This window comes from Salvelinus fontinalis, chromosome 34 (genome assembly GCF_029448725.1).
Source record: "Salvelinus fontinalis isolate EN_2023a chromosome 34, ASM2944872v1, whole genome shotgun sequence".
Classification (NCBI taxonomy): domain Eukaryota; kingdom Metazoa; phylum Chordata; class Actinopteri; order Salmoniformes; family Salmonidae; genus Salvelinus; species Salvelinus fontinalis.
Genome location: NC_074698.1, coordinates 24999930 through 25134862, shown reverse-complemented (window position 1 = coordinate 25134862; position 134933 = coordinate 24999930). Strand labels below are relative to the sequence as shown.

At 43.6% G+C, this 134933-nt stretch overlaps 10 protein-coding genes and 1 long non-coding RNA gene across 14 annotated transcripts; 3 read left to right on the top strand and 8 right to left on the bottom strand.

Moving 5' to 3' along the window:
• The first annotated feature begins 5649 nt into the window (after positions 1 to 5649).
• Positions 5650 to 9249, top strand: LOC129833591 (claudin-4-like). Its single transcript, XM_055898288.1, has 3 exons — positions 5650 to 5797; positions 7232 to 7364; positions 7561 to 9249. Exons 2-3 carry the CDS (start codon positions 7233 to 7235, stop codon positions 8062 to 8064), a joined length of 636 nt encoding a protein of 211 aa, XP_055754263.1. The 5' UTR covers positions 5650 to 5797; position 7232; the 3' UTR covers positions 8065 to 9249.
• Positions 9250 to 9330: 81 nt separating this feature from the next.
• LOC129833590 (coronin-1A-like) lies at positions 9331 to 18136 on the bottom strand. The gene is made up of 11 exons (XM_055898287.1): positions 18029 to 18136; positions 16023 to 16226; positions 12066 to 12188; positions 11752 to 11881; positions 11447 to 11628; positions 11096 to 11215; positions 10904 to 11008; positions 10371 to 10516; positions 10205 to 10262; positions 9899 to 10114; positions 9331 to 9716 (listed from the first exon to the last, which is right to left on the bottom strand). Exons 2-11 carry the CDS (start codon positions 16218 to 16220, stop codon positions 9624 to 9626), a joined length of 1371 nt encoding a protein of 456 aa, XP_055754262.1. The 5' UTR covers positions 16221 to 16226; positions 18029 to 18136; the 3' UTR covers positions 9331 to 9623.
• A 906-nt stretch (positions 18137 to 19042) lies between these two features.
• Positions 19043 to 39151, bottom strand: LOC129833589 (progestin and adipoQ receptor family member 4-like). Its single transcript, XM_055898286.1, has 3 exons — positions 37952 to 39151; positions 25247 to 25465; positions 19043 to 24185 (listed from the first exon to the last, which is right to left on the bottom strand). The coding sequence occupies exons 1-3, from the start codon at positions 38223 to 38225 to the stop codon at positions 23752 to 23754; spliced, it is 927 nt and encodes a 308-aa protein (XP_055754261.1). The 5' UTR covers positions 38226 to 39151; the 3' UTR covers positions 19043 to 23751.
• Positions 39152 to 47920: 8769 nt separating this feature from the next.
• On the top strand, positions 47921 to 51585 carry LOC129833588 (perforin-1-like). The gene is made up of 5 exons (XM_055898285.1): positions 47921 to 48088; positions 48730 to 49316; positions 49528 to 49666; positions 49825 to 50042; positions 50231 to 51585. Exons 2-5 carry the CDS (start codon positions 48784 to 48786, stop codon positions 51108 to 51110), a joined length of 1770 nt encoding a protein of 589 aa, XP_055754260.1. The 5' UTR covers positions 47921 to 48088; positions 48730 to 48783; the 3' UTR covers positions 51111 to 51585.
• Positions 51586 to 52109: 524 nt separating this feature from the next.
• On the bottom strand, positions 52110 to 85048 carry LOC129833945 (uncharacterized). The gene is made up of 36 exons (XM_055898759.1): positions 85015 to 85048; positions 84630 to 84698; positions 84350 to 84436; positions 84221 to 84253; positions 83876 to 83917; positions 83176 to 83226; positions 82713 to 82763; positions 82158 to 82217; positions 78051 to 78101; positions 74197 to 74247; positions 73245 to 73295; positions 73061 to 73105; positions 72779 to 72829; positions 72259 to 72303; positions 71917 to 71967; positions 71642 to 71686; positions 71367 to 71411; positions 71168 to 71218; positions 70974 to 71021; positions 62497 to 62553; positions 60153 to 60209; positions 59367 to 59648; positions 59126 to 59203; positions 58819 to 58881; positions 58486 to 58524; positions 57879 to 57929; positions 57691 to 57762; positions 55507 to 55548; positions 54694 to 54849; positions 54246 to 54305; positions 53974 to 54051; positions 53613 to 53699; positions 53389 to 53421; positions 53113 to 53163; positions 52701 to 52772; positions 52110 to 52528 (listed from the first exon to the last, which is right to left on the bottom strand). Exons 1-36 carry the CDS (start codon positions 85046 to 85048, stop codon positions 52524 to 52526), a joined length of 2244 nt encoding a protein of 747 aa, XP_055754734.1. The 3' UTR covers positions 52110 to 52523.
• Positions 85049 to 85332: 284 nt separating this feature from the next.
• On the bottom strand, positions 85333 to 88324 carry LOC129833587 (uncharacterized). The gene is made up of 4 exons (XR_008756085.1): positions 88142 to 88324; positions 86170 to 86214; positions 85471 to 85536; positions 85333 to 85368 (listed from the first exon to the last, which is right to left on the bottom strand). It is a non-coding gene; the product is annotated as an uncharacterized LOC129833587 (long non-coding RNA).
• Positions 88325 to 109482: 21158 nt separating this feature from the next.
• On the top strand, positions 109483 to 111230 carry LOC129833586 (cytochrome c oxidase subunit 6A, mitochondrial-like). 2 transcript variants are annotated; one of them, XM_055898283.1, is made up of 5 exons: positions 109523 to 109591; positions 109668 to 109754; positions 110167 to 110244; positions 110641 to 110783; positions 110956 to 111230. In XM_055898283.1, exons 2-5 carry the CDS (start codon positions 109712 to 109714, stop codon positions 111043 to 111045), a joined length of 354 nt encoding a protein of 117 aa, XP_055754258.1. In that variant the 5' UTR covers positions 109523 to 109591; positions 109668 to 109711; the 3' UTR covers positions 111046 to 111230. The 2 variants fall into 2 exon arrangements, with proteins under 2 accessions (XP_055754259.1, XP_055754258.1); XM_055898284.1 differs by lacking the exon at positions 109668 to 109754 and having other exon boundaries at positions 109483 to 109591.
• A 366-nt stretch (positions 111231 to 111596) lies between these two features.
• On the bottom strand, positions 111597 to 119001 carry LOC129833585 (armadillo repeat-containing protein 5-like). 2 transcript variants are annotated; one of them, XM_055898280.1, is made up of 8 exons: positions 118697 to 119001; positions 117979 to 118484; positions 117817 to 117847; positions 117619 to 117729; positions 115222 to 116116; positions 114086 to 115119; positions 113851 to 113983; positions 111597 to 113757 (listed from the first exon to the last, which is right to left on the bottom strand). In XM_055898280.1, the coding sequence occupies exons 2-8, from the start codon at positions 118384 to 118386 to the stop codon at positions 112266 to 112268; spliced, it is 4104 nt and encodes a 1367-aa protein (XP_055754255.1). In that variant the 5' UTR covers positions 118387 to 118484; positions 118697 to 119001; the 3' UTR covers positions 111597 to 112265. The 2 variants fall into 2 exon arrangements, with proteins under 2 accessions (XP_055754255.1, XP_055754256.1); XM_055898281.1 differs by lacking the exons at positions 117817 to 117847; positions 118697 to 119001 and having other exon boundaries at positions 117979 to 118065.
• A 674-nt stretch (positions 119002 to 119675) lies between these two features.
• Positions 119676 to 122961, bottom strand: LOC129833582 (uncharacterized). The gene is made up of 3 exons (XM_055898278.1): positions 122284 to 122961; positions 121902 to 122142; positions 119676 to 121467 (listed from the first exon to the last, which is right to left on the bottom strand). The coding sequence occupies exons 1-3, from the start codon at positions 122593 to 122595 to the stop codon at positions 120746 to 120748; spliced, it is 1275 nt and encodes a 424-aa protein (XP_055754253.1). The 5' UTR covers positions 122596 to 122961; the 3' UTR covers positions 119676 to 120745.
• Positions 122962 to 124593: 1632 nt separating this feature from the next.
• Positions 124594 to 128755, bottom strand: LOC129833584 (elongin-B). The gene is made up of 4 exons (XM_055898279.1): positions 128023 to 128755; positions 126450 to 126584; positions 126019 to 126127; positions 124594 to 125762 (listed from the first exon to the last, which is right to left on the bottom strand). The coding sequence occupies exons 1-4, from the start codon at positions 128023 to 128025 to the stop codon at positions 125650 to 125652; spliced, it is 360 nt and encodes a 119-aa protein (XP_055754254.1). The 5' UTR covers positions 128026 to 128755; the 3' UTR covers positions 124594 to 125649.
• A 297-nt stretch (positions 128756 to 129052) lies between these two features.
• LOC129833581 (uncharacterized) lies at positions 129053 to 134305 on the bottom strand. Of its 2 annotated transcripts, XM_055898276.1 has the most exons (12): positions 134123 to 134305; positions 133522 to 133723; positions 133361 to 133393; positions 133027 to 133145; positions 132780 to 132888; positions 132622 to 132660; positions 132475 to 132528; positions 132070 to 132303; positions 131811 to 131917; positions 131565 to 131730; positions 131394 to 131472; positions 129053 to 130839 (listed from the first exon to the last, which is right to left on the bottom strand). In XM_055898276.1, exons 1-12 carry the CDS (start codon positions 134188 to 134190, stop codon positions 130229 to 130231), a joined length of 1821 nt encoding a protein of 606 aa, XP_055754251.1. In that variant the 5' UTR covers positions 134191 to 134305; the 3' UTR covers positions 129053 to 130228. The 2 variants fall into 2 exon arrangements, with proteins under 2 accessions (XP_055754251.1, XP_055754252.1); XM_055898277.1 differs by lacking the exons at positions 133361 to 133393; positions 133522 to 133723; positions 134123 to 134305 and adding an exon at positions 133251 to 133354.
• Positions 134306 to 134933: the final 628 nt, after the last annotated feature.

The following is a 134933-nucleotide window of genomic DNA, read 5'->3' as shown; positions in this document are numbered from 1 at the left end:
TGTTGTCATTTCACTTCTAGGTTTGACCATTTTACTAGTGAAGTAGTCATTGAAATGATTGGCAATATCGAAAGGTTTTGTTATAAATTACCTATCAACTTCAATGAACGATGGAGATGAATTGGGTTTTCTGCCCATGATATCATTTAAGGTACTCCAATGTCTTTTTCCATTGTGTTTTATTTCATTTATATTGGTTAGGTATTATAATTTCTTCTTCTTTTTGTTAAGTCACAAACTTTTTCAATTTACAGTGTCAACCAATCAGTTGAGCAGCCTGACTTGTTTGCCACCTCTTTTGCACAATTTCTTTTAACCATATCATTTTTCAATTAATCATCAATCCAGGGGGCTCTAACAGTTCTCACAGTTAGTTTCTTAACAGGTGCATGCTTGTCAACAATTGGCATACATGAATAACTTTACATTTGGATTCACTTCCTCATACACATCAGACCAACATACATATTTCAACAAAAGATTGCTGATAATTTTTTTGTAAGATCTCTTATAAATTACTTTAGGCCCATCCTTTGGCACTTTGGCTTTCCTTATTATTGTCACAGGGACTACGTTTACATTCACACCAATATCCCGTTATTATTCGGGATACTCAAGTATTTTGTTTTTACACATCATATACCGTTAACAATAACCTGAAAAAGCTTGTTTCCCAGTTATAAGAAACTCGGGCTAGATACCTGGGATATGCTGATCTAAAACGGGATACTGTGGCATGTTAACATTTGATCCCGTTTATTGTTGTTTTTGCTGTTTGGGCAGGTTCAGTTTTGCATATCATGGGTATTGTGTGATGCATTATGTTTTCATCTGATTGTTAAACAAATAATTTCAAAAAGTAGGCTACTTGTGCAATTTGACCCACCCTAATAATTTAGCCTACTATAATTAAGTTACTGTAAGTTTCTGCTTATAATTTCCAACATTTGGTAGGCCATATTCAGTGGCGACCTGTCATTCAAGGCAGTTTTGAGCCACACATTTTTTGCAAAATATAAGTAAATAAAAAGGCTTGCCTGTTTTGTATGTTATTTTGGCATTAATATGTGTCAGTTTGCAAACAATTAAAAAAATATATATCATTGAGTTAATAAAGCCGCATACAAACAAGGTCTCTTTTTTGTTTTTTTTTAATAAGGAAGCTCCAAAATGCAGGTGTTTCAGCCTAGCTCAGTGCTTTCTGTTGTGGTGGGGCAAGCCAGCAGAAAATATGGAGCGTTGCGCCGTGATTGGCGCAGTGTTCTGTCAGTCATGGGGACAAGACGTCACTGCCAAGGCTAAGGGCAGAGCTCTAAAATTCTAGCTCCTTGAGTGCTGCCATAGAGTTACATTAGAAGTGTCCATCCAAGAAGGTTTAAGGTCATTGGCCACAGATAAAATTACGTCAAATCACGTTATATCTACAGTAGCTTTGATTGGACTGATCATGTCAACATCATACATTGAAAATCTTATCTAGCTGTCATCATCATGAATCAAGTCACCAATCTACTGGCAAATCCTTTTTAATCCTTGTCATATGAAGATAAATAATGAAGAGAAATTATAGATAAAAGCCATATCAGCTATGTTTTTTTTAAAGGCAGTAAATGAGGCTGAGTGAACTGTTTCACTGCCAGACAAGGCTCCGCTGATAGCAAGGTGTAGCAGTCGTATAGTGCAATTAATGTATTGTTTAGTGTTGAGGCTTTGCTGGCATACATAGCACTTTTTTTTGTTTTTGCCACACCAAGATTTACATGCTAAAATCGCCATTGGCCATATTATAATTTCTGACATTTGGTAGGCCATTTGTTTATCAACTATAGTTTGATACATGCAGCTTCTCTTCTGTCATAACTTGCTGCCCCAGAAAATTCAAAAAAGTAGTGCTCACCAGAATAATGTCTTACATCGATAGGATGAATGCATCAGTAATGTAGTTAATACAAGGAAAGTTATCTGTTTTGTTTAGGGACCGGGGACAAAACGCAATAACTACAAAACAATAGAAAGATTGGTCCTGTGCAAAATGTTTGACCAGTTTTAAGGAAATGAAAAGCTGAGAAAATGACAAAACATGTTTCTGATAAGATTTCAGTTTGTCTTGGGTGCATATTTTATGTGGTTGAAATACTGTGCTTGCATAACAGTGTGAAAGATAACACATACCATGTGCATTTGCATTTTCTCAAGAGATCCTGAAAGAAAGAAATCATATTTCTCCACTCCTGTTCCCAAGACAAAATTAGAATTTGTTGTATAATTTCACTGCAAGAAATGCATAATTCTGCAGGAGTTAATATTATATTATGCTACATGTGAGAGGTTGTAGGCCTACAGTCAGTGTCCATATTTCAGTTACAATTCCATTTAACCCATATGAACTTAGATGAGGAATATTATTTTTATTAATGGATACAGGGATACTCATTAGAGGGATATCAGAGGTGTATGTAAATGGCTTATACCTATAAAGACCTTAAGCGGGATATGAGCTACTATCCGGAATGCTGTGCGCATATAAATGTGGTCAATGTTATGGTCACTACAGCCAATGGGAACTGATCATGCTCTGGAACGAAGCTCTGCAGTATTAGTGAAGAGATGATCAATACAAGTCGATGTAACAGATCCAACACTATTTGTATGCACTGTAGTTGGTTGAGTGATAACCTGGGTCATATTACAGGCATTAGTCACAGGTAGAAGGTTCCTTTTGAGAGAAAATAGACCTCTCGTTAATATCACACACAATATCGAGCATTGCACACATATGATCCAAATACTGATTGTTAGCACTTCGTGGCGAAAAGTAGCACCCCACAAGAAAAGGGTTTAGATGAGGTGATCTAGATGAGGCATTCCTGTCTTTTCTGTAGATGTTACATCCTTGTATTGCTACTGCTGTTTCATCAAATAAATCATGTACTGTAAGTGAGTTTCAGAGATGGCCAGTATATGAATGTTATCCGATGTTAGCAAGTTATTGATTTCATTAACCTTATTTCTAAGGCTACATACAGTGCCTTAAGAAAGTATTCATACCCCTTGACTTATTCCACATTTGGCTGTGCTAGAGCCTGAATTTAAAATGGATTCAAGATTTTTTTTAATTACACACAATACTCCATAATGACGAAGTGAAAACATGTTTTTTTTTAAATGTAGCAAATTTATTGAAAATAAAATAGAGAAATATGTGGTACTCAGTAATGTGTTATATTGGATTTGCTCCAAACATAACACTTTTTATTCAGGAAAAAAAGTTAATTGCTTTGCCAATTTCTTTTGCAGTATTACTTTGGTGCCTTGTTGCAAACAGGATACATGTTTAGGAATATTTTTTATTCGGTACAGGGTTCCTTCTTTTCACTCCGTCAGTTAGGTTAGTATTTAGGAGTATCCTCAATTTTCTCTTATCACTGCCATTAAACTCTGTAACTGTTTTAAAGTCACCATTTGTCACGTTCCTGACCTGTTTTCCCTTGTTTTGTGTTTATTTAGTATGGTGAGGGCGTGAGTTGGGGTGGGTTGTCTATGTGTGTTTTTCTATGTTGGTATTCTGTGTTCGGCCTGGTATGATTCTCAATCAGAGGCAGCTGTCAATCGTTATCCCTGATTGAGAATCATACTTAGGCAGCCGGGGTTTCACGTGTGGTTTGTGGGTGTTTGTTCCTGTGTTAGTGTTTCGCCACACGGGACTGTTACGGTATGTTCGTTTATTGTTTTGTGTCGTGTATTGTTTTCATGTTCATTAAATTACCATGGAAACTTACTACTCTGCAAATTGGTCCTCCGATCCTTCTCGCCTCTCCTCGTCCGATGAGGAGGACGACTTAGACTGCCGTTACAACATTGGCCTCATGGTGAAGCATTGGAAAACCTCCCTGGTCTTTGTGGTTGAATCTGTATTTGAAATTGAATGCTCAACTGAGGGACGTTACAGACAATTGCATGTGTGGGGTACAGAGATGAGGTAGTCATCCAAAAATCATGTTAAACACTATTATTTCACACAGAGTGAGTCCATGCAACTTATTACGTGACTTGTTAAGCACATTTTTACTCCTGAATTTATTTAGGCTAGCCATAACAAAGGGGCTGAATACTTATTGACTCCAGACATTTCAGATTTTAATTTGTAATTAATTAAAAAAAATGTTTTTATTGAAAAACATAATTTCACATTATGGGGTTCAGGCTGTAACACAACAAAATGTGGAAAAAGTCAAGGGGTGTGAATACTTTCTGAAGGCACTGTATAATAATATGGGCCTTGCTTAGCCTTTTCCTTGGTAGCTTATCAGAGATAGATATGTGGAGAGGAAAAAATGCAATAAAAACATTGTTTAGCTAATAGTGTCAGTCAATCAGGCACTTGTGTCAGTTGCTGTGTGTGTGTGATGTTGGGCCGAAGCTACTGACCCAGAAGCTTGGCTCTCTCACTCCTCCCAGGCTTTTGGGAGGGAGGGTGGACAATGAGCTTGTCGTAGGCGATATAAGCAACGTCCCCATGCTCTCTGGCAGCTTTCATAGCTGGGATAAGTTCTTTCCACCTCTGGCACACAGCTTCAGAGAAGTCCCTCGTTGAGGAAGATGATTCCTCAAGTTTTTGTCTCTCTCCAAAACAGTCATCTTGTCCTTGAACCTTAGGAACTTGACCACTATCGGCCTGGGTCTGTCACCTGAGCTGGTTACAGGTTTTCCAGACCTATGGGCGCGCTCCACCGCAATCTTCCTATGAACCATCTGCAGCTTTTCAGTAAAAAAATGGCTTACTTTCTCCTCAGACTATATCCAGGTCAGATGTGGAGACTCTGGTATGACATCTACAACAATGTTACTCCTCCTGGATGGTCCTCTAGTCTGTTTTCCCAGTCATCTGTAATAATGATTCACAGACAGTGCTGATGTCATCTCGCATAGACTTAGAGTTTGTTGTCAACTTGCTGCAAGTCTCTTTCAGAGCATCCACCTCTCCCTGGGAGAACTGCAAACTGTTCTTAAGGTCTTGGACCTCTCTGGTCAGATCGTCCATTCTTTTGTTAGCTGAGTCCACCAATATTTGGACAAAGCTCTTGAAGCTATTTTCCTGTTGCTGTAACAATTGCTTGTAGACACATTTTTGTTGATTTAAAAGATCACGCACTTGCGATAGCAAAACACTGTCCTCTCCATTACTCCCACCTTCTTTAGCTTTGGGCAGCATGATGCTAGCGTTACACATTCTGGTAACATAAAGTGTTCTGTTCTGTTGCAATTTTATAGTCTATGACATTTTAGATTTACATGTGATAATTTTTCACAAAGTTGTTTGGATGTAGTGAACTCGTTTTTCAAAGTAACTGTAGTTAGTAAACAATATTTGTCTTAAGGGGAGCTTTAATGTACCTTAACTTCTTCCAGTGTGAAGTAATTGGTAGGTTGGTAAACTATTTTCAGAGTAGCTTCCCCAACACTGCTAAAAAGTTGTGACTAAACCTGGAATGTCAACACAAGAAACACAAATGAAAGCTGGAAAAAAGAGTGGGAAAGAGAGGAATGAGACAAGTCCAGTCTGGTTGTGAGGTACATCCCGCCTCCCTCTCTCTCCTGTTCTTCCCGGCCCCACCCTACACCTCACAGTCCACTACAAAACCCTTTACATCACACCAGCTACATAACAGACCACCGCTTTACATAGATCAACACCTGAATTAAGACTGTAGAATTTCCTTTTTAAAGAGAAGGAAAACCTTTGACAAAGAACTTTACTTTTCAAATTTCCAATCAAGACAAGAGGACACATCATAAGGTATTTGTTAAACTTTTCTACTTGTATCTCTGATTTTGTGCTATTTCAAATATGAAACATACCAGCTCCATAGTGCATTATAACTGCATTTTAATTTGTTGTAACTCTTAGCGGAGTAACCTACCCAATCAAGTTTAAATAAATGAACATTGATGGTATGTTTAGGGAGCATACACATGCATGTAACATCCTTATACTTTCATGAATGTCACTTAATTCAAACAGACTAAGGTATGTAGGATTCAGGCCAAGTACAAACAAATACACTTTTTTTTTTGCTCTCTATCGATTAAAAGATAATAAGTTCTGAGGAACATTTCCACCCAAACTTTTACTTTTGACATGAATCTATTGTGAAACACTATGGTTAATCCAAAATACGCTACTTTTTTCAATATGGTATAAGAAATGTATTCATACTCTATTCCATTGACGAACCAAACATAACGCCTTCATGTTATGCTCAGGATTCAGTGATTCACCAGGATCTATAAGTAGCAACAATTACTATTAGTAATTTTGTTTTTACCACTCACCCCCATCCTCTCAACCTCCTCCTCTTCCTCTTACCCTCACCTCTATGGGTCCTTGTGAGAAGAGAAGACACTTTTATGTCTTTGTTTTACTAGTCTGCCAGGTCTTGTCCAGTTGAATATAAGGAGAAGGGTCCAAGTAAGCACTATTGCATGTTTTCTTAATTCAATGAGAGTAGCATACCATCATGGGGCGGCAGGTAACCTAGTGGTTAGAGTGTTGGGCCAGTAACCGAAAGGTTTCTAGATTGAACCGCCGAGCTGACAAGGTCAAAATCTGTCGTTTTGCCCCTGAACAAGGCAGTTGTTCCTAGGCCGTCATTGTGACAAAAGCATTTGTTCTAAGCTGACTTGCCTAGTTAAATAAATACAAAAATTGCTTAGGTGGAATAAATAATATGATCCCGTGGAGAAAATAAAGGTGTGACATTTTGCAAGGCTACTTACTGTTGGGGTGAAAGAAAAGCTCTTTTGGCTTGATTTAGTCAAGTTGTACTCAGCTAAAGGGATGACATTTGTTGGACTTTTTCGCAGGGCTAGGTGAGATTGAGTGGATCCAGGTGAGGAGATGTTGCAGTCTCAGTGAGACTAGGAGTGGCAGCATGCCACTGAGCTGCAGCAGCAGCAGGCTGAGGTAGACCGGGCATGTCACAACATGACTCTGTCCCAGGGCTATGCTTTCTGAGACTTTGTTATTAAATGCACCTCTGAGCTACACAATCCTGACTTGTACAGGCCTGTCATAGGGAATGAGTCAGTGTGTGTGTGTAGGTATTTGTGGGGTACTCTGCTGTGTGATGATCACAGAAATGACCATGTAATTCGATATCTACATTTAAAGCTACCACACTTCCTTACCAGAATGTGAACTGTTTTGTATCCCCCCCTCTCTCTCTTCCAGGATGGGATCTGCTGGGGTACAGATTGTATGTGTGGCCCTTGGGGTCCTGGGCCTGATCGGGGGCATTGTGTGCTGTGCCATCCCAAGGTGGAAAGTGTTATCATTTACAGGACAGAACATCGTAACGGCACAGGTACTGAGCAGATCAAGTGTTTTATTAGCCCTATGTGGTTTACATTTTAAACCCCTAAATATTTTCCAGAATTATATTGACTCAAATGACTCTAATAACTCGGAAAACGTAGAATGAATGCAATGTGCTGAAGTCAAATAAGCTGTAATGAATGAATGGCGTGTGTATTACTGTAACTATTTGTCTCTGTGTGTAGGAAACTGAAGAGGGCCTGTGGATGACCTGTGTGGTGCAGAGTACGGGCCAGCAGCAGTGTAAGAGCTATGAGTCCCTGCTGGTCCTGCCATCTGACCTGCAGGCGTCCCGCGCCATGACCATCATCAGCTGCATGGTCACCTCCCTGGCCATCCTCATCTTGTTCCCCGGCGCCGACTTCACCACCTGCGTGGAGAATGAGGACATCAAGCCCAAGATCAGCCTTGTGGCCGGGATCGCCCTGTTGGTGTCTGGCCTCCTCCTCATCATCCCTGTCAGCTGGTCCGCCCACAACACCATCAGAAACTTCTACAACCCCCTTGTGGCCCAGAAGATGGAGCTGGGAACCTGTATCTTTATTGGCTGGGCTGCTGGGGTGCTGCTGATTCTGGCTGGAGGCCTGCTCATGTGCTTCAGCAGAGCCAAATCTGGCAGCTCGGGAGGAACCGCCAAGTACTACGGCAACAGCGCTTCAGCCCCCGCCGCCAACAAGAACTACGTCTAGTGCATTTACTACACCTCCGTATGTTTGTATGTGTGTAGAGAGATAGTTTAATGTACTACACCTCTGTATGATTGTATGTGTGTAGAGAGATAGTTTAATGTACTACACCTCTGTATGATTGTATGTGTGTAGAGAGATAGTTTAATGTACTACACCTCTGTATGATTGTATGTGTGTAGAGAGATAGTTTAATGTACTACACCTCTGTATGTGTGTAGAGAGATAGTTTAATGTACTACACCTCTGTATGATTGTATGTGTGTAGAGAGATAGTTTAATGTACTACACCTCTGTATGATTGTATGTGTGTAGAGAGATAGTTTAATGTACTACACCTCTGTATGTTTGTATGTGTGTAGAGAGATAGTTTAATGTACTACACCTCTGTATGTTTGTATGTGTGTAGAGAGATAGTTTAATGTACTACACCTCTGTATGTTTGTATGTGTGTAGAGAGATAGTTTGATGGAAAGGAAATGGGTCAGACAGAATGGAAACAAGAAAGGGGAGGGGTTTAATCTTGAGGATAAAGAAGGGACATTATTAGTGGAAATAATGGTTGTAAATATTGAATATTTCAAAATAGTAAGACTGGTTTAGTTGTTGTTAATCCAAGGGTCCAATATGGTGGTTCAATTTAAAATACAAATATATGTTTCTTTTTTGGGGGAGGGACTAACTCAATATACTATAATATACTACAAATCGAAACTGTGTAGAGATGATGATGTACCTACATCCATACAGTTACTTAACTGTGTCCAGCTCGCTAATAATCACCTACATGAAGGTTAGACAGTCAAGGAGCTGCGGAAATTCCAAAAACGATAGAGGAAATTATTTTACAAATTGTGACGGCGAGGAAATATAACCAATTTTCAGTGTGGATCTCCGGACCTCGTTGAAGACCAAATGCAGCCCCCGGGGCAGAATGAGTTTGACACCCTTGTTGTAATGTGTTATCTCGTTGAGTTTTTTAGTGCTGGGTGACATGCTTCTATAATGCCATGAATGAACAACAGAGAGCAAGGTGAGGGACTCAGTGGTCATGCATTTCAAAATACAGGTATAGTCAAATGACTGTATATATCATTTACATCCATGAGATCACAACTGTTTTACTTATGTAAATCAGCTTGTCTTTGACTTTTGTGTATCAAACAATAAATCCATGTTTTTATTTTATTCTGTTGCAATACAAATGATTGTCATCACCTTCCTTTGGATGGCGTTTGGAAATGTTAACAAAAGCAAAACAAGTTTAAATATTTTGGAAAATATTAAGGACTTTTATTTCCAACTATGTAAGAGCATATATTAAAAACAAGTCTCTATAAATGTGAAAACTGACACCAAAAAACGAATTCAAGATTACAGACCCAAAAATATTTGGCTGCTAAAATTGATGGGTTCTGTCTCCAACTCTCCCTTTAACCATCTTTCCTTCAAACATCCCCAACTATTTATAACTATTTTACTTTCATCTCCTCTTTCTCTTCTCCTCTTTACACCTCCTTCTCTCTCTCCATCAGCTCCCTCCCGAACACAATGGCTCTGTTTCAATTCTTGCTCTCCAGTTCGCTCACGCGCTTGGTCAGCTCCTCTACTGTTTCCTTCAGAGTCTTCACCTCCTTCTGCAATGCATGTACCTCCTGAGAGAGAGAGAGGGAGAGAGAGAGAGAGAGAGAAAGAAAGATAGAGACAACAAACAGAGAGAGAGAGAAGGAGAGGGGAGATTCCTGGTGAAATGTGCAGAAGAGGAAGCCATATCTAAAATACAGTATCTATTCACAGATATATCAAAGCATGTAGGTAGATGCAGCCATGTCCTTACCCCAGTGTTATCGTGCTGATGCCCCGTGGCTGCTGATGTGGTCTTCAGAAGACTTTTGTGAACTTTGAACTCTTTGGATTTGGTGGTTGTTGCAAAACCATCCTTCAAGGAGATCAGGATAGGTTGGCCCTCTTTGCCTTTAAACCACTCATTGGCCTCCACAGACGGCTCTGGACCATTGGTGTCTGGGTACAAATCATCCTGAAACAGGTCAGACTGAAGAGAGAGAGATCGAGAGAAAGTGAAAGTGAGATATTTAAGAATCACATGCTTTGAGTTATAGTCATTTTTTTAAAGTGTATTTACCTTGCGGGGCACCGTCATGACAATGGGCTCACACTTCCTCTCATGGAGCTTGTAAAACCTGGTGGAGGGCGAATAAAACAATATACATTCCCATTTTACAAACAGCGCTTGTGTGTATGTGTGTGTATACTGGCGAGTGAAAATGTCCATGACTCTGTGTGGTTACCTGGCGATTTCACACTTGTTGACCTCCAGGCCCCTCTTGGGCATGTAGCCCATGCCCTTCTGACTCTCCTTACTGCTGTACATGGACAGGTAGTGAACATAGGGAGCCTCATCTGTCACCTCAAAGTACCGGATACTGCTGTCACCCTGAGGCAGGAAAATGAATGGTTAGTAAACCATAGTGTGTGTGTGTGTCAAATGAGGTTGGTGGCATCTTATTTGGGGAGAAAGGGCTCATGGTAATGGCTGGAGCTGAATAGGTGGAATGGTATCGAATGTATAAAACACTTGGTTTCCATGTGTTTGATACCATTCCATTTGCTTCGTTCTGGCCAATATTTTGAGCTGTTCTCAAAAAACATTTGAGCCTTCTGGGTGTGTGTGTGTGTGTGTGTGTGTGTGTGTGTGTGTGTGTGTGTGTGTGTGTGTGTGTGTGTGTGTGTGTGTGTGTGTGTGTGCGTGCGTGCGTGCGTGCGTGCGTGCGTGCGTGCGTGCGTGCGTGCGTGTGCGTATGTGTGTGTTTTTAACTCTAACCTTGCCACAGAGGTAGACGATGCCAGTGTCAGGGTCAAAGAAGGGCAATAGGACACCACTGCTGGTGTCCAACTCCTGCAGGGTGAGTGGCTCCCCAAAGCTCTTCTGTCAAACACATACAGGTCATGTTGGGTCTTAAGACACTATTCATAAGCCTTTATAAGAAGTTCATAATTGTCTCATAACACTCACCGGGTCCCAAAGTGCCACCTGCCTCTCACTCATGCGACTGAAGCCGGTGCTCAGGATCTTCCCATCGGACACAAACAAAGCCTTGACAGGCCTAGAGCCTTCGTGGGTCTTCTCCTTCTCCTGAGAGAGACAGAGAGGCAGAGAGAGAGATGCAGACTCAGGGAAAGACAGACACTCAAATGAGGTTCATCTATGAAAGACGCGTGAAGGGAACTATATGAACTAATCACTGACTGTGATTCTATTGAGATCTATGACATTAAACCTGGTAGCTAGGTGCATCTGACTCTCCAGGGTTAGAGTGGCTGGTTCTCCTGTGGTATTGATAGGGGCAGGGAGGGGGGCACTCACGGCGATGACTGTGCCCTTGCGGGGGTCCAGCACACGTATGGTCTTGTCCTTACAGGAGGTGAGGATCTGGGATCCGTCCCTGTTCCAGCAGGCACTGTAGATAAGGTCAGGGTGGACCGAGTCGATCCTCACCATGGCCTCTCCACACGCCACGTTCCACAGGATCACCACGTTGTCACAGCCTGGAAGCAATGGGAGAGAGAGACGGAGGAACAGGCAGTTAGGCCATGCAGTGCTACTCCACTTATGTTAACAGTTGAAGAGGCACTTGTATTCTGAGGCGATGCATCATAGCAGTGCTATACCTGCGCTCATGAGCACATTGTGGGCAGTGGGGTGCCAACTGAGGATGCCCACGCGTTTGGAGTGCCCCTCCAGCTTCACCACAGGGTCGTTCAAGGGCGTGACCAGGCCACCCTCCGGGATCTCCCAAATCTGAACGATGGAGAGGTAGAGGAAGAGGAGGGTATGTCATTACACTGAGTTAACACAGTACATAGATACAGAACACTGATCGACTGGATCACACAGGGACATATGTCCTAAAGTGCGTCCATAATATAATTCTACTTAACAAGCTCAACATTATGGCCAGTGAAAGGTTGTGACCTCTACTTACCATGACACTGCAGTCCTCTGAACCACTGGCAATGATGTTGTCGTTGTGGGGACAGAACTCAATATCCAGCACTGGGCCTGTATGTCCACAGACTGTGGGCTGGGACATGTCAATGCGACCCGTCTACAGGGAGACACAAAGGAAAAAGATAAGTTACTATGACACAAATAAACACACACACACACACACACACACACACAAGCTGATGGCTCAAACAGGAGATAAATACTACAGTATGCAGTAAGAACACATGGAGAGGTAGAGTGTTGCTACCACTGTGGTCTTAGCGACAGAGAGACCTAGAGAGGGTTCAGAGGAGAGGAACTCAGTCAGCTGATGACAATTGTATAGCTATGCCTCAAATCAGCCTTAGAGAGCAGAGAACTATACTGGGAGAGCACTAGCAGTCTGCAGGGTTCCCATGGCCCTGGTGGAACACACACAGGATCTGGACTGTTGGCCCTGGTGGAACACACACAGGATCTGGACTGTTGGCCCTGGTGGAACACACACAGGATCTGGACTGTTGGCCCTGGTGGAACACACACAGGATCTGGACTGTTGGCCCTGGTGGTACACACACAGGATCTGGACTGTTGGCCCGGGTGGAACACACACAGGATCTGAACTGTTGGCCCTGGTGGAACACACACAGGATCTGGACTGTTGGTCCTGGTGGAACACACACAGGATCTGGACTGTTGGCCCGGGTGGAACACACACAGGATCTGAACTGTTGGCCCTGGTGGAACACACACAGGATCTGGACTGTTTGCCCTGGTGAAACACACACAGGATCTGGACTGTTTGCCCTGGTGGAACACACACAGGATATGGACTGTTGGCCCTGGTGGAACACACACAGGATCTGGACTGTTGGCCCTGGTGGAACACACACAGGATATGGACTGTTTGCCCTGGTGAAACACACACAGGATCTGGACTGTTTGCCCTGGTAGAACACACACAGGATCTGGACTGTTGGCCCTGGTGGAACACACACAGGATCTGGACTGTTGGCCCTGGTGGAACACACACAGGATCTGGACTGTTGGCCCTGGTGGAACACACACAGGATCTGGACTGTTGGCCCTGGTGGAACACACACAGGATCTGGACTGTTGGCCCTGGTGGAACACACACAGGATCTGGACTGTTGGTCCTCTCTGTCACGTTGGACCTCACCCATCATTCACAGTACCAAAACAAAACCATCTACATTCAATAAGCTACTAAGGATGTACAGACATGCCTTATTTTGAATATGAAGTGGCATAATGTTTCTTTTTCAAACTTCATTCAAATGTTTCTCCTAACGTTCCTGCCTTCATTGTAGATTAACAATCAGCTGCCATCCAAAAACCTCTTAGTCACCGTCTCAATAATAGTGATCACATACTGGTTATATTGCTGTAGTAATAACTACAGAGTAGTTAAGTGACAGAAAAATGTACTTCTCCAACATATAAATCAAGGTAGACTCAGCGATATGACATAGATGCAGAAAGTAAACAGCATAGTGGGTCAATTTCCAGAACAACTAAGAGCGCTGAAGCGCGAGGCTCAACTTCTCAGCTGTTTTGGTCCCGTGGCTCCCACACTGTAAGAGCGTGATGCGAACCCGTGCACATGAGCAGATACTTTGTGTGACTGTGTGAAGTCTTGCATCTCGCTCATCTCAATATCTAGAGTCATTTCGCTGTCTACCTTTAAATCAAATGATCGTTCATTGGGGAACAATGGCTTCCTTTGACCAAATCATTAGTCCTTAAATGCACTGTGAATTTTGGTTGAGAGGACTACTATTCATTCCTGTTACAGGCAAGTCCAAACAGTGATGCAATGGCGTCTACCCATGACGTTGAGACAGTCTATATCTTTGGGTAAAATCTACGTATCTGTTCTATATATGAATTTGCATATATGTCAAAGTCTTTCAATTACACCTTTATGCTTCAATATCACATAACGCATTCAAAATCAATCTAGATATTGACTACTATAAGACCATTACATACACTATATATACAAAAGTATGTGGACACCCCTTCAAATGAGTGCATTTGGCTATTTCAGCCCCACCTGTTGCTGACGGGTGTATAAAATCGAGCACACAGCCATGCAAACGTCATAAACAAACATTGGCAATAGAATGGCTTTACTGAAGAGCTCAGTGACTTTCAACGTGAGTTTGTCAAATTTCTGCCCTGCTAGAGCTGCCCCGGTCAACTGTATGTACTGTTAATGTGAAGTGGAAACGTCTAGGAGCAACAACGGCTCAGCCGCGAAGTGGTAGGCCACACAAGCTCACAGAACGGGACTGCCGAGTGCTGAAGCACATAGCGTGTAAATATTGTCTGTCCTCGGTTGCAACACTCACTACCGAGTTCCAAACTGCCACTGGAAGCAACGTCAGCACAAGAACTGTTCGTCGGGAGCTTCATGAAATGGGTCTCCATGACCGAGCAGCTGCTCATCACCATGCACAATGCCAAGCATCTCCTGGAGTGGTGTAAAGCTCGCTGCAATTGGACTCCAGAGCAGTGGAAATGTGTTCTCTGGAGTGATTAATCACACTTCACCATCTGGCAGTCCGATGGACGAATCTGGGTTTGGTGGATGCCAGGAGAACGCTACCTGCCCCAATGCAAACTGTCAACTGTAAAGTTTGGTGGAGGAGAAATAATGGTCTGGGGCTGTTTTTCATGGTTCGGCCTAGGCCCCTTAGTTCCATTGAAGGGAAATATTAATGCTACAGCATACAATTACATTCAAGATGATTCTGTGCTTCCAACTGTGTGGCAACAGTTTGGGGAAGGCATTTTCCCGTTTCAGCATGACAATGCCCCCATGCACAAAGCGATGTCCATACAGAAATAGTTTGTCAAGATCGGTGTGGAAGAACTTGACTGGCCTGCACAGAGCCCTGACCTCAACCCATCGAACACCTTTGGGATGAATTGGAACGCCGACTGCGAGCCAGACCTAATCGTCCAACATCAGTGCCCAACCTCACTAATGCTCTTGTGGCTGAATGGAAGAAAGTCCCTGCAGCAATGTTCCAACATCTAGTGGAAAGCCTTCCCAGAAGAGTAGAGGCTGTTATAGCAGCAAAGGGGGACCAACTCCATATTCATGCCCATGATTTTGGAATGAAATGTTCGACAAGCAGTTGTCAACATACTTTCGGTCATGTAGTGTATGTGTTTGTTGCTGATATTGCAGCACATTCGTCCCATGCTGATACTGTACCTGCATTCCACATATGCTTCTGTTTTTCAATGGCAAACCCACCACTGGTATACATGACCAAAGAGCTATATTTTCATGTTATCTGACCACAGCACCGGTTCCAATCCATGTGCCAATGCCATTGATCAAACTCCAGGCGGTGCTATAGTCAGATGGCATGAAAATATAACTCTAGCTCAGTAAATAGCTCAGTATATATATATATATTTTATACAGTCTTTTTTTCTCATCTTTATCAAGTGTGCTAATAATTTTGGACCTGACTGTATATGCAGCTGCACTATACTGCGCCCTAGCCACATCCTGTCAAGACTGTGTTGCACTCAACCGCTCCAAATATGGTGAAAAACTAGCAACAACACAGAGAGAGCGAGTGACATGTAGAACCGAAACTCTGCCCCAAACTTCCTTATTCAGCACAATGTGTGATGCCGCCTTGCAATATTCAAAATTCAAATGTTGAAAAAACATTGTTCTTAGAACACTGTACAAACGACACGCCAATGAGCATTTTCATCAAAATTGTACCGTAGTTGGGCAAATCTGGGCATGAATGAAAGTGACATTTTGAAACTTCAAGATTTGAGACTGAGGCATATGCATAGATGGAGAGGGAAATGGACGTTAGACCACTTTTGAGGCCTGAAAACGTCTAACTTCACTTAAGACATTCACTTTGACCTCTGTCTCTCCGCTCAGGCCCACCTTGTTCAGAGGCAGCACTAGGAAGGCCCCTCCTCCGCTGGCATCCACAATCATGGCCACGAACTTGGGGTTGACAGAGCAGAAGTTGCTGTCCCAGGTCATCTGGGAGATGCGGATGTCATCGTAGCACTGGTCAGCCTTCACCCCCTGGCCGAAGACATGACGGAACTTACTGGCCCTGACTACCTTCCTGGACATGGTGACCTGATAGGGGAGAGAGATGAGGACGGGGAGAGGAGAGGGGGGTGGGTGGAGCGGTAGTAGGAAAGATGAGGATGGGGAGAGGAGAGAGTGGGGGGGATGAGGCGGTAGTAGGAGAGATGAGGACAAGGAGAGGAGAGGAGGAAGGGATGAGGCGGTAGTAGGAGAGATGAGGACAAGGAGAGTAGAGAGTGGGGGGGTGGGGCGGTAGTAGGAGAGGGGAGGAGAGGGGGTTGGTGTGAGAGAATTAAGAGGAGATATAAGAAGAAAAAGGAAGAGGGGCAGAGTTTTTAATGCACAGTGGTCGACTAATCAAGTGGTTATTGTATTTAAGAATATGCAGACTGCTACTGTAGCCAGTGAACTCTCACCCGGCACCCCTACAACATTTACATAGACACAGAGAGACACAGAGAGACACAGAGAGACACAGAGAGACACAGAGAGACACAGAGAGACACAGAGAGACAGACAGACAGACAGACAGACAGACAGACAGACAGACAGACAGACAGACAGACAGAGAGACAGACAGACAGAGAGACAGACAGAGAGACAGAGAGATGTATAGAAGAAAACCCGTAATCTTTGAAATAAATTTAACTGTTCATCATTTGCATAAATAATACACAAATGCAAGTATAAACATTTTACAGTATATGAAGAGCAATGAAGGGATTTGAATACTGTGACCTTAGATGCCACAAAATGTCTTAAGAACATGAGCATCACTGACCCACTCCCTAGTTAGACCACAAGACAAACACATAGTGAGGACACAAACATACAGACACAAAGCTACAGGAAGGAAGGTCAATACAGGAAAAGCAGAGAAAAGGGGAAGAAAGAACTTGCACAACTACTTCCTCCAGTCTGCAACTGTTTCTTTTTGTCTTTATTATCCGAGGCACACTTGTGGCTCTGTGCAATGCTTTAACTCACATCTAGTCATAGGGATGAACCCACACAGAGAGAGGCAACATGGAGAATTGAAGGAAATATGAGTATATGGGACTATAGAGGCAAACTGAAAGGTATACTCCACTGCTGTTTGGAAATCATGTGAACCAGGAACCTACAGCAACAGTTAGACCACATCCTACAGAACAAACAACAAAACCACAAAACTATCTTTCTTTCCGTTTCATTCACACACGTCTTTGTCCCTCTCTAATGCTCCTTTTCACACATTAAACAGTTGGCAGATATGTATATGATATGATCTTTTTGCGAGCTATAACCAAAGAGAATGCAACTGGTTGAAATATTGTCATCCAATTTAGGGTTTGTAGGGTTTGTAATGCATTACTGTCAGTGGATAGTCCTCATGTTCAATGCATAGGCTACATTTCACAAGTTTCAGATTTATCAATAAGAATATTAGTGCACACAATGACTCAGTCCTGGCCGACAGCCCATACATTTATGCTGTAAAACGACAACTCTAAAAGAGTGAGCATAGAATTTACCTCCATTTGCAGACCTTACTTCCTCAAATCTGAAGCTGCGCTGACTGAATCCCTTGGCTAAAGACTTAGGCCTCATTGTTCTTGTAGCATTTGTTCATCACAAGACCTCTTTGATAGACATTCATCTAATGCAATAATCCTTTGCAGTGTGCCTTAATGTTATAAAGGACCAGGACCTGAGTACATGTTAATAATGGTGTGTGTGTGTGTGTGTGTATGTGTGTGTGTGTGTGTGTGTGGAGGCCTACAGCATGATCATATAAAGTGACAGCAATTATGGACTATCAGTCACATGGTTTGTGATTACTAGGAGAAGGATGCTGAAAGCAGGCCTACCTGTTTTAGTGATGGGAAAATGTTCTGCTCAGTCAGGCTCCCTGCTTGGTTCTGCTGTGTCGCCAGAGAGGAGTAGGAGCCGGTAGTCTAGGGTAGATCTCTTTATGTGATGGAGGAAGTGAGAGTTTTAGATGAAGATGGAAATGGGAGGTGTCTCGTTCTGTCTTCTTACTTGCTGGGGTTGAAACATTTAAATGACATCTCAAGAAGAGATTAGATGAAGTTGTTGATATGCAGACCAAAGTGAGCCTAATTAATTAGACTAATCAAATCATCAAAGCGTGTGTGCAATACTTTCTAAGTCTGTATTGCTTTGATTTGATTACATTTAATTTAAATTAAGATATATATATATATGAAGATAAACATTGTAATGTCACTGGAACAGAGTCTCCAGAGTGCTCTAAAGCTTTGTGCCTCCCAAGTGGGGCAGCGGTCTAAGGCATTGCATCGCAGTGCTAGAGGTGTCATTACAGACCAGGTTTGAACCCGGGCTGTATCACAACCGGCTGTGATTGGGAGGCCCATAGGGCGGCGCATATTTGGCCCAGTGTCATCTGGGTTAGGGGAGGGTTTGGCCGGGGGGGCTTCACAAGTAGGCTGTCATTGTAAATAACAATTTGTTCCGAAATGACTTGCCTAGTTGAAAAAATTAAGAACAATGAATTCTAGGGTTAGGTCATCCCAAGGATCCCACTTAGCATCTACCATACTGTAGTTGCCTACTTGCAGTGGGGACTGTTGACTGTGGGATATAAATATGCGCAAAGTGGGTGCTGCTGTATACAGGACAACAGCCTACAAAAATCATAATTTAACTTCTGTGCACAATGTATGGATAACAGGATGAAGTCAAATAGAGAATGCCATGGCACAGCTAGGCTCTGCTTAGACACATGTATGCATCCCTTAACCAGACCCTGCTCCCTCAACCCCCCTGAAAACATCTCTATTAAAACAAGCAAGAGAACAGAACAGGAGATACCAAAGACAGAATGGAAGGCCAGAGACAGGTTTAAAAATATAGACTTCAGTTTATTGCACAATCGTTGCTGGAGACTGAGGAGTGGGAGGGCCTGTCTGTATAATGCAAGACACTACAGATGGACACGTAGAGAAACTAGACACAGGGAGATACAAGATGGCCATAAATTAACGGAAGCGTCGGTGAGAAGAACACAGGCGGGTCGATGAGGCACAGTAGGATGCAACTTGCACCCAGACATGGAACAGGACAGATAAAACACATTAAAACACAGATTTCACACATGAAGTATGAGATCTTAAAACAGCTCATATATTCAAACATACAGGGTCCATAATATACATTCATAACTGGTTTGTGCAACCCTGAACATGCAGGGTTTGGTCACTCCTAGCATGTTAACACTGTTGAGTAGTAAGTATGTCAGTCACATTGCCTGTGTAAAAGCAGCCTGTCTAATTATGGTATTTGTTTTCCACCAATGGTCTTTTGACTAATCACATCAGATGTTTTTCAGAGTTGATTGGTCAAAAGATCAATTTGTGAAAATATCAGAACTGGGCTTCCTCTGCCAGACACAGAACGGTTGGCGGTGAGCCTTTATACGATACAATATGATGCCTGCAATAGACTGCAATGTTACAGAGTTATGTCCACCAGATGGGGACAAATAAACAGCCATTCAATTAATTTATAAAAACCAAGACAGACCGAAGACAAGGACAAACAGAGAAACAGACAGACCCTCAAGAAAGCTCCCTTCATCAAGAGGAAAAGGGCATTTCATTATCTGTAAAGACAGTATCATAATTAGTACCAACCATCCACAGAGTAATTGTATTAATAATAATAAGTATCATTGTCATCATCATCGTATAACAATAGTGGACAGTTAATCCTTTATAAATAGTCAGAAACAGGCTAGCTGGCACCTGTGTACAAAAAAAACTGTTACATTTTGTTAGTGTTTTCATACATTATGTCATCATTATCATCATAGAATATCAGAATATACAGACTAAAACAATGACCGGTGGCTGGCCTGGTTCCATCTCTGAAAAATGGTACTGTTGGTGGGCCTGGTTCCTCTCTGAAAAATGGTTTTCAGTTCTTTCTCCCACCACTATTCCCTCCCCTCCCATCTTCCCGTTTCCACAGTCTTACTCTTTAAATACATTTCACCTTGTTTTATCAGAGCCCACCCCAAGAATCCCTAAATAATCCCTACTTCTACTGATGACTCTTACCTTCCCTCAGACCCCTACGCAGTTCAGGAGTCCCTCACAGTGGCCTCTGGTGGTGTGCAGCTCTAAAAGCCATGTTTCAGAGAGGAACCCCCTGGCCTCAACGTAACAGCTACGGCTATAGCACCCTGAGAAGTGGAAAACCCAGGGTGGTGGAGTCCCTTTGAGTAGAGAACTGGCCCTTTTTGTTCTTTGTGACAGTTGAGAAACATACCACTTGAACACACATCCACTTCAGACATTGTAAATGTATTTGTATCTGATAATGCATAGATATCCAGTTGTAATCAGAGGTATTCAGACATGCCCCCCCTCCTGTATCTTCCCTATCTTTTATTTTTATGAGGTTACATTTAATCGAGCAAAAGCATTCTTAAACCCTGGGTCTCTCAAAAACCCACACGGTTACCCATCTCTACAACAGAACTGAAAAGAATCCGTTTTATCTGGGTTCACATATTAGAGTAAATAGGTTGGATGTGGTTGATATTAAATACACAGTAGTACCACCCTCAGCCTGTTTCTCTTACCAGGTCCCTTTTCCCTCGGACACAGAGCATTGTCTTAGGTGACATACATATTGAATTCCAGGTTCCTACTTCTGCTTTCTTCCCTTTACATATATGTATAAAAAAGTATCAGCGTTATATACTGTTTGCACTGTATGTATATATAATCTACATACATCCATGTATTTACATGGACTTTAAATAAGTTTCATTACTGGTTTTCACTTTGATCCAAAGCCCTTTTGAAAATAAATAAACAGTGCAGTTTATTTGATATAGTTGTATTGCCTCTGTTCTAGTCCCTCATATTCCTGTATTAGTATATACTGTATGTAGTATGTTCCTCTCTTAACACTCATGGTCCACTGCCCTGACAGCATGTAAAGCTCTTAGCTGGAGTGACTGACACATGATGTGTCATATGTTATAATGCACAAGCATTTGGCTAATACTAAGTTAAAGTCCTCGTATGAGACAATGAGTTTCTGTTTGAGCGCTACTAACATGCATTAATAATCAGTTTCATTCAGTGCACTGTAATACAATTTCAGCGTATGACGATACAAGGGGCCATGGCTGTAATGTACTCACCATGACAGGGGTGGTTTCATAAGGGGGCTGAGAAAGGGTTTAACACTAGTCAGGGTCGGGTTGCAGTCTGAGGCCTGTGTGGGAGAGGCTGGGACATTCTCCCTCACTCTTGACTCAATGTGAGCAAAGTATGTGCTACAACGGAGGCCCTCGACACATCATTTGGCAACTTGTGAGTGAAGTGGAAATTAGTGTGGGTATGTGTGAGTGTGTGCACCAGGTTACAAAAGTGCAATGTTACATAGAAACATGCAAACTTAACTAGTCCATGGGACGACTAGGTAAAAGGTCCCTCAGAGCAAAGCAGATTAAAAAAACAAAACGCTTGGTCTCAACCTTCCACATACAGTCAATCGTTAAACAAAATCTATAAAACACAAGAGTAATCCAAAAGGTAAACATTGTACTGTTCCTCAGAGCATAAACTCAAATGCCAGTGCAGAAACTAGTGGCAACAATTTTTACTTTAAAAGTGAGTAACCAGAAATAGTTTCTCAGGGTTACTGGTTGTGAAAATGGTGAGAGGGTTATGGGTTCATTCATGCTTGGTTGCAGTTGTCTAATGAAATACTATATGGCACAGGTCAGCTTGGTACTAGAGTACTGTACCTCTCTAAGGGTAACAAAGTGCAAAGAGTCAAACTGGGCTATGTTATGTAGTAATAATGTCCAGCTTTGGCATAGAATGCAGTGCATCATACCAAATCCTTATCTGGCCTCGGACAGTTAAAAGCCTAGAAAGTAGCGTAGCTGTCGACCATCTCCACCCTCTCAGGGGAACCTACTGGTTTCTAGTAGTCAAATAATAATAGTGCATTCTAATTTAAAAAACCCTCATCACAAACTCTCTCTCTAATGCTGTAGCGTAATAAACATTTGGTATCTGTTTGGTGGAAGAACTTCCCTTTTCAGTCAACAAGATCCATCCTGCACAGTCATGTAACTATTGTTCAGGTATTATAAAGAGAGACATCCTGTCTGTTTCATTTAAGACGCTATGTGCCCTTTTCATTGACTACAGTATGTGCCAAACATGATTACAATAATCAACAACAAAATATATATTTTTAACTTAATGGTCATGAACTAATTCTAATAATCCGGATTCAAAACCAAATCAAATTCCTCAGTTAAATGAGGAATTGTCACTTTAAATATAGATATTGATGAATAAATAAAAAGCACTGTCTTACAAGATTAAGGTCAACCAATAATAAAATGTAACTTAATGTAACTCAACAATAGCAATTGTACACATGGATAATCTGTCATGATTCCCTATTTAAAATGGTTGTATATTCAATGGCACAATGCATCCAAGTTCAGTCTAGCATTTAGGCTATGTGGACTGCACTAAAAGGGAGGTAAACTTCAAACAAAATGAGCACTAACAAGCCAAGGAATGAACCCCTTCACCCATAACCAGTTACCCTTCACCCATACCCAGTTACCCATACCCTTCACCCAGTTACCCATACCCTTCACCCAGTTACCAATACCCTTCACCCAGTTACCCATACCCTTCACCCAGTTACCCATACCCTTCACCCATACCCAGTTACCCATACCCTTCACCCATACCCAGTTACCCATACCTGACCACAGAGAGACAGACAAAGCCAGAGAGATGGGAGAAAGACAAATAAACATGAAAGAAACAATGAGGGAGAATATCCTCTCTAATACACAGTAACTCAAGTAGTTCCATAGGACTCTGTGACAGGTCTGGGAGTGCTTTGTGCATTACTTGTGCATTACTAGCATGCATGCATGCTACGCTGTGAGTGTGTGCGGTGTGTGTGTTTGTTCTAAAGTTTATATGCTATGTGCTGCATAGGCTGCAATAGAATGACATCTGAAAACTACTTCAGAAAGAATGAATGCATCATTGACGGATCCACTTTGATAAAAGCCATAGGATGAAATGGTAATTGACACATGAGGATAAGTCAACAGCAAATCAACTATTGCTCAAGTGTACCTTCACTTGCATATCATGATTTTTTTTGTAGACATTTCTATGTGTATTTCTGATATCAAATCCTTAATCTTTTTTTGTGTGTAATCTCCACAGACCCTCTGCTGTGTGCTGTGTGTGTGTGTGTGCGTGTGTGTGTGTTGACCATTGAGCCAATATCCAAATCCTTGTGTGTGTTCCCTAATATAAATAGCAATGCATGTATAATGGCAAGATGGACACAGATACAGTATGAACATTCTTGCTAGGTGCACATGTGTCAAAGCCTGCACCAAACCCTATTATGTAAAACACTTTATCTGGCCTTCCATGCACATCTTCACGAACACCTCCCATCTTACCTATTGAAACAGCCCCCCCGCCCCAGAGGTCCTAAACCCTGTTCCCCGCTGGTCCTCCTCCAGGCAGGGTGGGGCTCAGTCTGAGGGACAGTGGTGGCTGTTGATCCAGAGCAGGTCGTCCAGCACACCCCAGTGCAGGTAGAGGATGGAGCCCACCACCAGCACGTGCATGATCTGGTGGCTGTTGCACCAGTAGTCAAAGAGGCCCGGGCGGAAGCGCTCTGGGATGCGCGAGATGTTGATGATCCCGCCCAGTACAGCCAGCGCGTCCATGGTGAGGAAGTGTTGCAGCGAGGTGGGGCTGCCGCCGCCCACGCCCACCCAGCGCAGCAGGAAGAAGGAGAAGCGGAACAGGGCCTGCCAGGCAAAGGAGCGCAGACGCCGCACGCTACTCCGCGCCGTGATGGCCGAGTAGATAGCGTAGCTGGACAGCAGGATGTAGACGAGCAGAGCCACTGTGCGGGTGAATGGGTAGCACAGCAGGGTGCTGTAGACGATGGGCAGCGCTCCTGAGGCAAACACAACACACAAGGTCAGAGGCTGTTAGTCATTAAACTACACCACAACAAATATTCACATCCCAGAGAATCATGCACACAGGGTGGCTACTTTGAAGAATCTCAAATATAAAATATATTTTGATTTGTTTCACACTTTTTTGGTTACTACATGATTCCATATGTGTTATTTCATAGTTTTGATTTCTTCACTATTATTCTACAATGTAGAAAATAGTAAAAAGAAAAGCCCTGGAATGAGTAGGTGTGCCCTAACTTGACTGGTACTGTATATATATAGATGACTTCCCTGTCAAAATACATTTTTAATAATAATACTTTATTTGGCACTTAATAGGTACTTACTATATTCATTTTTTATGAGATGGGGAAATGCTTTTATTTTTATTAGGTTATGCATGTGCTCTTTATGACAAAGTGTGAAATCAAACGTTTTACACATCTTGAAAGGCACCAAATTGCTGGAACGACCCACTAGTTATTGGATACGCAAGATGATTTGCCTATATGTAAATTAAAAATGGATTGCACAAAAAGAGTGTGCCAGAGAGTGTACACAGAAAACAAAAGGCCGGAAGAGAAAGAAAGGAGAGAAGGAGATAAAAAGGTAGAGAATGAAAGTGTCACGAAGTCGATGCCTCTCCTTGTTTGGGTGGTGCTCGGCGGTCGACGTCACCGGTCTTCTAGCCATCATTGATCTATTTTTCATCTTCCATTGGTTTTGTCTTGTCTTCCTACACACCTGGTTTCAATCCCATTCATTACCTGTTGTGTATTTAACCCTCTGTTTCCCATCATGTCTTTGTCAGAGATTGTTTTATGTTTAGTTCTGTGTTGTTTGTATTTGGTGCGTGACGGGTCCTCGTACCCAATGTTTAATTTTATATTTATGGTTTTGGAGTTATGTTTTGTTTTATTAAATGACTCCATTTTACCAAGTTTAATTCTCCTGCGCCTGACTTCCCTGCCACCTATACACACGAATTGTGACAGAAAGAAAGATTGAGAGAGTAGAGAGCTTTTAGTTGCTACCCAGAAGCCCCTCTGCTTACCCAGTGTGTTGATCATGCAGATGCCACACATGTCGAGGGTGAGAAGGGTGTGGTAGACAGGCTCTCCTCCCTCATGGTTCATGAAGAGGTGGTAGAGCACAGAGCCCAGCTGGGGGGACAGGCAGGCCAGGAAGTGGACCACACCCAGCCATGTCACACTGATCTGGGACCAGGGGAAGTTGAGCGGGATGAGGAACAGGAAGCAGAGCAGAGGGATACCTGTCAGGAAGGGGTGAAGGGGATAAACAGGGTTCGGTCAATTAGGCCTAAATCTTGCTGACAACTAGCACCAGATTTACCAATACAAAACGCTTGCAGTTTGCACTACTGTACTGGATAGTTTATTTTCCCCTGTTATTCTATTCCAATGAAATGACAAATGTCAAATGTGTTATGAATTTCCAATCACATTAGCAATATGGCATAGCGCTACTGCATACACCTTTTTTCACCTTCCACGAGCTCTTGTTTAGCTTCAGCAACAATTACTGCTGCACTACAGGGCAATTCCACGGTAACAGAATTACACAGAGACTGTATGGCAAGCAAAAAACAACTATGTACAATGACTACTTTGAACAACTTACACACCAGGGTTCTCCCCAGGATATTTTAACAAGGAGGTGCTGCAGAGTACAGCCAAGATTTATGAACACCTGTAACTGCAATTTCCTGCAATCTAGAGCAAACAATGGCCTTATGATAACAAAGTAAGTAATAAAAATAGATTTTTTAAAAGGTTCGGTCCTACAGACAGTGAGTCATGGGGCCGGCAAACAGGCATCCAGTTACTGTTTGATTGAACGCTAGGATGACATAAGCGACTTTGAGCGTGGTACGACTGTCCAGTATCTCAGAAATGGCCGGCCTTCTGGGATTTTCACGCATGACAGTGTCTAGGGTTTACTGAGAACGGTGCGACAAACAAAAAGCATTCAGTCAGCGTAGCCCTGTGGGCGAAAACAGCTTGTTGATGAGAGAGGTCAAAAGGAGAAAGGCAAGAATCGTGCAAGCGAACAGGCAGGCCAACAAACAGGCAAATAACGGAGCAGTACAACGGCATCTCGGAACGCACAACTCGTCGGTCCTTGTCACGGATGGGCTAATGCAGCAGACGACCACACCGGGTTCCACTCCTATCAGCTAAAAACAAGAAGAGGAGGTTCCAATGGGAACGTGATCACCAACACTGGACAACTGAGGAATGGAAAAACTTTTCCTGGTCCGACTAATCACGGTTGCTGTTATGTCATGCTGATGACAGAGTCAGGATTTGGCCTAAGCTGCATGAGTGCATGGCTCCATCCTGCCTGCTGTCAACAGTACAGGCTGGTGGCGGTGGTGTAATGGTGTGGGGAATGTTTTCCTGGCACACGTTAAGTTCCTTGTTACCAATTGAGCCATGTTTGAACACCAACCACACCTTGTAGAATCCATGCCCTGAAGAATTCAGGCTGTTCTGGAAGCAAGAGGGGGTCTGACCCGGTACTAGATGGGTGTACCTAATAAACTGTCCACTGAGTGTAAGTGCCTTCAGAAAGTATTCATGCCCCTTCACTTATTCCACATATTGTTGTTACAGACAGAATTCTAATTTTATTAAATAGATGCATTTTCTCACCCATTTGCACACAATACCCTATAACGACAAAGTGAAAACCTATTTTTTCAAGATTTTTGCAAATTTATTGAAAATGAAATACAGAAATATCTAATTTACGTAAGTATTCACACTCTTTTGCTTTGACACTCCAAATTGAGTTCAGGTTCATCCAATTTCCTTTGATCATCCTTGAGACGTCACTACAACTTGATTGGAGTCCACCTGTTGCCAATTCTATATTTTGGACATGATTTAGAAAGAAACACACCTGTCTATATATGTCAGAGCTGAAACTATCCCATGAAGTCCAAGGAACTAGTACATGTCCAAGATTGTGATGAGGCATATATCTGGGGAAGGTATACAACAACTTGTAGAGTGTTCAAAGTTTCCAAGAGCACAGTGGTCTCCATCATTTGGAAATAAAAAAATATGGAACTACCCAGACTCTGCATAGAGTTGGCCTTCTGACCAAAAGGAACAACCGGGCAAGAAGGAACTTGGTCAGGGAGGTGACCAAGAACCCAATGAACACTGACAGAACTACAGAGTTCCTTGGCTGAGATGGGAAAACCTGCCAGAAGGACAACAGTCTCTACAACACTTTAAGGGAAAGTGTCCAGACAGATGCCACTTCTGAGAAAAAGCCATGACAGCATGCCTGGAGTTTGCAAAAATGCATGTGAAAGACTGATAGCAAAAGGCAAAATATTCTGTGGTCTGATGAGACAAATTTGACTATTTGGCCTGAATGCAAAGCGCTATGTCTGGAGAAAACCAGGCACAGAACATCAACCGCCTAACACCATCCCTACTGTGCAGCATGGTGCTATGGACATGCTTTTCAGCTGCAGGGATTGGGAGACTGATAGAGGGAACAATGAATGGAGCCAAATACAGGCATATCCTTGATGAGAACCTGCTTCAGAGTGCAAACGACCTTAGACTGGGGAGAAGATTTACGTTCCAACAGGACAATGACCTCAAACATACAGCCAAAGCAACGCTGGAATGCTTTAATCCTATTGAAAATCTGTGGAAAGACTAAGATTGCTGTTCACCACCACTCCCCATCTAACTTAACAGAACTTGAGAAAAAAAACTAATTCAGATGTGCAAAGCTGATACAGACATACCCAAGACGACTCAAAACTGTAATCACCGCCAAAGGTGCTTCTGCAAAGTATTGACTCATGGGTGTGAATACTTATTTAAATGAGATATTTCTGCATTTAATTTTCAAAACATTTGCAAAAATGTTTAAAACATGTTTTCACTTTGTCATTATGGGGTATTGTGTCACGACTTCGACCGAGGCAGGCTCTCCTTCCCGTTCGGGTGGCGTTCGGCGGTCGTCGTCACCAGCCTATTAGCTGCCACTGATCCTTTTCTCCCCCTCCCTATGTGTTTATTGGGCGCACCTGTTTTGTATGAGGGGTAATTAGTTGGGCTTATTTAATCAGCCGGCATTCATGTTTCTTTGTGCGGGATTGTTTGCTTGTAAGTAGTGGTGTTGATTGTGTGCTACATGTTTCTGGACTGAGTTCTTTTACCCCGTGTCTGGGGTTGGTTATATTGTACACCCAGTGTGTTAATGGGGTGGACTAGATGGTCCGTGTTCATTAAAGAACATTTTGGATTTGGCACCTGCTGTTTCCTGCGTGTTGACTCCACACTCTGACACCCAGGCCTTACAGAATCCCGCACCAAGAAATGGAGTCAGCAGGAGCAGCAGCCAACCCTCTCCCATCGATAGAGGAACGGGTGCTCCAGCATACCACTGTTCTCCACCATATTGGAACAGCGATGGATGCGATGATGGAGCGAATGGATCGATGGGAGAGTAGTGGTTTCCTCTCTCCACCTTCGGCTCCTCCAGCCCAGGACTCTTCATTCCTCGGCTCCAGCGCTCTCCGTCTGACACTCCCGAGGGATTATGATGGATCGGCGGCAGGGTGCCAGGGGTTCCTACTCCAACTGGAACTGTACATTGCCGCCGTAAGACCCACTCCCTCGGGAGCGGAGAGGGTGCGTGTCCTCGTCTCCTGCCTCACGGGTCGTGCTCTGGAGTGGGCCAACGCGGTCTGGAATGGTCCAGACTCGGCGAAGGAGCATTACCCAGAATTCACCCGCCGTTTTCGGGCCATATTCGACCATCCTCCAGAGGGCCGAGCGGCGGGAGAACGACTGTTCCACCTTAGGCAGGAGAAGAGGAGCGCCCAGGATTACGCGCTGGAGTTCCGGACCCTGGCTGCAGGATCTGGGTGGAACGACAGGGCCCTTATTGATCGGTACCGGTGTAGTCTCCGGGGGGACGTCCGCAGGGAGCTAGCATGTCGGGACACCGCTCTTTCTCTGGATGAGCTGATTGACATGTCCATCCGTCTGGACAATCTGCTGGCTGCCCGCGGGCGTTCTGAGAGGGTCCTGTACGTTCCACCACCCAGTCCCTCCGCTCCTATTCCGATGGAGGTAGGAGGGGCTGGGCAGAGAGGTACCGGAGGGGGAGGCTCTCCCTGCACCAGCTGTGGTCGGAGAGGACACACGGCCGATCGGTGCTGGGGGGGTCCGTCTGGGAGTCGAGATGGCAGGCGGAACACTTCTCGATCACCCCAGGTGAGTCAGCACCAAACTCACCCAGAACCCCCTGTTAGTCACATGTTTGTCTTGATTTTTTTTCTTAAATTTTTCCCCTCTTCCCAGCATAGGGCGCTAGTCGATTCAGGCGCAGCTGGGAACTTTATGGATCGCGGACTCGCTCTTAGGTTAAGGGTTCCGCTTGTGCCGATAGATTCTCCCTTTCCCGTGCACTCCCTAGATAGTCGGCCATTAGGGTCAGGGGTGGTCAGGGAGACCACGGTTCCCCTGGACATGGTGACGCAGGGGAATCATAAGGAGCGTATTAGCTTTTATATTATTGATTCGCCTGCGTTTCCGGTAGTACTAGGGATTCCCTGGCTGGCCCGGCACAATCCTAAAATTTCGTGGAAACAGGGGGTTCTCCAGGGGTGGTCAAAGGAGTGCTCTGGAAGGTGTTTGGGAGTTTCCATCGGTGCCACGTCGGTGGAAAGTCCAGACCAGGGTTCCACGGTGTACATTCCCCCCGAGTATGCCGATTTGGCAATCGCTTTCAGTAAAAAGAAAGCGACTAAATTACCACCTTATCGACCGGGAAGGGATTGTGCGATAGATCTCCAGGTAGACGCTGCGCTTCCCAAGAGTCACGTGTACCCATTGTCCCAAGAGGAGACGGTGGCTATGGAGACATATGTCACTGAGTCTCTGGGACAGGGGTACATTCGGTCCTCCATCTCACCCGCCTCCTCGAGTTTCTTTTTTGTGAAGAAAAAGGAGGGAGGTTTGCGTCCGTGTATTGATTATAGAGGTCTAAATGCCATCACTGTGGGGTTTAGTTACCCACTACCTCTCATTGCTACGGCAATGGAATCATTTCACGGAGCGCAGTTCTTCACAAAATTGGATCTCAGGAGCGCGTATAGTCTGGTGCGTATTCGGAAAGGAGACGAGTGGAAAACCGCATTTAGTACCACATCGGGCCATTATGAGTACTGCGTCATGCCGTATGGGTTAAAGAATGCTCCAGCCGTTTTCCAATCCTTTGTAGACGATATTCTCAGGGACCTGCACGGGCAGGGAGTGGTTGTTTATATCGATGACATTCTGATCTACTCAGCCACTTACGCCGCGCATGTGTCTCTGGTACGCAAGGTGCTTGGTAGACTGCTGGAGCATGACCTATATGTCAAGGCTGAGAAGTGTGTGTTCTCCAAACGAGCCGTCTCTTTTCTGGGTTATCGCATTTCCACCTCGGGCGTGGTGGTAGGGAGTGACCGCATTAAGGCCGTGCGTAATTGGCCGACTCCGACCACGGTAAAGGAGGTGCAGCGGTTTTTGGGTTTTGCCAATTACTACCGGAGGTTTATCCGGGGTTTTGGCCAGGTGGCAGCTCCTATTACCTCACTGCTGAAGGGGGGTCCGGTGCGTTTGCAGTGGTCAGCAAAAGCGGACGGAGCTTTCAACAGGTTGAAGGCGCTGTTCACGGATGCGCCCGTGTTGGCACATCCGGATCCCTCTCTAGCATTCATTGTGGAGGTGGACGCGTCCGAGGCTGGGGTAGGTGCCGTGCTATCACAGCGCTCTGGTACGCCACCAAAACTCCACCCCTGTGCTTTCTTCTCGAAGAAACTCAGCCCAGCGGAGCGTAACTATGATGTGGGGGACCGGGAGTTGTTAGCAGTGGTCAGTGCCCTGAAGGTGTGGAGACACTGGCTTGAGGGGGCTAAGCACCCTTTTCTCATCTGGACCGACCACCAGAATCTGGAGTATATTCGGGCAGCTAGGAGACTGAATCCACGTCAAGCAAGGTGGGCCATGTTCTTTACCCGATTCCAGTTTACCTTAACGTATAGACCGGGCTCCCAGAACGTAAAGGCGGATGCACTGTCCCGTTTATACGACTCGGACGATCGGCCCACCGAACCCACTCCCATCCTTCCCGCCTCTAGGCTGATAGCACCAGTGGTGTGGGAAGTGGACTCGGACATCGAGCGGGCGTTACGGGCGGAACCCGCTCCTCCTCAGTGTCCGGTGGGGCGGAAATACGTGCCGCTTGGTGTTCGGGACAAATTGATTCGGTGGGCTCACGTTCTACCCTCCTCGGGTCACCCTGGGGTGAAGAGGACAGTGGGGAGCCTTCGGGGGAGGTATTGGTGGCCTACCTTGGCGAGAGACGTTAGGGTTTATGTTTCCTCCTGTTCGGTATGCGCCCAGAGTAAGGCTCCTAGGCACCTTCCTAGAGGGAAGTTACAACCCCTCCCCGTTCTACAACGGCCTTGGTCGCACCTGTCCGTAGATTTTCTGACCGATCTTCCCCCGTCTCAGGGGAACACTACGGTACTGGTGATTGTGGATCGGTTCTCGAAGTCCTGTCGTCTCCTCCCGTTGCCCGGTATTCCTACAGCCCTACAGACTGCGGAGGCATTATTCACCCACGTCTTCCGGCACTACGGGGTGCCGGAGGACATAGTTTCTGATCGGGGCCCCCAATTCACGTCCCGAGTATGGAGGGCGTTTATGGAGCGTTTGGGGGTCTCGGTCAGCCTTACCTCCGGTTATCACCCTGAGAGTAATGGGCAGGTGGAGAGAGTGAACCAGGAGGTGGGTAGGTTTCTGCGGTCGTATTGCCAGGACCGGCCAGGGGAGTGGGCGAGATACATTCCCTGGGCCCAAATGGCCCAGAACTCACTACGCCACTCCTCTACTAACGTGTCCCCCTTTCAGTGTGTATTGGGGTACCAGCCGGTTCTGGCACCATGGTATCCGAGCCAGACCGAGGCTCCTGCGGTGGAGGAATGGGTGCAGCGCTCCAAGGAGACATGGAGAGCCGTCCAGGAATCACTTCAACAAGCTAGTGGACGGCAGAAGAGGAGTGCTGACCGCCACCGCAGTGAGGCCCCCGTGTTTGTACCGGGGGACAGGGTCTGGCTCTCGACCCGAAACCTGCCCCTCCGCTTGCCCTGCCGGAAGCTGGGTCCGCAGTGTGTAGGGCCCTTCAAAGTCCTGAGGAGAATAAACAAGGTGTGTTATCGATTACAACTCCCTTCCTATTATCGTATTAACCCCTCGTTTCATGTGTCTCTCCTCAGGCCAGTGGTAGCTAGTCCCCTGCAGGACGGTGAGGTACCGGAGGTCCCTCCTCCCCCTCTGGACATCGAGGGGACCCCGGCGTACAAGATACGGGCCATTCTGGACTCGAGACGCCGGGTGAGGGGCCTGCAGTACCTCGTGGACTGGGAGGGGTACGGTCCGGAGGAGAGGTGCTGGGTACCGGTGGGGGACATTTTGGATCCGTCTATGCTGAGGGATTTCCATCGCCTCCATCCGGATCGCCCTGCACCTCGTCCTCCGGGTCGACCTCGAGGCCGGTGTCGGCGCGCTGCGGGAAACGCGCGTCAGAGGGGGGGTACTGTCACGACTTCGACCGAGGCAGGCTCTCCTTCCCGTTCGGGTGGCGTTCGGCGGTCGTCGTCACCGGCCTATTAGCTGCCACTGATCCTTTTCTTCCCCTCCCTATGTGTTTATTGGGCGCACCTGTTTTGTATGAGGGGTAATTAGTTGGGCTTATTTAATCAGCCGGCATTCATGTTTCTTTGTGCGGGATTGTTTGCTTGTAAGTAGTGGTGTTGATTGTGTGCTACATGTTTCTGGACTGAGTTCTTTTACCCCGTGTCTGGGGTTGGTTATAGTGTACACCCAGTGTGTTAATGGGGTGGACTAGATGGTCCGTGTTCATTAAAGAACATTTTGGATTTGGCACCTGCTGTTTCCTGCGTGTTGACTCCACACTCTGACACCCAGGCCTTACATATTGTGTGTAGATGGATGAGATTAAAAATGTTTTAATCAATTTTGAATTCAGGCTGTAACCAAAAAAAAAGAGGTATGAGTCAAGGGGTATGAATACTTTCTGAAGGCACTGTTTTTTTTCTCTCTTACGTTCTTTGGGAGATCCCTGCACAGTAAATACAATTAAAACATTTACTGGAAAAACAGTGCAGATGCAAAGATCACAGTTCTTTCCTGTGAAAAATCGCAGCGTAATTCCGTTACCCTGGAATTACCCTTAAACTACAGAGATGTGTTTTAGGTTGCTTCACTTAGGCTATTGGGATGTGCTTGTTGAGCAAAATTCTTCCCGATCTTTCGCTAACTCTGCTTTTCCGAATGTAAAATAATTTGTCCTGGCCAGGTGATACAGCCAATTAAATCCAACACCAGAGGAGGCTGGTGGGAGTAGCTATAGGAGGACAGGCTCATTGTATTGGCTGGAATGGTATAAATGGAATGGAGTCGAACATGTGATTTCCATGTTTGATACCGTTCCATTTATTCCATTCCAGCCATTACAATAAGCCCGTCCTCCTATAGCTCCTCCCACCAGCCTCCTGTCTAACATCTATTTTGAGTATGATCTCTTCTGCACCCCTCCCTCCATACCCCGCTCAGCACTACTGAACAGTACAACTGGACAGGCTCTCTGTTACGAATCCCGCCGAGGATGGTGCCTCTTCCCGTTCGGGCGGCGTTCGGCGTCTCCGGTCTACTAGCTGCCACCGATCCCCTTTTCTGTTTTCTTTTGAGTTGGTCTAATTTGTTTCACCTGTTTTGTGTTTAGGTTAGGGGGTATTTAAACCCAGTTGGCCCTCCGACTTTTGTGCGGGCTTGTTTTTCTGTTTCGTGTTGGTGGTGTTCGTTAGTGGATTTCTGTAATACCTTTTCTTGGATAATACTTTGACGCGCCCGGTGTTTTGTGTGGCGTCGCCGTTCATGTATTTTATTTCTGGAAGGAATAAATATCCACTTGTTGAAGATTACCCTGCTCTCTGCACCTGACTCTTTCATTCCACCACTGGAATTGTTACACTCTCTAAGGCTGTGTTTACACAGGCAACCCAATTCTGGGTGTTTTCCATTAATTGGTCTTTTGACCAATCACATCAGATATTTTTCAGCGCTGATCTGATTGGCCAAAAAAACAATTAGTGTAAAAAATATAATTGGATTGCCTGTATAAACACAGCCTAAGCGGTCCAAAGTATGATTGCTATTCTTTAGACAGGAGTTGCGTGTTTCTATCCAAAAGTATTCCAGCTGTTGAACCTATTGTGCAAATGTAGCATGTGGACTCCATTTGTGTGATCTTATTTGGTTTTCAGGTGCCATATATTACTAAAAATGGGACCTGTGTGACTTCACCAACTTGAAATATATAAATATATACCATTTAGCAGACGCTTTTACCCAATGAGACCCAATGAGTCATACATCCGTATTTATGTAGCCTATTTTCTGAATGCTATTATGCTGCAAGAATATTGCAATAACCTTTTTCTCTGAATGACAAACCTTTTCCTCTGAATGACAAACCTTTTCCACTGAATGACAAACCTTTTTCTCTGAACATCCTTTTTCTTTTAATTACTTCCTCTGAATGACAAATTGCATAGTAAGGGAGAGGCTAAGCTGCCTGCCTGCCAATCAATCAATCAATCATTCCTGGTCTTAATAAGGGATTCCTCTTCCTTTCAGGAATAAATTCCCCCCTGCCCTGGTGATCACTAATCCTGTCTGTTTTAATGACTGTTGACAGGGTGTGCTGTAAGTCAAATGGAAGGAGTTGGCTGACACTAAAACTCAACACTCCATTGGTGCACAAGCATCCTTTATAACGTAGCAAGTTGACTTCACTTGAGGTCATCAAGAATCCTATGCTAGAGACCATGGTTTCATATGCAATCTTGGTCACTTCAATCTGAAAATGAAGAGGATTTTTAGAGACACAGACAGCCTTCTCCTTCTCTGCCCAACACATATACTGAAATTATAAGAGTATGTGGGCAAATTCATTGTGAATATCCAAAACTTGTTACCATACTTTCTGACATAATTACCACGTTATTACCAGTTTATTCTGTGCTGTAACATACTACCAAGTGCAACCAAAACTTTACATAAAGCTTATTATATTAGTCATCAGCTGGTGATGAGATTTGTCTTTGGTTTTGCCTATGGCAACTTACTGTGATTCAACTAACTACAATAGCAAGCTGCTTGCTAGTTAGCTAGCCAGCTAACCCTTTCCAAGGCTGCTGTCACTGGTCACAGTACAGAGCGACTTCAGTGCCAACAGAAACTGTATTTTGAATTCAATTATTATTATTTTTTTTGTAATACACAAATTGAATCATTGAATAAATAAATTTAACTTGTATTTCATGATTGAAAACTGAATTTAATTAATAGTTTTAAAGTTTAATTTCAATTGAATTAAATACATTTTCAAATTCAGTTCTCTAAATTCAGATTCAAAATCAGAGGCAACATCCTGGTACTTTGTCAGCAAGGAATGGTAGAAGTTAACAGATTGAATCAAACGTTCTACAGGTTGAACAGGGTTCCGGCGGTTTCTGAAGCCAATGTGGCATGTTTAATTTATTTTCTTCAGATTAATTTGGCTCTAATATGTGTACCATTTTGGCTATAAGATATTATGACCCCATTCCTGAATGGGACTCTCTAAGACTCTCTTGAATATTGTTGTTCCTTCTGTTCCCCTCTATGATGCACACAGGACACACAGGACACGCAGGACACGTAATAGTGTGACAAAAATAAATACATTTTGGCCCCCATAAGAATATAGTTGAATTGCCCTGTCATAGCCCTTCTGAGGATAGCTTTTCCACTCCCTATTTAATCTTGCTCTTGTGACTGAATGGGTTCAAACCGGGTCTCCAGCATGTCATAAGACTGTGTTAGCCCACTTAGCTAAATCCCATATGGATGAGTTCAGAAAGCTAACAAGTCTTCAAGTCTCTAGCAAGGGCTCCTGAGTGGCGCATGGGCCTAAGGCACTGCATCGCGTGCAAGAGGCAGCACTACAATCCCTGGTTCAAATCCAGGCTGAATCACATCTGGCCGTGATTTGGAGTCCCATAGGGCAGTGCACAATTGGCTCAGTATTGTAAAAAATTGAATTTGCTCTTAACTGACTTGCCTAGTTAAATAAAGGTTCAATAAAAAATAAAGGTTACTCATTAAAAGAGTGTGGATCTCGGTTACATTTCACCCACCTTTGACCTCATACTCACGGCACCAATATAACTGACTGGGTTCGAACTCAGGCCTACTATAGAACAACACTTTCTGTGGCAAACAAAAGCATAAGAATCTGTTTACCACATTTAATGAGAGCACAACAGCGGTGGTTTGGTGATCCACGCATGTGATGAACAACCTTGCCTGAGACCGGAAGACATGATTAGGTTCTAACCCAGGTCTCCTGTGTGCCAGACAATGCAACTTTTCAGGTCTCAGAGTACTCATCATGCAAGCATGATCGATGTACCACCTGTTACACTTCACCCCCCCTTTGACCTCCTCCTCGAAGAGACCCATCCAAGTCACAGGACCAATGCCTAGGCTTTAGCTCAGCAGGTTAACAAAGTCTTCACCCAGTCAGTCACATTATAATGAGTACCCTTGCCGGAGACTTGAAACTAATATGTCTAACATGTCAAACTAACACGTCTTCAGATCTCAGGCAAGGTTCTCATCACATAAGCATGGTCACAGAAACCACATCCATGTTCCAAGTTTTAGCTTTCAGCAAAGGGGTCATAATAGCTTATAGTCCAAAGAGTTCAAATGCTAGAGCCAAATTCATTGGAAGAAGATAAATTCAACATGACACATTGGCTTTAGAAAACACCTGAAACCTGTTTAACACAGAGCGCATGGTTCTCCCCAATGTAAGTGGGGTGCTGTGCCACCTTGTAGACTGGCTGCACCACTATGTAAAAAACATATTTTTTTGTTAGCATTTAATAGAGTATTTTTTGCTTTAGATTGGAGGAAATGGCACTTACACGTGTTAAAAATGTAAAAATCTCTGAGTCCAAAGGGGGTCACTGCCCTGCTCTAGGCCTCCCCTCAGCCGTACTCTGCAGCACCACCTTGTTAAAATATCCTGGAGAGAACCCTGGAGCGTGTGATTCTATCTGTTATTTTCTACCATTCCTTGCTAGCAAAGTACCAGGATGATGTCTCTAGTTTTGAATCTGAATTTAAAGAACTGAATTTGAAAAGTGAATCTGAATGCATCTGAGAAGTTGAATATATGAAACTTTGCTAAACTTGAAATTATATTTTGTAAACTTAATACACAGACAATGAAAGCAATATATACCATATTTAAATTGAATATATACATATTGTATTTGAATATTTAATGCAATTGAAATTGAATTTTAAAATGGTATGCAATATTCATTCAATTCAGTTTCAAATCATGAAATACAAGTGCAATTCATGAATTCAATAACTTCAATAATAATATCTTAATACAAAAATATTGAATTGAAATCGTTTCTGTTGGCACTGAAATCGCTCCATAGCAAAGCCTTCACCCAGGCAAGATTTGCACTGCTCTGCTGCTAGCTAGCAAACCCACTCATTTATTTCTAGAGAAATGTAGCTAGCCAGCCAGCAAGTTATCTTCATCTCAAAATATTTAAACTCACCATGTGTGTATATGTTTCCCAGTTCGTTGTGCATGTAAAAAAGGCTTCTTATACAGTCTTGGACAGAGGATATTGGTCGGTATCCAGTCAGGACGTATTTGTTGAATTGAAGATGAGGAGGTGAATTCGCCCAGTCTAATAGTCTTGGTCCATTTAAAAATGCCATAGCAACCAAAATAGTTAAAACAACGCCGCCAAAAAAGTAAAATAATGACTGTACACCTATATACACATATAATAGAATTATTGCGAATAAAAATTTATTAGACACCATTGATAAAAATCTGGGGGGGTTAGCTAGCTATAATGTGCTGCTAGCTACATAGCTAGCTAGCTCCCATAGCTACAGTACTGTAGCGAGCTAGCGACAGAAAATGTGTTCTTTCTTTTCAGCACCACTACCCGGTGACAGCGATTTTATCCCGCTGTTTGCTTTTAAAAACCGATACTTGTGTCAACCACAGGGGTTGACAAGGACGAGGCCAACCACATACATGGTGTAAGCCCGTGGTATACATTACATATTACATTTAATTGCCGACATAACACCCAACATCTGTCGTACGTTAGCTAACACAATATCATTCATGGTAGCTGCTAGCTAGTTACTCAATGTGTCGCTAGCTAGCGTACAACATTCCACGGCACATAGCATTAGCCATAGTTAGTTCATCTGCACTGGTTCACAAGTCCAGTGGCTTTAGCTTAGCTACTTCCATCCGTCACCTTGATACCACTGACTACAGAGGAATGGGTTTAGCGGTCAGATTTCCAATACAGGACTAACGTTAGCAGGTCATAACGTAAAAGCAGCTAAATGCTCGCGCACAATCATCTCTATTGTATTTACAAAAATTTCCATATTCTGGTTACAGCTAAGGTTAGCTAGTTTGTCACCGACCAACAACTACAGATGTAGTGCGATGGAACGCGTTAGCGTGCTACTGCTGTGATTTGGACCGGGAGATTTCAAACAAATATGGATAAGGAAGTTGTCAATCCGACACCAAAAAATACAGATTTTGGTGTCCAAATCTTCTCTCGTATTGGTAACCCCGTTTCCCATAAAGATTCCGTCCAAACACTTGTTAAATGTGACTCGTTTGTTCACCGGCGTCGAGTCCCTTGCATCGGATGATTGATGCCCTGTACCGGACAGTGACGCTATAATCCAATGTGGCTATAGAGCGGTACTGAAGATAATTATTGCGGGGGACTGACACTGGGGTTTTATGAAAAAACAGCACAGGGGAGACAGAGATAAATACCTCACCAGTCACTGGCTGGTATTATTTTGGAATAATGTTTAATAATGGTTGCACCAATAATTAGGCTATCCTCTCTAGAATTTAGGAAACATGAAGAAGAAACAGTTACTTGTACATTCATCTTACATCTTCTCCTATGTATTTTTCTAATTACTTTCACGTAGTTAACAAATGTAGGCATACAACAGCAAAGTTTATTTTAAAATACACAAAAATGCATATTGGATAAGAAGGTGAAAGGTTGACTGTAGTAACAGCCAGGGTGGCGGGAGCCATGTCAATCAACCAGCCCTCGCAGCTTGCGCACTATGTTCCCCCCTCATTAGCCAATAGGAAAGCCTATAACATGAACACGCCATTACTAAACCAACTGGAGCGCAGAATTGTTTTCATGGGTGTGTTCATGTAATGTATTATTATATGGGTGCGTTTCTATCTGATATGACTCTGTAGTTGTGAGAGAGGGCAAAGCATAGAGAAAATATGTTGTCCCTATATTGTTGGAGGTATGCTTAATAATTCTAATTGACTGTATAGATTGTGATTCAATAAAAAAAACAATTGTTTATCAAAAAGTAATAACTTAGTTACTAGGACCATATGAATGTTTCTCTAAATATGAATCTAAAATATTGTTTCCACACTCTCTTTCTCTCTCTCTCTCAATTCAATTCAAGGGTATTTATTGGCATGGGAAACATATGTTTACATTGCCAACGTAAGTGAAATGGATAAACAAAAGTGAAATAAACAATAAAAAGTGAACAGTAAATATTACACTCACAAGATCCAAAAGGGTAAAGACATTTCAAATGTAACTATGTGCAAATAGCTAAAGTACAAAAGGGAAAATAAATAAATGTGGGTTGTATTTACAATAGTGTTTGTTCTTCACTGGATGCCCCTTTCTTGTGGCAACAGGTCACACATCTTGCTGCTGTGACACACTGTGGTATTTCACCCAATAGATATGGGAGTTTATCAAAATTGGATTTGTTTAAAAAAAATTGTGGGTCTGTGTAATCTGAGGGAAATATGTGTCTCTAATATGGCCATACATTTGGGAGGAGGTTAGGAAGTGCAGCTTAGTTTCCATCTCATTTTGTGGGAAGTGTGCACATAGCCTGTCTTTTCTTGAGAGCCAGGTCTGCCTACGGCAACCTTTCTCAATAGGAAGGCTATGCTCACTGAGTCTGTACATAGTCAAAGCTTTCCTTAAATTTGGGTCAGTCACAGTGGTCAGTTATCCTGCCACTGTGTACTCTCTGTTTAGGGCCAAATAGCATTCTAGTTTACTCTGTTTTTTTGTTAATTCTTTCCAATGTGTCAAGTAATTATCTTTTTGTTTTCTCATGATTTGGTTGGGTCTAATTGTGTTGCTGTCCTGGGGCTCTGTGGGGTCTCTTTGTGTTTGTGAACAGAGACCCAGAACCAGCCTGCTTAAGGGACAGTTTTCCAGGTTCATTTCTCTGTAGGTGATGGCTTTGTTATAGAAGGTTTGGGAATCGCTTCCTTTTAGATGGTTGTAGAATTTAACATCTCTTTCTGGATTTTGATAATAAGTGGGTATTGGCCTAATTCTGCTCTGCATTCATTATTTGGTGTTTTACGTTGTACACGGAGGATGTTTTTGCACTCTCTCTCTTTATTTTTCTCCCTCCCGCTCTTTCACTCCCTCTCTCTCTCTAGATGAGTGTCATTTCATATCTAAACTTGAATAACATTATGAGTCTCCCAGTCGGCCAGTCTCAACATTTCAATAGTTGTCCTACGAGGTGACCCTATGGGTGTAACATGCCATAAATGTCAGTCTCTTTATATGAGAGACTTGATGCCATTGTATCTATTTTGATAGTTCTGATTGACACATCAAAATTAAGCTTGGAGCTAAGGCAGTGGAATCTCAAACATGGTTTAACTTCCTACTATATTTGGAAATGAGCAGCCTACATGGTAGGCTCAACTGAGAGTGGGCTGGTTAACATTATTCCTTCAAATTTTGTCTGATATGGGAACACTTTTTGAATTCAACTGAACAAAAATATAAATGCAACATGCAACAATTTCAAAGATTTTACTGAGTTACCGTTCATATAACGAAATCAGTTAATTGAAATAAATTGATTAGACCCTAATCTATGGATTTCACATAGGAATACAGCTATGCATCTGTTGGTCACAGGTATCCTTTAAAAAAAGATAGTGGTGTGGATCAGAAAACCAGTCAGTATCTGGTTTGACCAACATTTGCCTCATGCAGTGCGACACATCTCCTTCGCATAAAGTTCATCAGGCTGTTGATTATGACCTGTGGAATGTTGTCCCACTCCTCTTCAATGGCTGTGCGAAGTTGCTGAACATTGGCGGGAGCTGGAACACGCTGTCATTCACGTCGATCTAGAACATTCCAAACATGCTCAATTGGTGACATGTCTGGTGAGAATACAGGCCATTGAAGAACAAGGACATTTTCACCTTCCAGGAATTGTGTGCACATCCTTGCGACATGGGGCCGTGCATTATCATGCTGAAACATGACACGATGGCGGCGAATGAATGGCACGACAATGTGCCTCAGGATCTTGTCACAGTATCTCTGTGCATTCAAACTTCCATCGATAAAATGCAATTGTGTTCGTCGTCTGTAGCTTATGCCTGACCATACCATAACCCCAGCGCCACTATGGGGCACTCAGTTCACAACGTTGACATCAGAAACCGCTCGCCCTACATTGTAGAATAATAGTGAAGACACCAAACTATGAAATAATACACATGGAATCACATAGTAACCAAAAAAGTGTAAAACAAATCAAAATTATTTTAGATTTTAGATTCTTCAAAGTAGCCACCCTTTGCCTTGATGACAGCTTTGCACACTTTTGGCATTCTCTCAACCAACTTCACCTGGAATGCTTTTCCAACAGTCTTGAAGGAGTTCCCACATATGCTGAGCACTTGTTGGCTGTTTTTCCTTCACTCTGCAGTCCACCTCATCCCAAACCATCTCAAGTGGGTTCAGGTTGGGTGATTGTGGAGGCCAGGTCATCTGATGCAGCACTCCATCACTCTCCTTCTTGGTCAAATAGCCCTTACACAGCCTGGAGGTGTGTTGGGTCATTGTCCTGTTGAAAAACAAATGATAGCCCCACTAAGCGCAAACCAGATGGGATGGCGTATCACTGCAGAATGCTGTGGTAGCCATGCTGGTTAAGTGTGCCTTGAATTCAAAATAAATCACTGACAGTGTCACCAGCAAAGAACCCCCACCATTACACCTCCTCCTCCATGCTTCACGGTGGGAACCATACATTCACCTACTCTGCGTCTCACAAAGACACAGCAGTTGGAACCAAAAATCTCAAATTTGGACTCAGACTAAAGGACAGATTTCCACTGGTCTAATGTCCATTACCTATGTTTCTTGGTCCAAGCAAGTCTCTTCTTATTATTGGTGTCCTTTAGCAGTGGTTTCTTTGCAGCAATTCAACCATGAAGGCCTGATTCAAGCAGTCTCATGTGAATTATTTGAGCTGCAATTCTGAGGCTGGTAACTCTAATTAACTTATCCTCTATAGCAGAGGTAACTCTGGGTCTTCCTTTCCTGTGTTGGTCCTCATAAGAGCCAGTTTCATCATAGAGCTCGATGGTTTTGCGACTGCCCTTCAAGAAACGTTCAAAATTCTTGATGTTTTCCGGATTGACTGACCTTCATGTCTTAAAGTAATGATGGACTGTCGTTTCTCTTTGCTTATTAGAGCTGTTCTTGCCATACTATGGATTTGGTCTTTTACCAAATAAGGCTATCTTCTGTATACCCCCCCCCCCCCCCCACCTTGTCACAACATAGCTGATTGGCTCAAACGCCTTAAGAAGGAAAGAAATTCCACAAATTAACTTTTAACAAGGCACACCTGTTAAATAACTGAAATGCATTCCAGGTGACTACCTCATGAAGCTGGTTGAGAGAATGCCAAGAGTGTGCAAAGCTGTCATCAAGGCAAAGGGTGGCTGGCTACTTTGAAAAATCTCAAATATAAAATATATTTTGATTAACATTTGTTTGGTTACTACATGATTCCATAAATGTTATTTCACAGTTTTGATGTCTTCACTATTATTCTACAATGTAGAACATAGTAAAAATAAAGACAAACCCTTCAAGGAGTTGGTGTGTCCAAACTTTTGACTGGTACTGTATACTTCGAGGGTGCTTTCTTTCTTTCTTTTTCAGACCTGAGCCTAGGACCATGACTCAGGACTACCTGGCCTGATGACTCCTTGCTGTCCCCAGTCCACCTGGTCGTGCTGCTGCTCCAGTTTCAACTGTTCTGCCTGCGGCTATGGAACCCTGACCTGTTCACTGGACTTGCTACTTTGTCCCAGACCTGCTGTTTTCAACTCTCTAGACAGCAGGAGCGGTAGAGATACTCTGAATGATCGGCTATGAAAAGTGAACTGACATTTACTCCTGCGGTGCTGACCTGTTGCACTCTCTACAACCACTGTGATTATTATTATTTGACCCTGCTGGTCATCTATGAACATTTGAACATCTTGGCCATGTTCTGTTATAATCTCCACCCGGCATAGCCAGAAGGGACTGGCCACCCCTCATAGCCTGGTTCCTCTCTAGGTTTCTTTCTAGGTTCCGGCCTTTCTAGGGAGTTTTTCCTAGCCGTGTTTCTACACCTGCATTGCTTGCTGTTTGGGGTTTTAGGCTGGGTTTCTGTACAGCACTTTGTGACTGATGTAAGAAGGGCTTTATAAATACATTTGATTGATTGATTGATTGCTGCCATGTTTTCTGTCTTGTTGTGTGTTATGTGTTTGTAGTTATTAGTGTAATGGTGTAATGTCATATTAAACATTTAAAAAACTTTATTGACAAAATAAAAACCCTTCTTCCTTCAGTTATCTATGGCCAGTGTCACGATCGTGTGGAGGATTGACGGACCAAAACGCAGCATTTGGAAAATACGCCATCTCTTTTATCGATGACGAAGGCAAAACGAAACAAAAACACTTACACACTAAACAAAACAATAAACGATCGTGAAGCTAATCAAACGTAGTGCACACACAGGCTACAAACGTATAACATAGACAATTACCCACATCAAATGAAAGCCTATGGCTACCCTAAATATGGCTCCCAATCAGAGACAACAGAAATCAGCTGTCTCTAATTGGGAACTCATTCAGGCAACCATAGACTCTCCTAGACAACTAAACCAACATAGACACAGCTAGACACATGCACTCAACACAAACCCATACACTACACCCAACACCCCCTTTACCATATAACCACCCAAAACCGATAAAACACAAACATTCCTCATGTCACACCCTGACCTAACTAACTTAATAAATAAAACAAAGAATACTAAGGCCAGGGCGTGACATAACCCCCCCCTTAAGGTGCGAACTCCGGGCGCACCAGCACACAGTCTAGGGGAGGGTCTGGGTGGGCTTCCTTCCACGGTGGCGGCTCCGGCACTGGTCGTGGTCCCCACCCCACCACAGTCACTAACCGCCTCCTTAGCTTCCTCCAAATGACCCCCCTCCACATTAACCCCACTGAATTAAGGGGCAGTTCCGGACTAAGGGGCAGCTCCGGACTAAGGGGCAGCTCCGGACTAAGGGGCAGTACCAGGGTAAGGGGCAGCACCAGGATAAGGGAGAGCACCAGGATAAGGGGCAGCACCAGGATAAGGGGCAGCTCCGAACTGAGGAACGGCAGCTCCGGACTGAGGGACTGCAGCTCCGGACTGAGGGACGGCCCATGGCTGGCTGACAAATCTGGCTGCTCATGGCTGGCTGACGGATCTGGCTGCTCATGGCTGGCTGACGGATCTGGCTGCTCATGGCTAGCTGACGGATCTGGCTGCTCATGGCTGGCTGACGGATCTGGCTGCTCATGGCTGGCTGACGGATCTGGCTGCTCATGGCTGGCTGACGGATCTGGCTGCTCATGGCTGGCTGACGGATCTGGCTGCTCATGGCTGGCTGACGGATCTGGCTGCTCATGGCTGGCTGACGGATCTGGCTGCTCATGGCTGGCTGACGGATCTGGCTGCTCATGGCTGGCTGACGGATCTGGCTGCTCATGGCTGGCTGACGGATCTGGCTGCTCATGGCTGGCTGACGGATCTGGCTGCTCATGGCTGGCTGACGGATCTGGCTGCTCCTGTCTGGTTGGCGGTTCTGGCAGATCCTGTCTGGTTGGCGGCTCTGGCAGATCCTGTCTGGTTGGCGGCTCTGGCAGATCCTGTCTGGTTGGCGGCTCTGGCAGATCCTGACTGACGAATGGCTCTAGCGGCTCCTGACTGACGAATGGCTCTGACGGCTCGGGACAGACGGGCGGCTCTAATGGCTCGGGGCAGACGGATGGCTCAGATGGCGCTGGGTAGATGGATGGCTCAGATGGCGCTGGGTAGACGGATGGCTCAGATGGCGCTGGGTAGACGGACAGTTCAGGCATCGCTGTGCAGACGGCAGACTCTGACCGGCTGAGGCGCACTGTAGGCCTGGTGCGTGGTGCCGGAACTGGTGGTACCGGGCTGGGGACACGCATCTCAGGGCTAGTGCGGGGATAAGGAACAGGGCATACTGGACCCTGGGAGCGCACATTAGGCCTAGTGCGTGGTGCCGGAACTGGTAGTACCGGACTGGGGACACGCATCTCAGGGCTAGTGCGGGGAGCAGCAACAGGACGCACAGGACTCTGGGGACACACAGGAGGCTTGTTGCGTGGTTTAGGTACTGGTGGTAAAAGGCTGGAGACACGCACCATAGGGCTAGTGCGTGGAGGAGGCACTGGTGGTACTGTGTAGGGGCGGGGAGGTGGCGCCGGAAATACCGGACCGTGCATGCGTACTGGCTCCCTTGAGCGCCGAGCCTGCCCAACCTTACCTGGTTGTATGCTCCCCGTCGCCTGACCAGTGCGGGGAGGTGGAATAACCCGCACCGGGCTATGTAGGCGAACCGGGGACACCATGCACTGGTGACCAGATGCGTTGGGCCGGCTTCATGACATACGGCTCAACGCTCAGTCTAGCCCGGCCGATACGTGGAGCTGGAATGTACCGAACCGGGCTATGCACGCGTACAGGAGACACCGTGCGCTCTACTGCGTAACACGGTGTCTGCCCGTACTCTCGCTCTCCACGGTAAGTACAGGGAGTAGGCGCAGGTTTCCTACCTGACTTCGCCACACTCCCTTTAAGGCCCCCCCCAAGAAATTTTTGGGTTGTACTCACGGGCTTCCAGCCTTGTCTCCGTGCTGCCTCCTCATATCGCCTCCTCTCGGCTTTAGCTGCCTCCAGCTCTTCACGAGGAAGGCGATATTCTCCCGGTTGTGCCCACGGCCCCTTACCATCCAGTATCTCCTCCCATGTCCAAGAATCCTGTGTAGGTGGGTCCTGTTGCCGCTTTACATGCCGCTTGGTCCTGTATTGGTGGGTAATTCTGTCACGATCGTGTGGAGGATTGACGGACCAAAACGCAGCAGTAGGAAAATAAGCCATATTCCTTTTAATGAATACGAAGGCAAAACGAAACAAAAACACTTACACACTAAACAAAACAAGAAAACGATCGTGAAGCTAAGAACGAAGTGCACACACAGGCTACAAACGTATAACATAGACAATTACCCACATCAAATGAAAGCCTATGGCTACCCTAAATATGGCTCCCAATCAGAGACAACAGAAATCAGCTGTCTCTAATTGGGAACTCATTCAGGCAGCCATAGACTCTCCTAGACAACTAAACCAACATAGACACAGCTAGACACATGCACTCAACACAAACCCATACACTACACCTAACACCCCCTTTACCATATAACCACCCAAAACCGATAAAACACAAACATTCCCCATGTCACACCCTGACCTAACTAACTTAATAAATAAAACAAAGAATACTAAGGCCAGGGCGTGACAGCCAGTGTCACGTTCTGACCTTTATTTCCTTTGTTTTTGTCTTTATTTAGTATGGTCAGGGCGTGAGTTTGGGTGGGCAGTCTATGTTTGTTTATCTATGTTTTTCTATTTCTGTGTTTGGCCTGATATGGTTCTCAATCAGAGGCAGGTGTTAGTCATTGTCTCTGATTGGGAACCATATTTAGGTAGCCTGTTTTGTGTTGGGTTTTGTGGGTGGTTGTTTTCAGTCTTTGTGTGTCTGCATCAGATAGAGCTGTTTCGGTTGTCACATTTGTTGTTTTTGTATTTGAGTGTTCACCTTTATTAAATTAAGATGAACAATTACCACGCTGCACCTTGGTCCTCTTCTTCTCCTCCAGACGACAACCGTTACAACCAGCTCATATTGCTCTGCCTCTTTTACAGTAACAAACTGATAATATTTGGGTCATTTCAGAACATACATGTAGCTTGTTGTATTGAATTAGCAGTTCTATAATTGAGAAGTTAAATTCCTTCTTATATCACATTACCCAGGGTTTCCTAGACCTAGTAGACTATCATTATCTTCTCAACAGTTTCATTTTATCAACCCACACCACCACTTCAGAGAAATGACAAAGTAAATGGTCTGTCAGATGAAGACATTTAACTGAAAGACCACTGTCGTATATTTTTCCACTGAGCAGCACACCAGACCACCACCCCAACCCCTCTTCCGCTCAATTCTCGCTCTCTGAAACCACAGAATGTTCTGTTCTGCGGCAGACACTCTTTTGCATCGTCTATACTAAGACCAACATCCCTCCAACCTTCCAGTTGCTAGTCCCGTTTGAGTACGAACACACCTTTTCCAAGGAACTTAAAGGAACTTTAATACGGTACATTATTTAATACGGTACACATCCATCACATGGTGGACAGACTGGTCAAAGGTGAGTTTTAATGCTCTATATTTAGTTTTGCTTTGCACCATTTTTATAGAAAGGAAACATACACAAATAGTTATGTGAATATGGACATAAATATTATTTTTGAGTACACATATTCTAATAATTGGATTTGACTTTGATAGTAGGCTGCGGTAACACATTTATTACCACATTAGATAACAAAAGAAAGAAATTGAACAAAATATGCACCAAAAAAACTGTACAGTCAATAAGAGAGTGGCCTTTGAAATGGATAAATAACAAGTGGGATGAAATAGAACAAGATTGAGTTTATGCAAGTGTTATGCTTATACCATATTATGTATTTCATAGTTGAGGGTCATGATTCATTTCCATTGAGGATTCAATTCAGGGAATGAATATGATGACATGGAAGTAGAATTCAAGAATAACTATTATGTAAATTGGGAATATTTATGTAGAAGTTCCATGTACACCAGCACCAAGTTTTCATACTTTTGTGTAAAATATGGTAAACATTGTTAGCTTATAATCTAGCCTGTAGGTTACGTTTGAATGCTGATTTGCAATAAGTCATGTATGTTATATCTTGGTTATCAATAATTGTTTACTTCATTACAATAATTACCCTCTAATTCACAAATAACTTTTATTTTTTTCAGCATGAAACAGTGACTTGTAGCTGCCGTCCCAAACATCTTCTCACCTCATCCAGGATGTCCTTATTGATAGTGTGCCTCTGGGCAGGGCTTATGTTGTCGCTTCCTCGTCCCAGTTGCCAATCATGCACCATCGGCTCAGCCAATGAGTGCAAAGAGGCAGAATTTGCCCCTGGAACCAACCTAGCAGGGGAAGGCTTTGACATCACCAAAATGAAACGCAAAGGAGCCTTTGTCATTGACATGAACGTGTGGAAACGCAAAGACAAGACATGCACCCTCTGTAAGAATCCATATCTGGAAGGGAAAAAACAGAGGCTTCCTTTGGCAGTGGTGGATTGGAGACCAAACCACCAGTGTAGTATGAAAGTGTCCAGTAAACTCCATCGCTCCAGTGAGTCTCTCGTCAGCTCCAGTGGCTCTTCTGTAGAGAATAACTGGCAGGTCAATCTAGAGTTAGAGAAGGGATCAAAAAGTGGGAAGATTATGCTCGCTGGAACCAACTCCAAATTGGCTGAGTACTCCATGGAGAAAACCAAGAGTGACAAGTTCAGTTTCACAAGCCACAGTGTGTCCTGCGGGTATTACAGGTAAACATCAGGTGGCCCACACAGCATGAGCTAATTTTACCCATGTGTCTCTGTGAAACCTCATCTCATAGTTTCCTTTGGGGATTGTAAATAAAAGTATATTTTTGCATGTTTATGTCTGGTATATTTCTGTGATCATTTCATTTTATGAGTGTTTGTCTGTATCCATACAATATTAACCGCCCTCTCTCTTTTCTCTCTCCACAAATAGCTATCGAGTATCTGGCCAGCCCAAGTTACACCGAGAATTCAAGACAGCACTGAAGAATCTCCCCAAAATATATCAACAAGAAAACAAACAACGTTATTACAAGCTTATTGATAACTTTGGCACGCATTACATTACCAAGGTGAGGGAGAGAGATGGTCGACATCAATGTTGTAAATCATCAAGGCAATAGGCACACAAACTAAATATCAAAATTAGGAATGTTTGCCCCTAGATGTGCAGTTTACTGGCATCTCTCTGGGAACATTCATTACTTTCTACCTCTCATCCTGTGTGTAGGTGAGCCTGGGTGGAACGGTGCTGTCTGTGACCAGTATCATGCAGTGCCAGGCCAGCCTGCAGGGTCTCAGTGCAGAGGAGGTGAAGATGTGTCTGGATGTGGAGGCGTCTGCCAGTGTGGGTGACAGCAACAGCTTGAAGACTGAGTTCAAGCACTGTCAGGAGGATAAGTCTAAGACAGAGAGCAAGGCCAGCTTCTCCAGTGTCTTCAATGATAGGTGGGGAATTATAGTCTGCTGCTCTTTCCCATATAGATTCTCCCTCACACAATTTCTTTATTTCTCTTTATTCTTCATTTCTTTATCTCTCTCTCTCTCTTCACACTTCCCTAATCATTACATACTCTCCCTTGCTAAAATGTGTATTGCCCCTCACAAAAACCTTTCCCCCCTCTGACACCCTACAGGTTCACAGAGGTGAAAGGTGGCCACACCACAGAACCAGAGCTCCTCTTCTCTGCTGATAAAGATCCCGCCTCCTACAAGGAATGGCTGGACTCCCTACCACACTATCCAGACATCGTCTCCTATTCGCTGGAATCTCTCCATGAGTTGCTGCCCACCACCAACCCTGCTCGGAAGCACCTGCGCAAGGCCATCAGCGACTACATCCTGGAGAAGGCCTTGTGGAAGAACTGTTCTGAACCCTGTCGAACTGGCATCAAAAGTGACCACAGAGACTCCTGCGTCTGCAGCTGCCACAACAACCCCGGGGTGAGCGCCGACTGCTGTCCCACCCGCAAAGGCCTGGCGCGGGTGGTCATCACTGTTCAGAGAGGGGCCAACCTGTGGGGAGACCACACCACTGCCACTGACGGCTACGTGAAGGTGGCTTTCGCAGGCCAGACAATCGGACGCACTACAGTTATCTACAACAACAACAACCCCAGCTGGGCAATGAGCTATGACCTGGGAACCGTGGATCTGTCAACCAGTAAGAAGCTGAGATTTGAGGTGTGGGACGAGGACGACAAGTGGAATGATGACCTGTTAGGAGAATGTGAGAAGGAGCTGACAGCCGGGGTGAAAGAGGATCTCTGCAACCTCCAGCATGGCCAACTGTTCTACAAGTGGGAGGCTGTGTGTGCCCCCAGTCTAGGTGGCTCCGCCTGTATGGACTATGTGCCCTCCCCTATGAATCCCCACCTGGAGAAGGTTTATGTGTCTCGCCACTCCCGTCTCATTCCAAAGGACATGCTGGTGAGTATGGGAGTGTTGATGGACGGACCCAATCTCCATGGCAACAAGAGCCTCAGTACAGGGAACAGAGAGTGTGGTCGATTTTAGAGGTATGCATGGTGATCCATGTCAAAACCCAGATCTTTTTGAGGTAGATTTCTTAAACCTATAATAATAAAATAAATGTTTTGGTACAATGTGTTTTGTTTTCTATACTGTATCTTTGAACTCCCGAGTGGCACAGCGGTCTTAGGCACTGCATCTCTGGGCAAGAAGCGTCACTACAGTCCCTGGTTCAAATCCAGGCTGTATCACATCTGGCCATTATTGGGAGTCCCATAGGGCTGCGCACAATTGGCCAAGCATTGCCTGGGTTTGGCCGGGGTAGGCCGTCGGTGTAAATTAGAATTTGTTCTTAACTGACTTGCCTAGTTAAATAAAAGTTACATTTAAATAAAACAATTTGAGTATTAGTTGCTTGTTTTGTACTTGTTTGTGTTCATTTACAAGGTAGCTTGCATTCAATTTAAAATTGTTGAATGATTGGGTTACTTTATGCATAATAAAATGCTTATAGCACACACAGGGAGATCTCTTTTATGTCTCAAATGCAAAGTTCTCTGAAGATAACAATCAGGCAATATGTACATGTTGATTCAAGATGACCACGTGAATAGCTGTTCGTTTCTTTTTATGTCAGGTGTTGTATTGTTACGTTATGTTTTGTTGCATTTGGTTTCGTTTACTGTATGTGAGATACCAGTTGTTTGAAGGCACAGTTGCATTACTTGAGAGAGGAAGGGCTATGGTTTCCTGTGCACGGATGAAGTTTAGGGGACGCCATGCAAAAGACGAATGAAACGAACTGCGTGTTGAGATAACGACAAAACTATTTCCATTGTGGAACATGATAAAGGTCTTTGGGGATACATTGTCAGTAATAGCAATACAGTAACATAAGAAGTACTATGTCATGAACAAACACAACTAGCATACTGAGGTACTAAGGAATAGTTTTTCATACACATGACATCTTCTGTACTTAATATCCATCACAATGTCCCAGAGAATATCCCCCTTTATAATGACCTCAGAAGAATTCAGGTGTCAGGTTTTGGGAACAGGTCTTTGAATTTTATTTTATTTGGTGTTGATTTAAACTCATAGAGCTTCAGTCTTAAAACTCAACCCCCACATCACATGTACAGTACATTTACCATACTGTTGCCAAGGTTAAAAGAATGAGGAGACTGACAGACATTATACGGTTGCTTTCTGACCTTTAGTGTGAAATGGATATGAACACAAACATACTGGCAACACAATCTCCAAAAACAGTAGAGGAAGAGAGGGGACAGACACACAACAATACAAAAGACAAGGACCATGAACAAAAAAACACACAAATAAGAACAAAAATGGAATAGCTAAATGTAACAACAAACCAAACAACAAACATCACAATGAACACATGATGGAACGGAACAAATATTCACTTCAAGAAGGCCTCAGCTGATTGACTTAACCTGGACAGAGAAAGAGAGAGATAAGAAATGATGTTGAGTGATGCAGCTGGTTAAAGAGAACAATAAAACAAGGTAGGCCAAGAAGCTCTGATCTAAATTACTAGTAAGGTGACTTCATGTGCTCAGTCACAGAGACAACCATAAATTAGTAACAAACACTCATCCCACCCACCTTTGTACCCTCCATTTCCAAAGAATCCATTCAGTCCACCACCACCATATTTGCTTTCCTTCCCTCCTGCTCCTGAAGGAGACACACAGTCAGAGGTTTAGGTTTTGTTAGTTCAGCAGACAACAAAACAACCAAACAACAAAACAAACAAAAATTCAACAGTGTTAATGGACATCCCTGGTTAGATGTAGGAACCAGTGAAGGCTGGTGAGGGGAGGATGGTTTACAGTAATGGCTGGAATGGAGTCAATGAAATGGAATGCAACACATTTCATTCCATTCCATCCACTCCATTCCAGCCATTACTATGAGCCGTTCTCCCCTCACCAGCCTCCACTGATAGGAACTAATATGGTTATTCTGACAGAAGAGAGCAGGACATTCAGTCAGGGAATGTGACTTTATAACTTACCGTTACTGTAGGGGGCACTCTGACCTGCACCCAGCTGTCCTTGACCATAGCCTAAGCAGTGCCAAAATGAGAGTCGTAACAATAGTTACCACAAACAGGACACACAGACACAAGGGACATTTACAAGACACGCACAGAATACGCACAACAGAGTAACACTGAAAAATGTCTGCTCTTCCTCACCCACATGCATTCACACCTTAAGCAGTTACCATACACATAATTTCCTGAGCTAAGCAGTGTAGGGGTTGTGGTTGTGAGTGTGAGTTTAATCACCTGCTGGCTGTGCTCCATAGCCCCCTCCGTTTCCTGAAACGACAAGAGACAAGTACCCACATGTAAATAGGAGGAACAACGACAAACACATTCAGACATACTACAGAAAACACACAAAATCATATATAGCACATGAGCAGACAGACGTGCGGACACACAAACACATACGTATAGCGACAGACAACACATATAGGACAAACTGACATGTACACAAAGACATGTACCATTTTTGCAAGGTGGTTTCCCACCACCAGTCGCAGGTCCATAAGGCTGTGCACCCTGTTGTGCACCCTGTGGCAATCCACCGTTGCCTTTGGAGAGATAGTCAGAGACAGCAGAACCAAGACAGGTTAGAGAGAAATTACCACACAAACAAGCACATAGTACACACACAATCTCTGTCTTTCTTTCTTATTCTCTCTCTCTCTCTCACACACACACACACACACACACACACACACACACACACACACACACACACACACACACACACACACACACACACACACACACACACACACACACACACACACACACACACACACACACACACACACACACACACACACACACTACCAGTCTCACCATATTTGCCAGCGGATTTGCCTCCATCACCACCACCAAGGCCCAGTTGCTGAGCACCATAAGGGAAGCTTCCATCACCTGCTGGGAGAGTTTATTACAACAAGTGTATTTAATTGTGTCTAATAATGTTATAACAAGACCTCACATAAACATTCACAACCACACACAAACAGTTTTCTTTCTTCCTCAGACATCCACACTGTATAAGCAGGGTCACAAGTCACAGCAAGGAATTGTAAAACAAAAAATTTCTTGGGTCACAATGCTCTTACCATCCAGTCCAGCAGTATTGACTGGGGCTCCATTGTAAGGAAGCTGACTGACTCCACCCCCTGTGGAACACCACAAGGGTCGCTTATAGAGTCTCATCATCTCTCCTCCCATCCCACAGACCACATCAATGCATGGAAAACATGTGACTCAATTATGGCATCAACAGTATGCAAATGTTTAAAATGACAATGATTACTGTCTTTCCTGTGACAGTGACCCTTGAGTTTTTGACAGGGACCTTGGAGTCCCTCTGTTGCTGCTTCAGTGTTCATCACTGACTTGCTTTTTTCTTTGTCTAATCCCTCTCTTCTCTCCATCTCTTTACTTTTCAGCCTTTCTCTACCTCTTTATTTTTCCTGACCACTCAGTTTTTTCAGTCCTTTTTCTGCCTCTATTTTCTCTTGTTCTTCCTTTGTTCACCCTCCCCTTTCTTTAGAGTGTATTTACCCAGGCCAGTATCATGCCCCAGCCCCATAGGCTGAGCAACCCCGTAGGGCTCTGGGCCGTACCCGCCCAACTTCCCACCATCAGGCCACAGCCCAGCAGGGACCACAGGCTGGCCCCCATAAGGCAGAACACCACCAGGACCAGAGCCAGCACCCCCTACAGACACACACAGGTTACTGCATGAAGGAGGAGGCATGTGAGTTAAACAGAGATGGATTACACAGATTACACAGTGCTAATCAGAGTGAGCATAGAGAGTATGTCAGAAGAGAAGTGAAACACAGAATGTGTGTATGATTGTGTGAAGGTAATCATAAAATTGAGAAACTTCAATTTGTTTCACTATGTGTCCTCTAGAATGAAGATATATGTAGACATAATCATCCAGATGATGTCATGAATGATGTGCTGAACATGCATATTTTGAAAAGCTGGCATTCCTGAAACAGATGTTTTTCAAACATAACTGTCTGGTTAAAGGGGTCCATATGGTGCACGTTCATGGATAATTACATGATTATGGATTAATTGATCAGGTATGTTTTAGATGGTCATTCCTGATGGTAATTCGGAGTGTTTAGGGTGAGTGATTAGGTATTACACTGTGACATGTCCAGGGAGCATTTCATTACTTTCGTTAGCATGCATGTTTTGGAGTGTGATGTTATTAGTGACATCAATTAGGGTGAAAGTTATTCTCCTTCCATGTGTACATCCTGCTTGTTGATGCCCTCTATCTTTTCAAGACAGGACATCTTTGGGAAACATTCACTTCTTGACCCCTCTTCTTCCATCTCAGGGTGACTTCCTCACCATATTTCTCCTGTCCCTGTGGATATCCTCCTGCGCCAAGCCCTAGAATAGCAGAGGAATAAAACAAACGATGAACCCCTGGGCGGTTAACTCTGTGGTTAGATAGAGGTTCCCTAAAGAGATGAAGAAAAACCCACATAAGACAACTAGGAGATATTGACAAGACATGGTTGGCAGAACATTGGCATGGTCCAGAGTTATTTCCAAATGGGAGACAATTGCTACACCTAGCATCCACACTGTTACATTACACCTAGCGTCCAAACTGTTACAGTACACCTAGCGTCCACAATTTTACATTACAACTAGCGTCCACACTGTTACATTACACCTAGCTTCCACACTGTTACATTACACCTAGCGTCCACACTGTTACATTACACCTAGCGTCCACACAGTTACATTACACCTAGCGTCCACACTGTTACATTACACCTAGCGTCCACAATGTTACATTACACCTAGCGTCCACACTGTTACATTACACCTAGCGTCCACACTGTTACATTACACCTAGCGTCCACACTGTTACATTACACCTAGCGTCCACACTGTTACATTACACCTAGCGTCCACACTGTTACATTACACCTAGCGTCCACACTCTTACTTGACACATGACATGTTATATGATTATGACCTGACAAAATACTTCCCTCTTACCTCTCTCAATGCAGACTTTGAACGATTGTTATTTGTTTTGAGTAGGCCTAAGTAAGATCCTAAATTAGGAGGTTATAACTACTTATGAGTTATGACAGTTTATGCAAGTTTTATAATGCACTATAATGCCTTATTTGTATATATGCCTCATAGAAAGTGTTACTGACCTTCCTCATCTTACTGAGAGCGAGTCAAGTTCCCACAGAATAGAACAGTTACCAGATTGAGTTATTATTGAGTTATTATTTATGCTGCTGGTGATTCTCTGATCCACCTCACCATTCTGTATACTTCTGGCCCTTCTTTGGACACCATGCTAACAAACCTCCAGACGAGCTTCAATGCCATACAACACTCCTTCCGTGGCCTCCAACTGCTCTTAAATGCAAGCAAAACTAAATACATGCTCTTCAACCGATCGCTGCCCGCACCCGCTCGCCCGTCTAGCATCACTACTCTGGACGGTTCTGACTTAGAATATGTGGACAACTACAAACCCCTAGGTGTCTGGTTAGACTGTAAACTCTCCTTCCAGACTCACATTAAGCATCTCCAATCCAAAATTAAATCTAGAATCGGCTTCCTATTTCGCAATGGCATTCCTTCACTCATGCTGCCAAACATACCCTAGTAAAACTGACTATACTACCAATCCTTGACTTCGGCGATGTCATTTACTTACAAAATAGCCTCCCAACACTCTACTCAGCAAATTGGATGTAGTCTATCACAGTGCCATCCGTTTTGTCACCAAAGCCCCATATACTACCCACCACTGCGACCTGTACGCTCTCGTTGGCTGGCCCTCGCTTCATATTCGTTGCCAAACACAGGTCATCTATAAGCTCTATCTATAAGTCTTTGCTAGGTAAAGAACGCCTTATCTCAGCTCACTGGTCACCATAGCAGCACCCACCCGTAGCACGCGCTCCAGCAGGTATATTTTACTGGTCACCCCCAAAGCCAACTCCTCTTTGGCCGCCTTTCCTTCCAGTTCTCTGCTGCCAATGACTGGAACAAATTGCAAAAATCACTGAAGCTGGAGACTTATATCTCCCTCACTAACTTTAAGCATCAGCTGTCAGAGCAGCTTACCGATCATTGCACCTGTACATAGCCCATCTGTAAATAGCCCACCCAACTACCTCATCCCCATATTGTTATTTTTTACTTTGCTCCTTTGCACCCCAGTATCTCTACGTGCACATTCATCTTCTGCACATCTATCACTCCAGTGTTTACTTGCTAAACTGTAATTATTTTCGCCACTATGGCCTATTTATTGCGTGACCTCCCTAATCTTACTACATTTGCACACACTGTATATAGACTTTTCTATTGTTTTATTGACTCTACGTTTGTTTATCCAATGTGTAACTCTGTGTTGTTTGTGTCGCACTGCATTGCTTTATCTTGGCCAGGTCACAGTTGTAAATGAGAACTTGTTCTCAACTGGCCTACCTGGTTAAATAAAGGTGAAATAAAAAAAGAATGAGTTGTTACTGGTTTATGAATGGTTACCTCCTGCTCCCTTCCCTGCCTTGCCTCCCAGCCCAGCAGCACCATCCGCTAACACTGTTGGGTACCCAATCCCTGAAACATAATTATAATCATCAATCAATTATAATTATGTCTGTATGTGAGCGGGTCAGTTAGTTGGTCAGCCACCCACAGATGTTAGTTGGTTGGCTATAGATGATGAGACCTACCGGCTCCATAACCATTGCCTCCAGTACTAGCACCGTAGCCATTGCCATAGCCTGTGGAGAAGAGGGGGCATGTTAAAAACCTTGACAAGAAAGCAGACATTTAGTCTCAAACAAAGTCCCCAAACAACACTGCATGTAGCTTTCCAGCTCCTCTTGCTTTTTTCCAGCTCCTCTAGCTTTTTTCCAGCTCCTCTAGCTTTTTTCCAGCTCCTCTAGCTTTTTTCCAGCTCCTCTAGCTTTTTTCCAGCTCCTCTAGCTTTTTTCCATCTCCTCTAGCTTTTTATAAGTTTTCCACAACAGTACTTTCTGTACAGGGGATAGAAAGGTTAACAGATAAGGACAGGTGCATGCCATGTACAGACAGACAGACAGACAGACAGCTAGACAGATAGAGAAGGACAGGTGCATGCCATGCACAGACAGACAGCTAGACAGCTAGACAGATAGAGAAGGACAGGTGCATGCCATGCACAGACAGACAGACAGACAGACAGACAGACAGACAGACAGACAGACAGAAAAACAGACAGAAAAACAGACAGAAAAACAGACAGAAAAACAGACAGACAGACAGAGATAGACAGAGACACATGCCGACGCCAAATACCTGCAGGCACTGCATTGGTCCCCCCAGCTGGGCCTCCACCTGCATGAGAACAAAAGGAGTCAAGGTCACTTCCTGGTGGTACAGACACTGAGGATCTGTCTTCTCTCATTTAAGATCACTTCTCAGTGACAACTTTGGTGCAGTTGTCTTCCGTCTCTAGAGAGGCAGCTATGTTTCACAGAGCTACTGTAATCCTCAGTCATTCCCAACATATTTATTGAATCTCGTATTTCATCGTCAATGCCTCAGCTCTATACTTCAGTCTACAGTGTCCTCTAATTGTAGTTATATTTTAAGGAAAGGAATTTGACAAGGGGAAGCATGCTGACTCACCATTCCCATAGCCGTTGCCCGCTCCAGCCCCGGGGTATGCTCCTCCCATTTGATCACCATAACCTGTGATGACAACCAAAAAACATTAGAGCACAGCACATCATTCATAGAGAGAGTACTGTGGGATATTTCATAAAGAGAAAAGAGGAGATTGGCACCTGAGATCAAAAATCGAGTGAAGAAGATGGCAAATGGAAATGAGAGAGAAAATGAAAGGTGGGAGAGATAATAAGAGAGCAAGAGAAACAGAGAAAGATAGAATAATTAGAACACAGAGTGCAAAAGTGTGATAATTAATAGGCCTTACCCTCTGATTTGCCTGCTCCACCCTGGGGGTATCCTCCTGCTCCACCCTGGGGATATCCTCCCTGTCCCAGATTAGCACCTGAGAGAGAGAGAGAGAGAGAGAGAGAGAGTGAGAGAGAGAGAGAGAGAGAGAGAGAGAGAGCAAGAGTGAGGAAGAGGGCAAATTATAGTGAAAGAGAAAAAATAGAATAGAAATAGAGAGAGAGAGAGAAAAAAACATGACGACAAAGTAAAAGGCTCACCACCGCCAGCTTTGCCTGGTTTTCCAGCTCCACCCTGGGGGTATCCTCCTGCTCCAACCTGGGGGTATCCTCCTGCTCCACCCTGGGGGTATCCACCAGCTCCTCCCTGAGGGTATCCTCCTGCTCCACCCTGGGGATATCCACCAGCTCCTCCCTGAGGGTATCCTCCTGCTCCACCCTGTGGGTATCCACCAGCTCCTCCCTGAGGGTATCCTCCTGCTCCACCTTGGGGGTATCCACCTGCTCCACCTTGAGGGTATCCTCCCTGTCCCAGACTGGCACCTGAGATAGAGAGCAAGAGCGAGAAAGAGGGAAAAATGGATTAAGATAGAAAAAATAGAAAGACAAAGATATTTAAAGAGAGACAGAAATAGAAAAACAAAGATATATAAAGAGAGACAGAAATAGAAAAACAAAGATATATAAAGAGACAGAAATAGAAAGACAAAGGTATATAAAGAGAGACAGAAATAGAAAGACAAAGATATATAAAGAGAGACAGAAATAGAAAGACAAAGAGAAAAGCTTTGTCTGCTCCATTCTGGGGGTATCCTCCTTGTCCAAGACCTGTAGCATAGGTGCATTCATTACTCAAGCGATCATCTACTTTTAAATTAATTTCAATTACATCACCTAACATGCATTAGAATGTACTGTGAAAAGGTATCGTGGAACCTGTGCCTGATTCAGTTTCCAATGATTTTCTTTATGCCACAGAATAGTGAGCCATCCATTGAAAGGAGAGATGTTGGTTAGGTTTCTGTCTGTCAGTGTCAATTCCATTACCTGCTCCATAGCCGTTGTTTCCTGCCCCATGATAGCTGCCTGCTCCAGCACCGTAGCCTGTGGAATAAGTCAACAAAGCTCAGCACAAAACCCTGTGATTGACTTGAGACTGAGCGACACGATCCCTAAACTCATCGCATTGTGATTGACCCTGTTACCTGTGGAGGAAAACATACAGCGAGCACTCATCACATAATACTGCTATTGGCTCCAAGCCTGCGGAGCACAACATCCATGCACATTACATATCACTGTGATTAGGCTGTAGCCTGTGACACACAACATCCATGCACATTACATATCAATGTGATTAGGCTGTAGCCTGTGACACACAACATCCATGCACATTACATATCACTGTGATTAGGCTGTAGCCTGTGACACACAACATCCATGTGTAACAGTATAACTTTACGTCGTCCCCTCGCCCCGACACGGGCGCGAACCAGGGAACTTCTGCACACATCAACAACGGTTGCCCACGAAGCATCGTTACCCATCGCTCCACAAAGGCCGCGGCCTTTGCAGAGCAAGGGGCAACCCTACTTAATGTCTCAGAGCAAGTGACGTAACTGATTGAAATGCTACTAGCGCGAACCCGCTAACTAGCTAGCCATTTCACATCCGTTACACCTGCACATTACATATCACTGTGATTAGGCTGTAGCCTGTGACACACAACATCCATGCACATTACATATCACTGTGATTAGGCCGTAGCCTGTGACACACAACATCCATGCTCACCACATAACTGTGACCAATCAGAAAGATATGTTTACACAAATCCAAGCCATAGTGAAAATAAGACAAACCTGCAACTCAGGTCAAATTTCAAGTCAACCATCCCTAAAGCAATTCATCAAAAGCTTCCAGTGTGCTTCTAGAACACAAATATAGAGCCAACAAGACCGGTGCATCATTCATAGAGGGTATTATCATTAACAGTGCATTCGAAAAGTATTTAGACCCCTTGACTTTTTCCACATTTTGTTACGTTACAGACTTATTCTAAAATTGATTAAATCGTTATTCCCCCTCCTCAATCTACACACAATACCGCGCAATGACAAAGCAAAAACAGGTTTTTAGACATTTTTGCTAATTTATAAAAAATAAAAATGTAAATATCACATTTACATAAGTATTCAGACCCTTTACTCAGTACTTTGTTAAAGCACCTTTGGTAGCGATTACATCATTGCGTCTTCTTGGGTATGATGCTACAAGCTTCGCACACCTGTATTTGGGGAGTTTCTCCCATTCTTCCCTGCAGATCTTCTCCAGCTCTGTCAGGTTGGATGGGGAGCGTCGCTGCACAACTATTTTCAGGTTTCTCCAGAGAAGTTCGATCGTGTTCACGTCCAGGCTCTGGCTAGGCCGCTCAAGGACATCCAGAGACTTGTCCCGAAGCCACTCCTATGTTATCTTGGCTGTGTGCTTAGGGCCTTTATCCTGTTGGAAGGTGAACATTTGCCCCAGTCTGAGGTCCTGAGCACTCTGGAGCAGGTTTTCATCAAGGATCTCTCTGACTTTGCTCCGTTCATCTTTGCCTCGATCCTGACTAGTCTCCCAGTCACTGCTGCTGAAAAACATCCCTACAGCATGATGCTGCCACCACCATGTGTCACCGTAAGGATGGTACCAGGTTTCCTCCAGCCAGACATGAAGATTGGCATTCAGGCCAAAGAGTTCAATCTTGGTTTCATCAGACCAGATAATCTTGTTTCTCATGGTCTGAGAGTCCTTTAGGTGCCTATTGGCAAACTCAAGTGGGCTGTCTTGTGCCTTTTACTGAGACGTGGCTTCGGTCTGGCCACTCTACTATAGAGGCCTGATTGGTTGAGTGCTGCAGAGATGGTTGTCCTTCTGGAAGGTTCTCCCATCTCCACAGAGGAACTCTGGAGCTCTGCCAGAGTGAGCATCAGGTTCCAGGTCACCTCCCTGACCAAGGCCCTTCTCCCCTGATTGCTCAGTTTGGTAGAGCGGGCAGCTCTAGGAAGAGTCAAGGTTGTTTCAAACTTCTTCCATTTAAGAATGATGGAGGCCACTGTGTTCTTGGGGACCTTCAATGCTGCAGACATTTTTTGGTACCCTTCCCCAGATCTGTGTATAAAAACCTGTTCCCGGTTTGTCATTATTGGGTGTTGTGTGTAGATTGATGAGGATTTTTTATGTATTTAATCCATTTTAGAATAAGGCTGTAATGTAACAAAATGTGTAAAAAGTCAAGGGGTCTGAATACTTTCCTAAGGCACTTTAGCCATTGACACAAAGTGATCGCTACAAACGACAGTTAATGGCACATGCAGGTGGATATAACACACAGATTGTATGGGGTTACCAGTTTTGGTTGCTTTAGCACCCTGTCCATTGGGCTCTCCCACTCCTGGAACATATCCTAGAGACCACAACAAATGTTACTCGACAGTGCTACATTCACAATATTACAGCCACAAAAAAAATAGAAAAAAGGGACAGACACAGAGGTTTACCATTGCCTTTGGCTCCCTGATCACTGGGAACTCCAGCTCCTGGACCATATCTTGGAGACCACTAAACAAGTTAGCTCTGTAGCTCATAATAATAGAAACAGCGTCCCTCTGTTATAGCACTTGCAACACTAAGGGTTGTGGGTTTGATTCCCGCTGGGGCCACCCATTTATAAAATGTATGCATGCGTGACTGGAAGTCGCTTTGATTAACAGTGTCTGCTAAATGGCATATATTATTATATATTATGTGTCCGGCTTGAAGGACCATGAAAAACAATACCACCCAGAGAGTGGTTTAAAATAAGAAACATATCGCCCTGTCTCCTCCTACTGTGTCATTGTTCTAACAGGGGACCCACTTTAAAAGACTAGGGGGCACTATTTTCACGTCCGGATGAAAGTGTACCCAAAGTAAATTGCCGGCTACTCAGGCCCAGAAGCTAGGATATGCATAGTATTAGTATATCTGGATAGAAAACACTCTGAAGTTTCTAAAACTGTTTGAATGATGTCTGTGAGTATAACAGAACTTATTTGGCAGGCGAAACTACGCGGACAAATTTATTTTGAGGTCACTCTCTTTTTAATGGATTTTCTATGGGGATCTAGATTTCTAAGGCACTTGCTTGCAGTTCCTATCGCTTCCACTGGATGTCAACAGTCTTTAGAAATTGGTTGATGTTTTTCCTTTGAGAAAAGAAGGAGTAGGGCAGTTCAGAACGAGGGTCGAGTGAAGTGTACTGTTTATTAGAGGCGCATGACCTGAAAGCTCGCTCCACTTTGTTTTTATCCGCTATTGAACGCAGTTTATCCCATCTTAAATTTTATCGATGGGGCCTCCCGGGTGGCGCAGTGGTCTAGGGCACTGCATCGCAGTGCTAACTGCGCCACCAGAGTCTCTGGGTTCGCGCCCAGGCTCTGTCGCAGCCGGCCGCGACCGGGAGGTCCGTGGGGCGACGCACAATTGGCATAGCGTCGTCCGGGGTAGGGAGGGTTTGGCCGGTAGGGATATCCTTGTCTCATCGCGCTCCAGTGACTCCTGTGGCGGGCCGGGCGCAGTGCACGCCAACCAAGGGGGCCAGGTACACGGTGTTTCCTCCGACAAATTGGTGCGGCTGGCTTCCGGGTTGGAGACGCGCTGTGTTAAGAAGCAGTACGGCTGGTTGGGTTGTGCTTCGGAGGACGCATGGCTTTCGACCTTTGTCTCTCCCGAGCCCGTACGGGAGTTGTAGCGATGAGACAAGGTAGTAATTACTAGCGATTGGATACCACGAAAATTGGGGAGAAAATGGGATAAAAATTTTAAAAATAAAAAATAAAAAAAAATAATATATATATATATAGATTATTTACGTAAAAAAATACTTAAAGTTGTATTAGGAAAGTTGTTTGAAATGTCTGGATCAAGTTTACAGGTAACTTATTAGATAATTTGTAGTCATGTTGCCCGAGTTGGAACCAGTGTATTTTCAGAATCAAACACTCCAAGTAATGAACATTTTGGGGATATAACGAAAGAATTAATCGAACAAAAGGACCATTTGTGATGTTTAATGGACATATTGGAGTGCCAACAGAAGAAGATCTTCAAAGGTAAGGCATGAATTATATGTTATTTCTGACTTTTGTGTTGTGCCTGGCGGGTTGAATTATGATTTTCATGTGTATGTTTGATGGGGTGCTGTCCTCAAATAATAGCATGGTTTGCTTTCGCCGTAAAGCCTTTAAAAAATCTGACACTGTGGCTGGATTAACAAGAAGTTCATTTTTAAACCGGTGTATAACACTTGTCTGATTTATGAATTATTTTTTTATTTTTTTTATTTTTATTTTTTTTATCCCATTTTCTCCCCAATTTTCGTGGTATCCAATCGCTAGTAATTACTACCTTGTCTCATCGCTACAACTCCCGTACGGGCTCGGGAGAGACGAAGGTCGAAAGCCATGCGTCCTCCGAAGCACAACCCAACCAGCCGTACTGCTTCTTAACACAGCGCGCCTCCAACCCGGAAGCCAGCCGCACCAATGTGTCGGAGGAAACACCGTGTACCTGGCCCCCTTGGTTGGCGCGCACTGCTCCCGGCCCACCACAGGAGTCGCTGGAGCGCGATGAGACAAGGATATCCCTACCGGCCAAACCCTCCCTACCCCGGACGACGCTATGCCAATTGTGCGTCGCCCCACGGACCTCCCGGTCGCGGCCGGCTGCGACAGAGCCTGGGCGCGAACCCAGAGACTCTGGTGGCGCAGTTAGCACTGCGATGCAGTGCCCTAGACCACTGCGCCACCCGTGAGGCCCGATTTATGAATTATTATTATGAGTATTTCTGTTTTTGAATTTGGCGAGCTGCTATTTCACTGGGTGTTGTCAAATCAATCCCGTTAACGGGATTGGCGCGCGAAAGGATCACTAAGAAGTTAAACAGTACCTCTCCCTGTGTCAAACCCTCCCTGGATGGTGCCCAGACACAGTGACATTACAGAGACTGAGAAAGAGGTTTACCATTGCTTTTAGCACCATTGAGAACTCCAGCACCTGGACCATATCCTAGAGACCACAACAAGTGTTACAACTAGAGGTCGACCGATTACTCGGAATGGCCGATTAATTAGGGCCGATTTCAAGTTTTCATAACAATCGGTAATCGGCATTTATGGACACCGATCACGGCCGATTACATTGCACTCCACGAGGAGACTGCGTGGCAGGCTGACTACCTGTTATGCGAGTGCAGCAAAGAGCGAAGGTAAGGTGCTAGCTAGCATTAAACGTATCTTATAAAAACAATCAATCTTAACATAATCACTAGTTAACTACACATGGTTGATGATATTACTAGGGTATCTAGCTTGTCCTGCATTGCATATAATCGATGTGGTGCCTGTTAATTTATCATTGAATCATAGCCTACTTCACCAAACGGTTATTTAACAAGCGCATTCGCAAAAAAAGCACTGTCGTTGCACCAATGTTTACCTAATCATAAACATCAACACCTTTCTTAAAATCAATACACAAGTATATATTTTTAAACCTGCATATTTAGTTAATATTGCCTGCTAACATGAATTTATTTTAACTAGGGACAAATGTGTCACTTCTCTTGCGTTCTGTGCAACAGAGTCAGGCTATATGCAGAAGTTTGGGCCACCTGGCTCGTTGCGAACTGTGTGAAGACCAACTTCGCCAAACGGGGGATGATTTAACAAAAGCTCATTTGCGAAAAAAGCACAATCGTTGCACGAATGTACCTAACCATAAACATCAATGCCTTTCTTAAAATCAATACACAGAGGTATATTTTTTTAAACCTGCATATTTAGTTAAAAGAAAGGGTTAGCAGGCAATATTAAACTAGGGAAATTGTGTCACTTCTCTTGCGTTAATTGCACGCAGAGTCAGGGTATAGCAACAGTTTGGGCCGCCTGGCTCGTTGCGAACTATGTTGCCAGAATTTTACATAATTATGATATAACATTGAAGGTTGTGCAATGTAACAGGAATATTTAGACTTATGGATGCCCCCCGTTAGATAAAATACGGAACGGTTCCGTATTTCACTGAAAGAACAAACGTTTTATTTTCTAAATGATAGTTTCCGGATTTGACCATATTAATGACCTAAGGCTCGTATTTCTGTGTGTTATTATGTTCTAATTAAGTCTATGATTTGATATTTGATAGAGCAGTCTGACTGAGCAATGGTAGGCAGCAGCATGCTCGTAAGCATTCATTCAAACAGCACTTTCATGCGTTTTCCAGCAGCTCTTCGTTGTTGTCACGTTCCTGACCTGTTTTCTGTTAGTTTGTGTATGTGTTAGCTGGTCAGGACGTGAGTTTGGGTGGGCAGTCTATGTTTTCTGTTTCTATGTTGGTTTAAGGGTGACCTGATATGGCTCTCAATTAGAGGCAGGTGGTTTTCATTTCCTCTGATTGAGAGCCATATTAAGGTAGGTGTTTTCACACTGTTTGTTTGTGGGTGGTTGTCTCCTGTGTCTGTGTGATGTTACGCCACATGGGACTGTTTCGGTTTTGTTTGTTCGGTTTATGTAGTCTGTTCCTGTTTTCATGCGTTCTTCGTTATACGTAAGTTCTTATGTTCAGGTGCGTCTACGTCGTTTGTTGTTTTGTAGTTATTCAAGTATAGTTCGTTTTCTGTCTATGTCGTGTCTTGTTTAAATCAATAAATCATGTCATCATACCTCGCTGCATATTGGTCTTCAGATCCCTCTCTCCTCTCCTCGTCTGAGGAGGAGGAGGATTTAGAGTATCGTTACAGAACCACCCACCAAATTACCAGAACCAAGCAGCGGGGAAAAGGGCAGCGAAAGCAACCGCAGAAATCCCAGGATTCATGGACATGGGAGGAGATCTTGAATGGAGAAGGACCCTGGGCACAGGCTGGGGAGTATCGCCGCCCCAAAGCTGAGCTGGAGGAAGCGAGTGCTGAGCGGCGGCGATATGAGGAGACAGCACGGCAGCGGGACAGGTACGAGAGGCAACCCCAGAATTTTTTTTGGGGGGGGCTAGAGAGGAGTGTGGCTAAGCCAGGTAGCAGACCTGAGCGCACTCCTCGTGCTTATTATAAGCAACACGTCACTGGTCAGGCACCGTGTTATGCGGTTAAGCGCACGGTGTCGCCAGTGCGTGCCCATAGCCTGGTGCGCTATAGGGCAGCCCCCCGAAAGTGTCAAGTGAGTGTGGGCATCCAGCCGGGGCGTATTGTGCCTGCTCAGCGCGTCTGGTCTCCGGTACGCAGTTTCGGTCCAGGGTATCCTGCGCCGGCTCTGCGTGCTGTGTCTCCGGGGCGCTGGGAGGGTGCAGTGCGTCCTATGCCTACGCTCCGCTCGTACCGGGCAAATGTGGGAGTGGAGCCTAAGGGAGAAGTGCGCGTAGTAGGCACTAGATCTCCAGTGCTCATCCACAGCCCGGTTCAACCTGTGCCTGCACTCTGGAGGGTACGGGCTGAAGTAGTATGCCAGCCTGGGGGAGTGGTGCCAAGGCTGCGCACCAGAGCTCCAGTGCTCCCCCACAGCCCGGTCCTTCAGGTGCCTTTTAACATCAAGCCTCCTGTAGGTCTCTCCAGTCTGGTGGGTCCTGTGGCAGCCCCACGCACCAGGCTGTCTCTCCGTCTCCTCCCTACAGGTGTGCCCGTCTGCCCAGCGGTGCCTGAACTGCCCGTCTGCCCAGCGGCGCCTGAACTGCCCGTCTGCCCAGCGGCGCCTGAACTGCCCGTCTGCACAGCGGCGCCTGAACTGCCCGTCTGCCCAGCGGCGCCTGAACTGCCCGTCTGCCATGAGCCTGCAAAGCTGCCCGTCTGCCATGAGCCTGCAAAGCCGCCCGTCTGCCAAGAGCCTACAGAGCCGCCCGTCTGCCAAGAGCCTACAGAGCCGTCAGCCAGACAGGAGCCGCCAGAGCCTTCCGCCAGACCGGAGCCGCCAGAGCCTTCCGCCAGACCGGATCAGCCAGAGCCTTCCGCCAGACCGGATCAGCCAGAGCCTTCCGCCAGACCGGATCAGCCAGAGCCTTCCGCCAGACCGGATCAGCCAGAGCCTTCCGCCAGACCGGATCAGCCAGAGCCTTCCGCCAGACCGGATCAGCCAGAGCCTTCCGCCAGACCGGATCAGCCAGAGCCTTCCGCCAGACCGGATCAGCCAGAGCCTTCCGCCAGACCGGATCAGCCAGAGCCTTCCGTCAGACCGGATCAGCCTTCAGAGCTGTCCAGCCAGGACCAGCCTTCAGAGCCGTCCAGCCAGGATCCGCCAGAGCCAGCCAGCCAGGATCTGCCAGAGTTTATCAGCCGGGACCTGCCCCTTGTCCCGGTGTTGCCCCTTGTCCCGGTGTTGTCCCTCAGTCCGGAGCTGCCGTCCCTCAGTCCGGGGCGGCCCCTAAATCCAGCGGGACCCATGTCTAGGGTTCCCAGTCCAAGGTCGGTGGCGAGGGTCGCCACCTTGAGGAAGACACAGAAGCGGGGATTTATTATGGTGGGATTGGGACAGCGTCCGGAGCCGGAGCCACCACCGTGGTCAGATGCCCACCCAGACCCTCCCCTAGACTTTTGGTGGTGCGTTCGGAGTACGCACCTTGAGGGGGGGGTTATGTCACGTTCCTGACCTGTTTTCTGTTAGTTTGTGTATGTGTTAGCTGGTCAGGACGTGAGTTTGGGTGGGCAGTCTATGTTTTCTGTTTCTATGTTGGTTTAAGGGTGACCTGATATGGCTCTCAATTAGAGGCAGGTGGTTTTCATTTCCTCTGATTGAGAGCCATATTAAGGTAGGTGTTTTCACACTGTTTGTTTGTGGGTGGTTGTCTCCTGTGTCTGTGTGATGTTACGCCACATGGGACTGTTTCGGTTTTGTTTGTTCGGTTTATGTAGTCTGTTCCTGTTTTCATGCGTTCTTCGTTATACGTAAGTTCTTATGTTCAGGTGCGTCTACGTCGTTTGTCGTTTTGTAGTTATTCAAGTATAGTTCGTTTTCTGTCTATGTCGTGTCTTGTTTAAATCAATAAATCATGTCATCATACCTCGCTGCATATTGGTCTTCAGATCCCTCTCTCCTCTCCTCGTCTGAGGAGGAGGAGGATTTAGAGTATCGTTACAGTTGTGCTTCAAGCATTGCGCTGTTTATGACTTCGAGCCTATCAACTCCCGAGATTAGGCTGGTGTAACCGATGTGAAATGGCTAGCTAGTTAGCGGGGTGCGCGCTAATAGCGTTTCAATCGGTGACGTAACTCGCTCTGAGACCTTGAAGTAGATGTTCCCCTTGCTCTGCAAGGGCCGCGGCTTTTGTGGAGCGATGGGTAACGATGCTTCGAGGGTGGCTGTTGTCAATGTGTTCCTGGTTCGAGCCCAGGTAGGGGCGAGGAGAGGGATGGAAGCTATACTATTACACTGGCAATACTATAGTGCCTATAAGAACATCCAATAGTCAAAGGTATATGAAATACAAATGGTATAGAGAGAAATAGTCCTATAATAACTACAACCTAAAACTTCTTACCTGGGAATATTGAAGACTCATGTTAAATGGAACCACCAGCTTTCATATGTTCTCATGTTCTGAGCAAGGAACTTAAACGTAAGCTTTTTCACATGGCACATATTGCACTTTTACTTTCTTCTCCAACAATTTGTTTTGCATTTTTTAAACCAAATTGAACACGTTTCATTAATTATTTGAGGCTAAATGGATTTTATTGATGTATTATATTAAGTTAAAATAAAAGTGTTCATTCAGTATTGTTGTAATTGTCATTATTACAAATAAATAAATAAATAAATAACCCGTCCGATTAATCGGTATCGGCTTTTTGATCCTCCAATAATCGGTATCGGTATCAGCGTTGAAAAATCATAGTCGGTCGACCTCTAGTTACAACCCCTGATTATTCAAAACCCTTTGCATTCCCACAACACACTGCTCTTTATCCTAGTAATTCAACACATAGATTCTTAGCCATGCATAAAAGAATATCACAGAGACAAGCTGATTAGCATTTGGGAGGATATCAGCAAATGTCATGTCACCAAAAATATATTTTTAAAGATAGTTCTAAATATACAGCTCCACTTCAATACAGAAAGAGACAGAGACAGACTGTGACACAGACAGGGTATCAGAGGTTTACCATTGCTTTCAGCACCGCTGGGTTGCTGAACTCCTGGGCCATATCCTAGAGACCACACTAGTCATTACTTTACACTACTTGCTCAACACTGTTTACAATTGACCATTGGAAAGCTCTGTTACATCCTTTCCAGAACAGTTATAGGCATTCAATAAGTCTGTCGCGTTAAAGTGAGACTTACTTCCAATATGGTCTTAACTGTAAAGCTGACAAAGACATAATTGTTGCAGTGGCAGTGCCATCCAGCATGCAGAACAATGTGCAGATCCCCACTGATGAAGACCAGCCAGAGAAACAGAAACAACCCAGTAGCAGAAGTCTACCATTTTTAGCACCAAGCCCTGTAGACACTCCAGCTCCTGAACCATATCCTGGAGACCAAAACTACTGATACTGAACACTGGTTAATCAACAAGCCAAGTAAGACTTATAGTCATAGGTTCTGTAGCTTATCATACGAGAGTGACAGGGAAAGAGAGATTGGGAGACTGTAACACTCAGATAGAGCTTTACCATAGCTTTTACCACCGTTGAGGGCTCCAACTCCTGGACCATGTCCTAGAGACCACAACAACTATTACTTAACACTGGGTCAAAGTAAGTTAGCGCTGTAGAATTTATTATCAAAAGTTTTGTAGGTTATGATAATGAGTGCCATCCAGTTATTTAAACCCAGACATTTAAACTGGCATTACCATTGTTTTTAGCCCCACCATTGTGAACTTCAGCTCCTGGACCATATCCTGAAGACCACAAAAGCTGTTATTCAACACTGCTTATAGAAAATCAGAAACCATTTGCATAAACACAACACATGTTGTCTTTGACACAGACAGACAAGATGGACAAAGACAGACAGAGACACACAGACAGGGTATCTGAGGTTTACCATTGCCTTTGGCTCCCTGATCACTGGGAACTCCAGCTCCTGGACCATATCCTGGAGACCACAACAACTGTTATTGAACACTTGTTACTCAACACAAGTTAGCTGTGTAGGTCTGATCATCAGAGGTTTTGTAGCTTATCATAGGAGAGTGTCAGATGAATAGAGATTGAGAGACTGTAACACTCTGAAAGAGGTTTACCATTGCTTTTACCACCACTGGGAACTCCAGCTCCTGGACTATATCCTGGAGACCACAACAACGGTTACTCAACACTGCTTATAGACAATTGATCAAAACAACTTGCACAACACATTTTGCCCTTGATCCTAGTATTTCATCACATAGCTTATAGCCGTGCACAAATATCTAGCAAACACCAGCTGGATGTGTTCAGGAGCTTATCACCAACACTCTTCTAAAGATAGAGTACCATACAGCATGCAACACAGACAGGCAGGGTATCAGAGGTTTACCATTGCTTTTAGCCCCGTTAGGTGCTCCAGCTCCTGGACCATATCCTGGAACCACAACAACTCTTACTCAACACTGTTCTACAATTGACCAGGCCAGCATCCATGGATCGGTCAAATTCTACAATATGCTCAATGAACTGGCAACAGGCATGCAAAAATATGATACAAACTGTAACATTATTACACAGCATGCAGCATCTTGCTAGACCTCAACTTTGACATGGATGACAAACATTGAAGACAGACAGGACACAGACAGGGAAGCACAGGTTTACCATTGGGTTTAGCACCCTGACCATTGGGACCTCCTGCTCCTGCACCATATCCTGAAGACCACAACAACTGTTACTCAATACATGTTACTCAACATAAGTTTTCTCTGTAGATCTTATCATCAGAGATTCTGTACCTTATTTATAATAAGAGATGCTATAGCATTTCACTGTAATAACATGTTTATTTGGCCTGATGGAATGGTTCAGAGTACTTAAATGTCTGGTTCAAAGGACCAGGAAAAAGAGTGTCACCCAGTGATTGGTGGACTAACAGAAAGGTGCCAGTTTACCTCTAAAGTGACAGAGAAATAGAGACTGATGAAGACTCAGAAAGAGGTTTACCATTTATTTTACCACCGTTGGGTACTCCAACTCCTGGGCCATATCCTGGAGACCACAACAACTGTTACGCAACACTGTCAACACTGACTTATTGTAAATAATCACTTGCATGAGCACAAAACATGCTGCCCTGTGACCTTTCCCCTCTGGCCATGCACAAATATATTAATCCTTCTCAACGTTCAGGAGTCACATCGCACCAACTTTTGTAGCACATATCATGCAACATACAGTCAAAGAAGCTCCACTTTGATACAGAGAGACAGTGTGACACAGACATGTTATCAGAGGTTTACCATTGGCTTTGGCTCCCTGATCATTTGGAACTCCTGGGCCGTATCCTAAAACCAACAGCTCTTATTCAAAACTGTTCTAAAAATGACCAGACCATGCAAGCATAATATGCTACAAACGTTGGCATTACCACACAGCATGCACCATTCAGCTCAACCTCAATGTAGAGACAGAAAGACACACATTGAATAGGGCTGTAGACACAAACAAGGTAGCCATGGTTTACCATTGGGTTTAGCACCCTGATCACTGGGAATTCCAGCTCCTGCACCATATCCTGAAGACCACAACAACTATTATTGAACACTTGTTACTCAATTCATCTTGGCTCTGTACTTATGATTAACAGAAGTGATGTATCTTATCATAAGAAAGCAACAAAGAAAGAGAGATGGAGATAGACCGGTATCACCAGCTGGATGTGTTCGGGAGCTAATCACCAATACTCTTCTAAAGATAGAGTACCATACAGCATGCAACACAGACAGGCAGGGTATCAGAGGTTTACCATTGCTTTTAGCCCCGTTAGGTGCTCCAGCTCCTGGACCATATCCTGGAACCAACAACAGTTGTTACAACAACAAAACATAAATCAAAACCACTTGCAAACACAATGCATGTTGCCCTTGACACAGACAGACAAGATGCACAAAGACAGACAGAGAGACACAGACAGGGTATCAGAGGTTTACCATTGCCTTTGGCTCCCTGATCACTGGGAACTCCAGCTCCTGAACCATATCCTGGAGACCACAACAACTATTACTCAACACTGCTTATAGACAATTGATCAATACCACCTGCACAGCACATTGTGCCCTTGATCCTAGTATTTCATCGCATAGGTTATAGCCGTGCACAAATATCTAGCAAACACAGACCTTAAGGCGCTATAGAGGGTAGTGCGTACGGCCCAGTACATCACTGGGGCTGAGCTCCCTGCCATCCAGGACCTCTATACCAGGCGGTGTCAGAGGAAGGCCATTAAAATGGTCAAAGACTCCAGCCACCCTAGTCATAGACTGTTCTCTCTGCTGCTGCATGGCAATCGGTACCGATGCACCAAGTCTGGAACCAACAGGAACCTGAACAGCTTCTACCCCCAAGCCATAAGACTGATAAATATTTTGTTAAATAGTTTGTCTGGGTAGCTTTGGGTTATCTGTATTCACCCTTTTTGCACCAACTCTTTTGACTCATCACATATGCTTCTATTAACGTTTATTATCTGTTCTGTCGCCTAGTCACCCCGGACACCTGCACATCAACTCTGTACTGGTACCCTGTGTATATAGCCAAGTTATCGTTACTCATAGTGTTTTTAATCCTTGTTTTATTATTTTTCTCTCTCTGCATTGTTGGGAAGGGCCCGTAAGTAAGCATTTTATTCTTAGTCTACACCTCTAGTTTACGAAGCACGTGACAAATACAATTTTGACTTGAACACTAGCTGGTTGTGTTCAGGAACATATCACCAATTTTGTTCTAAAGATAATTACCATACAACACAGACATGCATGCATAATATGCTACAAACGTTGGAATTACCACACAACATGCACCAGAAAGCTCAACCTCAACTTTGAGATAGAAAGACAAACAGTGAAGACGGACATAGACACATACAAGGTATCAGAGGTTTACCATTGCCTTTGGCTCCCTGACCTTTGGGAACTCCAGCTCCTGGACCATATCCTGGAGACCACAACAACTGTTACTCAACACTGGTTATCTCTGTAGATATTATCAATGACCATTGAGTTCTGTCACAAGTAATGAAAGATACAGCAATAGAGAAATTAGTAATGGTATCAGAGGTTTACCACTGGGTTTAGCACCAATGGGTTTAGCACCACTGGGATTAGCACCACTGGGTTTAGCATCACTGGGTTTAGCACCACTGAGTTTAGCACCACTGGGTTTAGCATCACTGGGTTTAGCACCATTGGTTATAGCACCACTGGTTATAGCATCACTGGGTTTAGCATCACTGAGTTTAGCATCACTGGGTTTAGCACCATTGGTTATAGCACCACTGGTTATAGCATCACTGGGTTTAGCACCACTGGTTATAGCACCACTGGTTATAGCACCACTGGGTTTAGCATCACTGGGTTTAGCACCACTGGGTTTAGGACCACTGGGTTTAGCACCACTGGGTTTAGCACCATTGGTTATAGCACCACTGGTTATAGCATCACTGGGTTTAGCATCACTAGGCTTAGCATCACTGGGTTTAGCACCATTGGTTATAGCATCGCTGGGTTTAGCATCACTGGGTTTAGCACCATTGGTTATAGCACCACTGGTTATAGCATCACTGGTTATAGCACCACTGGGTTATAGCATCACTGGGTTTAACACCACTGGTTATAGCACCACTGGTTATAGCATCACTGGGTTTAGCATCACTGGGTTTAGCATCACTGGGTTTAGCATCACTGGGTTTAGCACCACTGGGTTTAGCACCACTGAGTTTAGCATCACTGGGTTTAGCACCATTGGTTATAGCACCACTGGTTATAGCATCACTGGGTTTAGCATCACTAGGCTTAGCATCACTGGGTTTAGCACCATTGGTTATAGCATCACTGGGTTTAGCATCACTGGGTTTAGCACCATTGGTTATAGCACCACTGGTTATAGCATCACTGGGTTTAGCATCACTAGGCTTAGCATCACTGGGTTTAGCACCATTGGTTATAGCATCGCTGGGTTTAGCATCACTGGGTTTAGCACCACTGGGTTTAGCACCACTGGGTTTAGCACCACTGGGTTTAGCATCACTGGGTTTAGCATCACTGGGTTTAGCATCACTGGGTTTAGCATCACTGGGTTTAACACCACTGGGTTTAGCACCACTGGTTATAGCATCACTGGGTTTAGCATCACTGGGTTTAGCACCACTGGTTATAGCATCACTGGGTTTAGCACCACTGGGTTTAGCACCACTGGGTTTAGCACCATTAGGAACACCAGCACCTGGACCATATCCTGAAAACCACAACACTGGTTAATAACCACCACATACCGTTTAAAGAATGCATGTCTGAACACTGCGTAAAACTGCATCAAATACCACAATAGCAACAATAGGGAAGTTAGGCATCCAGTCAAAATGTGTTCTGAGTTTTGTCACAAGTAATGAAAGATACAGCAATAGAGAAATAGAGATAGAGACTCTGACATTTAGTAATGGTATCAGAGGTTTACCACTGGGTTTAGCATCACTGGGTTTAGCATCACTGGGTTTAGCACCACTGGGTTTAGCATCACTGGGTTTAGCACCACTGGGTTTAGCATCACTGGGTTTAGCATCACTTGGTTTAGCACCACTGGGTTTAGCATCACTGGGTTTAGCACCACTGGGTTTAGCACCACTGGGTTTAGCACCACTGGGTTTAGCACCACTGGTTTAGGCACCACTGGGTTTAGCATCACTGGGTTTAGCACCACTGGGTTTAGCACCATTGGTTATAGCATCACTGGGTTTAGCATCACTGGGTTTAGCACCACTGGGTTTAGCACCACTGGGTATAGCATCACTGGTTATAGCACCACTGGGTTTAGCATCACTGGGTTTAGCACCACTGGGTTTATCACCATTGGTTATAGCATCACTGGGTTTAGCATCACTGGGTTTAGCACCATTGGTTATAGCACCACTGGATTTAGCACCACTGGGTATAGCATCACTGGGTTTAGCACCACTGGGTTTAGCACCACTGAGTTTAGCATCACTGGGTTTAGCACCACTGGGTTTAGCACCACTGGGTTTAGCACCACTGGGTTTAGAACCACTGGGTTTAGCACCACTGGGTTTAGCACCACTGGGTTTAGCATCACTGGGTTTAGCACCACTGGGTTTAGAACCACTGGGTTTAGCACCACTGGGTTTAGCACCACTGGGTTTAGCACCACTGGTTATAGCACCACTGGGTTTAGCACCACTGGTTATAGCACCACTGGTTATAGCACCACTGGGTTTAGCATCACTGGGTTTAGCACCACTGGGTTTAGCACCACTGGGTTTAGCACCACTGGGTTTAGCACCACTGGTTATAGCACCACTGGGTTTAGCACCACTGGGATTGGCACCACTGGGTTTAACACCACTGGGATTGGCACCACTGGGTTTAGCACCACTGGGATTGGCACCACTGGGTTTAGCACCACTGGGATTGGCACCACTGGGTTTATCACCATTGGTTATAACATCACTGGGTTTAGCACCACTGGGATTGGCACCACTGGGTTTAGCACCACTGGGTTTAGCACCACTGGGTTTAGCATCACTGGGTTTAGCACCACTGGTTATAGCACCACTGGGTTTAGCACCACTGGGTTTAGCACCATTGGTTATAGCACCACTGGTTATAGCACCACTGGTTATAGCATCACTGGGTTTAGCACCACTGGGTTTAGCACCATTAGGAACACCAGCACCTGGACCATATCCTGAAAACCACAACATTGGTTAATAACCACCACATACCGTTTAAAGAATGCATGTCTGAACACTGCGTAAAACTGCATCAAATACCACAATAGCAACAATAGGGAAGTTAGGCATCCAGTCAAAATGTACAGCAACAGTGTACTTAAAAATCCCTAACAGATCATAGCAGGTCACCAGCTGATATCCACACACTAGACAGTGATATTTGTCAGAAGGGTGCAATACTGTGCGTAGCAGACAGACAGGGAAACAGACAGAGTAACAACAGACAGCGTAATAACAGATAGAGCAACAACAGACAGGGTAACAACAGACAGGGTAACAACAGACAGGGTAACAACAGACAGAGAAACAGCAGACAGGGTAACAACAGACAGGGTAACAACAGACAGGGTAACAACAGACAGGGTAACAACAGACAGAGAAACAACAGACAGAGAAACAACAGACAGAGAAACAACAGACAGAGTAGCAACAGACAGAGTAGCAACAGGCAGAGTAACAACAGCCAGAGAAACAGCAGACAGAGAAACAACAGACAGAGAAACAACAGACAGAGAAACAGCAGACAGAGTAACAACAGACAGAGAAACAGCAGACAGAGTAACAACAGGCAGAGAAACAACAGGCAGAGAAACAACAGACAGAGAAACAACAGACATAGAAACAACAGACATAGAAACAACAGACATAGAAACAACAGACAGAGAAACAACAGACATAGAAACAACAGACAGAGAAACAACAGGCAGAGAAACAACAGACATAGAAACAACAGACATAGAAACAACAGACATAGAAACAACAGACAGAGTAGCAGAGGTTTAACATGGGGTTTAGGTTTAGCACCCTGACCATTGGGCACTCCACATCCTGGACCATTTCCTAGAGACCATAATACTGGTTATTCAACACAACCTAAAACAGGGTATTCAGCAGCTATCTGATTGTAATATATTTACTCTAACGTCATATCTTCCTGCTGTTAGAGTTTTAACTTTTGACAGAGACATACAGAGATAGAGTAGCAGATGTTTACCATTGGGCTTAGCACCCTGTCCATTGGGCACTCCAGCTCCTGCACCATATCCTGAAGACCACAACAATGACTCATTAGGTACAAAAATATATAAAAACAGACCAAACACGTGACATAAAAGCTAACATATTGACAAGTTGTTGAATCTGTACGTTAGTCATGGGCATGCAGTCTTAGCGACACTTGTACTGCAACTAATATGAACCATACATATACTTCAGGAACTCAATATGACACAGCATATTGAACACCCCAGCACGCAACAAGCAGTGTTCACTATTAAACTGTGACACTCACTCTAAACGAAAGCTAAACTGAGGATGTAGCAGAGACTCTATATTTAGACTGTCAGAGTCAGGGGGATGAATTCGGATTAGGATATAAGTCAGAGTTTTGAATGAACCAAGCTGTCCTCTGTGGCGCAACACTGATACATAGAAAAGACACCAGGGCACAGACACAGACAGGATCACACACACTGAGGTACAGACGAGACGACAGGCAAACACACAGTTGCCTTTAGCACCCTGTTCAATAGGTTGCTCTGCTCCACCATCACCAGTCCCATAACAACCAGTAGAGGTACAGTATATACACATTTTATACAATGGGTGGGTCTAATCCTGAATGCTGATTGGTTAAAAGTGCATTCCAGCCGGTGTCTATTCCACAAGTTTCCACCTGCTAAATCTATACACATTTTACCACACACTCACATACCTTCACTACACACATCAACATGTTCAGCTAAGAAGTCAAGTAAATGTTCATTGAAGGTCACTTCAAGTTTGTTGTCACAACTGAATGAAATGCTTTTCCAATCTGGATATATTAAATCAAGAACTACTCATTCTGATAAATCAAGGCTGTTAATGTAAATGAGAACTCAATTGAGGCGTAAGTGAAGTGTACACGCTCAAATCATCACATATGAAGATTGTTAAAGACATTGGATGACAAAGACGCTGGAGAGACAACATAAATAACATGTTAAAATAACACTTGAAAAAAACGCCATATCAAATTCATTAGCAACCTCAGACAGCTGATATGCACATACTAAAGAGAGGTTTCTATGAACACCTGGAGTTAGTCACTGATTGAGATACATTTTAAGATTTAAAACATTGTAATTAGATGAAGAGCAACATTCAGAAAAACTTTTGGAATGAAACCATAGACAAACAACAGGAAGATGATATGCGTCCCAGTTGACAACTAACAATAGGATGACTGAAAACAAACCATAGCAGGTGAAGAGGAGTCTCTAGCGAGCCCCAGTCCAGCTGGTATTGTAGGTCTATAGTTTTTGGCTCCCTGTCAATCTGGTATTGTAGGTCTATAGTTTTTGGCTCCCTGTCAATCTGGTATTGTAGGTCTATAGTTTTTGGCTCCCTGTCCAGCTGGTATCGTAGGTCTATGGTTTTTGGCTCCCTGTCCATCTGGTTTTGTAGGTCTATAGTTTTTGGCTCCCTGTCCATCTGGTATCGTAGTTCTATAGTTTTTGGCTCCCTGTCCAGCTGGAATTGTAGGTCTATAGTGTTTGGCTCCCTGTCCATCTGGTATCGTAGGTCTATGGTTTTTGGCTCCCTGTCCATCTGGTATCATAGGTCTATAGTTTTTGGCTCCCTGTCCATCTGGTATCGTAGGTCTATGGTTTTTGGCTCCCTGTCCATCTGGTATCGTAGGTCTATGGTTTTTGGCTCCCTGTCCATCTGGTATCGTAGGTCTATAGTTTTTGGCTCCCTGTCCATCTGGTAACGTAGGTCTATAGTTTTTGTCTCTCTGTCCAACTGGTATTGTAGGTCTATAGTTTTTGGCTCCCTGTGCTACAGGACCAAGACTTTTGCCCTCTTTCCCAACAGGCACCTCAGGTTCTAGGCTTGGGGACCACAGAGACTCTGGGACCACAGAACCAACACCTTCGGAACCCTGTGGCTGCTGAGCTACTGGACCTTGACCTTAACCCCCCTTCCCATCTGCCACTGCAGCAGGTCCATAGCATTTGGCTCCCTGTGATTCTGGACCAGCAGGACCAAGACTTTCGGCCTCTTTCCTAATGGGTATCTGAGGAACTAGGCTTTTAGCCCCCGGTGTATGGGATGCCACAGGACCAGAACTTTTGACCCCTTTGCCATTTGGAGCTGCCGGTCCAAAACCTTTGGCCCTCTGTGGCTGCTGAGCTACGGAAACAGAATTCTTGGCTTCCTTTCCCAGTGGAGCTGCAGGTCCATAGCTTTCGGATCCCTGTGCTTGAAGAACAACAGGACAAGGGCTTTTGGGCCCCTTCACATCTGGCAATGCAGCAGGTCCTTGGCTTTTTGCTCCTGTTAAATCCTGTGCCACTAGACCTTCGCCCTTATTACCCTTTCCAGCACCTCTCAAACCTCCCGCAGAGGCACCTGGCAGACAAAAGCTTGTCACCATTCACTATTTAATTATTTGGGACCTGGAGAAGGCTCAAATCGTATGCATATCCCATTGGCACATTTGTGGCTGAGGGCAGAAGACTTTCACAATAATGAACTATTGGCATAAACAGATGTTTTTGTTATAAAAAAAAAAATCTCTTTTTTTTTTTTTTTACTGCAAAAACTGAGACAAGCCTTAAAGGTATAGATTTCAGGACTTTGGCACAAAGCACTTTATCTAGTTCTCCAGAGTCAGATGAACTCATGGGTACCATTTTTATGTCTGCGTCCAGTATGAAGGAAGTTAGAGGTAGTTTTGCGAGTCAACGCTTACTAGCGTTAGCGCAAAGAGTGGAAGTCTTTGAGATCAGCTAGCATTCTTCCTTTATACCTCTAACGTCCTTCATACTGGACACAGAGACATACATTTTTTATCCACGAGTTAAGTAATCTGACTCTGGTGAAGTAGAGATTGACCTTTTATTTGTTGTTGATATTAAAGAAAAATAAAGATCCATTGAATTGCAGGTTATATAGGCCAATTCTGTTGCTTAATGTAAACATAAAACTAATCTCTAGTTCTGGCTCTACAACCACAGTTTCTGGTTCTATGACTACAAATCTCTTCACCCAGCCACAAGGTATATCCACGGGGTTGATTGAAGACAGACCATTGTACTTGAACACACTTTAAAACACCAACTTAAGCAGTAGTACAAATCTTCCAAATTACACTTCATGGGCCTTTTTCTCCAGGTCACTCAGCACTCAATACCAAACAACCATCCTCTGACAGACTACATATAGGACAGCGTGACAGAAAAAAGACACACAACACTGACAAGATGAGGGGCGATCGTCCGAGATTAACGATGGGCCTAGGTTAAAAGACACATCATCAGCCATATTAAGACACAGACTAAGACAAACAACAACAGATGACAACAAAAGCCACAAGGGAAACAACAGACGCAAAATAGACTAACGTGAAAATATACTCTCTGAGGGCATCCACTGGCATAAACACACGCCCACATGGAGGTCACAAACCTAACAAAGCATTGCCATCAAAACTCTAAAACTTCAATGGCACACACCAAGACCAGTCTCCATGTGACATTTATAGACAAAGACACACAACAGTCAACATCAGTGGGTGACAAATCCACCTGATGGACAGTGAGAAACGAAAATGCAGAAGACACAGACTTGACCGACAAGCCGGAGATCATTTACAGGGACAATTACACAATAATCTTAGCGGCAGGGGGCTAGTGGTTAGAGCATTGGACTAGTAACCGGAAGGTTGCAAGATCAAATCCCCGAGCTGACAAGGTAAAAATCTGCGGTTCTGCCCCTGAACAAGGTAGTTAACCAACTGTTCCTAGGCCGTCATTGAAAATAAGAATTTGTTCTGAACTGACTTGCCTAGTTAAATAAATGTAAAATTTAAAAAAAATAAAAACATCCACAAGACTCACAAAACATCCACATGTCAAACCGTAAGCCCATTGGATATACCAGCGGCTTGAGCACTGACGCTGAAACCTTGAAAGCACTTAGTAAGTATAGAGAACCAGATCAGAGACTTAGAGCCAGATCAGAGAAGAAGGAAAGGCCACCAGGTGCACGTATGAAACGTTAAGTTCTAGACTAATTCTTATAAAGAGATGAAAAGAAGGAAAGCGAGGTTTACCCTGTTTGGATGGTTTAACACCCTGTCCAGTGGGAACTCCTCCAGCTCCTGCAGCATACCCTGGAGACCACAGCAGTGGTTATTCAAAAAGATCCACCCAAAAACCAACCAATAAAAAGACTGGAGTCTGAAACCCAAAATGAATCTAGAATTCTATATGACAGTGTGATTTCAAATATCATAATATTGAAAATAGAATACTTTGATCATCTTTAGGAGTCACTTTCTAGTGATTGGTCAAGAAGACCCAGGACAAACACATGCTGTTAGAAAAACCCAAATCCCTATACAAAGTTAGGAACAAAACCCACAACCACAACATGCTGACAGGGGCTGTGATCCACACATAGCAATAGATATTGGCATGGTGTCTCAATAGCATTCAAACAAAACTATGACTGAAAATGATACCTACACATATGTAGACAGTATGTGAACTTACACAATCAATATCATGATTGTGGCATAATGTGTCTACATGCAACATGCATATTTATAGAAACTGGGACAAAGACACACATAGACAGACAAACACACAGGGTAGCAGATGTTTACCATTGGGTTTAGCAACCTGTCCATTGGGCACTCCAGCTCCTGCACCATACCCTGAAGACCACAATAGTGATTACTCAACACTGGCGACTATAGGACGGACTCATGCAGATACGATGCTCTGATCCACGAACATAACCATACTTTCATACTTTACTACTAACACAATTCCAATCACACCACAACAAAATATATATGGCTGCCCACTTGAAAGAATTTGGCAGCCGAAAAATAAAGACAACCATTGATGGTAAGTAGATAGACACCTGTTAATACACTGAGTAAACAACACGCATTTACACCATGTCTGACTGAATCAGCGAAAGGCATAAATACTGATTAAACAGAAGAGATTGAAAACGGCAACACGAAGAGCAGATATGAAGGCACAAACTGAAAAACGCAGGTAAAAACAAACAAACATGAATGTGGACACGGACGGACACAGCAGGATTGGAAAGTTTACCCGGTTTTGGTCCCTTAGATCCCTGTCCATTGGGATACCCAGCTCCAGCACCTAATGTTTGCAAAGGGGCACTGTCAATTGGAATTATCAAACTCCACATGCAGGGTACTAGGTACAGAGGCTTTGCAGCAATCAACCACTTTGCTTGTACAGATGTAGGATCTTAATTTCAACCAGTTTGCTACAGCAGGAAAGTAATCCTGCTGCGACAGGAAATGTGAATTATTATGTGGATTAGAATTCATCTTTAAGAGTAAATTGACGCACCTATGCATCAATCTAAGTAACATTATTAAAAAATTCCCAACAAAACCAGTCAGTTTAATGGACATTTATGTAGGGGTTAATACATTTTTCAATGGGGCAAATTAAGTCTGAAATTTCAAAGTGGAAAATCTTTTTAAAACTCAAATTTTGCAAATTAAGATCCTACATCTGTAAAGCCAGTTTACAGATGCTTGCTGTCTATATAGGACCTGGCTGGCTAGTGTACACTGTACAGTGTACAGTATGCAGATGACAATTTGTAAGATGCGTAATATGGAAATCCCCACTGATTTATTGATTGGGATTGACAGTTTGTTCAATGAATTAAGTGCTTGAGGTGTAAGCTGTAAAAAATATGAACCCTGGCTTGTAAAATAGTAGACTATATTATTGGCCTTTAGATGGTTCAGGCCAGCAGGGATTGGCTGCTTACCTGGTCGTGGATAGCCTCTGGCTCCAGTTCCAGCCCCGTAACCTAGCAACAAGACAAGTAGCAAGGTCAAAGGACATGCAAAACATAACTCTTTACATCATGTCATTTAACCACATAACCACAAACAGAAAGCTTAAATCTCCACCGCTGGAGTTTTTAGTATTTTATTCCAAGGTCACATTCTGGTTTATTAGATGAGAACCAATCTGCACTCACAGACAATGGCACAAATTCAACTTAACTATGATTAGATCCAACAGACAGAGACAGAGGAGACGGACTTGAGGATCTTAAATATTGTGTGTTCTATACAAACAAATACCAGGTAACAGAACAAACACGTACCTGGCTGTGTGCCATAGCCATTACCACCGTATCCTGACAAACACAGACAAACAGACAGATGATGTTTACTCAGCATTGTTAGTACAAACTTTGGAAAAAAACATCTCTTGTCCTGAATGTCACACTCACCTCCACCTCCACGTGGTTTCCCACCCTGTGAGCCCAGTCCGGCTCCCGCCCCCATTCCTTGGCCATTTCCTGCTCCCAGACCAGCACCTACAATCAGACAAATGGGAAGAAGTCATATTATGTAGACATTTATTAAAATAAATAAATAAATGAATGAATATTTAAATCAACAAGGAAAACTGCTGCAAGAGTTAGACATTTTTGGCATATAACCATTGTGGATTTCATCTTAATAAGCCTTATTCAGAGACTGTTTGTTAAGTAAAGTAGTAGACATTACCATAGCCTCCCTGGCCTCCGTTACCATATCCTCCCCTACCCCCGGCCCCTCCTGGGCCTCTGTATCCCCCTTTGAGAAAGACATTGGAGACATGTCACATATTGATACACACAAATAACACATTAAACAGAGTAGAATAACACAAGCTGAATCAAACAGAGAATACTTACACTGAGAATACAAAACATTAAGAACACCTGACACAGCCTTTACCTGGATTCACCTGGTCAGTCTATGGTCCCATATTGATGTCACTTGTTCAAGTCACTTCAATCAGTGTTGATGAAGGGGCCTCAGGTTAAAAAATGATTTTTAAGCCTTAAGACATGGATTGTGTATGTGTGCCTTTCAGAGGGTGAATGGGCAAGACAATAGATTGAAGTGCCTTTGAACAGGGCATGGTAGTTGATGCCAGGCATACCGATTTGTGACAAGAACTGCAATGCTGCTGGGTTATTCACACTCAACAGTTTCCCGTGTGTATCAGGAATGGTCCATCACCCAAAGGACATCCAGCCAACTTGACAAAACTGTGGAAAACATTGGAGTCAACATGGGCCAGCATCCCTGTGGAACACTTTGAACACCTTGTAGAGTCCATGTCCAGGCGAATTGAGGCTGTTCTGAGGGTGGGGGGTTCCTAATGTTTGGTACAGTAGACTCAGTGTATGTGGTTTAGCTTTATCTTTGAGAAACTCACCTCCTCCAAGCTGCTGAGCCCCCCCTGGATAACGACCACCTGTGATTCATTAGAAAGACAGGTCATGATGGTACATAAATTCAATTATGAATGATGATTGGCAGCACTAAAAATATAAATATGGCAATCAATCAATATTACCCCCAGTTCCTCCGGTTTTGGCGGGCTTGGCTCCGTAGCCTCCCTGTATCCCAAGAGCACCAGCCCCTGGAAGACCACAACAAGACACCACAGGGAGATATGAGACAGCAGTGATCAGTGAGCACCATAGCAGAGCATGTTTCTCAATGGTGGGAAATAACTCTAAACATTGTATCATATGAGGCTATATTAAATAATTAATAAGGAGAATGAGCATTGCAATACAGAATCTAAGTCAGATTTCTCATTGAAGATTGCACCACTTTCAGTTTTTAATTAATTCTAAAAATGACAGACAACTTAATCTGAAGCTATATTTAGTTGAGCAAATTAGTTTAGACCATGCTCAAGACGGGTCAATTGAGTGCAGTCCTGAGATAAGACAGGATCTGTTAGGGGCTCAGAAATGTTGGTGGAAGTTCCACTGACCTCCAGCTTTTACACTTCTCATTCCTGCACCCAGAGAGAGAGAGAGAGAGAGAGAGAGAGAGAGAGAGAGAGAGAGAGAGAGAGAGAGAGAGAGAGAGAGAGAGAGAGAGGAGAGAGAGAGGAGAGAGAGAGGAGAGAGAGAGAGAGAGAGAGAGAGAGAGAGAGAGAGAGAGAGAGAGAGAGAGAGAGGAGAGAGAGAGAGAGGAGAGAGAGAGAGATGTGGGGGTGGGGGAGACAGACAGACATACAGAGACTAATAATTGCACTTACCCCTGGGTAGCATTTTCCCCATACCGCCACTTTGAGGTTTCACTCCTAATAGAGACGAAAAACAGAATTGCAAATCACTCTATGAAGTATGCTATGCTGCTATGCTGTGGTTTGGAGAGAGATGAAGGCCTTCATCGTTTCCTGTTGGCCGGTGCCAGTGTTCCACCGTCCATAACGTAAGCATTTGAAACACTACAGCTGATTAAATATTAAATGATGTCATCGGATGATGAGTAGTGTACATCTCACTCCCATCCCATGCAAACTCAGCTCCAACTGGGCAGCTTGAGGGAAGAGAAACAGACATCTCCATTGATGGAGTGGAGAGACAGACAAAAAGGAGGGACTGTGTGCAGGTTGTAAAGGCTTCTTTCACAACAGGTTGTCAAATTTGGACCGCTGCTGCCACCTCACCTTCCCATGCTTTGATTCAAAGCAATCAGACGAGATGAAACTACAGAGGCTTAGCGGGGTCACCAGACTTGGAGCAGGTCCATTTCACTGAGGTCCAGGCAGCAAGGACCACGTAGGCCCATTTTCTTCCCTGATCTGACACGGTCATTGGAAATTTGACACGTAAATGTCAGTTGGGTGGTTTTGCAGAGATATTTGAGCATGATACCCAAGTTGATTCCTGATAGTTTAGCAACGTGTCTACAGCTATCTGTTACTCAGCTGTACAGGTGTAGGATCTTAATTGGATCCTCATGTTGCAGGAGAAATGTCCTGCAACGCATGAAATGTGAAACTTGTAGTGTATTTGAGGTTTGTAATTTCTACTTTGAAATTTCAGACATGATTTTCCCAGGAAAATATCAATTAATTATAATCCACATAATAATTCACATTTCCTGTTGTTGCAGGATTATTTTCCTGCTGTAGCAAGCTGACTCAAATAAAGAGCCTACATCTGTATGTTGACAGGCTTTCCAGACCTCTCAGATAAAGTCACCAGAAACATGAAATACATGTTGTCAGGGTTTAAAACAAGGTAGTTACTCTGAATTGTTCAAATGTTCCATACAATTGTTTTTATTTTATCCCCAACTATTCAATTAAAGCAATTATGCTGGCAATTATTTTCAGAGTTTCTCTGTGAATTTTAGAGCTTCTATTTTTAGAAGAGAATTTGACTACATGCGTCAAAGGAATTTCACAACTAGGGAATTAATGTTATATTAAACATATCTTATAATTCAAATGTTATTTCAATTTAATTTGGACAACTGAAATTGGCAAGTTTTTTATGGAAGTTGCAAGTTGTGCGTAATAGGTAACTAAATGTGGGCCACAATGCAACACATCAAACAACAAAAATAGTTCACGTTTTATATATGAATATAATATGAATATTATACATGCATAACCATTTAAGTAATCAAACTATAATTGTTAAATATTCTTATTTTTTTAATCTAAGTTGAGAAACAAGCAAATCCATAATTTACAGAACAATACAATATCTCCGGAAACTACTATAAACTATTAAATAATTAACATTTAAACATTTAAGTCCAGTTTACACTGCTGTGCACTGAGCAAGCACCAGTGAAGATTTAAGGTGGTAACAAGCAGTCCTGTGCTGACACCTACTGTACAGTGTTTCACAACACAACGTAATGTGTCTGAATGCTATTATAATAATGTTCTACAAAGACAGTCTTGAAACTACTTCAACATTAATTCTAACTATTAATTAAAAATACAATTTCTGATATGCCAACTCTACAATTTAAGAAATGATGGTGGCATGTCTTAATCTCTCTTTCTATCCTTCCCTTTACTCACACAAATGTGGGCCTTACTTCTTATCTCTCTCTTCTCTCACATGTGATCTACGTCCTTCAGACAACGTTCTCACTTTCTCGCATATTCTGTCATATTCCCTCACATCCCTCTTCCACATTCCTCTCATCCCTCTTCCATCAGCCATTCTATCCTCCAAACAGATAGTATTGGTTATGTCTCTTACCTCCTTGTAGTGTGTGTTGTGCCAGCCATAGAACCAGCGAGGTCTGAAGGAGCGCTTTTACCAGCATGGTGGAGGAGACCTGGTTCGGCAGAGAGAAAAACAGGCAGAAAGACAGACAGACAAGGAGAGAGAGAGAGAAACTGGCCGGCTGGACAGGGGCACAGCACAAGTAGACAGCTCCAGTGTTTGTCCACGCCTTAAATACGATTCTGGTTTTGATACCCTCCCCCTGACCAGCCCTGCCCTCTACCCTGCAATTGGCCATTGCTGCACCGAAGCACCTGCCCCATTTCTCCCTCTCTCTCTGGACAGGCAGTCAGGCCCTCCGCTGCCCATCCAAAGACAGTCCACATCAGGTTGCTGATCAGCTGGAGGGCTGCCAGCCAGTATATTAACATGGCAATGTGATTTGTGTGTGATGAGCGGGATAAGACAATGCTTCAAAGAGGTGATAAGTGTGAGATCATGGTTTAGATCAGGGATCATCAACTAGATTCAGCCATGGACCGATTTTTTCTTGAGCAGATGGTCAGGGGGCTGGATCATAATTACAAATAATTTGTAAACTGCAAATTGACCGCAAGAAGCCCAAATAGATATAATATTTGACTTAAACATTTCAAACCTTCCTTACATTTGTATACGATCACGTGTGTCTCTATTATGCATGGGAATCACTTGGAGCTGATTTTCTGGTGTTTTTATAGTCTTTTATGTCTAACAATAAAAAATGTAATGCATAATGTTGCTCAGAAAACTTGGGGGGGGCAAATAAAACCACCCGCGGGCTAAATTGGATTGTGGGCCTTCAGTTGAGGAAGTCTGGTTTAGATGAGGCATGACAGTATGACAGTGTTTTTAAAATAAGTATTGTTAATGTAACCTTTATTTAACTAGGCAAGTCTATGTGTGTTTTACAGAGGGGAAGGATGGGAATGTGTATACATTCAAGGTGGCTAGCCTTGGAAATCCACTACATTGGACTGGCTGTATGATATTATTACATAACCCTATTACATAATGACATCATATTTATAACATTTCTGAACGAGAACTTATTATATTTATGAAAACACATATACTTAAACAAGTACATAGACCATACACCCAGAAACAGAAACACCCAATAAGCTGAAATCCTTCTCCAAGAGAACATGTATACACCAGGCCTTTGTCCCTGTTGTTCAGTTCTACTCTGTAACCCCTACCCTTTTTAACTCACATCCTGACCATAAGGAAAGAACTCTCAATGGCCGACTGCCTCTAATAACCCCTTCAGACCCCTCCTACCCCCTCCCCACCCCTCCTTAGACTTAGTGACCCCTACAGACCCCTCTTACCCCCTCTCAGAGCCTCACGGTCACGCCAGCCCAGCATGAGCTCATAGCGGCAATTTACAGTGACAAAACAGTGCATGAATCACTATTCTGGCTGGAGGCAGCAAGAAGATCCTAAGAAAATGTAGAAGACTGATAACATTCAAGTTGCAATCCAATCAAAACCAATAAACAGACAACCCGGTTACCCCCCCCCCCCCCCCCCCGCCCCCCAAAACTCTTCTCATGCATTGAGCTCATGTCTGAATTTATATGCAGTCAAGCAAATTTTTGAGTACAATGGTTTTTTGAGTGATATTGTTAGTATGTTCCTGTCAAGCCAAGGGAAGCTGTTTTAGGTCTACCTCAGGTTAGTGGAGACCAGTGGAGGTTGGCGGGGGGAGCTATAGGAGGACAGTCTGATTGTAATAGCTGGAATGGAATCAATGGATTGGAGTCAAACGTGGTTTCCATATGTTTAATGTGTTTGCTACCGTTCCATTTATTCCATTCCAGCCATTACAATGACTTAAATGTAAATGTAAATGTACAATGAGCCCGTCCTCCTATAGCTCCTCCCACCAGCCTCCACTGGTGGAGACATATTAGATGAACACAGACAGACAAAAAGCTAATTCTTGTCAGTGATGAGAGCCAATGTGATGAGATGCTGCCAAGAGAACACACACTCAGAGTGTCTGATGTCATCTCCACATACTGCACTGTTTACAGAGAGAGGGCTGGAACAGGCACACATAGAACACACACATATTGCAAGCTTTATTATTTAGCAGATGCAGTTATCCAGAGCAACTTACAGTAGTGAGTACCATCATCTTCATGCAGGTCCCCCGTGGGAATTGAACCCATAACTGTGGCGTTGCAAGCGCCATGCTCTACCAACTGAGCCATAGTGGAGTAAAGTACTTAAGTAAAAATACTTTAAACTACTACTTATGTCGTTTATTGGGGTATCTGTACTTGTCTATTTACATTTTTTACTACTTTTACTTCAATACATTCCTAAAGAAAATTATGTACTTTTTAACTACATACATTTTCCCTGACACTCAAAAGTACTAGTTACATTTTGAGTGGTTAGCAGGACAGAAAAATTGTTTAATTCACAAACTTATCAAGAGAACATCCCTGGTCATCCCTACTGCCTCTGATCTGGCAGACTCACTAAACAGAGAACATCCCTGGTCATCCCTACTGCCTCTGATCTGGAGGACTCACTAAACACATTCTTCATTTGTAAACGATGTCTGAGTATTGGAGCGTGCCCCTGGCTATCCGTCAATTAAACAAATCTAAGAAAATGGTGCAGTCTGGTTTGTTTTACAGAAGGAATTTTAAAAGATTTATACTTTTCCTTTTGATGCTTAAATATATTTTAAGTGGTTATAATAACCACCATTTTAGCAATTACATTTACTTTTGATACTTAAGTATATTTAAAACCAAACACTTTAAGACTTTTACTCAAGTAGTATTTTACTGGGTGACTCACTTTTACTTCAGTCATTTTCTATTAAACTGTCTTTACTTTTACTCAAGTACGACAATTTGTCACGGTTGTGTGGAGAGACGGACCAAGGCGCAGCGTGATTAAAGTTCCACATATTTATTTAAGCAAAACTTCCAAACAAAAAAAGAACCATGACTTCAGCAGTGCTACATGTACTAACTCAAAACAATATCCCACACATCAGGTGGAAACAGGGAACCCTTAAGTATGATCCCCAATTAGAGACAACGAACCTCAGCTGCCTCTAATTGGGAACCATACCAAGAGCACCAACATAGAAATAATAAACCTAGAACACCCCCTAGTCACGCTCTGACCTACTATAACATAGAGAACCAAGGGCTCTCCATGGTCAGGGCGTGACACAATTGGGTACTTTTTCTACCACTGCTGTGCCACACGGGAATACATATATATGTAGAAAACATACACTCGGGCAAACTAACATAAACCTCTATACACAACAGTCCAGTCCACTGACAGGTGTAATATAAATGGATGGGGCTGTTGCTCTGGGGAGAGAGATGACGATGATGAAGAGTGGTAGAGAGAGCTTTCACAGTCAGGTGGAACAAACTCAACCTGCTCTGTGTTCCAAACAAGACCCACTGGGTTCATTAACGACCGTCTTGTTTTTACTAAACAGGTGTGACTGTACGCCTCCTAAAAAATAAGGGAAAGGGAAAAGAATGAGAACACGCAAACAGAATGTCTGAAATTTACACAAACAGCCCAGAAAAAGGCCCAGTAAATTGCAGGATAAATATGACATCATTCTAGAGTAGTTTGTTTCTGCCAGGCACTGTAAGGCTCAGTGAAAAGCATGTTGGTATAAATGTTTAATGTGGAAACCTGTGCAACCAGGTTGAAATATTCCTCAATGCCACCTTCTCTCTTAAAAGATTAAAAATGATATCCCCATAATTTTTCTACAATGGGACGTTGTAAAAATGTTCCTTCAAAATAACCTGTCTAAAACCTTTTATTACGCTGTTTGTACTGACCATCTCTCTTAGTTTTCACCTCAGTTCGTAAACAAGAGGCATTGGTCCATCCATGGGATTGTGGTCCCTCATTTACTCACACATGATCTACGGCCTTCTACTCTTCCTCTGTGCTGTGTGAGGGCTGCTACCACTAACACACACTGTCCACCTACACCTCCATGACTGCCAAATATATGATGATATAAAACATTAAAATAGTGTATATGGCACCACGCTGATATCCAAAACCTTACACAATATACAATAATTTAACTAGTGGAATTCAAAGATCTCTGGTTATTTTCATGATTATACAGAACTGAAAGCACACCTGCATATTGTTTCTCATAGTGGTGCTCAGAATAGAAACCCTAACTTCATAGACATAAATTATTAAAATTACTCCCTCACCCACGTTTGACCTCTGCATGTATATTTTCTGGTCATTTCACTCATGGGGACCTTTTTGAAGACATTGTCCAAACCCACAGCTTCTGTGTGGTCAGTGCACTGCACAATTAATGTCAACACAATACATTGATGAGAGGATCCAAAGAACACTGGTTATTTTCAGAGAAAAGAGAGGCAGAAAGAGGGAAGAAAGAGAGAAGAAAGAGAGGGAAGAAAGAGAGAGGCAGAATGAGGGAAGAAATAGGGAAGCGGGGGAAGAAAGAGGGAAGAGAGAGGCAGAAAGAGGGAAGAAATAGGGAAGAGGGGGAAGAAAGAGGGAAGAAAGAGAGGCAGAGAAGAGGAAAGAGAGGCAGAAGGAGGGAAGAAAGTGTGAAGAAAGAGGGAAGAAAGAGAGGCAGAAAGAGGGAAGAAAGAGGCAGAGAAGAGGAAAGAGAGAAGCAGAAAGAGGGAAGAAAGTGGGAAGAAAGAGAGGCAGAAAGAGGGAAGAAAGAGAGGCAGAAAGAGGGAAGAAAGAGAGGCAGAAAGAGGGAAGAGAGAGGGCAGAAAGAGGTGGTATAGACAGTGTTGGCTCTGAGGAAGTGAGAAGAACAGGGTATGCAATGTGTGGACAGACATCTGGACGACTATTTATGTGTGGTCAGTCAAACTGAAAATACCGTGCCTCACTGAACACACAGACTGAAACAGAGACAGGAAAAACACACCATACCATGGAGACAACCTCATAGTTGGTAAGGAGGAGGGGGCTGAACAGGTAGTTCCTGCAAACACAACACACGATGAATGCATACACCTACACTGTTGCAAGAACACACACTGAGACGTCGCAAGACAGCAGCACTGGCATACATACATAACAATAAGTCAATTCTTAGTTTCTGACAGGTTCTCACATGCCTGTTAGGTGTGCGTAGGTGTGTGCATTCAAATTATTTTCAATCATGTTTTTCATCTCTTAGGATTGAGGTAAATGCCATTATTAGTGTGTGTGTCTGTCTGAGATAACCTGTGCCCACTACATCTGTCCCAGGTCCTCATTCATCCTCTGAATGAACAATAACCCATCTCTTCAGACACATGTTTCATACCCAGACAAATATGGTGCTGGACCCATGACATAATTATTTGTCATGTATTTTTTAAATTGCTTACCGCAGTTTAGCCCTGAGGTTCCAGAGTGTTAGGCCTACGTGGTTTTATGCTCTTCGGGCATTATGCTGCTTCAGTCTCGTAAGTTGCTCTGGCCACAGCTGGGGGTTCTCAATATTAGTGTTCAACTCTGTGTAGCATATCAAAACTGAGTTAAGAGAACACAAAGAACCACAGAAAGGTCTGAAAAGCATGCTCACCTCCCTAGCTGTACAGGTGCAACGGACATACCAGAGGATTTGGCTGAACCAACAGGTGGTGGTTGTGTCTGATGACAAATCTGTTTGCAATAAAATATCCCTCTGACAGACCACCATGCACCCTCTCACAGATGGACAACTCAAACAGTCAATATTTGCAGTCAAAATCCATCACTGCAGTATTAATGGATATAAAAACCTTGACAACAGTAGTGGAACAGAGAGATGCAAGGGAAGCTTTTGTGTAGATACATGACTCAGGATGCCCGAGCTGGATCCTCCAGGACACACAAATCAAAGACAAAAAGCTGACCAGCAGCAGGGATATTTTTCAGGGGGAGTATGGAATCCAACATGAGCTGCACTATTACCTATACTCTTAGAAGAAAAGGGTTCCAAAAGCATTCTTCGGCTGTCCCCATAGAACCCTTTTGGGTTCCATGTAGAACCCTCTGTAAAAAAACAAACTATTATTTCAGTGTAAACTCAAACAACTGAAACCAAATATTAAATATGTAGAAAAAATAATAGACCTATATATTTTTTTATTATATAATCTTTGAGAACTAACAATCACCAATATAAAAGCGAAACATTCAGGGGAATAGAAAATTCCAAAAACAATGCATTTAACAGTATTGATGTTGTTAATAAATTTGAGCAAAAGAACTGCATAGAATTGCAGGAATGTATCGATAAACTGCTAAATGTTCTCTCAGCTACATGGCAGAATATGTATAATCCAGTGGAGGCTGCTGAGGGGAGGACAGCACATAATGGTTGGAACACAGCAAATGGAATGGCATCAAACACATAGAAACCATGTGTTTGATGTATTTGATACCATTCCACTCATTACGCTCCAGCCATTAACACGAGGCCGTCCTCCCCAATTAAGGTGCCACCAACCTCCTGTGGTAGAATTGCTTAAAAAACTGCATCTATATCTTTCAACGCCACGGCAAAATGTGTAGAAATGCAGGAAATGCATCTGGGCTCCATGGAGAAATTCTGAGAATTGCAGGAAATTGGCTTAAAAATGCAGGCCGGGGGCAGCAGGAGCAGGGGTGCCAGGAGGTGGAGGTGGTGAGTGGGGCTGTTTAAACAGTCCTATAGAATCCAGACTGATGAAACAGAGAGGAGAGGGAGAGGGTCACATACAGACGGGCCGGCCTGTCAAAACATCATGACTCTGCCAAGCTCTCAGTGAGAAAGAATGGCCAAGAGTCTAGCTGCCGGCCCAGTTGGGTGATCTACAGTTTCCTGCCCCATAGGCCAGGCACACAGTAATGGACAGCTCCATTAACACTGTAATAATTACTGCCTCTTATTCAGACAGAGATAACCCACTGGGCACACTGCGGCATTTCAACATGGATAATTGGGTAATATTTGGTTGAGACATTGACCAATGAGGTTACAACCTATATTCACCCACTCAAATAGACAGACAAAAGTTAGTTGGATTTGCATTGTGTTTTTAGTATGCTTTCAAAAAGCACAACCAAATTCCAATGGAAAAACAATGTCTGAGTTTTGGTTTAGTTGTCACCCAAATGTCTATCACTGCACTTTCAATCATTTAAAAGCACAGCAAAGTTCAAATGTCAGATATTTATTTATAGAACAGATGAATGTGATATCACTGTGTTTCATCTAATAGTACAACCAAATGACCTGGATTGCAATTGAGATTACATTAAAATTACATGGTGCAAGTGATCAATGCCGTTCGAGATTCTGCACAGATTATTACAGCAATTGTGAAGATCTCCACAGACCTGCGATGACCTATGCATGCTATCTTGATCATGCACTCTTTATATGATTACATAAGAAGAAATGTATAGTTAGAGTAACTTCAAAATATTACTAATTTTAAGATTGAATGTTACATTTGTTTGTAAAATAGCTTTAACTTTAGGTTATTTACGAAATTACAAAAGTAGTTTTGGTTGACAACACACCAAATATCAACATTTAAAGGATACGTATCTACTGCTTGGGTAGTTCCATCTGAGCTACTGGCTTATCCCATTCTTTAACTTTTATTTTTGGTTGAGTTGAAGACATGAATCCAACATATCATTTGCTAACTTGGGCGAAGTTATTAGGCTATGTATTGTATTTCAAAAGTGATATTGAATTGGGTTTGGTTGTCAACACAAATAAAAATCTATATTTTAAGGAGATTTCTCTTCTGATTGGATATTGCCATCTGTGCCACCGACTCAGTCTGGCTTTAATTCCAGTTTGTCTACAAATTAATAATTGATATGTTGGATTCACGTCTCCATCTCAACCAAAAATCTAAGTTATAGAATAGGACAAAATCAAATCAAACTTTAAATGCACTGTAAATAAAGTTTGATTTGATTTAGTCCTATTCTTTCAATTCAATTTTTTGGTTGAGATGTAGACGTTTGGATCTCCTTCAAATGTTGATATTTGGTTGCGTTGACAACCAGACACAATTTAATATAACTAAATATCATTACATTTTAAATCAACCAGAGCTTGAACCATAGGCCTATTGTATTTTTAAAAAACAAATCGGTTGAATTGAAACAATTGCTGTTGATTACTTTGCAGGCCTAAATAGCATCAGTAATGATTGATAAAGTATGGTCACATTTCATTTGCTCTGTTCAACCTACACTTTGGAATGACTTCGATAGTGACACAGAATATATTTTTGATTTTAAGTGGAGATCTCTTAACAATCGTTCTCACGATAGCACATTGGTAACAGTTGGTGATACATTTTGTGGCTAAGTAGGGCTTACTTAAAACCTTGTGATGGGAGACCAAAGGGTAACTGTAAATGGATCAAATCTCCAGTAGGAGGTGCTGCCAAGCCTATTGTTTAGTTTTTCTGACAGTTCCTTCAGAAAGTATTCATACCCCTTGTCTTTTTCTACATTTTGTTGTGTTAACGCCTGAATTTAAAATGTATTATATTGAGATTTTTTTGTCACTGGCTTACACATAATATCCAATAATGTCAAAGTGGAATTATGTTTTTCGAAATTGTCCCAAATGTATTAAAAATGAACAGCTGAAAAGTATTGAGTCAATAGGTATTCAACCCCTTTGTTATGTTAAGCCTAAATAAGTTCAGGAGTAAAAATATGCTTAACAAGTCACATAATAAGTTGCATGGACTCACTCTGTGTGCAATAATAGTGTTTAACATGATTTTTGAATGACTACCTCATCTCTGTACCCCACACAAACAATTATCAGTATGGGCCCTCAGTCGAGCAGTACATTTCAAACATATCCAACAACTAAGACGAGGGAGGTTACCCAATGCCTCACAAAGAAGGGCACCTATTGGTAAAAAAGCAGACATTGAATATCCCTTTGTCTCTATAAAGATCCAGGCATCCTTCTTAACTCAATTGCAGGACAGGAAGGGAACCGCTCAGGAATTTCTCTATGAGATCAAAGGTGATTTAAAAAAAAACGTTACAGAGTTTAATGGCTGTAATAGGAGAAAACGGAGGATGGATCAACAACATTGTAGTTACTCCACAATACTATCCTAAATTACATAGTGAAAATAAGGAAACCTGTACAGAATACAAATATTCCAAAATCTGCATCCTGTTTGCAACAAGGCACTCAAGTAATACTTTTAAAAATGTGGCAAAGCAATTAACTTTTTGTCCTGAATACAAATTGTTTTGTTTGAGGCAAATACCACACAACACATCACTGAGTACCACTCTCCAAGTTTTCAAGCATAGTGGTAGCTGCATCATGTTATGGGTATGCTTTCCGCCCCGTAGCACTCACTTCCGTCATCATGAAGTGCTTTGAGAGACTAGTCAAGGACCATATCACCTCCACCCTACCGGACACCCTAGACCCACTCCAATTTGCTTACCGACCCAATAGGTCCACAGACGACGCAATCGCAACCACACTGCACACTGCCCTAACCCATCTGGACAAGAGGAATACCCATGTGAGAATGCTGTTCATCGATTACAGCTCAGCATTTAACACCATAGTACCCTCCAAACTCGTCATCAAGCTCGAGACCCTGGGTCTCGACCCCGCCCTGTGCAACTGGGTCCTGGACTTCCTGACGGGCCGCCCCCAGGTGGTGAGGGTAGGTAACAACATCTCCACCCCGCTGATCCTCAACACTGGGGCCCCACAAGGGTGCGTTCTGAGCCCTCTCCTGTACTCCCTGTTCACCCACGACTGCGTGGCCATGCACGCCTCCAACTCAATCATCAAGTTTGCGGATGACACTACAGTGGTAGGCTTGATTACCAACAACGACGAGACGGCCTACAGGGAGGAGGTGAGGGCCCTCGGAGTGTGGTGTCAGGAAAATAACCTCACACTCAACGTCAACAAAACAAAGGAGATGATTGTGGACTTCAGGAAACAGCAGAGGGAGCACCCCCCTATCCACATCGACGGGTCAGTAGTGGAGAAGGTGGAAAGTTTTAAGTTCCTCGGTGTACACATCACGGACAAACTGAATTGGTCCACCCACACAGACAGCGTCGTGAAGAAGACGCAGCAGCGCCTCTTCAACCTCAGGAGGCTGAAGAAATTCGGCTTGTCACCAAAAGCACTCACAAACTTCTACAGATGCACAATCGAGAGCATCCTGTCGGGCTGTATCACCGCCTGGTATGGCAACTGCTCCGCCCACAACCGTAAGGCTCTCCAGAGGGTAGTGAGGTCTGCAGAACGCATCACCGGGGGCAAACTACCTGCCCTCCAGGACACCTACACCACCCGATGTCACAGGAAGGCCATAAAGATCATCAAGGACAACAACCACCCAAGCCACTGCCTGTTCACCCCGCTATCATCCAGATGGCGAGGTCAGTACAGGTGCATCAAAGCAGGGACCGAGAGACTGAAAAACAGCCTCTATCTCAAGGCCATCAGACTGTTAAACAGCCACCACTAACATTTAGCGGCCGCTGCCAACATACTGACTCAACTCCAGCCACTTTAAAAATGGGAATTGATGGAAATTATGTAAAAATGTACCACTAGCCACTTTAACCAATGCCACTTAATATAATGTTTACATACCCTACATTACCCATCTCATATGTATATACTGTACTCTATATCATCTACTGCATCTTGCCATCTTTATGTAATACATGTACCACTAGCCACTTAAAACTATGCCACTTTATGTTTGCATACCCTACAGTACTCATCTCATATGTATATACCGTACTCTATACCATCTACTGCATCTTGCCTATGCCGTTCTGTACCACCACTCATTCATATATCTTTATGTACATATTCTTTATCCCTTTACACTTGTGTGTGTATAAGGTAGTAGTTGTGGAATTGTTAGGTTAGATTACTTGTTGGTTATTACTGCATTGTCGGAACTAGAAGCACAAGCATTTCGCTACACTCGCATTAACATCTGCTAACCATGTGTATGTGACTAATAAAATTTGATTTGATTTGATTTGATTTGATTTGTAATATATAAAGACTGGGCAGTTTTTTTGGATATAAAAAATTAACAAAATGGAGCTAAGCACAGGCAAAATACTAGAGGAAAACCTGGTTCATGCTGCTTTCCACCAGACAGTGGAGATGAATTCTCCTTTCAGCAGGACAATAACCTAAAACACAAGGCCAAATTTACACTGGAGTTGCTTACCAAGAAGACAGTGACTGTTTTTGAGTGGCCGAGTTACAGTTCTGTCTGAAATCTGTCTGAAAATCTATTGCAAGACCTGAAAATGGTTGTGTAGCAATGATCAACAACCAATTTGACAAAGCTTAAATAATTTTGAAAAGAATAATGGGCAAATGTTGCACAACCCAGAAAGACTCAAAGCTGTAATCGCTGCCAAAGTTGCTCTACATAAACAGTTACGTAAATGTGATATTCCTGGATTTCCATTTTCAATACATTTTCAAAACTCAAAACTTCAAAAATTATGGGGTATTGTGTGTAGTAAAATACATTTAATCAATTTTTAATGAAGGCTGTAACACAACAAAATGTGGAATAAGTCAAGGGGTATGAACACTGTAACATTGAAAATTACGTTTTTTTAATGGTACAAATTCAACATATTTTATACAAGGTTTGCCTTGTATAGCTACCACTATGTTGAAATTTGGTTACCATAATGACATAAAAACAACAAATCCATATATTTCCACGTAGATTCCATGTCACAATAAGTTGACAAATTATGTTGAAACAACATTGATTCAACCAGTTTGAGCGCAGTGGTAATCCGTATTGAGACAAGGGCCAAGGGGGTTAGCCTATATACTGTTGCATTTAGATGAGTCTGTTGGCAACTTGGCATGCTAAAATCACTTCATAATGAACACCTTTCAGCCCCTACATATCCATAAAATGATCAGTCCAGTCAGTCCAATGATGGTCGAACTCAAGCCTTCCACTGTTTCCCAGATTTTTAACCACTGGTTACAATAACTGAGTATATTACATCATTTGACACCTTAAGACCGAACTAAAGTCCACCATACCCGATTTTAAGACCATAATTGAATTTTAGTCTTGCTCCTGACGTTCAGTTATCAAGATTATCAAGCTCTGTCAGATGAATTCACTCAATGTGAAAAAAATATCATACAATAGACACTTAACCGCCTTTCTCTCCACAGACACCTCCATTTTCCTGTTGACTCTCAGTGACAGCATATGAAAGATTCCACTATAAAGCCCTCACATCGCTCCCCGTCTCCGTCTCCATTCCAAATCCCCTGCTGACTGAGTCAGACAGTGACAATATTGATGGTGTATTCTCAGTATTAAAGGTTTGTTTTAGTGTCTACAGCCAGGGTTACCCCACCGAAACAGACAGGCAGGGTCTCTGTCCAGCCACTTAGAAAACAGAGTGAGATCGTCTGAGGGATACGTGTCTATGCTTTAGCAACTCTATGCATTTTTATTTATTTATTATTTCTCATGTTTTTTGTATATACTATTTTGATATTGACTACTGCACTGTTGGGAAGAGCTTGCAAGTTAAGCATTTCACTGTACTCGTGACGAATAAAACTTGAAACTTGCATCCTTTTGAATCAGCTGGTAGTGCATTGTCCTTATTTTGTGTATTGAATTACACTGAACAAAAATATAAATGCAACATGTAGTGTCGGTAACATGTTTCATGAGCTGAATTAAAAGTACCCCAGAATTTTTCAATACGCACAAAAACCTTATTTCGCTCAGATTTTGTGCACAAATATGTTTACATCTCTGTTAGTAAGCATTTCTCCTTTGCCAAAATGCCCAGCATAGCTGTTGCCAGATAATTTAATGTAAATTTCTCTACCATAGAGAGAAATTTAGCAGTACATCCAACCGGCCTCACAACCGCAAACCACGTGTAACCACGTCAGTCCAGGACCTCCACATCCGGCTTCTTCACCTGTGGGATGGTCTGAGACCAGCCACGCGAACAGTTGATGACACTGTGTGTTTGCACAACCGAAGAATTTCTGCACAAAATGTCAGAAACCGTCTCAGGGAAGTTCCTCTACGTGCTTGTTGTCCTCACCAGGGTCTTGACCTGACTGCAGTTCGTTGTCGTAACTGACTTCAGTGGGCAAACGCTCACCTTTGATGGTCACTGGCACAATGGAGAAGTCCCGGTTTAAACAGTACCGGGCAGATGGTAGACAGCGTGTATGGCGTCATGTGGGCGAGCGTTTTTCTGATGTTAACGCTGTGAACTGAGTGCCCCATGGTGGCGCTGGGGTTATGGTATGGTCAGGCATAAGCTACGGACAACGAACACAATTGCATTTTATCAATGGCAATTTGAATGTAGCGAAATAGCATGACGAGATCCTGAGGCCCATTGTCGTGACATTCATCTGCCGCCATCACCTCATGTTTCAGCAGGGTAATGCACGGCCCCATGTCGCAAGGATCTGCACACAATTCCTGAAAGCTGAAAATGTCCCAGTTCTTCCATGGTCTGCATACTCACCAGACATGTCACCCATTGAGCATGTTTGGGATGCTCTGGATCGACAGTTCCAGTTCCCGCCAATATCCAGCAACTTCGCACAACCAATGAAGAGGAGTGGGACATCATTCCACAGGCCCCAATCAACAGCCTGATCAACTCTATGCAAAGGAGATGTGTCGCGCTGCATAAGGCAAATGGTGGTCACACTAGATACTGACTGATCCACTCCCCTCCCATTTTTTAAAGGTATCTGTGACCAACAGATGCATATCTGTATTCCCAGTCATGTGAAATCCATAAATTAGGGCCTAATGAATTTATTTAAATTGACTGATTTCCTTATATGAACTGTAACTCTGTCAAATCTTTGAAATTGTTGCATGTTGCGTTTATATGTTTGTTCAGTGTATAAGTAAACACAGTACTGTTGGGTGCACATGTTTGCATTAGTGAACATAGTGAGAGATTGACTGTCCCCACAGGGAATTAAACCTCTGAACCTTTTGCCCTGTGTCTTGACCAGACCCCTCCCACTTTACACCCACTCCTAAGCATCCTCTCTCTGACCCTTCTGCGTCATTATCTCCACATCTCTACTGCCCATCTCATTCCCCTGATAGCTGTTTCCACATGTCCTCTAACTCTCAATATTCACTTTCTCCCTGCATCTCTATCTCTCCACATCCAAGGCAGTATATCTACCCTGTCTATGCTGTTTGCAATTTCCACTTTCATAGAATTTCACATTAAGGTGTGTCCTTACAGAGCTTCTTTATCTTCCATCCCTCACCTCTTCCCTCTCTTCCTACTGAACGACAGTCAAAACCTCTAAAGGAAATATTCAAGCCTTCGTGCAATTGGCAGAGATGAAAAGCTTTCCAACAACGTAATATTCACAGGTCTTGATTTTAAACGTTTCTACTTCATCTGATCATGATTTGCCTAGTCCCAACCTCATTTGCTACCCACCAGACAGTGTGTGAAAAATACAAATGAGCCCTGGTACTGTCCAAGACAGTGATGCAGAACAATGTTTAAATTCAGTTCAGGGTCATAAAAAATACAGACAGGAATTGACGGACTAGCTGTTCGAGGCGCCCTCATCAAATGCTCAGTATACTATGTTTTCAAGACCCATGTTGTAATGTTTGGATATGCAACTCTGTACCACTACAAAATGACTTTAAACAACAATGGATCACACCTCACAATACATCTGATACAGACAACATGGATGTGACCATGGTTAACCATGTCATTTCTGTGACTAAACCAAGACAAAGAAAGAAAATAACTAGAAAGAATTTGGTTGAGTTCTTTTTGTCTGGTGTAAGCGTGAAGTGACTTTATTGGGGCAGGAGAACTGAACGGTCTATATCAGACCCAGGAGCCCCTCTGGAGCTGGCATGGCCTGATTCGACTCGTCTAACAGGGCACATGCTCTCAACTTATTGTCAACGCTATGCCAGGGTGGCACTAACTGCTCACGCCATCTCAATCTTTATCTTGGCATTTTGAAAGCATACAGTCATAGTGTGCGAGCTTTGCGTGTGTGTGTGTGTGTGTGTGTGTGTGTGTGTGTGTGTGTGTGTGTGTGTGTGTGTGTGTGTGTGTGTGTGTGTGTGTGTGTGTGTGTGTGTGTGTGTGTGTGTGTGTACACTTGAACATTGTTGAGTCTAGGTGTCTCAACGCAGTGGTGTGTGCCAGGTTCACATAAACAGGTGTATGTGGTAAGAGAGAGCTGGAAAGAGTGGAAACATGGGAATGTGTGAGACTGATTGTGTGCTTGAGTGAACAATTTCGAAGAAGTGTGTGTGTGTGTGTGTGTGTGTGTGTGTGTGTGTGTGTGTGTGTGTGTGTGTGTGTGTGTGTGTGTGTGTGTGTGTGTGTGTGTGTGTGTGTGTGTGTGTGTGTGTGTTGTGTGCGTGTGTGTGTGTGTGTGTACACACTTGTGTGTGTGAGTGAATGTGTGTGCGTGTTTTAATGTAAGCCTTGATGAGTGCGTACGCTCAGTAAAACATAACATGTGCCTACAATAACACAGGGCCAGACGGCCAGACTGCTTGCCTGCATGACTGGCTGGCTAACCCTAACCCTGACAGGCTGACTTCACGCCTGGCTCTCACTGCTGTTTGCATTGGAGCTGGAAGCTCCTCAGACAGAGACGGGAACACTCAACAAATAGTGTGAAAATAAAGGATTCACACTTATAAAAGGACAGGCTGGCTCACACACAGACACAGAGGAAACTCACATGGTTACACACATCATATACACACAGACACAGAGGAAACTCACATGGTTACACACATCATATACACACAGACACAGAGGAAACTCACATGGTTACACACATCACACACACAGACACAGAGGAAACTCACATGGTTACACACATCATATACACACAGACACAGAGGAAACTCACATGGTTACACACATCACAGACAGACACAGAGGAAACGGACATGGTTACACACATCACACACAGACACAGAGGAAACTCACATGGTTACACACATCACAGACAGACACAGAGGAAACGGACATGGTTACACACATCACACACAGACACAGAGGAAACTCACATGGTTACACACATCACACACAGACACAGAGGAAACTCACATGGTTACACACATCACACACAGACACAGAGGAAACTCACATGGTTACACACATCATACACACAGACACAGAGGAAACTCACATGGTTACACACATCATATACACACAGACACAGAGGAAACTCACATGGTTACACACATCATACACACAGACACAGAGGAAACTCACATGGTTACACACATCATACACACAGACACAGAGGAAACTCACATGGTTACACACATCACACACAGACAAATGGACATGGTTACACACATCACACACAGACACAGAATAAACTCACATGGTTACACACACATCACACACAGAGACATAGAGGAAATTCACAAGGTTACACACACATTATAAACACACAAAAATACAGTCTTGTAGGCTGAAGAGGAGTTTAACTGATTTCAGGGAACTAATAGCCGACTGAAAGTAGGTTAAAAAATATTTGGGAAAATACAGTAAGGCATAATTTTCTCTAGGATCACATATGGATGTTGAGGGAGAAGTAATAGGCATCTAGGCAAGTTAGAGAAACACCAAACAGGAGGGTGAAAATCTTTGTCAATTGGATATCCTGCCATAGGCACACAATGCCCCATCTGGTGGTCAGTAAAAATACTGTACCCAGACTGTAAAAAAAAACATTGAGTTGGTTGGTTCACTATCAGTGGCGTGCATTCATGGATGCCAAGAGAGGCCAGGCTTCCCCACAAAATTCACCAAGATTTGTTTGTGTTTAATCCTTTTCCTTCAAATCACAAGAGGCTGAATGTACAGTCGTGGCCAAAAGTTTTGAGAATGACACAAATATTAATTTTCACAAAGTCTGCTGCCTCAGTTTGTATGATGGCAATTTGCATATTCTCCAGAATGTTATGAAGAGTGATCAGATGAATTGCAATTAATTGCAAAGTCCCTCTTTGCCATACAAATGAACTGAATCCCCAAAAAACATTTACACTGCATTTCAGCCCTGCCACAAAAGGACCAGCTGACATCATGTCAGTGATTCTCTCGTTAACATAGGTGTGAGTGTTGACGAGGACAAGGCTGGAGATCCTTCTGTCATGCTGATTGAGTTCGAATAACAGACTGGAAGCTTCAAAAGGAGGGAATCATTGTTCTTCCTCTGTCAACCATGGTTACCTACAAGTAAACATGTGCCGTCATCATTGCTTTGCACAAAAAGGGCTTCACAGGCAAGGATATTGCTGCCAGTAAGATTGCACCTAAATCAACCATTTATCGGATCATCAAGAACTTCAAGGAGAGCGGTTCAATTGTTGTGAAGAAGGCTTCAGGGCGCCCAAGTAAGTCCAGCAAGCGCCAGGACTGTCTCCTAAAGTTGATTCAGCTGCAGGATCGGGGCACCACCAGTACAGAGCTTGCTCAGGAATGGCAGCAGGCAGGTGTAAGTGCATCTGCACGCACAGTGAGGCGAAGACTTTTGGAGGATGGCCTGGTGTCAAGAAGGGCAGCAAAGAAGCCACTTCTCTCCAGGAAAAACATCAGGAACAGACTGATATTCTGTAAAAGGTACAGGGATTGGACTGCTGAGGACTGGGGTAGTCATTTTCTCTGATGAATCCCCTTTCCGATTGTTTGGGGCATCCGGAAAAAAGCTTGTCCGGAGAAGACAAGGTGAGCGCTACCATCAGTCCTGTGTCATGCCAACAGGAAAGCATCCTGAGACCATTCATGTGTGCGGTTGCTTATCAGGGAAGGGAGTGGGCTCACTCACAATTTTGCCTAAGAACACAGCCATGAATAAAGAATGGTACCAACACATCCTCCGAGAGCAACTTCTCCCAACCATCCAGGAACAGTTTGGTGACGAACAATGCCTTTTCCAGCATGATGGAGCACCTTGCCATAAGGATAAAGTGATAACTAAGTGACTCGGGGGAAAAAACATTGATATTTTGGGTCCATGGCCAGGAAACTCCCCAGACCTTAATCCCATTGAGAACTTGTGGTCAATCCTCAAGAGGCGGGTGGACAAACATTAGCCCACAAATTCTGACAAACTCCAAGCATTGATTATACAAGAATGGGCTGCCATCAGTCAGGATGTGGTCCAGAAGTTAATTGACAGCATGCCAGGGTGGATTGCAGAGGTATTGAAAAAGAAGGGTCAGCACTGCAAATATTAACTCTTTGCATCAACTTCATGTAATTGCCAATAAAAGCCTTTGACACTTATGAAATGCTTGTAATTATACTTCAGTATTCCATAGTAACATCTGACTAAAATATCTAAAGACACTGAGGCAGCAGACTTTGTGAAAATGTATATTTGTGTCATTCTCAAAACCTTTAGGCATGACTGTGTACTGTATCTCACCGGAGAAAGCATCCGAGCAAGTGAAACAGCGCCCCACTGACACTGTATGTGTAGTTCCAAAAGAGTATGACATTGTAGCCACCTGTAGCATTGAATGCAAAGGAAGCCAGCGAGCATTTGACCTCCCATGATGAAAAAAGTATAAAATAATAACCAGTCAGCATTGAGCTAAACTGAGTGAGCTCAACTGTGAATGTTCCTAGCGCACCAAAAAAAAGTGTCAAGGGAAGCCAACTTGGATTTGTTGTGACTCCTATTAAATCGTATGGAGAGCATAAGTCATCGGCAGAAACAACTTGAATTGTTGCATCTCATTGCGTTGTTGTCCTCCTGTGGCTAGCTAGCTAGCTAAAATTGTCCCTTTCCTAAATTAGCCATGTATGTAGACAGGGATTTAGACTTGTGGTTTTACTTAATTCTCTGTACTGGCCAATGATTATTACTCCGATTCTGATCCAACCATTAATTCATACATTGTGCCCCAGGCCTGAGAGGATGGACATTCAATATGTAGCAAGATTTAGAAGGCTATTTTTAACTAACTAACATGGTCCATGAAAGGAAGTTAGGCTAGCGAGCAAGCATTTTAGCCAGGTAACCTAAGACAAGAACAATACATTTGTATACTGTATGACAAAGTGATAGATCGTTTCGTCAACATGAAAGAGAGGAGGATGGCATTGGCATTTCTCTCCAAGTGGGGTGAGTCAACATGTTTATTCCTCTTGCACGAACGAGCACCCACGCACACAGAAATCAGAAACATCAACAGCCACCTCATATTTTGCTTACGTAGATTGGAGTGAATGTTTTTGGTATCTTTTAGTTGTCACTGTATTAGACTAAGCATAGGTGATTTGATGATGTTGAAATGTTGAAGTTGAAATGTTGCTGGAATAGTGGAGGCAGTTGCTGTTTTCTTTGCGACTTGCGGTAACTCACAGTGCTTCTAAATCCATAGTTGTTTAAGTCCGAAAATGTTGGAAACAGTAACTTGCTTGACCCTGCTGTATGTCATGTAACTGTTTGTTACATGCAATATGCTTTGTGGACTTCACTGTGGACTTCACAGGACAGAGGTTGCTTGTCGGTTTTGTGATGAAACAAAGCTGTAGTTGAATGTATTCTGCCACTGTGTCTTCTTATTGTCTCGGCCTATATATCAAGGCCGCAAGGCACCTGAACTAACAGGTTATAGAGCAAACAATGCAATTATTACAACACATAGGTTGTAATATGGCTTTTCTTACCCACGCACCGCTACTGTTCTGATATGATATTTATCTATAGTGAAGTAATACTACACTTCTAGACCTATTTGCTATCTCGTCTTTGAATGTCAATATTCATAATTTAATTTCAAACCCAAATGTGCAGCATTAAACCTATGGTTCTGTCAGCTTCAATACGGTAGGCCTACACCACGGACACTATTATCTGACATGCACACACACACGCACACACACACACGCACGCACGCACTCACGCACGCCCGCACGCACTCACGCACGCCCGCACGCACTCACGCACGCACGCACACACGCACACATACAGACACACACACACAGACAGACACGCACACACGCACGTCCAGCCCAACTATCAGAGAGATAGCTCAACATTAAGCAATACAAAGTTCAGGCTGCAGTCTGTAGGTATAGAACGCTCACTGTCTAGGAAGAGGCATGGGTGCTGCACTGTGACTGCCACTGACTAACCGGCCGCAGATCAGGGCATACTGTTACCCTGTGACACACAGTGAGAGCTATTTCTGAACTTGTACAAGTTCCAGCTGGACCAAATTCAAGTCAGACTTCAGAAAATTAAAGGGACAGGTTAGCTGCACCATGATTAGCAGACACACCTATCAGTCATATTCACAACTTCCGATTGTACACGGGCGGACACCGCCCATTCTCTATGTACAACTGAAGTATAGTTGATGAAAATACATTTATCTACAAATGCCAACCCTATGAAATTAGGCGTGCTGAATTGCTTGACACATTAGCCTTCTTGTGAACTCTTAAACAAAAACATAAAGGAAATACAGACCATCTATTTCAAAGCTTCATCAGACGCTATTTTCCCACTTCAGACCTTTTCCCGCCATCTGATCAACATGTGATGGCGTTCATGGTAATCTATCAATCTCACGTGCATGTGGTCATGCGCAGAATTAAATTGAACAAAACTGGGACCTACTACTATTACAGGTGTAGGATCTTAATTTTAGCCGGTTTTAGTGTAAGTGCCTAGTATATCAAGTTTATATTTGGTCAAGTGCAAAAGTGCCTAGCATTTACACAGCAGGAAAATAATTCTGCAGTAACAGAAACTGTGAATTATTATGTGGATTATAATTAGCCTAATGTATATTTTTCGTAACGGAAAATCAAGTCTGAAATTTCAAAGTGCAAATTACAAAATTCAGAAGTTTTACATTTCCAGCATTGCAGGAAAGTTCTCCTCAAACAGGGTGATCCTACTCCTCCTGTACACTGCGTTGGTTTGATAGGTCTACCGCAGATTTTAATGAATTTTTCAGTACACACACAAACGCACGCACGCACGCACGCACGCACACACACACACACACACACACACACACACACACACACGCACACACACACACACACACACACACACACACACACACACACACACACTCATGTGCAGTTTACAAAGAGACAAAAACACAACAATGTCAAACACCCATTCCATTCCTTCTTCCTCTCTATCACAGATCTTCCGGCCTGCCTTTTGCACTTGACCAAATATAAACTTGATATTTCTTGGCAGACAGACAGGTTGCAACGGGGAGGAGTCTCACAGTTCTGTTCAGTCCGGGACAGGCTGAAGGACAAACAGACACAAAGGTGCAGAAAGAGAAAGGGACAAAAAACTGACCAACAAATTTAAAGGTGAGTTAAACTTTTTGGATAAAGATCAGAAAGTTTTTACAATTTTATGGTATTTGTTTAATTTTTTCTTCCCAAGTGTTTCTCATTTCAGATCACCAGTAATATCAACAGGCCTATGGCATGGCTTCTGACTGTTTAAAACTTTACTTTTCTTTTAATTTAGGTATTTAAAACCCAATATTTATAAAATGTATTTGACTTCATTTGAAAATGACTAGGTTAGACATTTACTGTCAGTTAACATGTATTGTGAGCCATTTTAATGGGGTATCTTATCTATGAAGGTTTATTGAGAGCTTTAGCTTGACCTACTTACTGTGTGTGCCATTGCTGGGGTAGAAGAGCCACAATACAAACCTTTGGCATAGATAACGTGTGGGCCTAGACCTGGATTATTTCATTTTATCTATAGGGTGTAATAAATGACCTATAAATATAATAGCACTTTTCTAAAAGGAATAAATGTACACATCTGAACATAGCCTACTGCCTCTCTGTCTACACAAACATGGAAACTAATTCCCAGTTCTATCCTCTGTCCATTGGTTTAAAAGTTGTCTGTCTGTACTCCACAGGAATGGCGTCTCCTGCATCGATGGCGGCCCGCAGGGTATTAGCTGCTGCATCACACGCAGGCCATGAGGGAGGATCAGGTGTGTGTAATGTACTTAACTCCTCATATTGTTATATTCTCTCTGCTCTACTGCCTGCACCTTTTGTGTTGAGTTGGGCTTCTGGGTTTGTGGAGGTTTGTGGAAAGTTGTCAGTCTTCCTCTTACATTCATTAAATGTTTGTGCTCTGCTGTATTTAGGCCTGTCAGGTGACTTACAAATGTATCATATTGTAATTGAGGCGCTTCTGTCCTGCATGTCAGAGCCTGAGACAAGGAACCAAGGCCGAGTCACTGAAATCTGAACTGGATCATCAGTGTTTTGGAGCTGCTCTGTTACTTAGTTATGCTGGTGTTGTGATCTACCCAAGCCTTGATAACTCAGGGTCACACAGAACCGTTGAGTCTGATCTAGCGGAACTGGTTTGAACTCCACAGCTAGGACCTGGAAGATCCTGTCGTTTGTGTTGGCCCTACCTGGTGTGGCCGTCTGCATCGCCAACGCCTACATGAAGATGCAGCAGCACTCCCATGAACCCCCTGAGTTTGTGGCCTACTCACACCTTCGCATCCGCACCAAGGTGATACCGGAGGCACTCTGATAACCAACAGACTATAGCCACATCCTCAGACTAACTTCACTCACAGTTAATCATCTACATGTTAGGATTGGTAGTAGTCGTGGGATGTATTTCTGAACATAGGTCTAGTTTTATCCAATCTATCCTGAATGATGAAAACTTTCTCTTTCAGAAATGGCCCTGGGGTGATGGCAACCACTCTCTCTTCCACAACCCTCATGAAAATGCTCTTCCTGAGGGTTATGAGGGCACCCGCCACTAAGGGAACCTCCTAACTCTATGCTGATCATCCACCTTCCCTGATTGCTACATGCTGAATAGCTCTAATCTATAGCTCTAATGAACCTGGCATTATGCTACTGACCAAGGGGCCAATTAGCAACACTACTGACTGTGGTGCTCCCAGTCAGATAGAAATAAAAAATATACTAGTTTTACTGTATCACACACACTGAGTGGCTTCTCATTTGTTTACCTCCAACTGTCTGATGTTATTTTGTGTAAGATGAATGGAACTAGTATGTAAACATACATTAAATATTTATATTTCAGTTCTGAACACGAAACATACATTGAGGACAAGACAGACCAACACAGACGTTGGCTGTGCGTAGTGGGTGTGGCCTTGCTCTTGCCTCTGACCACAGAACATTGGCTGTCATTTTCTGTTCATTTCCCGACAATTCTACATGTTGAATCACCACTGTTCATCTGAGCACAGAGCAGGTGATCTAGTGCGCATGGCCAACATTCGTGTTGATCTGTCTTGTCCTTTAGATACAGCATGCCTTTTCAGACAGGACAAAAGAGAAAGACATGTAAACAGATTTATTGAGGAGCGTGGATTCACATGAGTGAAAGCTGATGTCTGTTATCTTCACCTTGCAGCTCCTCTTAAAGTTCTATTTATTTACAGCATATACAACACCCAGTCCCACCCTGATTATTAGTCATCCAAGTCAATACAGGACATTTACAGGACAGCTCTGTGTAAATTTCAAAATCAAACTGAAAATATAAAAAAAGTTAACATTACATGCAACAAAAGTATTTAGCATATTACATTATGCTAATGTTTTAATTATAATACAACTTAGTTTACAGTTCACCATGACATAAAAATGATTATCCTCATGATTCATTGTCTGAGAACCCATCCCTTTCAATGGCAGCATGACTCCTTTAAATATAAATGTACTATTCTGAAGAAAATAATTCAAACTTCAATTACTTTGTAAACACCAATATTGGAATATAAAGGTTATTTGTTGTGAGACGAAGACAGATATTCACAAGGAAGGAAGGCTAATCATGTTGTAAAGACTTATGAAAATAAAATCATTTTCACAATGGCAAACGTTAACTTCAGTGTCATTGGGGAGACAAACATGATCTCATACCATCCCTAATAATCTCCTATTTGATCCTCTCTTCACCTCCATCACCACCCAACACCCCTCTTTCCTCCTAGCCCTCCCCCTCTCAGCTCAGTGCCATGGTGGCCAGACTCACTAGGTCACGTTTCAGAGTCTCTATACAGTCTGCCTCTCTTGCCAGTCTGCGCAGGCAGTCTGCAGCCAGGGAAGAAGGGCGGGGCTGGGAGGAGCCCTGGGAGCCCAACAGTAGGGACAGGCAGACCCTGCCCAGTTCAGGATAGCTGTACCGCTGGGAAAACCAATAGACCTGTGGTAGGAGGGTCCATCTCCCAGGACCAACTTTAGAGTCCTGTACAGAATCCGCAACCTTCTGTGTGTTTGAAACACTCCGCAGTTTAAAACGTCTTTTGCAGCACTTTGAGGCAGAACTTGATTTCAGTGGATTGACACAAGTCTCCAGTCCTGAGGTTGTCTTTGGTGCACTATTGCCCTTCTGGCCTGGTCCAGGGGCAGAGTGCCGTCTACCCTCTGTCTGCTGACAGGGTTGGAGTCCAGAGCCATGTAGTGACTCAGCTAGGCCTGCTGTGACTGTGGGGGCCAAGGAGTCTGTCTGGGCCTCAGAACCACTCAACTCTAGTCCAGATGTGCGGTTTGCCAGGCTCTCGTCAGCAGACTCTCCCTCTGACCCATATTGGTCCATGTTAGATGGAGGCTTTTTGCCAACGTCTGCATTTCGACCAGCATTCTTGGCAGAGCAGGACAGCAAAGACACACACAGATCCTCCACCTCCCTCTGCAACTCTGTCACCAAAAACCTACAGGCCCCCATCATCGTCTCAGCTAGGGGGGTCTTCTGGAAGCCCTGTGCCTCTGGTGAGGGTTCTTCTGCCCCGTCTCTCCAGACACCCAGTCCTTCAGAGGCCAAGGATCCCAAAATCTGACACTCTCCTCTGCCTTCTCTCTCCGTCTCATCCCCCTGTTCCTCTGCAGTCTCTCCGTCCTTGTTCAGGCGACAGCCATGCAGATAGTGCAGTACAGGTAGCAGCATGCCTTGGCTCACATCCCTGATGGGGATGGCCTCCCCAGTTCTCCCTTGAGCTTCTCCAAAGCCCCCCCTCAACAGGGCCCTGAAGTACTCTGACCCCACCACCTCGGTTTCCTCCGCCCCAGCCACCGTTTCCCTATTGGCTGACACCTGGCTCCCATCGTCCAGCAGGAAGAGGAGGTCAAAGGTTGAATCATTGTAAGGACAGATATTGACCAGACGAGGCTTTTTTAAGGGAGGGGGTGAAGCTTTACCGGTTTGTGAGACTGACAGGTGTTTGATAGGACTGAGTACCCTGCACCTTCTTTTAGCCAGTACTGTTTTGGGGCAACCCATCAGACTAGAGAGGCATCCAATCAGCAGGGAGAAATATAGAGAGTGGAGCTGGGGGGCGGAGACATGTTGCGGTGAGTTGAGACAATCTGAGAGGAGTCGTCGGCATTCACTGGTGTGATGGTCTTCCTCTTCCTCGTCCTCATTACATCCAAGGGGCTCCAGAGCCAAGAGTAGACCACCGTTGTCGAGAAGAAGTTTCTTCAAGAGAGCCTTGTTACTGTTAGGGCACACAAGTTGATGTCAGATTACAGTTGGTATACATTTCAGAACATTCCACCAGTGCCATTTCACACAAGACAATTTGACTTACCCATTTATTAGTGGTAGAGACAGGGCACAGTTCAGCTTGTCTGACTCTGAGCCTGACAGCATCACATGGCTCAGGACTCCAGAACCAAATCCAGACTCACACTGAACGCGTAGATTACTAAGCAGAGCAAGACCTAAAGACATATGCACAAGAGATTATACCCAAAACGTTATAGCAGCACCATTACACAAATTAAAAACCAAACTTTATGACCACGTACATCAATTCAACTTACCAAGCTGTTTCACTTTGGCCTTGACCCTATCAGTCTGCCTCTCTCCAGCTCCCCAACTCTCAGGGTCACTCCCTCTCTGGACCAGGTGGTGGCGGATCAGAGCCACTGAGCCAGTCCTGACCAGCGCCTGCAGACAGTTGGGGTTGCAGCTCAGCCGGCACAGCATGCGGAAGCACCTGCCGCTGGGGTCCTGATGCTGGCTGAGGTAGAACAGTAGGCCAGAGATGATGCCTGAGTTGACCAGAGCAGCGCTGGGGTCCGTGGCGTGAGAGAAGCGTGAGAGCAGCAGCAGGATGGGAGACTCTGGGGCCCAAGGCTCAGGGTGGTAGGGGTGGTGGTAGGCCTGGGGTCGGGACACTGTGGGAGGGGTGTCGAGGGGCACCACACTGGAGCGGGTGGTTGAGGGGACACGTGGCCTTTTCCGTGGAGGGGAGGAGAACTTGGATGGGGAGACAGAAGTGAGGGGTGGGATAGTGGGGGAAGGGAGAGAAGAGATAGAGGAGCCGGGCTGGGCTTGGGGGGTGGAGGTAGAGGAGCCGGGCTGGGCTCGGGGGGTGGAGGTAGAGGAGCAGGGCTGGGCTCGGGTTGTGGAGGTAGAGCAGGGCTGGGCTCGGGGGGTGGAGGTAGAGGAGCTGGGCTGGGCTCGGGGGTTGGAGGTAGAGGAGCCGGGCTGGGCTCGGGGGTTGGAGGTAGAGGAGCCGGGCTGGGCTCGGGGGTTGGAGGTGGAGCAGGGCAAAGGGACACAGGGAGACAGATCAGCGGTTTTTGAAGGAGATGACATGTGGACCTGAGCTGGATAACTCGTTGAGGTAGAGGGGGTGGATTGACTCCGAGATTTGGGTGCGGATAAGGGAGTGGAGGAAGGTAGTGAGCGGGTAGGAGATAAGCATTTTAAAGGGGAATGACAGTCAGTGGAAGAGGTTTGGGGAGAAGAAGAGGGGATATGAAGACTCCCCCAATCTCCCTCCGTGCCTCCAGGAGAGTCAAGAAGATCCCCCTCAGAGGAGATCAACCCCTCAGACACTAACCAGGACCTGGAGGAGCAGCAATAGGACAGGTCAGATAATCATTTTTACAAAACTCAAATCACAGGTGCACAAACCCAGAGAGGGGCAAAGGTGAGTCTGTTCACTCACCTCAGGCTAAGAAAGCTGGATGACCCAAGGACATGCTCCTTCCCCATCTCCTCTTTCCTGTTCCCCTCTGGGGGAGGGAAGTCAAATGAGTCGAAACATGACGTAGACAGCAGCTCTGAAGCAAACATGGTAGAGGTGAGGCTCACATCCATCTTCCCAGCAGATGGCTCCTCACCTTTAGCCAGCTCCACTAACCGAGCAACTAGCAAGGGGACTATTCCCAATTCTTGTAACTGTTCCAGGGCAGCTTCGTCATAGACAAAGTCAACACAAGCCAGAATGACCAATCGGTCAAGGGGGTGGCTCCGATGGAAACCAAGGAAGCCAATCAACACCTCCAGACCGCCGCTCTCCTTCACTTTGGCCCGGTTCACTGCCTCTTTGCAGCATAAGCAGAGAGCCTTGAGGAACACTCCAGACTTCAGGCCGTCCTTCTTGACCTCCTCCGTAAACTTCTGGATTACCCCCAGGGAACCCACCAGAGGACGTAAGCAGCCTTGAGTGCACATGTTGGCCAGGGTTTTCAACGCAAGCTCCTCCAAAGGTTTAGCGGCCTCTCCCGAAGTCATGACACCTAGCTGAGCTAGAACCCCAGATCGGGACACCTCTCTAGCACACTCTACACCACAGCTCCTGGTGAGCTCATGGAGGGTCCGGAGTGCTGCTCTCCTCAGCCCCAGAGGGTACTCTGGAGCAATGAGCGGAGCGAGAGCAGTCAGAGTACCCTGAGTGAGCAGTAAAAGGCGGTTTGAGGGGGTGTCTGCAAGGTAGAGGAGGGCACGGGCAGCCGATTGAGCACACTCTAGTTTAGAGGAAGGGGCTTCCAGTGGGTCATCAGAGGGAGGGGATGGGGCGGATGCGAGAGAGACGCAGACGAGCAGGAGTGGAACACCACCTGTGTCGAAAACAGAAAAACATTTTTTTTTCAGGGACAAAATCTAATGTTCAACTTATACAGTACCAGTCAAAAGTTTGGACACACCTACTCATTCAAGGGTTTTTCTATATTTTTACTATTTTCTACATTGTAGAATAATAGTGAAGACATGAAAACTATGAAAGAACACATATGGAATCATGTAGTAACCATAAAAGTGTTAAACAAATCAAAATATATTTTATATTTGAGATTCTTCAAAATAGCCACCCTTTGCCAAGTGTGTGCAAAGCTGTCAAGGCATTCTCTCAACCAGCTTCATGAGGTAGTCACCTGGATTGCATTTCAATTTACAGATGTGCGTTTTTTAAGTTTATTTGTGGAATTTCTTTCCTTCTTAATGCGTTTGAGCCAATCAGTTGTGTTGTGACAAAGTAGGGGTGTATGCAGAAGATACCCCTATTTGGTAAAACAACCAAGTCCATATTATGGCATGAACAGCTCAAATAAGCAAAGAGAAATGACAGTCTTTAATATAACTTTAAAACATGAAGGTCAGTCAATCCGGATAATTTTAAGAACTTTAAAAGTTTCTTCAAGTACAGTCGCAAAAACCATCAAGCGCTATGATGAAACTGGCTTTCATGAGGACCACCACAGGAAAGGAAGATCCAGAGTTACCTCTGCTGCAGAGGATAAGTTCATTAAGAGCTACCAGCCTCAGAAATTGCAGCCCAAATAAATGCTTCAGAGTACAAGTAAGACACATCTCAACATTAACTGTTCAGAGGAGACTGCATGAAATCAGGCCTTCATGGTCGAATTGCTGCAAAGAAACCACTACTAAAGGACAACAACAAGATGAGACTTGGGCAAAGAAACACGAGCAATGGACATTAGGCCGGTGGAAATCTGTCCTTTGGCCTGATGAGTTCAAATGTGAGATTTTTGGTTCCAACCGCCATGTCTTTGAGAGACGCAAAGTAGGTGAACGGATGATATCCGCATGTGTGGTTCCCACTGTGAAGCATGGAGGAGGTGCTGTGATGGTGTGGGGGTGCTTTGCTGGTGACACGGTCAGTGATTTATTTAGAATTCAAGGCACACTTAACCAGCATAGCTACCACAGTATTCTGCAGCAATACACCATCCCATCTGGTTTGCGCTTAGTGTGACTATCATTTGTTTATCAACAGGACAGGTGAAGCTGGTTGAGAGAATGCCAAGAACGTGCAAAACTGTCATTAAGGCAAAGGGTGGCTACTTTGAAGAATAAAAAATACAAAATATATCTTGATTTGTTTAACACTTTTTTGGTTACTCTGTGATTCCATATGTGTTATTTCATAGTTGTGATGTCTTCCCTCTTATTCTACAATGTAGATAATAGTACAAATAAAGAGAAACCCTATTTCCAAACTTTTGACTGGTACTGTACTACAAAACACAAATACCATCAGAAAGTGATGTACAGACAGACACAGGCAGCCAAAATCTTTTTATTTTTATTTTTTACTTACCGGCAGAGTGGATAAGTGTGGAACTCTCTGGGTCCATGGCCAAGTTCCCCAAAGCCCGGGCAGCTCTGTTCTGGATCGTCTCCATGGCTACATTCTTCTTCAAAATACCCACTAAGAAAGGAAGAGCAAACTTACATTTCTGAAATTCTCACCATCATGTGAAATGAATGATTCAAACGTATTGTGATAGTCACTTGCCCACAATAGATATTCCATCAAGCTTCCTAACCTTTAGAGTGGAGAAAAACATTAAATATCATAATGTAAGTCACCACTGTCCAACATTTCATACTGAACATTCATATTAAATCAATGTAAATGTGTAGTAACCCTGATTTGTCCTACACCCTTCTGTCTCACCTCAACTCGTGTCTGTCTCTCAGTGCAGCAGTTAGCCAGGATGCTGAGAACCAGGTCCAGAGTCTTCCTGGAACACTCAGGGTGCTTTAGCAGGTCCAGGAGAGTGCGCAATCCACCCTGGCCTCGGAATCGAGCTATCCCACTGCTTCCTCCTTTAATGTGCTGTGTGCGGATGGCCACCAGTGCTCGCCACTGCCCAGCTTTGACCCTCTTGTCCAGCTGTCTGTGTCCACTGGTGTCCAGCCCTGCAGTGCCTGGCTTGTGGTCCTCGGCTGCTGCTCTCCCAGGTTTAGAGAGCTGTGACAGGCACCAGGTCAGAGAGGTCTCTGGGGAGGCTGAGGACACTTCTCTGGGGTTGCCTGCCCATGTCCCATGTTTCTGGATCCCTGGCACTGGCTTTGACGCCATGATGCCACTAATTGTCTCCAACCCACCTGCTCTTCTGCTTATCCTCACTAACAAGTCACTTCAGACATAAAGTGATGACATGGATGATGACAGGGGGACTGAGGGGCAGAAATATGGATCATTATTTTTGTGCATTTTACTTTTCAATTTTCTTAGGCTACATCATAAAGTTATACAGTATTAAACATGGTTAACAAATGATCTCCTCTAGTGTATTTTCATCTTAATCAATTTCCAAAGTTAAACAAAAAAATCTGGAAAAGAACAAAAAAATACTACAAATAACGACATGACAAGTGGAAGAAATTACCCTTTGACCCCACTTCTCAGCAATGCTGCTGGGAGTTGAAGTTTGTAAACCTCTCGTCCACTCCCTAAAAAAACAGGCCTCTGTATGCGAGAAGGCCCAACAAACAATCACGGTGCGTTATGGTGCGAACACAAGTGCTATAATCTATGTTTTTAAGTCCCATCTCAAGAGTTATAAAGTATTTGCAATGACTAATTATTCCCACCGACATAATTAGTTAAATCAAACGAAGAATAATCGTTTTAGCTAGCAGCTAACGCCATCTTTTAGCTGGACGATAAACAGGAGGCGCCACGAAAAGGGGGGGGGTGTGTGAAGGGGTGGGTCGTTCTATTTAATCATGGGCCTTGTAGTCTCGGCTGTTTTACAACTATCAGAATTAAGTGATATTTCTCTATGAAAAATAACATTTCTCAAAACATTTATAAATAACTCCTCGTTTCAAGCCATATCTATAGCAACCGGTGATTGTTGTTAAGTAAGCAAAATAAATATAGTTTCGTTAGAACTTTAAAAACTACATTTTCCATATTGCTCTACGATGCAACGGCTACGCTCACTGGGAGGTGCTGGAAACAAGTATGGGATTGTTGTCATAGTCATCGTTTTAGTTGATGCGGGGGAAAAAATAATCGCATGCCATAGCAAAATTGTTAAATTATTGGTTAGAATTGCTTGTCATATCCTACTTCAAACAAATTTCATTGTCACTGAGTAACACAATGGATGTTATTGAGACGGTTGTAACAGAGAGTGTTGAAGTACATGAAACTCCAACGTCGTCCAATTTGGATCCAGATAAATCGAAAGCAGGTCAGTGCAACTTGTCATCAGATTGCATTCATCGTTATTTGCGAGGAGCTCGATGAGTTTGTGGTTGATCACTGATATTTATCAGACTAAAAAAGTTTCTCAATAGGGCAAGTTTCTGTAAACACACGGGTTACGAGGAAAACACATGACAAATTAATAAACAACATTTAACAAAACATGTCATTTATTTGTATCATATTGTTTTTATATATACACATTTATCAACTTCCCTTCTCCAGAGTTTGTATGGACTTTACATGCCATATGGCAACTTGTCCAAACCCGCCTCGAAATGGACCAGGATTTTGTCCAGCCATTGTGCAAGAAAAATAAACTGTGGGAGACAGTGGCTGAGAGAGTGACTGCCAAGCTAAGGGCAGCTGGGAGCACAGATGTCACAGTCAAGGCCTATGAGTGTGATCTGAAGTGGCGTAACATGTTGGCCACATACAGGAAAAATGCTGAGAGGTCCAAGAGACTGGTGGCCCAGAGTGTCCACTGGGAGTTCTTCAAGGCCATGCATGAGGTCCTGGGGAAGAGTCGGGAGGAGATCGAGGCACAGCGCAGGTCCAAACTCAATGGGACCAAGCTGCCAGGAAGCAGTTTACCCCCATCCTCCCTACACCCTCCATGACAGCTGCCACCTTTGCTTCCAGGCCCCCCCAGGATGTCCTGCAGCTGTACATGGAGCTGCAGGAGAGGAAGATGAACATGTGGGCCCAGCAGAAGGCCCTAGAGGAGAGGAAGATAGAGGCCATCAATAATCTAGTCCGTGCAATCTCCAGTTTGTCTCACAGTCAAAACAACCGTTTCCAGCTGCCAGAGTAGCAGTACAGCACACCTGAGCAAAGGAGTTCTCACTGAACTAAAAACTTTGGGATTTTGTGTGATATATGGAAGCTTGTGCATAGAATGAAAGACTGCATCATGCAAATGTTTCTTAAGCGTTCAACCATTCAGCTACTTTGTGTTGTCATGATTTTTCATTGTATACGTTTTTATTATGCTGTAATAACACCAATGGACAAAGGAGTTCACTACAGGAATTCCCTGTAATACCTGTGAATGAGAAGAAGGCTACACAGGGCATATTGTACATAGATCTGCCATAGGATACAAATAATCCTACATATGTATAAAATACAAGATATTGCTGTGATACTCTTCCTTTTACACAGCATTTATATTGTATATTTTATTATCTCAATACAAACACAAAAATAATGATAAATCACTTTATGTACTTTCAGAATCCAACTCTTTGTACAGCAAATCTGCAATGGCTTCCCTTCTCCTCACACCCTCCTCATCACACTCCCCCTCTCCCTCCTGTGTCCCTGCCTCCCTCTCAACCTGTCCGTTTACCACTTTCCCCATGTCCAGAAATACATTGTGGAGTATGCAAGCAGTAAGGACAACTGCTTTGGCTCTTTCATAGTTCCCCATGTCCAAATACCTGAGCCTTTCAAATCTGGCTTTCAGGTCAGCCACAGCCTGGTCCAGGAGGTAAAAATGGGCTTCCAGGGACCTGTTGTAAAGATTTCCCCTGGGGCCACGACCCACTACGTACGGGGTCAATATCTGGGCAGAGGCTGGATATCCAACTCGAGCCACTAGGCAGGTCCCTGGGGGCATCATCTCAGGGAGCTGTTTGAGTTTGTCCCTCAGAGCACTGGCTCTATCCAAGTCTGATCCCTTGCTGATTCTGCAGTGTATCAACCTGCCTGTATGGTTACACACCAGCTCCAAGTTCAGCCAGGAGTCGGGATGTGCCTCCTTCTTCATCCTCTTTACCTCTGGCACCATGCTCTCCACATCCTGTTTGCCAATGGGCAGGCGGATGGGGATGCGGGTGTGCCCCAAGACTCCCAGGACCCTGGGGACGCCCTTCTCTTCCAAGCCCTTGGCTTTCCCCAGCAGGCTGGAGAGGGGGGGGAGGTTTTCAACAGCTTCAATGCCTGGAGGAGAGAAGGACCAGAAACAATCATGGGTGATGGAGTAAATAGTGTGTAAATTGTTTGAAGGTGAACATTTCAGGATATTATAATTCAGTGATATTCTACATCGGTGGGGAGGGGGGCTGCAGTGAGATCGCCCCCCCAAAAAAATTGTATAGGACAATATACAAACGTTTTTGAGAAAGATAATTGGAAAACATTTCTTGAGTAAATGTATTGATGCCTTTTCATTTTGAAATTAATTGAAGGTTATTTGTTGATGTAAAAATCTAAATTGACCGATTTTAAGGTTGTGTCATTTTGATTTGGGGTGGCAAGAAATTATTGGGGGGAAAATGGGGTCCCCAGAAATACTGGCGGATAAAATGGGATCCCTGCTGAAAAAGTTTGTGTAACACTTGTAATTGATCCACACTGAACAGCAGTCTACATACCAGTCGGCCATCTAATTTGTTGGTCCTCAAGTGTGTTCACACGCTCACAAAAGGAAAAGAAGATCCTATGAATGTTTCCTTTTTCCAGGCGAAAACTGGTAGACACAGAGCGATAGCTGAGGCGCTTGGAGAGGAGGGTGAGGGACAGGAGAACGGTGTGGGATAAGGATAAGCGGGCACGTCCTGCCATACGGCTCTGATTGTATCTTGAGTTTGAATTCTGGAGGAGATCCGTAATGTACTGAGAGATGAAAAGTAACATAAATCAGATCTGTGCACAGCAAATGAAGCAAATGGTGTCATCTCAAATCTGCATTAGTGTGGGGATGGAAAAATAGATTAAGCCACAACAATGAAGAAAAGTAGGCCTACTGAAGGCTACCTGAACTGCAGCGTTTTCCTCAGCATCAGTTAACTGTTGAGATTCAGACTCCTCTTCTACATCAGAAAGTGTTGTAAGTTCTGTTGTTGACCTAATTTGGTTTTGCTGTTGAGGTTCTTCCACCAGCTGAGACAGTTGAAGGTAGATTGGTCCAGGCTGGTCCTGGACCTTTGCTAGGAGGTCAGCTTCCAGAATTTCTTCCACTGCTCGGTCCAATCGTTGCTCCAGTTCGTCTTGAGAAAGAGGCTCCCATTCACGCTGCATCATTTCGAGCACAGCTCGACCAGCCGACTCAACATAATTATTATCCATGCGTGTGCGTGGTGCTGAGCGCAGTGGAAAAGGTTTGATAGAGGACCACCGAAACGGAAATGTATAAAACAGGGTAACTTATTATCACAGATACTGGTAACTAAACTAGCTAATTTAGTAACTTGGCTATTATTGCGTTATATCTAACTAGCTTGCTAATCCACTATGTCCTCCTCAGTTATTGTGTAGATTGCTAAAGTTAGATAACCGACACCTGAGATGCAAATAAATTAGATAGCTAAATATTTGTTCTGTCTAGCTAGCTAGCTCTCATCCATCCTGCTAAAAACAAAAAAATATAATCTTCTTCTTCTTTAAGGTTTTATGGCAGACTACACCTATTGGTGTATTGCCGCCATCTACTGTACGGGGTCGTCTTTCATATTATTGCAGTACGAACTATTGCGGTGGTGGAAACGTACTCAATTGTCATACTTGAGTAAAAGTAGAGATATCTTAATAGAAAATGACTAAAAGTGAAAGTCACCCAGTAAAATACTACAAAAGTATTTGGTTTTATATATACTTACGTATCAAAAGTAAATGGATTTGCTAAAATGTACTTAAGTATCACAAGTAAAAGTATCAATTATTTAAACTTCCTTATATTAAGAAAACCAGATGGCACAATTTTTATTGGCAGATAGCCAGAGGCACACTCCAACACTCAGACATAATTTACAAACGAATAATTTGTGTTTAGTGAGTCAGCCAGATCAGAGGCAGTAGGAATGACCAGGGATGTTCCCTTGATAAGTGTGTGAATTGGACCATTTTCCCATCAAAATGTAAAAAGGACTTTTGGGTGCCAGGGAAATTGTATGGAGTAAAAAGTACATTATATTTGATTTAGGAATGTAGCAAGGTAAAAGTTGCCAAAAATATAAATAGTACAGATCCCCCCCCCCCCAAAAAAAGAACTTAAGTAGCACTTTCAAGTATTTTTACTTAAGTACTTGACACCACTGGGTACGAAAACAAAGGCTATAGGTGCATGCTGCCACCTGTTTTGGCTGTATCAGCCCAAATAACTGCCAGTGCCCATCCCTACAGGCTCCGGGAAATATCTTCTTCTGCTGTAGCTAGCGTAATACAGTAAAAAAGGGCAAGACATCACCTTCTTTTGGCGGTAGTATAATACCCTATCATAAAATCCTGAACATTTCCTAATTTTACTGCTGAACAGATTTTATTTCACCATATGAATGACAAAGTGAATGGCACAAAAGCATTTCACAGAATAGTATGCATTAACGAAAGCAATAACAATACCACACAGGGGCTGACAAATGTATTGTTTTTATGTCAACAAAAGGACTTTGTGGTTGTCCTGTTTTTAAAAGAGCATGTTGGCAAACTATTTCCATCATGTTTTAAGAGAATGACAACCACAAGTCAGATTGTTGACTCTGAGACAGTAATTTGTAACTTTGTTTATCACAAAAGATGAGTGGACCACCGAAACGATAGAGGACCACCGAAAATATGCTAAATACCGTATTTACTGATGTTTAGTTAATTCACTCATTTAAATATAGTTGATGCAAAATGCCATGCTTGTTCAGCCAACACACCAAATTACAGGCTAGCTAGCCATCTAAACATTTTACCAAGGTCATTTATTAACAAATATTAAGGTAAATAATAAATTGGCTATTATTGTGTTATAGCTAACTCGCTAATCCACTTCATCCTCAATTGTGTAGATTAAAGTTATCTACCTGACCCTTTATCCAAATAAATGAGCTAGCTACATATTTTTTGACTAGCTCTCATCCAGCCTGCTACAAAAACATTATCCTGCTGTAGCTAGTTTAATAGATTAAGCAAGTGCAAGAGCTCACCTCTTTCTGGCTATAGTATAATACTACCATACAATCCTGGCAATTTCAAATTTCACTGAACTGATTTTATTTGACCATATGAATGACAAATACCAAGTAAAGTGAATGGCACAAAAGCATTTCAGAGTCCATTAACAATATACCACACAGGAGGTGACAAAGAAAACTTTTTTTTATGTCAACTCAAGACAATTACAGGTGCTGCTTGTTTCATAAAGTCCTGTTTTAAAAAGAGCTTGTTGGTGAACCATTTCCATCATATCTTAAAAAAAGGGCATGACAACCACCCCAGTCAGGTTGTTGAATCTAATTGAGACAGTTTACACCCATTTCCATTCAACACCAGTAATTTGTACCTTCATGCTTGTTTATCACAAGATTAGTGAGTCCTGTCTCTTTCCACTGAAGGTTTCCATTTACACTTCAGCTCCCCAAAAATAGGGGGTGGGGTGGTGTAATTTGGGGATAGGGGTCAAATTGGTACAGTTTTGTAGAGAATCAAGGGGGGGGGGGGGGGGGGGAATACACAGGAACTCCAGTGCAAAGATAAAGAAACAAGCAAACAAAAACCAGATAGTGGGGAAGCTTAATAAAAACTGACGATTGTAAATCTTCACACCATTCTGTGTGCAAGTACATGTGTTCTGCTATACATTTTATGTCATGGCATCAACATGTTTGTGTGTTTATTTCAGATCTTTTCATGCACATGTTATAAGCTAATAACAAACCCTTTGTTGCTCCACATATTACCACCCCAAGGAGTAATTAAAAAACGCTAAATTGTAATATTGATATTGAATAAAGAGAAACGCAATCAGCAAGAGGGCATTCTAAAAATGTAATAGCCACTCCCTTCTCAAATCCCCACCAAGCCAAAACACAGGCTACACCCTCCCCAAAAGACTAGTATGAATTAAATGAGGTATGATGCATTTTTCATTTTTTTCCCAACCCCCTTACTGACAGTGGCCTGACAAATTAGAAATGTTTGTTGAGGGATCTTGTGAGTGAATCTAAACATGCGTGAGCCTAGTTCAGGAATAACATGAAAATACTCCCCTCTGTGTGAGGGAATTCATGTTCTTCCTGCAAAGTTAAAGATCTCACAGGTACACTCGCATGTTACCCTAAAGCAGTCTGTAAAGCCGGCCTACCTAATCCAAAGCACCACCTCCCAGATCCCCCCCTCCCTGCCTGCTTCATTCCCTCACTGCACGGCCTGCTCATTGGCTGTGCTGCCAGAGTCCTGAGGCTTCATGACGTCAGGAAGCTCTGGGGGGCTGGAGAAGGGCTCAACCCTCAGCTGCTCAAATGCATCATCTGAAAGAGAGGGAGAGATTTGTTTGATAAGGAGAGAGTGAAGAGTATCAAAGGGAAACAGAGGAAGCAAGAGGCATTATTAGAGGGATAAACTTAGGGGTGCAAGGAAGTTCCAATTTGTTTCTGTTAAACTATCAAACAAACTATTTCACAGCCATTCTGACAGACGTATCTTGCAGCTCAAAATCAGAATAAAACAGAGTGAATGTTTTAAAACATGGGACAGATACTATGTAACAGAAAAATGAATACTCACCACCAAGACGGAATGCTAATCCAACAGTCCCTGGGGCCTGAGGTCTGGCTGTCTGATTTGTGAAACCACAGTCTCCAAGAGTCTTACTATCCTCCAGCAACATGTCATCCTGATACAAGAGAGATGTCAGAGCAGAGGGTAGATATGTAACACCACCATCAAGTTAACCATTTAATCAATATACATATACACACACACATATATATATGCATACACACAACACAAATGTGGTAGGAGAGAGAAAGAGAAGAACAGACTTTGGGGGATTGTTTGAGTTTAATAAAATGAACTTCCTCTTAGACTTGGGGAGTACCTGCATCAGAAGAAAATTATTTTATATATACAAATAGAATAAGTGACTCATTGGCCTGGCCATATCTTACTCCCCCACTTTGTAATTGTCCTCCACAAGGGGTATGCACTGTATATACCTTGTACAGCCTCTGTTCCTCCGGTGCCCTCTTTAGGATACCCTCCACTATGCGCTTCAGCTCGTAGACCGTAGTTGACTCTTTGGCATCAGTGAAGATGGTTGTCTTGTGACGCCGGATCATCAGAAACACATCCTAAGACAACAGCAAGTTAGGGAGATAAGACAAAATAAAAACAAGTTTCCCAAACTTTTAGTACCAGGGACCACTATGCCGTTGCTCTCTGTTTGTTAGCTAACTAACAGACCAGTGAACAATAAGAAACACTGGAATAAGACTGAAACGTGCTGCAGCCCTTGACATTTCATTCATTGTCTAGTAGTCAATGGCCTATGATTTGTATATGCTGAAGCCTTTCTTGAACCAATGTAACTGTTTGATGTTAAAACATCTCAGTAGAGGAGAAAACTGAGCAAACAGCAGCCAAATCTGCCACCATAGGCTTCAGCCGGGTGACAGCCCCACATGTGCTCGTTCATCATTAGAAGTGCTAGAGAGCCATCTTTCTAATTAAAGGCCTCAAGCCTGGGCCGGACCCAATAATGTCGACAACATGTAGGGCTGGAGGATAGTGGGTAAAGTACAGTTAAATTATGGGTTTCAATATTTGGGAGAAACAGGGTTTCATCATTTAAGGTTGGGGGATCATGCAAAGTAAATTGGTTAAGACCGCACCACGATCTGTAAATCCCAGTTCCACCCATGTTTGAAAAGACTTGGCTTAACTCGAAGAGGAAAATACTACATTTCTGTTGACTGACAAAATGGCAAACTGACGGTTGACTATGAGCACATTTTACCTAAACTTGCCACCAGTTACTTAATAGCTAGTTGATGAACATTGACTGGTTAACATTGTCTTCCAAAGCTAGTAGCTAGCTAACTGTTAGCTAGCTACATAACGATGCTGGATACAAAATGTCCAAATGACTTTAGTTACCAAGCTGGCAACTGTATAACGTTAGCTTGCTAACTAATTAAATGGCAAATGGAATGTTTGTGTAGCTACCTAGTCAGCAAAAAATAGCTAGGTAATATTGCATTACTTGTTCAGTTAGCTAACAGTAGTACATGCCAGCCAACGTTAGCTAGCTAGCCCATTCCCTCAATGCTTCACTGACGTGTGGTAATGTACGCTTGACACCAAACGAATAGCAAGCCATCTGGGCAGTAGCTACCTAGTTAGCTAACGTAACCTAGTTTCTATGGACATGGAAAGTATGTTAGTGTCACCAAGGCTAGATAACTAGCTAAATGAGGCAGATCTAGGATAAGTTAGTTTCCTTTCTTTTTAACAAGTCAGACAGTGAACGTTTAGCTAGAATTAGCTCGTCAAGTTAGACTAAAACAAAACGCTGATTGCAGTTAAACAGCTACTGTTGACTTGCTAGTTACCGTTAGCTTAATATGCTGCGAAACAAAAGGAGTCCATATCAAGCGTTTCCCAACCATGTCTTAATGGAGGGAATTAACGGTTTCTACATGTCAACGTTTACTTTATCATAGTAGCAAATCGCCATAAGAATGTCAAGTCACAGTTTTAAAATAGATTATTTATCTCTTCCTCACTCACCATTTCTCTCGGTCGGTTGCGCCTCCGCTATCCCACGCTGCACTGCGAGAATCACAAAACGCTCTCATCCAACAGTGGTGTTTAACACCAGAGATACTTTTGATGAGCTAGGAAACACCATTGAAATCGTATTAACAACCATTGTGTACGTTGCCCATGCTACGTCAATGGACAGCGCGGTGCCTTCTGGGTGATTCTTGGACAAGGAGAGCTCTCCTTCAAGGAGTGAATGGGAGTCAATTGGCCGCTAACTAAAAACTCAACATTAGCTTGCATTTTGTCAAGAAGTACAACATTACAAATATTTTCCGATATGTGCGATAATTAACTTAATATCTGTAATGTGTACCTTTTTCTCTACTCATACCGACTTTGGGAAGGGATTTCGTGACGATTATTTTAGCAACAGCGTGACGAAGCAAGACAACGTCAACGCGATTGGTCAACAGTCTGCTGGGTGGGTCGTTATACGTGCCTCATTCATTGCACAATAGGATTCCAATCTCCTTTCTCTAATATCTTTGATCATACCCATACCACAGCGGAGGGTATTCAGAGAACTAGTAATGGTGTATTTTTGTAGGCATCAACTCACTCCACAGGCGGCAGAAGGGGTAACCATCTTTGCGAACTCCACCATGGTTCGTTAGCCAAAGCCTATGGGAAAATGAATGGCGGTTTTGAATAAACGCCGATAATAAGGTCTGTGGTTAACACTTGTTTAGGAAATCTAACGTTTTGTTCTATGAGATCATCTTCATCAGTTTACGTCACTTTCTGTGAATTTATGAAGAATAAAGCACAAGGCTTCATAATTCATAAAGGTCATGTTAACTGACTGTTATCTCATACTACAAAATATACAAGACCTCCTCAGACCTTATTTTCAGCAGTTATTCCAAACCCCTATTATTTCCCCAACTAGAGGTAACTCATTACCGGGTTTTAGAACTACAAGTTGGCGAGATGTTCACCATTTAAGAACCAAAACAAGAGTTTATTGGTAAATATTCAGGCAAATTCTATTGGAAAATGGAGGTAAATTCAGTTTAATTTAAAAAACGCTTTGCAACAGAATCGGCGGACTGAATACACCCCAGCTGTCCGAATGGCTGCCTGTGCAGTGAAGTGAAAACTCGAGCTTTGTTTTGAGAATATTTCATAATTGTACATTTTGTTAAACTCCAACACCGGCATTACATTTACATTTAAGTCATTTAGCAGACGCTCTTATCCAGAGCGACTTACAAATTGGGCATGCTCTACAATCAAGGGACGCATAATAAATGCATGCTTCATAATGTAAGTATCTTTGTATAAACAAATGCATTTTTTTGATTGTTCAGTCTCTTATTCAAGGCATAAAAAAACATTCCTTCAATAATCCTGCGTTCATATTCAATTGGGGAAGGTATTATTTACCAGTTGTGAAGTCGTAAATACCAGTTAGATACATTCACAAGCTTTGAACTCACCGATTGGCTAATGGCCAACAAACTGTCAACCTTAAACAAAGTACAGCTATCATGATTGTAAACAAATAAGTGTTCAAAAACAATAACAAGATTGCTTTTTATAAATAATATTTTGTTGCATTTAACTGCCGAAAATGCTGTTATGGAAGTAATTTCCTTAGTATGTGACGTCAGAGGTCAGCATGGGGGAGAAGTCAGAGCTCAGGGATGATAGATAAGTTTCCTAATACTAATTACCAGTTGGAGGAGATTTAAGTGGATTTTTCCAAGATCAGGTAAGGTGAAAATATCTACAGTATATGCTACAATAATGTAAGGTGAAAATGTCTATACTATAATAACGCATGTTTGAATTCATTTACTGCAAGAAAAAAAAAGTTTACAGTAAAATAAAGAAATTGCTTTTAGGATAAGCTTATCACTATTCCATCATCTATGCTGCTATGCATGATGTTTTGAATTGATCCAGTTGGTTCATAAACTCCTACTATCATCCTCCTGTGTAACAATCATGACCCAGTACACCAGCCAAACACAACCATAAAACACAAGTGTTTCTAATGAAAATTATAAAATAAAAACTACACCCCGATAGAGCGCTCATCCAATCAATTATTCAGTTTTCCATGGCATGATGTTCTTCAGAGGATCGCTCACTGTTGGTGTTACGGTTGTTGTTGGGGTTACCGCCCGTGTTACCGTCCGTGCTACCGTCGGGGTTACCGTCCGTGTTACTGTTGGGGGTTACCGTCGGGGTGACCGTCCGTGCTACCGTCGGGGTGACCGTCCGTGCTACCGTCGGGGTGACCGGCCGTGCTACCGTCGGGGTGACCGGCCGTGCTACCGTCGGGGTGACCGGCCGTGCTACCGTCGGGGTGACCGGCCGTGCTACCGTCGGGGTGACCGGCCGTGCTACCGTCGGGGTGACCGGCCGTGCTACCGTCCGGGTGACCGGCCGTGCTACCGTCCGGGTGACCGTCCGGGTGACCGTCCGTGCTACCGTCCGGGTGACCGTCCGTGCTACCGTCCGGGTGACCGTCCGTGCTACCGTCCGGGTGACCGTCCGTGCTACCGTCCGGGTGACCGTCCGTGCGACTGTCCGGGTGACCGTCCGTGCGACTGTCCGGGTGACCGTCCGTGCGACTGTCCGGGTGACCGTCCGTGCGACTGTCCGGGTGACCGTCCGTGCGACTGTGCGGGTGACCGTCCGTGCGACTGTCCGGGTGACCATATGTGTTACCGTCAGTGTTGTTGTTACTCTCGATGTTGCTCCTTAAAAAGGAGACCCTTGTAACAGTGCTCTTTCCAGCTGTTTCCTTTCCAGATTCAATGCCAACCATGTCTGTAATAACAGAAAAACACAATATGATCAACAAATTACAATTGTTAGTAACATAACATAAGACAATTACAATTTAGAACAGTTAACACACTAAATACTCACTTGAACAATAGATATGTAGACAAAGTTATTCTCAAACCTCTTTAGGAAAATGAACAGCTGGTGCCCAATCTCTAATATTAAGTAAGTCTCGAGGTTCTGCTCGCCTGAGTTATGCCTCACGATAAACTGTAGACCATACTATTTACCAAGAGTGTTTACCTGTATAATACATATTGTATTACCTCAACTACCTTGTACCCCTGCACATTGATTCAGGACTTGTACTCCTTATAAACAGCATCGTTATTGTTTTTAATCGCATTACAATTTCCATTTTTACTTAGTTAGCATTGGCTCACAAAACTGCCTCTAAATTCCTTCATACTAGACACAGAGACATACAAATGATATCCAGAAGTTCATCTGACGCAGAAGTTCCCAAAACCCTGAAGTATCCCTTTAACCATCACCACAGTGTGTGATATGTCGTATTGTACAGGGATTGCGCTCACCTTGCGGATCAGTGTCATGCCCACCCTCTTGATTTGACTGAATTGCAAAGGAACTCTCTCTGAGCTCTGCAGGACTGAACTGTAGGAAATATAAAAAGGACAGGCAGAAACACACCCATTCAATTGAAATGCAATCCATTATGTTAAGCTATAACTACAGAGTAAACTTACAGACAGATCCCTGGGGGTGGTGACCGGCTGTGGTCCTTTGCAGCACAGCAGAAAGAAAGGTCTCTGCTTGGTCTTGGGGTGCTCCTTAAAACACAGGCTGAACACCTTTGCAGGAAGGCAGACATCCCAGTTGTCTGGATGGTCCTTCACAAGATCAGACACCATCCTGTTGGGGTGAAGGCCACCATGGTCAAAGTTGAGTATGAAATTAAAAACCATATAAAGGAATGAGTCTAAAACACAAACCTGCTGATCAGGGTCTGTGTGGCCAGATCCAGTGATCCAACTTGCCGATGACGGTATAAGAGAGAGAACCCCCTCAGCTTCAGATGACTGTTTAAGGCAAGGTTGATCTAAAACATGAATAAATGTAAAAACACCTCATACGATTGTCTAATGAACCACTCTGGACCTATTGACCGCTAGTGCATATATGAACCAACCTCAAGATTGTTGCAAGGTATGTGTAACAGTAAGTATGTGACAAAAATATATTTGGCCTCACCTTACTGGTAAACTTCCTCTTCAGTCGAACAAGGATTCCAAAAGGGAAGCCAAAGTGAGAGATGACTTCAGCTACATGCTGTGCTACCTCAGTAGAGCTACAACCTCTCAGGGGGAAGGCCTCCACCCATTTGGAGTAGAAGTCTGTCAAGGTCAGAACGTACTGGTGTCCGTTCGGTGTTAGGGGCAGTGGCCCTCTAATGTCCATACCCAGCCACTCCCATGCCTCTGTGATCTGGGTGAGAATGGGAGACAATGTATAGTACTGTTTTAATGACAATCTTATTGGTTTTCGATCCAGAGTGAGACATACTGGAAAAAAACAGACCAATGAATCAATGATCAACTTGGAGGATCTATCCCTAACCCTGTATTAGAGACTGAATGTTTACACATCATTCATTACCTCTATTATGTGCTTGAGGGGTGGAAGTTGGAACTCCAGGTTCTCACATGCCACCTGAAAATAAAGTGCATTGTTTATCAAATTCTTAGCATAAGCTATTGGTATATAGCATAAGATACAGGTTATTCCAGTGAGAAAACAACTTACCTTCGGGGCAACATCATCTTTGAATCCCCAGCGAATACTCTGCAAAGATCAATATGAGGAAAATTGTATTAAATGTCTACATAATGCAAAACCCCAGTAAATAATCCCTGTATATCTGGCAAAGCAACAGTCCAATCAGACCACCTAGAGCCACTCACGTGTGGTAGACAGTAATCACTGTGGAAGAAACCTGGGAGGGATTCAGCCATTTGGATTTCTTCATCTACATGGATATACCAACTTGAAGAGGTAACTTTTTCTGGAGCTCTGATCCGTCAAAATAGAAGTTGACAATTGAAAAAGCAAGAACTAGAACACAGGTAGAAACCATACTGCTCTACAGTGACGTTGTGCATTCCAAAAAGAGCTAATTTAACTTTCACTTAAATTCACAAGGTTATTTACTTAGTATTGTCTTTAGCCAGCTTGCTTGTCTCTGATGTGATGGTGGGGCTTGGTGCTGTGACCGGTTCAGCCACTGTAACAGCAGGGGCAGCAGTATACTTCTCTGGCAACCCATCACTCTGCATGCCAAAAACAAAGATAATAACCACCATTACTGCGAGGACGCATGTACTTTAAATGTACCTTGTGTAGGCTATGAATGTACATATCAATGCTTCACTTACCAAGTGAAAACAGCTGAGTTACATCAAATGCAATACCAAGATGGACAGTAATGTGCAATGTGTGATGCCAAATACAGCCAAGGAGTTATTAGCCTCTTCCAGTGCCTTACCCTGGCTCTTCTACTCTGTGGGTGGATGGATGCCTGTAGAAGGAACACATTTAATTTAAATCACACGATAAAATATCTAGCTATCATAACCCGTATTATTTGTGTAGTTAGTTCTGACATTGGGATGCATCTCGCTAGATAATTTTTTTGTTTCAGTGTACCTTCTTCTTTTGAAAGTTCTCTGGGAAGTCAAAAATGGTCGGGACTGCGTCTGGCGTGAGACGTTGACGTTTGTCCATCCGGCAAATGTACTTGTCTTCAAAGTGAATGGAGCACACGCGGTGGTGGTGTTGCGGATTCCAGTCTTTCCACTTCATATTAATAATCCATCGCTTGCGTCTTTCAGGGTCATTTTTGGGGAAACTTACCAGAAACATTAATACACCAGCAAATTGGTATCACAAAAGTATCAAATGATGAATTTTAAATCCATAAATGATTTATGTAGATTTATAAGAGAACAGTATCGCAACAGAACATATAATCTAGCTAATGAAGCTTTTTTTGTCATAGGTTTTCTCCTGCACACTAACGTTATTTGTACTAGCTAACTATAACTTTTACTTTAGCTAACAATACCAGAGCTAGCTACTGTACCCCGTAGTATGCATCACAGTTATGACCAAATACTTGTTACTGTTTTAATTACGTTGGTAACCAGTTTATAATATCAATAAGGCACCTCTGGGGTATGTGGTATATTGCCAAAATACCACGGCTAATAGCGTTAACGTGTGTCTCGAGTAAGACGGTAAAACGTACCTAAAAAATCCTACATCAGCTTTGGGACCGCGATTTTTGCAGTTGTATGCTGAACACAGTGTTGGCATTTTTGTCGCTGTGTGAAACGAACAAATATAAAATACGAGCCACAACTAGCTAGCTAAACGTTCTCAGAGGTGATGATGCCGCCGGATGTTAATGTTTTTTACACGGGTTGTTCTTCTTCGTGTAGTTGTCTGGCAGACTACACGCTTTGTTGCGTATTGCTGCCTTTCACAGGTCGGAGTGTGAATTGCAAATGTTCTTCACAAAATGGGAAAATATAAAATGCACCATCTACGTCTACATAAACGCCACTATTCACGGTTGCCAGGTATTCAAAACCCGCACACAGCACACAACTAGCCCAACATGTTTTTTTCTGCAGCAAGGGGAGTTGCCACATTTAGCCCCAAAAACTTTTGCGTAACATTATCGAGCAATTTTTAAAATTTATTTTACCTTTATTTAACTAGGCAAGTCAGTTAAGAACAAATTCTTAATTTCAATGACGGCCTAGGAACCTTGGGTTAACTGCATGTTCAGGGGCAGAACGACAGATTTGTACCTTGTTGGCTCGGGGATTTGAACTTGCAACCTTTCGGTTAATAGTCCAATGCTCTAAGAAGAACAATTCGGGTTGCCATCAAAAATTCTTGAGATCTAAAGTGACTAATAAAGGAATTTAAATATCGCAAGAGAAATTATAATTCCCCCTCATTAAAATCGACAGATAAATCGTCATAAATTGATGGAAAATTAACTAATTTGACTGCTATGATTAAACCATACGGCCCGGGGAGGCAGGCTA

What these genes read in the sequence shown, in the direction of transcription:
- LOC129833591 (XM_055898288.1), top strand. Translation starts at nt 7,233, where the DNA reads ATGGGATCTGCTGGGGTACAGATTGTATGTGTGGCCCTTGGGGTCCTG. An exon ending in AGAACATCGTAACGGCACAG is followed by an intron (nt 7,365 to 7,560) that starts GTACTGAGCAGA and finishes CTCTGTGTGTAG; the next exon opens with GAAACTGAAGAGGGCCTGTG.
- LOC129833590 (XM_055898287.1), bottom strand. Translation starts at nt 16,220, where the DNA reads ATGTCCAGGAAGGTAGTCAGGGCCAGTAAGTTCCGTCATGTCTTCGGC. An exon ending in TAGTGCTGCCTCTGAACAAG is followed by an intron (nt 12,189 to 16,022) that starts GTGGGCCTGAGC and finishes GTCTCCCTGTAG; the next exon opens with ACGGGTCGCATTGACATGTC. An exon ending in AACAAGTGTGAAATCGCCAG is followed by an intron (nt 10,263 to 10,370) that starts GTAACCACACAG and finishes GCCCTCCACCAG; the next exon opens with GTTTTACAAGCTCCATGAGA.
- LOC129833589 (XM_055898286.1), bottom strand. Translation starts at nt 38,225, where the DNA reads ATGGTGTCTAATAAATTTTTATTCGCAATAATTCTATTATATGTGTAT. An exon ending in GGGAAACATATACACACATG is followed by an intron (nt 25,466 to 37,951) that starts GTGAGTTTAAAT and finishes CCTTCCTGACAG; the next exon opens with GTATCCCTCTGCTCTGCTTC. An exon ending in CTGCATGATCAACACACTGG is followed by an intron (nt 24,186 to 25,246) that starts GTAAGCAGAGGG and finishes TGTTTGCCTCAG; the next exon opens with GAGCGCTGCCCATCGTCTAC.
- LOC129833588 (XM_055898285.1), top strand. Translation starts at nt 48,784, where the DNA reads ATGTCCTTATTGATAGTGTGCCTCTGGGCAGGGCTTATGTTGTCGCTT. An exon ending in GTGTCCTGCGGGTATTACAG is followed by an intron (nt 49,317 to 49,527) that starts GTAAACATCAGG and finishes CTCCACAAATAG; the next exon opens with CTATCGAGTATCTGGCCAGC. An exon ending in GCACGCATTACATTACCAAG is followed by an intron (nt 49,667 to 49,824) that starts GTGAGGGAGAGA and finishes TCCTGTGTGTAG; the next exon opens with GTGAGCCTGGGTGGAACGGT.
- LOC129833945 (XM_055898759.1), bottom strand. Translation starts at nt 85,048, where the DNA reads ATGCCTGGCATCAACTACCATGCCCTGTTCAAAG. An exon ending in TAACGGGGCTAAAAGCAATG is followed by an intron (nt 72,830 to 73,060) that starts GTAAACCTCTGA and finishes TGTGGTCTTCAG; the next exon opens with GATATGGTGCAGGAGCTGGA. An exon ending in TGGAGCAGGCAAATCAGAGG is followed by an intron (nt 58,882 to 59,125) that starts GTAAGGCCTATT and finishes TTGTCATCACAG; the next exon opens with GTTATGGTGATCAAATGGGA.
- LOC129833586 (XM_055898283.1), top strand. Translation starts at nt 109,712, where the DNA reads ATGGCTTCTGACTGTTTAAAACTTTACTTTTCTTTTAATTTAG. An exon ending in AGGCCATGAGGGAGGATCAG is followed by an intron (nt 110,245 to 110,640) that starts GTGTGTGTAATG and finishes TGAACTCCACAG; the next exon opens with CTAGGACCTGGAAGATCCTG. An exon ending in ACCTTCGCATCCGCACCAAG is followed by an intron (nt 110,784 to 110,955) that starts GTGATACCGGAG and finishes TTTCTCTTTCAG; the next exon opens with AAATGGCCCTGGGGTGATGG.
- LOC129833585 (XM_055898280.1), bottom strand. Translation starts at nt 118,386, where the DNA reads ATGGCGTCAAAGCCAGTGCCAGGGATCCAGAAACATGGGACATGGGCA. An exon ending in GGCCAAAGTGAAACAGCTTG is followed by an intron (nt 113,984 to 114,085) that starts GTAAGTTGAATT and finishes ATATGTCTTTAG; the next exon opens with GTCTTGCTCTGCTTAGTAAT. An exon ending in TCTCTACCACTAATAAATGG is followed by an intron (nt 113,758 to 113,850) that starts GTAAGTCAAATT and finishes GTGCCCTAACAG; the next exon opens with TAACAAGGCTCTCTTGAAGA.
- LOC129833582 (XM_055898278.1), bottom strand. Translation starts at nt 122,595, where the DNA reads ATGGATAATAATTATGTTGAGTCGGCTGGTCGAGCTGTGCTCGAAATG. An exon ending in AGGAAAACGCTGCAGTTCAG is followed by an intron (nt 122,143 to 122,283) that starts GTAGCCTTCAGT and finishes TTCATCTCTCAG; the next exon opens with TACATTACGGATCTCCTCCA. An exon ending in ACAAATTAGATGGCCGACTG is followed by an intron (nt 121,468 to 121,901) that starts GTATGTAGACTG and finishes TCTCTCCTCCAG; the next exon opens with GCATTGAAGCTGTTGAAAAC.
- LOC129833584 (XM_055898279.1), bottom strand. An exon ending in AGGAACAGAGGCTGTACAAG is followed by an intron (nt 126,128 to 126,449) that starts GTATATACAGTG and finishes CTCTTGTATCAG; the next exon opens with GATGACATGTTGCTGGAGGA. An exon ending in ATTAGCATTCCGTCTTGGTG is followed by an intron (nt 125,763 to 126,018) that starts GTGAGTATTCAT and finishes CCTCTCTTTCAG; the next exon opens with ATGATGCATTTGAGCAGCTG.
- LOC129833581 (XM_055898276.1), bottom strand. Translation starts at nt 134,190, where the DNA reads ATGCCAACACTGTGTTCAGCATACAACTGCAAAAATCGCGGTCCCAAA. An exon ending in AAGATGATGTTGCCCCGAAG is followed by an intron (nt 132,529 to 132,621) that starts GTAAGTTGTTTT and finishes CTTTATTTTCAG; the next exon opens with GTGGCATGTGAGAACCTGGA. An exon ending in CCACCCCCAGGGATCTGTCT is followed by an intron (nt 131,473 to 131,564) that starts GTAAGTTTACTC and finishes TATTTCCTACAG; the next exon opens with TTCAGTCCTGCAGAGCTCAG.